The sequence below is a fragment of the Peromyscus maniculatus genome, chromosome 2 (assembly GCF_049852395.1).
Source record: "Peromyscus maniculatus bairdii isolate BWxNUB_F1_BW_parent chromosome 2, HU_Pman_BW_mat_3.1, whole genome shotgun sequence".
Lineage (NCBI taxonomy): Eukaryota > Metazoa > Chordata > Mammalia > Rodentia > Cricetidae > Peromyscus > Peromyscus maniculatus.
Genome location: NC_134853.1, coordinates 151863143 through 152006143, shown reverse-complemented (window position 1 = coordinate 152006143; position 143001 = coordinate 151863143). Strand labels below are relative to the sequence as shown.

At 51.0% G+C, this 143001-nt stretch overlaps 2 protein-coding genes and 1 long non-coding RNA gene across 3 annotated transcripts in view; 1 reads left to right on the top strand and 2 right to left on the bottom strand.

The window, feature by feature from the left end:
- Positions 1 to 5985, bottom strand: part of Tent5b (terminal nucleotidyltransferase 5B) — a 7753-nt gene extending 1768 nt beyond the window's left edge. Inside the window, exons 1-2 of the mRNA XM_006975621.4 lie at positions 5348 to 5985; positions 1 to 83 (exon numbers count right to left, since the gene is read on the bottom strand). The exon at positions 1 to 83 is cut by the window's left edge and continues 1768 nt beyond it. Coding sequence (XP_006975683.1) covers positions 1 to 83; positions 5348 to 5608 — 344 coding nt within the window. The 5' untranslated portion in view covers positions 5609 to 5985. The remainder of the gene's footprint in view (positions 84 to 5347) is intronic.
- A 48970-nt stretch (positions 5986 to 54955) lies between these two features.
- Positions 54956 to 57478, top strand: LOC121827399 (uncharacterized). Its single transcript, XR_006069680.2, has 2 exons — positions 54956 to 55564; positions 56505 to 57478. It is a non-coding gene; the product is annotated as an uncharacterized LOC121827399 (long non-coding RNA).
- Positions 57479 to 72211: 14733 nt separating this feature from the next.
- Positions 72212 to 129441, bottom strand: Slc9a1 (solute carrier family 9 member A1). The gene is made up of 12 exons (XM_006975620.4): positions 128273 to 129441; positions 84040 to 84500; positions 80720 to 80970; positions 79386 to 79603; positions 78097 to 78299; positions 76627 to 76716; positions 76148 to 76218; positions 75862 to 76035; positions 75616 to 75730; positions 75374 to 75475; positions 74658 to 74730; positions 72212 to 73901 (listed from the first exon to the last, which is right to left on the bottom strand). Exons 1-12 carry the CDS (start codon positions 128634 to 128636, stop codon positions 73558 to 73560), a joined length of 2466 nt encoding a protein of 821 aa, XP_006975682.1. The 5' UTR covers positions 128637 to 129441; the 3' UTR covers positions 72212 to 73557.
- Positions 129442 to 143001: the final 13560 nt, after the last annotated feature.

The following is a 143001-nucleotide window of genomic DNA, read 5'->3' as shown; positions in this document are numbered from 1 at the left end:
TGCAGCACGTGGCTGGCGGCGGAGCCGTGCAGTCGGACACTGTGCACATGCAATCCCTGTTCTTCCAGACTGCTGCGGACCACCTGCAGGGGACGGTGGGGGGGGGGGAGGAAGAAGATCAGGTGCCTGGGTCTCTCAGGTGCCTGGGCCTCTCCGGTCTGCACCAAGGCCTTCCAAGATTAATCATCCTACCACCCATCACTGTGGACCTCTTACCAGCTTCTGTGTCTTTGTGAAGTCTTTTAACTTACAAAGCCTTGATTTGCCAATCTGGAGAAGGGCCCAGTTGAAAGGAATGACTCAGAAGAGCAATAAAAATAACAAATGCAAGCTGAGAACTTACTAAGCACTTTACATTAAAATACAACCTCACTTAATCTTCATAATAACCTGATGAGGCAAGGTATATTCCTGCTTCACAAGTTGGGAAATAGAAGCCCAGAGCAGCCTGAGAACTGTCCAAAGTCACACAGCTGGGAAAGATAGAGCTGAGCTTTCAGTTGAGAGCCTAGGTCTTCCCACTGTACTACCTGACCTTCCTAACACAGCCAGGCAAACACTTGGCATGATGCCAGGCACTTCGTGATGGGGTGCTCAGCACCCCTCCCTCCCTCATGCCTTCGCTCATTACTCCCATGACAGTCAGTTTTGAGGACTACTATCCCAGTCAACAGATGAAGGGGTATTTAAAAAACAACAACAACAACAACACATCCAATGCTGTAGAGTAGGCAGGCTAAGACCAGAACCCACATTGGTTAGATTCACAAGTCCATCTATGTTCTCTTGAATTTTTGAAATTTTGATTTAATTTTATTTATCTTTTAATTTTTATTTATTTATTTATTTTTCTTTTCTTTTGAGACAGGGTCTCACTATGTAGCTCTGGCTGTCCTGGAACTCATTCTATAGACCAGGCTGGCCTTGAACTCAGAGATCTGCCTGCCTCTGTTTCCTGAGTCCTGGGAATAAAGAGGTGCTCCACCATGCCTGGCTAGTTTTAAAAGATTTTACTTGTATTTTATGTATATGTGTGTTTTGCCTGCATATACACATGTGCTCCATCCATGGAGGCCAGAAGTGGGCTTTAGACTCTTGGAACTGGGGGTTACAGGTGGTTGTGGGGCTGTCCTGTGGGTGCTGGGATAGAAGCCAGGTCCTCTGCAAGAGCAGCCAGTGCTCTTAACTGCTGGGCCTTCTCTCCAGCCCCATTCTTTCTTTTGACTGTGACACATACTTTTTTTTTTTTAAAACAAAGAACCAGGGAAGCAAATCCTACACGAGCAGAGGCCATTCAGAAATGACTGGGCTGGGCTGGGGGTGGCAGAGCAGGCCTGTAATCTCAGCCACTTTGAAGGCTGAGGCAGGAGAATACAGAGGACTCCACCTGGAGCCCCAGGGCTGATGGCATGGGAACCTGACAGGGACACCTGTAAGTCTTCGGGAACTCGGTTCTTGGCTAGAGCCCTGGGCAGTGGCATTCGTGGGGGAGAAGTGAAGCTGGGGGTGAATACAGACATCTGGTTTCTCGGCAACCCCAAACCCTCACACAGTGTCCTGAAAGTGACCAGGCAGCATTCCTGCCCATGGTGACTCGGCAACCCCACCTCCTTGCCAAGCCAAGTCAGCGCGGGCTCTGGGGCAGGTTGTTCTCCAGCCTCCCAGGGAATTACTGGGAAGAATGCATGTAAATGCTGAGGAGGCAAGCCGCAGTGGGGCAATCTGAGGCGGGCGGCTCCCTCCAGGAAGACTTCCGGGAGGAGTTGTCATGGTAATGGGGGTGGGAAGGAAAGGACATTCAGCACAGGGTGGGAAAGGGAGGAGTACCACGGTCAGGTATTTAGTAAGCATCAGATGCAGGACCTCAGCAGAATCCGTGGTGGGGGAGGGGACTTGGGTGTAGCTCAGCTGCAGAGGGCGTGCCTAAGATGTGTAGAGCTCTGGGCTCCATCCTCAGCACCAAAATCTAACCAAAGTAACCAATCAACCAAACAAGAATCTCCGGGGATAGATCTTCATGATCTCTATGTTATAGATGGAGAAACTTGGGTTCACAGGAATGAAGTCACATCCTTAAACCCAAGAACGGCCAATTCCAAGCCTATCTTTTTGTTTTGCTGCCGAGTGAGGACTGAACCTGGAGGTCATGTATGCTAAACTCACTCTGCAGCTGGTCCCCAGCCCCTAGCAGAGGCTGCTCTCTCTACCACATTCAGGCCCAGGCTTCAGGAGCAGCAGACTTTAAGTGTTCTAATCTTGCCTTTTCAAAACTTCAGCTGGGCAAGGTGGAGAATGCCTGTAATCCTAGCACTTGGGAGGCAGGAGGATTACTGAGAGTTGGAGACCAACCTGGGATATATAGCAAGACCAGGTGTCAAAATTAAACCAATTTCCCTACATCCATCTATCTATCTATCTATCTATCTATCTATCTATCTCATATATATATGCATATACATAATACATATGTGTGTGTGTGTGTGTATATATATATATATATATATATATATATATATATATATAATTTTTTTTTTTGAGATAGAGTTTTTGGTAGCCCAAGTTGACCTCAAACTGGTTGAGTCTGCCTTTGAACTTTTAATCCTCCTACCTCCGTTTCCTAAGTGATGGAAATGCAGGTACACCACCACTTTTTTTTCTTTTTCCTCTCAAAGTGAGAATGAACCTTGAATCACAGTGGCCCAGAACAGTTGGTGGTGGGAAGGTAGGGGCTGGGAATGTATTTAAGCCGAGCAGGGCCAGTTGCTTGCAGTCAGCATGTGATTCTTTCATTCCACACCTTGGCAACTGTCCCCAGTCAGCCATCAGGTGAGCTAACTGGGGCCTTAATGTTAACTCCTGCTCCCCAGCTGATGCCCACCCCGGGGCATGGCATCTGGCCAGGTGAGTGAGTAGGCAGCAATCCCCTCATTACAGCCCCTGCGTCAGGGCCATGGGGCCAGCTGCGCCAGCCAACCACTGGCTGTTGTTTCTTTCCCAGGTATGACTACTGCCAGTCTGACAGGCGGTCCCGGATACTGCCCCACACAGGGACTGCAGGACAGCTTGCAGCCTTCCAAATCAGACTTTCCAGCCTTGGAGGGGGCAGTGGCTGTAGCCTCCCTCCTTTCTCCTGTGCTGAGGCACCCCGCTCCCCAAACTGCTCTGTCCAGTCCTCTGCTGAGACCGACCTTAGGAAGACTGAAGACTTGCAAGGCTTGCAAGAGCCAGGCCTCTGGCTGCAACTGGAGAGATCAGATTGTTTAGTTCAATTCTCTGGGCCCAGAGAAAGCAATTGACTTGTTCAAGGTCACAAAGACAGTGGGTGGCTGAGTTGAACGAGAACCTGGTCTCCAGAGCTGGAGAAGGGGCTCCTATAAGGAGGAGGGTCCCTCTAGCCAGACACAAGCAAGGGTGTATTTTTCTAGCTGCTCAGACTGTTGCTATAGAGAAGATTTTGTTGGGCACAGAGGTAGAAGAAGGCCTCCCGTTCTTGAACCATGAGACAACTTGGCTCTGGGGAGCAGCCCTGAAAGTTCCTCGCTTCCCCCCCACCCCCAACATCCCAACAGCTTTTAAAGCTGCTCACTGTGGATCCCCACCAGGAGACAGACTGGCTGCATAGGCAGGTGAAGGCGCGTGTTCTCTTGGGAGTCTGGAACCAGCAAGGATATTGCTGAGGAGTTGAATTCATTTCCACTGCACAGATGAGGCTGCTAAGCCCAGCAGAGAGAATAAACACTGAACCCCGACACCCGACTCTCGGTCTAGCCCTGAGGCCTCTGCCACCTCTCTGCTCCACAGCCAACAGTTCCCTGTTCTGGGATGTCCCTAGTTTAGGACATAGTTTAGAGCCATGAAAATTGGCTCCCACTGACTCTGTCTCCCTCACATGGCTAGGAGACAGCAGTTGGTGCCCAGTCACATTTATGCCCTTAGTGTCAGGTTGGATACTTGTTTCTGCAGAGGTGTGATCACGCTGGGCACCACCTTTCCATCCCTTCATGCCTGGGATTATGGTATTTCCTCAAGAGAAAAACCGGCACAGTGGTGGCATACACCTGTCATCCCAGCTACTCAGGAAGCTGGGGCAGGAGGAGCATTTGTGCCTACAAGTTTGAGTGGAGCCCAGGCAAAACATAGAAGATCCTATCTCAAGACAAGCCAAAGCGGGTTTACTAATAATCCAGACAACAGCGGGCAAGTGAGGAATGCTTCAGCCAGCTCCACTGCCACAGCCAGTGAGTCAGCCCAGGAGAATCTGTCTCCACCCCCTCCATCTCATTCCTGGTTCCTAGGAAGGGAGGGTAAGACCATCCCCCAGCAGCCACCCTCCCTCTCTGTTGGAGGCCATAGTAGCAGGGGGATGTCCAGTTTTACCTGGTTTGTGTGTAAAGCCCATGATTGGCAGTAACACACAGGAAGCATCGCTGGACTTTGCTGGTTCCCATTATCCGGAGACGCCCCTAAAGATCTAGGCGTTGAGCTTGGGAGCCAGGGGAGAGGTGGGAAACTCTGGAACCTCCACCAGCTGCTCCCGGGGAGCTCCAGGATTCCCTAAGCTTGATCTCCACCTCACTGGGTAGCCTTAGGTGGCTCACCGTCCCACCTGAGGCCTCAGCTAGAGTGGGGGACGAGAATGGGCATCCTCTGGTATTTTAGAATACCGTCGGAGGTCATACAGGGTTAATAGAAGAAAAGCTGGAGTTTGATGGAGGGAGCAGCTGCCAGAACCTTCCCCCTCCTGATCCTCAGGAGGGGGCTGGTGCTTTGGGGTCTGAACCTTGGACTGGCCTTCATTTCCAGTCTTAAGGGAGGAAGAACACCTAAAATGGAAATGTGATGCTATCTTCAAGGGTGGGGTCTCCGGCCTGGCCGAAGCACGTGGGAGGCAGAGAGTCTTCCCAAGGATTTCTGAGCTGTTTCACCTAGCCAAGGTTTCTTGAGCCAAGGGCTGTGGGAACACAAGGACAGAGTGCCCTTAGAATCCTGGGGGTGCAGGAGGTGCAAGAATGTGGAGTAGAGGAAGAAAACTATTTTGGAATCAAGCACACATACTCCTCATTGGCGGCTGCCCGTGTATCTTTTGCCTTTGCTTGCAAGATGGGACGATGCCCCAACTAGTGCTTTCCTCATCTCCCAGCCAGGGTCTTGGGTGAGTGGTTCCCAGGGAATAAGGACTCCCCAAGACTGTGGACAGGAAAGCTCAATAGGGTGCAGGAAGAGCAGAGCTGGTAGCTCCGGTTCCCGTTCCTTAGATTCCCTGGTTGCGGAGCCAATCGCAGGCTCCAGGTGTCTTGCGGCAGAGCATCGCCCGCCCCCTCCCCCGACCCTGCCAGCGCCCCCTCACCTGCACGATCTGCCGGGGCTGCACGCTGAGCGTGGGGAAGTTGCCGCGCCCGTGAATGGGGATCGGCTCGCTCAGCAGCGCGTCCAGCCGCTTCACCTGTGGCCAGCTCAGTCGGCTCTGGTGCCGTCCCGGAGAGGCCGAGGGGGCCTCCGGGTCCGGGCCGCCGCCGGCCGCCCCAGCCGTGGCCACGGCCGAGGCCGCATCCATCCCCACCTGCGCAGCTGGCCGCTCCAGGCTCTCAACTCCACTCTCCGACGGCATCACTCGCCCGGCCCCGGCGCCCCGACGGCAGAAACCCGGGAATGGTTAAGGCGAGGAGAGCAGTGAGAGTGGCGGCGCACCGGCCGAGGCTGGGGGCGGGGTGCGGGGTGCGGGGACCCGGCGGCGGCGAGGCAAAGCCAGGGGACACCTCCGACGGCGGCTGGGACTAACAGACCTTAGAGCCAGGTGGCTGGGGCCCAGCTGACTCTTATAGGCAACGGGCCGCACTCCCATTGGTCGGCACAGCTGTCACGCAGCGGGAGCCGCCCCGCCTCTCATCCCACCCCCTACCATTGGCCAACAGAGTTTCGCACAGGAGTGCCGGCTCCCAGGGATTCTGATTGGTGGAGAGGCACGCCCCTTCCCCGCCCCCTCTCTCCGGCTGAATTCCCTCCTTTGGTCTTTAAAGAACTTCTGCAGCACGCGATTGGCTCGAGCCTGCCGGGACTTAGAGAGACAGCGCCCTCCAGCGGCAGGAGGAGGGAGGTCTCTGTAGAGGAATGTTGCGGCGTTTAATGAGACGGCTGCTTCCCAATTTATTGCCTTGATTGGCCCTTCGAACCGCAGCATGCCTGCCGTCCATGTTGCATTCTAGGTGAGGTGAAATCTGCTCAGAGAGGGCGTTATTTGCAATCATCGCATAGCGTGTGAGTGCCCGTTATGGTCCTCCTGATGGAGGTGTAAAAAGTCTATGCAGCATCCTCTCTCCGCCTTTCTGGGATCGATATTTCTGGTTTTCCTCTCTCTCTCTCTCTCTTTGCAGATCATAGAGGCTGAGACTTATTGCTACTTTTGAATTTGCTCACTTTGTTTTTCAGATTTTAAATATATGTGTCGTGGGGAGGAGGAAGGACCGTAATCGAGTCACCCTGATTCGTAACTTCAGTGTTTTTTCTTCTCATTCTCCTAATAATATAACAAATTCCATATCCTCCCATCCTCCTATAAGGCAGGCTGAGGAGTAACGTGACAGTGAAGGAGGAATCAGGACTTAGAAGCAGCTACTACATCCCAGGGTCTGACAGAACACAGCTTGGCCCGCCTCAGACCAGAACACACATTTCTTCTTCCCGGAAGCCAGCTCCACCGCCATGCTGCCCTTGGTTTCCTTTCCGGGAAACCCCAAGAGAAGGCACCATGTGCTGGGCTGGAAGAGTCTGAGTTCTTGTATTCTTCCCAGTGAAGTTGGTTGCTATTTTAACATTTTTTTTACATTTATTTATTGTTTTATTTATTTATTTTTGTTATTTTATATTTTGGAGACAGGGTCTCATTAGCAGACCTGTATCTCACTATGTAGATCAGGCTGCCCTTGAACTCGGATCTGCTGGTCTCAAACTCAGAAATCTGCCTGCCTCTGCCTTCCAAGTGCTGGAATTAAAGACTTGCACCACCACCATTCCTTACATTTCTTTACTGTGTGTAAATGGGGGGGAGGGCGGTATCCAGGGATCAAATTTAAGTTCTCAGCCTTGGTGACAAGGCCCTTTACTCCCTGAGACATCTTGTTGGTTTGCTTGGTTGGTTTTTTGAGACAGTTTCTCTGTGTAGTCCTGACTGTCCTGGAACTCACTCTATAGACGAGGCTGGCCTGGAACTCTCAGAGATCCACCTGCCTCTGCCTCACAAGTGCTGGGATTAAAGGCATGAGCCTTCACCACCTGGATCCCTAAGTCATCTTGACAGCCCATTATTTTGTTATATATGCTTTTGATGGACACAAACAGATAAAGGGATGGGTGTGACTGGATTGGTAGAAGTCATGCCTAGCATGTATGAAGTCCTGAGTTTGATCCCTGAACTGTATAAACCAGGCAGGTAATCCCAGCCTCCCAGAGAGGGTTAGAAGTTCAAGGTTACTCATATTGAGTTCTGGGTCAGCCAGGGCTACATAGTGAGACCCTGTCTTCTGCTCCTTCCTTCCTTCCTTCCTCCCTCCCTCCCTCCCCCCTCCCTCCCTCCTTCCTCCCTCCCTCCCTTCCTTCCTCCTCTTCCTCGGTTCTTCTTCCTTTTTTTCTCTCTCTTTTTTTTTTTGCATTTTTGAGACAATTGCTGGCCTGGAACTCACTCTGTAGACCAGGCTGGCCTGGAACTCACTGAGATCCACCTGCCCCTGCCTCCCGAGTGCTGGGATTAAAGGTGTGCGCCACCACCACCACCACCACCCCGTGACCCTGTCTTCAAAAAATAATAATAAAGGAGAGCTGGAGATGTAGCTCAGTGACCGATTGCCTGCCTGGCGTGCTGGAAGCCCGGGCTTCAACCTCTAGTGCCACAGAAGGGGGAAGTAAAGGCGAGCTCCTTTGGCTGAGTTATCTCTGAACCCTGGGCTCACCAAGCCCCCTGAGACCACTGATGAAAGCGTTTGAGGTCCGGCCATAACGCTCTCCTGCCTAGGGATTTGGCCCAGTGGCTCAGAATACTTGCCTAGTGTGTGCAAGGGCTGGGATCTAATCCCCAAGCACCAAACCCGAAGCCAAACACCCCAAAGCCCACAGCATGGCACTGTCACCCGCTTTCGCTTACACCCCAGTAGAAGGGGGGAGAATTAACATTTCTAAACATCTCCTATGCACCAAATCATAATACATATGTGACCATTCATTCCCGAAAATATGCCTCAGCAGGTGAGCTCATTCCTCCAGATATGCAGATGAAGAAACTATGGTCCCAGAGGTCATGTGATGTGCCCAAAGTCATACAACCACTAATTGGCAGTATAGGGCTTGAATTCAGGCCTCCTGACTGTGTTTCCAGCCCCTCCTCTTAGAAGTTGGCACAGGTCACAGGGTCATGCGTGCCACAGCCCTGGCACCACCCACAACACCCGTCCATCCATTTATTCATTCTTTTTTTTATATACAGTTTTTGGGTTTTTTGTTTTGTTTTGTTTTGTTTTTCGAGATAGGGTTTCTCTGTGTAGCTTTGGTGGCTGTCCTGGATCTCGCTCTGTAGCCCAGGCTGGCCTCGAACTCACAGAGATCCGCCTGGTTCTGCCTCCCGAGTGTGGGATTAAAGGCATGCGCCACCGCTGCTCAACTCATTCATTCATTCTTTAGTCAACATATGTTCACAGGGAACCTACTAGGTACCAGGTGCTAGGCTGGATCCAGAGATGGGGCAGGCAAAGTCCTTGTCCTTCTAGAACTTTTGACTGTAGAAAGACAACAGAGAAATAAACAAGACATGTCAGATGGCGGGCTAAGATAAAATAAATAGGGCCCCAGGAGAGAACAAACGAGAGGGGTGGGCACCTGAGATGCCTGACCAGGGGCAGCCCCTTGGCATGGTGTATCTCTGCTGGGCCCCCTTCTGCCTGATCTCTCCGTGTTTGTCCCTGAATAGCCAGGGCAGCCAGAGAGATACCAGGCCACGTAGTCCTAGCAGCCTGAAGGTCGAGCTAAGCAGGCTGTTGGCATTCACTGTCTTTGTCTTTTCAACTTTATACATGGAGAAAGTGGGGTATAGAGAGCAGGCGGGATTTGCCCCAGGTGGAGCAGCTAGGCTGAAAATCATTGAGGGACAAGCCCGAGTCGCGCCCCTCTTACACACTTGATCAAGTTTTCCAAGGAAATTCAAAGCTGTTTTTGTCTGTCTCCTTCCTTCTAGGGAAGAGCAATTAGCTAACACTTGTGCTATGAGTCACCCTTCTGTCCACACTTCCATCTGCAAAGCTGATGCCTTCCATGTTTGCCCAGTGGGGCTAGGGGTGACCTGGGGAATGTGGGAAGCCAAGAGAGAGAACACAGGTGTGCCCAGTCAGAGCTTTTGTTTCTACTAAGACCAGCTTTGAAGTCTCCCGGTGAAGGGAGAGAACGCACTCTGGGTGCATCTCGAGTCCAGTCGGCTTCGGGATGGGGTAGGTGAGCCAAAGGGAGAGAACGCACTCTGGGTGCATCTTCAGTCCAGTCGGCTTCGGGATGGGGTAGGTGAGCCTCCACCAGGCCCTTGTACACATTTCCCTTCTTAAGTGTGACTCCAGCTGATTTTAAAAGGGAACTGTTCCCTGTGATAAGAGAGCCGTAGTGATAAAAAGCAATCTCTTTGCCTGTCTGGACCCCAGCTTCCTATTCTGTGGGATGGGGTGAAGTCGGGGCAGGCTCTCCCGTTCATACCATCTCATTTGAGGACTGGAAGGGAGAGGCTGGATTGCTACAGTGGCACCCCAGAAGAAAGCATTCTGGGAACCGATGTGTGGCTACTTGGTTTACTTGTGTGTAAACCCACACCACTGAGCATGCTCCCTGCCTTACATTTCAGGATGTAATCTCACGACACAAGAGCAAGCGCCCACTTGGCAGGAAAGGAAACCGAGGCCAGAGAAAGGAAGTCATTTGTGCGGGGCCTCAGAGCTGGAAAGAGAGACTTCAAACCCAGGTCTGTCTGAACCCCAGGCTTAAGTCCTAATGAGGACCTCACCTGGGAGGGTGACTTTGGGAAGCCAAATTACACACAGGTGATCCCACAGCGGCGGCTCACCCATCCCCTCTTCCTGTGGCTCTTGGCCTCCAGCCTACTTCATGTCCTCATGGCCAAGGTAATGGACATTGTCATTACCGGTAATTGTGCCCCTACGCTGCACACTGTTGATATCAACCTCACCTCTCGTCCCTTCTGTTTACACATACAACCCCAACGCCATCAGCTTCTTCACGCACCAGGTCCTTCAATCCACTGATCCTCCTTTCTCTCGCTGTTCCTGGACTCCATCACATCCTCGATTCCCCGCCTTCACCAGCTCAGAGTCCGTGACCAGCACTGTGATTACTTCCCTGCGTACACCCTCAGCCCCCTTGTTCCCTGATCATTAAATCGCCTGCACCTGGCAAAACCACACCCTGACTAATCCTCCACAGCTGACGGGGGCTCAGGAGGGACACAGCCCTGCTGACCTCACTCTAACACTGGACCCACCACCTACCACGTGACTCGGCCATCATTCTCTCCCCAGTCCTAGAGAACAGGGTTGGGCCTTGTTTCTCCTCAACTCCAACTTCTCCTCCTGTGTCCTCTTCTCAGGGGATGACCCTGTCCTCGCTTCCCTAGGAAAGCAGACCAATCCCGTGGATATTTCCTCCCACGCTCAACACCTGCTCCACCCGTCCCAGCCTCTGTGCGTGGGTTCGGCCTCCCTTCCTGCTGCACGGATGGACGCACTGTGTGCTCCTCCCCTGAGCACCCCAGGCCCCTTCTCACCTGTGGCAGGACTTTCCTCCCTTGACTTCCCCTCTCTCATTGACTGGATCGTTCTAACCTGCATTAAGACATAATTCCCAAAAAGCTGGGGTGTGGTGGTAACTGTCGGGGTTAAGGTCACATTGCTAAATCTAATCCTCAATTTTGTTTTCTATCTCCCCGCCTCCTTTTTTTTTTTTTTCTTTTTGGTTTTTTGAAACAGGGTTTCTCTTGCTGTCCTGGATCTCCCTCTGTAGACCAGGCTGGCTTTGAACTCACAGAGATCTGCCTGCCTCTGTCTCCCAAGTGCTGAGATTAAAGGCAGCCTCGGGCCTGGGCAAACGTCAGGATGCAGTGGGGGAAGAGGAAAGGATGCTGAAGAATGAATCCAGAACCCACAAGCACAGATTGGAGGACGTCAACGGACACCTGGACCCCTCATGGAGCGATGCCACGTCCCAGGTCACGGGGACCTGATTATCAGCTTCCCGACTCCTCTTAGCTTCAGCTGTGGGGCAGCATCAGGGAAAGCAGGGGCAAAGTCTGAGTCTCCTTTGGCCACTTTGGCATTTTCTAGAAACATTTCTCCACACATGCTCATGTGTCTTCTGCTGAGAGTGTGCTTTTTAAAATTGCACCAGGCATCATGGTGCACACCTTTGATCCCAGCACTCAAGAGGTAGAGGCAGGCAGATCTCCATGAGTTCGAGGCCAGTCTAGTCTATGTAGTGAATTCTAGGCTAGATAGGGCTATAGAGAGACCCTGTTTAAAAACAAAAGAAAACAAAGCCTGAAACCAACAATAGGAAACACCACAAAATTAGATTGTCCTTTTACTCAGCTGTGGCTTCTGGATAGTACTAGAATATAAACCCTTTTAGTATGGACTGCAAAGTTCTGGATTCATCTCAGGGACATTTCTGTGTGAGTGGTGTCTTGAGTTGCATCTCCCATGTCAAGGCCAGCCAAGCAGTTTTCATCTAGATAATATGGCAGACTCCAGACGATGACATAGATGCTCACGCCACCAGGGCCTGCAGGGCACACCCCTGCCAGAGTGTCCTTGGGATGACAACTCATTAAAGGAATGATCTCCTTTAGCTTGAGACTTGGGGGTGCTGTTCCATCTAGTCCCTGCAGAAGTGACTGTCAACTTCATAGATTTCAGACTGCTTTTCGGCCACCTGGCAGTGAGACCATACAGCCTGGGCAGTAGCACAGCCACCTAAGGCAAGGATAGAGCATAGGTCCTGTCCCTTCCCTAGCCTGTGATAGCCTTTCCCATCACTATGCTCCAAGTCTGCCAAGGCGGGCATTACCAGTTGACCACAGTTCCTCCCTCCCTCCCTCCCTCCCTTCCTCCTTCCCTTCCCCCCTCCTTCTTTCCTCCCTTCCATTTGGTTTTTTTGAGACAAGGTTTCTCTGTGTAGCCTTGGTTGTCCTGAAACTTACTCTGTAGCCCAGGCTGGCCTCGAACTCAGAGATCTACCTGCCTCTGCCTCCTGAGCGCTGGGATAAAATGTGTGCACCGCCACTGCCTGGCTGATCACAGTTCTTACATATGGGAGCCAGGCATGAGTCAGCTTCACAAACCCTCAGTCCACGGCCTCAAAACTGTGTGTTCAGGGTTGGAACATCAGGCGATGCCTGTTGGCATTCCTGGCCGAGGAACACCTTGTGAGTGACAAGGGGAGGGTGCAGGAATTGGAATGGCGGTGGTGTGGGGGCCTAGGGTACCACTGCAGCGTTGACCTGTCTTTGTTGCTGGTAGGAGCCGTCTCTAGCATAGACATTAGAAGAAAAAGTCATAGGACAAAAGCCACATGTTGGATTCTTATGTAAACTGCAGAATAAAGCAAAAACACGTTATTTCAAAAAAAAAAAAAATCCCCCTGTAGTGTAGCATGTAACAGGACCTTGTTTATAATAAAACAAGGGGAGGGGAGGGCCCCCTCCCCCACCTCCCCTCCCCACACCGAGCTACACCCCAGTTCTGTTTTCCTCTACTGCCAAGTATATTCTACTGATACATGATAGTCCGTGTTTTATTTACCCGTTCAGCAGTTGATGGACATTTGGGTTGGTTCCACTTCCTGGCTATTATGAATCCTGTGAATGCATCAATGTGGTTTTTTAATTCTTTCTTTTTTTTATTCTTTCTTTTAAAATGATTTTATTTATTTGTATTTTACATGTGTCAGTGTTCTGCCTGCATGTATGTCTGTGTGAGCGTGTCAGATCCCTTAGAACTGGAGATACGGACAGTCATGAGCTGCCATGTGGGTGCTGAGAATTGAACCCCTGTCCTCTGGCAGAGCAGCCAGTGCTCCTAAGCGCTGAGCCATCTCTTTGTGTGTTTTTGTGTTACATGTTTTCATTTCTTTTGGGTGTGTTCTCAGAGGTAGAGCTGCTAAGGCAATTTTTGTTAAGCCTTTTGAGAAACTGCCAGACTGTCTTCCAAAAGCAATCCCGCCATTTACCTTCCCATTAGCAACGGACGATGGCTCTAATTTCTCCACCTCCTCCATAGCACTTGTTACTATAGGTCCTTTTTTATTATAGCCATCTTAGTCATTCGAGATGGTATCTCATTGTTTTTTGTTGTTGTTTGTTTTTTTCTGAGACAGGTTTTCTCTGTGGAGCTTTGGAGCCTGTCCTGGATCTTGCTCTGTAGACCAGGCTGGCCTCGAACTCACAGAGTTCCACCTGGCTCTGCCTCCCGAGTGCTGGAATTAAAGGTGTGCGCCATCGCCACCCCGCCTGGTATCTCATTGTTTTAATGTTTTTGATTGCATTTGTTTATTGAGGGGAGGAAGGCTTTGCATGTGGAGGGCATAGGACAACTTGTATGACTTGGTTCTCTCTTCCATTGTGTGGACACCAGGCAGCAAACGTAGGTGGTCATACTTGATGCCTTCACCCTGTGAGCCATCTCACCGGCCTTCATGATGGTTTTGATTTCCATTTTTCTAAAGCTGGTAAAGTTTTTTCAAGTGCCCATCGGTCATCTGTGGTTTTTAAAGGAATGTCTTCAGACCCTTTGCGTTTCTGTGTTTCTGGCAATCAACAAGTTCCTCCCATCTCTGCCTCCCACACTGCTAGGGTTACAGGTCCAGCTTTTTGCATGGGTTCTGGGGATTTGAACTCAGGTACTCAGGCACTAAGCCATTTCCCCTCCCTCCTTTTTTCTTTCATTTCTTAAGATGCGTATCTAGGCTGGCCTTGAACTCACTAAGTAACCAACACTGGCCCTCAGCTCTTGACCTCCTGCTTCCACTTCCAGAGTGCTGGAATTGCAGGTGTGTCCCACCAGGCCTGCTTTCTTTTTAATATTTCTGTCAGCACATTATTGTACATATTTATGGGGTACAGGTTGTACTTTAATATATGTATATATAATACAATGATAAAATCAGGGTTATTAGCATATATTTCACATGCAACATTCCTCATTTCTTTTTGCTGAAATCATTTGAAATCCTCCTCTTAGCTATTTGGAAATGTCTATTACACGATGTAACAGGTTGGTGGTGGCGCACACCTTTAATGCTGGCACTTGGGAGGCAGAGGCAGGTGGATCTCTGAGTTCGAGGCTAGCCTGGTCTACAGATCAAATTCTAGGACAGCCAGAGCTACACAGAGAAACCCAGTATCAAACCAAACCAAACAACAACAACGTCAAAACAAAAACATAATCATAATACATGATAATCTATTACATGATCTGTTAACTGTGGTCCATAGCTGTGTGAGTAGAATGCCGGAGCTTAATCCTCCTGTGCCTGTTAGCTAGCCTTTGTACCCACTGTCTAATCTCTCCTCTTCTTCCTTCACTGTTCCTGATCTTTAGTAACTACTGTTCTATTTCCTACTTCTATGAGAACAGCTCTCTTTTTAAAAAAAGATTTATTTAATTTTTATTTATTTTTGTTTTTTCAAGACAGGGTTTCTCTGCGTAGTCCTGGAACTTACTCCGTAGACCATGCTGGCCTGGAACTTACAGAGATCCCCTGCCTCTGCATCATGAGTGCTGGGATTAAAGATTTATTTAATTTTTAAAATTGGTGTGTATGTGTGTGCTCACGTTTGTGCTTGTGTGCATGTGCATGTGGTACCCAAGGAGGCCAGAAGAGGGTCCAGGATGCCATAGTGCTGGAGTTACAGGAAGTTGTGAGCTGTGCAATGTGAATTCAGGTTTTCCGGAATCTCAGGCTGGGCTCTGAACTGCTGCGTCATCTCGCTCACCCAAGGACAGCTCTTCAGGTTCTGTATTATAAAGTAACCAGATCTTGCAGGGAATGGTGACATGTGGCCTTAACCAGATATCCTGAAATTCAGAAAGCTCACTCCTGTTTTCCAGTCAGGGAATGTAGTGGGTAGCCATTCCAGCTTGGATCTGGAAGTTCCAACCCCCATTGAGACTCTGGCAACTGTCACACCTACGAGGCGGGGCGAGGGGAGGCGCCTGGAGACCCGAGAGCTGGATGGGCCAGCGCTCTCTCTGTGCGCTCTCTCTGCACAGGGCTAGCTCAGTCGGTAGAGCATGAGACTCTTAATCTCAGGGTCATGGGTTCATGCCCCACGTTGGGCGCCAGATATTGGAGAAATTATTTTGGCCACTCCACGTAGTTAAAGGGATATTTATTTAATGGCGTAACTCACAAATTAAGTGAAAGGTAGGTCGCAGGGTCTGGGGAAGGTGTATCGCAGTCCAGCGGTGTTCTCCGGAGCTCTGCACAATTCAGCGTCCTGGCACAGAGAGAGCTCACAGAGAGAGCGCTGACCCATCCAGCTCTCAGGTCTCCAACAGTTGCCAGAGTCTCAATGGGAGTTGGAACTTCCAGATCCAAGCTGGAATGGCTACCCACTACAAGGGAGCCTGGTAGAGTGGGAGCCCAGTGTTCCAGTCCCTAATCTCACTTTGACCTCCTGAGGGCTCTGTGGCCTGGGTGCAGATCACTCCCACCCCTACGCCTTGGTTTTTTTCATATGCATTGGACTGCTAGATACTTCCAGGACTGGTGTGAAACATCAGTATATGAGCATTCAGAGGGCTGGTGTGGAACATCCGTGTATCAGTGTTCAAGGGGCTGGTGTGGAACATCCGTGTATCAGTGTTCAAGGGGCTGGTGTGGAACATCTGTGTATCAGCGTTCAGGGGGCTGGTATGGAACATCTGTGTATCAGCATTCAGGGAGCTGGTGTGGAACATCCATGTATCAGTGTTCAGAGGGCTGGTGTGGAACATCCATGTATCAGCGTTCAAGGGGCTGGTGTGGAACATCTGTGTATCAGCGTTCAAGGGGCTGGTGTGGAACATCCGTGTATCAGTGTTCAGGGGGCTGGTGTGAAACATCTGTGTATCAGCGTTCAGGGGACTGGTGTGGAACATCCGTGTATCAGCATTCAAGGGGCTGGCGTGGAACATCCGTGTATCAGTGTTCAGGGGGCTGGTGTGGAACATCCGTGTATCAGCACTCAACACTGCCCACACTCTCCAGACAGGACCGACTTGCTGATGTGGGGCAAGTTTCAGACAGTTGTGGTGTGTCTGTTAATTTTGGTGGAGAAGAGGAGAAGGCAGGGAGAAGGAGATGAGAGGGAAAGATGGGGTCCTGAGGAAGCACAGGAGAGGCAAAGGACCTGAAGGCGGAGTGGCTGGCAAGGACAGGAAGGAGTCTAACCTCACTTCCCTCAGCTGGGCAGCTAGGAAAAGCCCTCCTTCCCAGGAGCGCCTCTCAGGCCATCCAATCAGAGAGGAGGCAGGTAGAGAGGCTAGGTGTGTAAGGTGAAGAAACAGGCTCCCCAAGGCTGCAATTCTCACCTCCTCATAACCTCTCCACCCCTCACCCCCACTGCCAGTAGCTTGGATGCTCGCTCCTCAGGCTCAAGGGCTGAGGCACTGTCTTCTGTTCCCTCGGGGCCTGGGCGGCTGGACTGAAAACAGGAGCCAGTGGGCAGGAATGGGTTCCCTGCTCTTGGTGATTCCCCCGCCCCCCCTCCTCTACTCCGCCCCCACCCCTTCCCCCACCCCACCCCACCCCACCCCACGCTCCTCTACTCCGCCCCCACCCCCACCCCCGCCCCTGACAGGGTTCCTCTGTGTAACAGCCCTTGCTGTCTTGGACCTTGTTTTGTGGATCAGGCTGCCTCTGCCTCCCCAGTGCTGGGATTAAAGGTGTGCACCAACCTGGCTCTGTGCCCCTCTGACAAATACACTGCAACCTGGCCTTTCATGAGGAGAACGCAATCCATACATGACAGCCTATGGATACACTCCCAATTTGGGGTGTGGCGTTGGAGGTTGTAGGGTCTCAGGTGGTCCCACAACTCTGATCCTTCTGAGTCCACTTCCCAACTACTAGGATCTCAAGCTTATGTCACCACACCGGCTCAATAAGGAGTGTGTGTGTGTGTGTGTGTGTGTGTGTGTGTGTGTGTGGTGGTGGTGGTGGTGGTGGTGGTGGTGGTGGTGGTGGGGTTGAACGGAGAAGAGGGAGAAGAGGAGAGGGTGGAGGAGAAGAAATTAAAGTCTTAACTGAGATGTAAAGAAATACTGGAAAGTAATGACAGTGTCCCCCTGTCTCAGACTTGTACGCACTCGGGTTGACTTTTGTCACATGCATGCCTAAAAGTCACATGGGGACCGATTGATGCCGATTCTGAAGTTATCCGCCAGCGGAGGGAGCTGACAGTACATTTCCACTCGCAGCTGCCCAGCAGCTGCTCCGCTAGCGGGAGGCAGAGCCACTTCCCACAGTGAGGGGCAGTGTCGTCCTGGGCCCGCCCTGCCGCTCCAGCCTCATTCCCCGCACCTACAGGGCTGGGCACCAGCTGCAGACACAGCGGTTCCCACGGGATTCCTGGGTCCTAGGAACGCACCGCAGGCAAGGGAGGGGGCCCGGGCATTGACGTCAGAGGGGCGGGGCCTCGGCGCCCCACCCAACCGCTCTCCACTCAGCCTGGTCCCAGCTTGGGTGGGTGAATCCCGGTGCTGGCGTGGATTCCCTTGGCTCCTTTCTCCCGTCTCCCTTTCCTCGCTCATCCTCTGCACTGTCTAGTCTTGGTCCCTGCAGCGGGGAGCCCGAGGAGACCCAGCTGTCACCCTCCTGAGCTCCCTGCAGGAAGGCGGCCTCAGAGAGTTGGTGCTGGTCCTGGGGAGGGACAGGTGCGTCCTGGGGAGGCTCTGAGCCTCCCCAGAGTGAGGCGGGAGAAAAATGATCCCTGCCCTGAGCTCTCTGATGGAGGATGAAGCTTTCGCCCATACAACATCGCCAACTGTTGCCGTTCCCTGCCAGGAGAATTGCACTCTACAGTTTACAAAGTGCTTGTTTGTTTGTTTGTTTGTTTGTTTTCGAGATAGTGTTTCTCTGTGTAGCTTTGGCAAAGTGCTTGTTTTAATTATAAAAATGTTTGAGGGGGCTGAAGTGATGACTCAGTAGTTAAGAGTTCTTTCTGAGGACCTGAGTCCAGTTCTCAGCATCCCCAATAAGGGGCTCACAATCACCTGTAACTCCAGATCCAAGGCATCCAAGTCCTTCACAGGTATCTGCACACACATGCAAACACCCACACTCCCAACACAAATACATATAATCTGAAAAATAAAATACATCTTTGAAATGTTTTATTTAATATACTTTGTTTTTTAAATTATATGTCTAAGCCAAGGGGTGGTGGCCACATCTTTAATCTCAGCTTCGGAGAGGGAGGCAGGTAGATCTCTGAGTTAGAGACCAACTTGGTCTGCAGAGTGAGTTTCAGGACAGCCAGGGCTACACAAAGAATCCCTGTCTTGAAAAACTAAACTAAGGGCTGGAGAGATGGCTTAGAGGTTAAGAGCACTGGCTATTCTTTCAGAGGTCCTGAGTTCAATTCCCAGCAACCACATGATAGCTCACAATCATCTATAATGAGATCTGGTGCCCCCTTCTGGTGTACATACATGCAGGCAGAACACTATACATAATAAATAAAAAATGATTCATTAAGAAAAACAATAATAAAAGTTAATAATAGTAATAAATCTTTTTTAAAGAAAATCATGTGTATGCATGATGGGTACGCACTCTCCATGGCTAGCGTGTGCAGGTCAGAGGATGGCTGTGCAGCCCGGCTCCATCTCTACTTTTCCAGTGGAGCTTGTGTCCTCCGGACTGTGTAACATAGCACTTAGCCCATTTTGCTGGCCCCTCGGGCTTTCTCGCCCTCATCACATTCTGTCTTCACAGATTTGCTGTTACTGTTATTTGACAGACAACCAAGCTGAGGCAGAGACATCGAGTCACAGACACAAAGTATCCAAGCCAGGAAGTGGCCGCAGGATCGGAACCTCACATGCTGGGCTCTACCAAGATGTTTCCTGGGCGTCCTGTTGGGCTTGCAGTTGGGGTTGGACGTCAGAGCTGGAGCACTGAGGGGAAGACGTTGCTCTCGGGCCAGGTGAGGCACCACACCCTCTCAGACAGACTCTAGGTCACCGGTCTGTCTCCTACCAGCTCCCAGGGGGCAGTTTGGGTACAGGAGGTCAGGAGGTTAGGGTAAGAGTTCTTCGGATCAAAAGAGGAGCCTGACAGGGAGGGAGGGAGATTTAATGCTTCAGAAAATGTACTTGGCCTTTAGGCTTTATTTCCTAAGATAAAGATGTGTCACAAAGTAAGAAGGAGACGTAAGGGGTTAATCAGTCCTTATTTGTTTGTTTATTCTGTGATGCTGAGGATCAAACCCAGGGCCTTAAAACATGCTAGGCAGGCAAGCACTTGGCCGCTAAACCACACCCCCAGCCCTTGTTCTTTTCAGACTTAGGTTACTCTGTAGCTCAGGCTAGTTTCTAACTACCCATCCTCCTGCCTCCATCTCCAAAGTGCTGGCAGTACAGGTGTATGCCACCATGCATGGTTTTAATTGGCTTTAATTTTCCGTGTTTGGTTTTCCAAACAGGAGACAGGCCTGAACTGCAGGGGTGAGAGATGCTGAGCCAGCCACCCTTGGAGCTTGTTTGGGCTCCTGGGCCAGGTCTTGTCATGATTGTAGAGTTGAGCTGGGGCGTGCTTTAGGTTCAGATAGGTAGGAACATTTTCTCTAGACCCATCAGGTCGCAACTTGGAACAGAAGGGTCTGTGTCTGGGCTTCGAATGATCCCGGCTAACATGCTCAGGCTCAGAGACCAAGGTCAGGGTTCATCCTAGGATAAGGGAACAGGGAGACTCAACCTTGCTTGATCCCTCCCAGTCCAGATCCAGCCCAGGATTCCTGCTCAAGACTGAGTCAGGCAGTGGCTTGGAGCCCAGGGCCTCAGGCTCCTGGGCTGGAGTGCCAGCTCTTGGTGAATGGGCTGGAGGGCAGTGGGGGAGGGGTGGCTCAGCATCGGGGGAGGGTCAGGGCCCTCCTCCTCTCCATAAGCACCCACTCCAGAACATACCTGCCAGGACTCAGGCGGGTGGTTGCCATCTCCATTTGCTTTCCCACTCAAGGTGCTATTGCTTACAGAGACCGGTGACATCGCTCTGGCTCGGCCTAGGGACAGCTGGCTGAGTGTGGGTCAGCTCTGCCAGGGTCTGCGGGACTCTCTTCAGAGGCATGCATGCTGAGAAACCACTGGTTGAGGGCACTAACTGAAAGTCCCTGCAGTAGCTGATTTCTGTCATCACATCCCAGCATGCCTCCTGTTGTGTCCCAAGGACAGCTCTGGGAGGGGCTGGGTCCCTTGGTGACCTGTCTGGTCAGGGTGCTCTTGCCCTGTGCATATTCGTGGGAAGATGGTTGTAACCACGTTACCAGGGCTTTAGTTGTTCTTATGGTTGTGGTACCTGGGGCTCTCCTTTCTGCTCTCAGTGACAGAAAGTGTCTCTGTTACTCACCTGACGATGTCCAGGAGCATAAGGGCCAGTTGAGAGCCAGGTCACTTAGGCCCATATTGGGTATCCAGATAAGACACTTGGCCTGATACAATCCTAGTGATATTATCCATCTCCGCTCCTGCTCTGTGCAGTGATGTCCTGGCCTCACGCCGCACTGAGGAGACAGGAGCCCACCTCAGTCTGCTCCCCTTGAATCCGTGTTCTCCATTCCCATCTTGTTCTTACCCAGTCATTCCCGAGGACGTGGGAATTTAGGACACCTTTACTGACTTCCAGTGGACAAGAGCAGAATGCTAGGTCTTTCCCTGGCTGTCTTTTGTCTTCCTCTTCCCCCTGCTCCTGGCTTTTTATGCTCTGGATCTGCTGCCATGTTTCTGATCTGCAGATCCAGCAAGCTTGCTCCTGCTCTAGGGATTTGAGACACAGCTGCCCCAAGATTCCCCACGTGTCTGGTTCCTCATTCTCCCAACCTCCTTAGTTTAGAAAGGCCTTCCGAACCCTGCCCTCTCCTTAGGGCTCCCCGGCCCCTCCCACTTCAGTTACTGCTGGCTCAGTATCACTTCCGGTCACACAGTCTGGTCCACTGTTTTTTTATTGCCTCTTTGGAGACAAGATCTACCTCTTTAGCCCAGGCTGACCTCCAACCTCAGATTCTCCAGCTTCTGATCCTCCTGCCTCAGCTTTCTGAAGAGCTGCGATTCCAGGCCCAGCTGGTAGACAGGTATTTTAATACAGAGAAGTAGGAATTCACACACAGCCGGAGAGGCTGAAGGAACCGGTCCTCCGGCAGTGAACTATATCTAGATCACACAGTGCTGACCCACCAAGAGAGCCACGAGTAACACCAGAGCTCCGAGCTGACCCGGACACTTCTCTCCAGGACCCCGAAAGCTGGCACTCTGAGACACCCCCCCCCCCACTGCTTCCCCTCTATACCTGGAGTTGGGCAGGCAGGAAGCTGGAAGCCTAAAATGCCACTAGTGTGGCTCTGCAGAAAAGCTTGCACTTGCTGGCTGATAAAACAGCTGGAGGGAGGCAGGGAATGACAGAAGATAAAATCCCAATGGCTGCAGCAGACAACCGTGATGGGCCCTCAGGGAGCTGAGGCCGTTTGTGGCCAGCCTCCTTTTCTATTCATTGATTTTGGAGGCTGGCCTCAAACACTCTGTGGAGCTGAAGATGACCTTGAACTCCTGCTCGTTCGGCTCCACCTCCGGAGTGGTAGGACTGTCACATGGGTTTCCTGCTGTGCTGGGGATGGACTCCAAGGCTTCACGGATGTCCAGGCAAGCCGTCTAGACCGCTACTACTCAGCTATCCCTATTTTATGACGAAGAAAGCACCTGAAGGCGAGTGCCCCGCTTCCGCCCTCTGCCTCTCGCGTGAGCCACTGCAAGGGAGGAGATGGAGTTGTCAGCTGTCCATCGGGGAGGGTTTCATAGGAGTGTCAAACACTGAGCCACACTGCCTGCCCCACGTCACCGGTCCATCAAGGCTAGGATGTGCCACCACCATGTACCATCGCCAGAACCTCCACCTACTCATTACCAGCTTGGCCGCTTCTCCTGACACCAAGATCTAACAGCCGTCACCTTTTCCACCACCAGACCGCGTCACTGCTGACGCCACCACTGCTGCTACCCGGATTGTTCCCATTATGTCCCCTCACAGCAGCGGTGGTATCCAGCTGGCAGTGAGGTCACTTCCTGGCTGTGGCACTCACATGTAATTGCTTAATGAGATGGTTGTGCCCCAGCACGCTACTTACCTGTGCTCTGTGGGAATCTTCATAGGCTCTGGGCTCAGCGGCTGTGACTATGACTTCAAGGATCCCAAGAGCCCCCAGGAGGTCATTCTGTCTATCCTCCTGCCTCACTACCACTTTGTTTTTGTAGTGGAGAAAAACAACATCCTGGGACAGTTCAAGCGTGCTCGCAGAAGCCAGTCCTGGTGGCTCATGTCTGTAATCCTAGCACTTGTGAGGCGGAGGCAGGAGGATTACTGTGAGTTCCAGGCTACCTTAGCCTCTATGACCCTGTCTCAAAAACTAAAACCAAAGCCAAAACAACAAACAAAGAGTAATGGTTGAGTTGTTCTAGTCCAGCAAGTGACCCTCACCTTGAAACCAGAAACCCAGCCTCAGTTAGCTCATTAAGATGGGGACTCAAAGAGCTGTCATACAGGATAATAGGGGTCCTTTGGGGACGCAAGTGAAGAACCTGGCTGTGTCTGGTGCCAAGAAGCCCTCAGGTAGAGTCTGCCTCTGTAACTTCTGTAACTTTTTTTTTTCAATCAAACATTCAGATTTTGATTTGGTTTGTTTTTGAGACAAAGTCTCACAAGGTAGCCCTTCTGTCCTGGAACTCACTCTGTAGACCAGGCTGGCCTAGAACTCACAGAGATCCACCTGCCTCTGCCTCCCACTCTGAGACTAAGGGAGTGTGCAACCATGCAGACAGACTAAACTTTATTTTGATTAATTAATTAATTAATTTTAAATTTTGATTTAATTCAAGTCTAGTTCTGAACTCGGACTCTTAACGTTTACCAGCAGGTACCTCCTCCTCTCTGGCCTGTGACCCTGTCCTTCCTGTCCTGCCCAGGTGGAGACTCAGAAGAAAGGACTGCCGATCCTTGCCAAGACAAGGCAGAAAAGCCCTTTAGAAAATCCTGCTTCACAGATGAGTCTGTCAGATATGCTAGGCCTGTAGGCTGAAGATGGGTACCCCAACGTTGCAGAGGAACTTTGGGTGACTGTCCAGGCAGCCAGATGTCTCTGTCATTCTAGATTTTTGGAAGTTGCTTATAATGCTCTTCCTGTTTACTCGAGTAATATTATATCCTTCTGGGGTCTTTGATGTAGTTGAAGACTAGATAGAATATTTTCTTTTAATTTTGCCAAATATAAATAGACTAGATATTATTACTGTAATTCCTGCTTGATTACTGTTCTATTATATGTAATTTTATTATGTTAAAGTTAAAACCTTCCTTTTTGATTAGACAGAAAAGGGAAAGTGCTGTGGGATGTCTTTCTGTACACTGTGAATATGTGTTGCTCTGACTGGTTGATAAATAAAGCTGTATTGACCCATGGCAAGGCGGCTTAGGGGCAGGTGGAAATACAAGCAGATAGACAGGAAGAAGAGAGGAGGGGAGGGAGAGATGCCAGCCTGCTGCCCAAGGAACAACTTGCCAGCAGACTGGTAAAGCCACAGAACACATGGCAAAACATAGATTAATAGAAATGGGTTAATTTAAGATATAAGAACTAGCAAGCAAGAAGCTTGAGCCATAGGCCATCCAGTTCATAATTAATATACGCCTCTGTGTGTTTACTGGGGTCTGAGCGGCTGCGGGTCGGAGCAGGACGCAGGAAAACTTACGGCTACAAGCATATGCACAGAAGAGAGCCTCCGGAAGTCACTGAGACAATCTGTTCCTTTTCTTGGAACAGTTTACCTTGTCCAGGCCTCCCAGCTCTCCCAGTCAGGAAGTCCTTCCTGTTGTCTGATTTGAATGTGGGCTGAAGCAGCAGTTTCCAGGGAGGAAGCTCCTCAGGGGGACGTCTTGTGAAAGGGGCCTCAGGAGACTGGGATGTGGGATGTCAGGGCTTATAGGGGTGAACCCGGGCACTCAAAGAGTAGAGAGGCATTCCAGACATCAGCACAAGGGCAGGAAGGACACTGGGGGATGCCACATGGTTGGCTGTCCCACAGAGGTCCTGGTTTCCAAGCGCTCCTTGACTACCCAGCGGAGTCTCAAACCTCATGGTGCCTCCTCTCTGTAGCACGAATCTTCAAGGGTCTTATTAATAAAAAACAAACAAACAAACAAACGGGGTGAACGCTGAAAGATCAGAGAAACAGAACACGCCACAGCTAACCTCACCTCACCAACTTCTCAGCTGATCCTGTTTCCTCAGACTGGAAGCCTCTGAGTCCTCAACAGGAAGAGATCTCAGCTAAAGTGCTGCTCAAAAGACTAAAAGCTTAACCAGCTCTAGTTCCTGATCCTCACACTTATATTCCTTTCTGCTTCCTGCCATCACTTCCTGGGATTAAAGGTGTGAGTCACCATGCCTGGCTGTTTCCAGTGTGGCTTTGAACTCACAGAGATCCAGACGGATGACAGGATCCCTCAAAGAGATCCCTCTGGAATGCTAGGATTAAAGATGTGTGTGCCACAATTAATAAATGGGACCTCTCAAAATTGAGAAGCTTTTGCAGGGCAAAAGACACAGTCAATAAGACAAAAAGACAGCTAACAATGGGAAAAGATCTTCACCATCTCCACATCTGACAGAGGATTGATCTCCACAGTATATAAAGAACTCAAGAAACTAGACATCAAAATACTGAACAGTCCAATTAAAAAATGGGCTAAAGAGCTAAACAGAGAATTCACAAAACAAGAACTACAAATGGCTGAAAGATATTTAAAGAAATGCTCAACATCCTTAATCATCAGAGAAATGCAAATCAAAACGACTCTGAGATACAACCTTACACCTGTCAGAATGACTACGATCAAAAACACCAATGACAACCAATGTTGGAGAGGATGTGGAGCAAAGGGAACACTCCTCCACTGTTGGTGGGAATGTAAACTTGTACAACCACTGTGGAAATCAGTGTGGCAGTTTCTCAGAAAATTAGGAATCGAACTACCTCAAGACCCAGCCATCCCACTCTTGGGCATATACCCAAGGAATGCTGATTCATACCATAAAGATACATGCTCAGCTATGTTCATAGCAGCACTATTTGTAATAGCCAGAACCTGGAAACAACCTAGATGCCTGTCAACGGAAGAATGGATGGAAAAAATGTGGTACATATACACAATGGAGTACTACTCAGCAGAGAAAAACAATGAAAGCATGAAATTTGCAGGCAAATGGATGAAACTAGAAAAAATCATCCTGAGTGAGGTAACCCAAACCCAGAAAGACAGTCATGGTATGTACTCACTCATAAGTGGATTCTAGATATAAAATAAAGAACAATCAGACTACAATCCTCCCCCAAAAAAGTAAAAACGGGGCAGGGGGGGGGGAGGGAGAGAAAGTCATCTCAATTGTGAAATCTAAGCTACTCAAGGTATTGTAATTTCAGCATACTATCAACATGAATTACTGATGAAAAAAATAAATAAATTGTAAAAAAAAAAAGATGTGTGTGCCACCATTATCTGGCCTCTATATCTATCTATGGCTGTTCTGTTCCCTGACCCCAGATAAGTTTATTAGGGTGCACAATATATTGGGGGACACAATATCACCACACCTCTCCCTTGAGCAAGCCTTGCCCAGGCAGCACTGGACTTCCGTCCTCTCTGTGTTCTTGGTCCTCGTCTACCTGTCCCCACAGGTGGTTCCTGAGGTCCCAAAGCCCCCTCTCTGACCCCCCATGCTCTTTGCTCTCTCCCCTCTCTCCCCTGGTCCTGGAGACTCTTTGGGAGCTGATACCAGACCCATGGCCTGGGCATGTCCCAAGCTGACCTCATCTTCTCTCTCTAACTTGGTCTCCATCTTGGCCAGGGGCCCCAACCACAAAGGGAGCAGAGAGTCTCCTGAGAGCAGGTCCCTTTCCCATCTACCCCTGCCCCAGGCTTCTGACATTCAGTGGGTGCCCACTGGGTACCAGGCTGAGTAGCATGCACAGATGAGGCTGACCAGGGCGGTTCCTCGATGTGCATGATTTCCATGAACATGAACATGGGGCCCCCAGAGAGCTTCCCAATAAGTCTACAAAGTGTGTCCTACATGTGGCCCTGGGGCCACCTATGTCCCAGGATAGCTATGAACATGTCCTAACCCATTTGTAGATGACAATAGAATGTCATAATTTCAAAAGACTGTTCCTTCCCCCTCCGCCCCCTGGTAGTCTTTCTTCAGGTTTTCAGGCCTGGCTTGTATCTCTCCACTGGGGTCCCTACTGAGGGCCACTTTATCCTCACATTCCTGCTGTGGGGGCTTCTCTCCTCAAGGCCCCAACTTCCTGGTTTCTGGCCCTTCCCTTTCAGCTCCTCAGGCAGCTCCTCAGGCACAGGCTTCATCCTGCAGCAAACCTCCCAAGCTTCGCTGTGGTCTCTCCCTTCTCCCCTCAGCACAGCTCTTCTCCCACTTGAAAATAAAAGTGTGTGCATATAGGTCAGATGTGGTGATGCATGCCTTTTATCTCAGCACTTGGGAGGCAGAGGTAAGTGGATCTCAGTGAGTTCAAGGACAGCCTGGTCTACATAGTAAGTCCCAGGCCAGTCAGGACTACACAGTGAGACCCTGTCTCAAAATGAAATAAAATAAAATAAAATGTATGTGTAAGTTGCATGCGTACATATTCATGAGTGTTCATATTTCTACATGTATGTCATGGTGTACACGTGGAGGTCAGATCTGACCACCTCAGGTGTTGGCCCCCGACTTCCACTTTATTTGAGGCGGGGTCTCTGGTTCACCACTGCTTACACGAGTGTAGCTGGGCCTTGGGCTCCCAGGAATTCTCCTGTCCCTGTCCCCCATCTCGCCACGGGAGCACTGAGATTCCAGATGTGTGCCACAACATCTGGCCCTCTGCGGATTCTGGGAACCCGAACTCCAGGCATAAGTACCTTATCTCTCGGCTGTCTCCACAACCCTTCTTTCCTGGGAACACCAAGCTGATGGGCCGCCTCCCAACGGAAGCCCCTCAAGGCACTGAATAGATCTGAGGATCGACTAAGCTCCCAACTCCTGGTGCCCGGCCCTTGTTAGCTGGTTTCTGGCACCTCTGGCATTTCCAACCCTCCCCCTCCACAGGTGCCCTCTACCTGCCCTCTTTCTCAGCCTTTACATTTCAGCTCAGTGTCCCTTTCTCAGGACTAGGGCATGCCCTCTTCCCTGAAGCCGGTATGGCTGATAAGTGGGGAGGCTCAGAGGCCTCGTGCCTTGCCTTAGTTTGGGTCAACTCTAGACAGGGCCCCCTAGCTCTTCAGAGAATCTGTGTAAGAACCTCACACTCAGTGATGGAGGCCTCTTTCCTGGTCCCGGGGACTTCCTACCCTGTTCCCCGGGGTTTCCTGTCCTGTCCTCCACAGCGCTCACCTTCGCATGGCCCTCATTTGGTCTCTGGGTCACTTTACAGGACCCTCCCGTGTCCAGATGTGCTCAGGCTCTGGCCCATTAGCACACCGGAGACCACAGGACCCTGCTCTGGGTGAGGCTGTGGCCGCCAGCAACTGTAGAATCTGAATCCCAGAGGGAGCCGAACTTAGAGCAGCGATGGGCAACAGTAGGCATGGGTGCCCAGCCTGGTGCCCTCGGAGGGTACAGGACACCCTGCCCCACCCCCGGGAGCCGCAAAGGAGGGGACATGGAACTCCAAGTGTTTCACGATGGAGCGCGCTCTCCTGCCTGGCCCAACTTGGCCAGTGGGCCGGGTCCCCTCATCTCACCTCACCAGGGACTCCAGGCAGGAGCCTGGCTGGTGTGAGATTCGGGGTCTCTAAGCTGCAATGGGGTGAGGGCTCTCCAGCTGGGCAGGCTAGCTGAGGTTAAACTTGGACCCTTCAGAGCGTCTCTCTGGGACTGTCTCTGGTTTTCTTCACCCGCCCTTTGCCTAACTTCTTTCTTCTCTCTCTCTCTCTCTCTCTCTCTCTCTCTCTCTCTCTCTCTCTCTCTCTCTCTCTCTCTCTCTCTTTGGGGAGGGGGGGGCGGGAAGGAGTTGAGACAGGGTTTCTCTGTAGAGCCCTGGCTGTCCTGAAATTCACGCTGTAGACCAGGCTGGCCTCGAACCCAGAGAGCCACCTGCCTCTGCCTCCAGAGTTCTGGGATCAAATGGTGTGCTGCCACCGCCCTGCTCTTTGCTTAATTTCTGTGTTATGTGTGCCTGTCAGCCCTCTGGTGTGGGGACAGGGCCTGCCATGCTCTCAAGGGGAGGGTGGGACCCCGGCCCCATGCTGGCTTCCCTCCGGAAGCCTGAGGACAGGAGTGGAGGATGAGTGAGGGCCAGCACAGCGGGGTGGCCGCGGCTGTGCCTCGGTTCCTAGAGCGCTTGCCTCGTGTGCACAAAGCCCCGGTTCGATGCCCAGCACACCCTAAACCAAGCATGGAGGCTGACACCTGTAACCCCAGCCTCTGGGGGGGGGGGTGGTGGTGAAGGCGACAGGGTCAGGAATTCAAGTCCATCGTTTACGAAGCAAAGTTTCCGGCCAGCCTGAGACCCTGGTTCTAAGAGGCAGAGAACCAAACCACATAGACAAAAATACCTGCAGGAGTGGCTGCCTAATAACCACCGTCCCCACAGCCGGGTGTGGCCAGGCTGGGTCTGACCCGAGGGGCCACCTCCCATCCTGTCTGCCGCTCTCCAGGATCACGAGACTCGGTAAGACCGAATAGCAATAGCAATAGCAATAATAATAATAATAATAATAATAATAATAATAATAATAATAATAATAACAAGGGCAGCGGTTTCACTGCGACCTCTCGGCACTATGGAATCACAAGGTAGGAGCCAGCGTCACTCCCACTGTGGACGCTGTGCCCGGGTTTCATCCATGAGCCAAGATAAATAAATGTGGGGTAGGGACTTCAACCCAGACTGGCCTGAGGTCTCAGTGCCCCAGAGAGTTGGTGTCAGCTTTTCTCTGCCCTTCTCTGCTTCATTTTATTGTCTCGTTGAGGACAACTCTGGGCCCCACAAGCCTTACACCACCGAGTCACCTCCTCACCCCCTTTCTATTCTCCTTTACCTCATAGAGGCTTCCTAACCCCTACCTATCCTGTCTCCTCCAGACAGCATGCTCAGCAACTTTGAGCAGATACCTCCCAGAACCTCAGTTTACCTGTCTGTGAAATGCACACTAATCTCTGCCCATTTTGTAGTTAAGGATCATGGATGCCAAATGAGTTGCGTTAAAGTGTCAAGGGTTGGGAGAGAGAGAGAGTGGGAAGTGATGTTGTGACTTGCCCAAGGTCACCTTGAGCTGGCCGGGAGCTAGGTCTCAGCCCTCAGCTCTGTCTGGGCTCTGTGGGTGAGTGAGGGTTTGTGTGAGGGTGGGAGACTGTGTGTTTGTGTGGGTGTGAGTGCCTTCCCCCCCCCCAGGGCCTCTTGGAGGTCAAGAAAAGCTCCCCGTGGCTTCTCATTTTAGGTTTCCATCGTATTAAACAGAAAAGTGAGGAGACGGCAGAGAGCACAGCGCATTTTAAATGTTTACACCTAACAAATGAATGCTTTGAATGGGCACAGAATGCAATGCAGCATAATTGCGCTATTCGCAGGATAATTACAGGATTTATAGAAAATATCAATTCCTCTGCGCTGCGGGAGGTGTGGTCGAGCAACGGGACACAAACTCCCTCCAAGCTGGCGACGGGTGCTCCGAGCCGCCTCTTTCCCTGGGGTCTTTGTCATCCACGCCACAGCGTCCTCCGGGCACCGCTGGCCGTCCACGCTCGGCACCTTCCTTGCTTTGCTGACCCACCTCCACCCACTCAGAAGCCAGCCACCGGCACCACCAGGCTGCCCCAGGGTCTTTGTGCCTGCTTAGGCCTCTCTGAGACACCCCTCCCCCAGAGTCCTCACGCCCTACCGCATCCTCCATTTCCCGTTCAAAGGCCCTCTCCCTTTCTCTCTTTGGGAGAAAGCCCCGGATCTCTCTCTGTAGCCCAGGCTGGCCTAGAACTCACAGAGACCCGTCTGCCTCTGCCTCCCAAGTGCTGGGATTTAAGGTGCTCGCCACACGCATGGACAAAGGTCATTTTGCAATGTCTTCCATGCTGCCCTATTTGAAGTTACAACCTGTTCCCCTTTTCTTCTTTCTTCTCTTTCTTTCTTTGAGACAGTCTTACTATTCCTCCCCATACCACACACACACACACACACACACATACCACACACACACACACACACACATACCACACACACACACACACACCACACACACACACACACACACACACACATACCACACACACACACACACACACACACACCACACACACACACACACACACATACCACACACACACACACACACATACCACACACACACACACACCACACACACACACACACACACCACACATACACACACACACACCACACACACACACACACACATACCACACACACCACACACACACCACACACACACACACACACACCACACACACACACACACACACCACACACACACACACACACACATACACACCACACACACACACACACACACATACCACACACACACACACACACACACCACACATACACACACACCACACACACACACACACACATACCACACACACACACACACACCACACACACACACCACACATACACACACACCACACACACACACACACACACCACACACACACACCACACATACACACACACCACACACACACACACACACACACACACACACACACCACACACACACACACACACACATAACACACACACACACACACACACACACACACACACACACACACACACACACTCCTGATATGAAGCCCCGGCCTCAAACTCAGAATTTTCCTGCTTCACGCATTTACATGTCTGGCTGGTCCTCCCCCATCTTTAAGAATTTGTCAGAAATACAGACAAGTGGGCTGGCTCACTGGGTTAAGGCGCTTGCCTCCAAGCCTCACAATCTGAGTTCGAGTCCCACAACTTGCACAGTGGAAGGAGAGAACCAAATCCAGAGAGTTGTCCCATGACCTCCACACCAGGGACTGGTGCACATGCACAAAGTAAGCAAATAAAGTGCACTTAAAATAAATAAAACATCAGGTTGCATTTTTCAAAAAACGAACGTGTCTGGAATCCATACGTTACACACACACAGTGAGTGTGTGTGCTCACCTGTGCACACGGTTGGACTGTCATCTGCTGTTTCTCCTGTGCTGTGGGACTGTGGGAACACAGGAGGTGCTCAAGACGCGCTTGCAGGGGGAAGAATGAGCTACACCTTAGCAAAGCTCTCAAAGCCGGTCCCTGGGGCCCTCTACTGGCCCCTGGTGGCCATGCCTTGGAGATGCATCCAGTGTCTGTGCTCGGGTCTCAGGTTTTCTGGGCTATGGTCCACGCAACATTCTTTACCTGGACAGGAGGAGTCACAGCACCGTCAAGGGAAGAATTTGATTTTTGTGTTTTTAGATCAATCACCTGCTGGTTTTTTCTTCCTTGACTCTGGAATCACAACGGACATCTCCCCTCCAGGCTCATACCTTTCACTGGAGTTCTCCTACTTTCTTTTAAATTTTATTTCATCTATTATTCATGTGTGTGTGTTTGTCGGGGGAGATGTATGTTGGAGAAATGGCTCAGCAGTTAAGAGTGTGCACCGCAAAGCCAGGTGTGGTGGTACACGCCTTTAATCCCAGTGCTCGGGAGGCAGAGGCAGGTGGATCTCTGTGAGTTTGAGGCCAGCCTGGTCTACAGAGTTCCAGGACAGCCAGAGCTACACAGAGAAACCCTGTCTTGAAAAACAAACCAAGAACGTTTACTGTTCATCCAGAAGCTCCCAGGTCACTTCCCAGCACCCATGTGGGTGCCTCACGACTGCCTGCCAGTCTAGCTCCAGGGAATCTGGCACCCTCTTCTGGCCTCCGCACACACCTGCATGTGCCCACACACACACATGACTAAAAAGAAAACCAATGTGGCTGGAGGGATGGCTCAGCAGCTAAGAGCACTGGCTGCTCTGGTGGAGGACTCAGGTTTCGTTCCAGAACCCACATGGTGTTCATAACCATCTGTAACTCCAGTTCCAGGAGATCTGATGCCTGATTCTGGCCTTCGCAGGCATGCACATGGCACCAAGACATACGTGCAGGCAAAACACCCATACACATAAAACAGAAATTTAAAAATCCTAAAACTATAGTGGTTGCTGCCTTTGCTCCCGAGTGAGCATATGTGTGCAGGTGTGCGTGCATGAAAGTCGGGACAGTTTCTTGGAGGTGGTTCTCACCTTTCACCATGTTGTATTTGGTTTAGATTTTTGAGACAGGGTTTCTCTGTGTAGCCCTGGCTGTCCTAGAAGTAGTCATATAGACCAGGCTGGTCTTGAACTCACAGAGATCGGCCTGCCTCTGCCTCCCAAGCACTGGGATTAAAGGCGTGCGCCACCACCGCCCGGCTCGACCTTGTTTTGAGGCAGGGTCACTTGCTGTTTCTGGGGCTGTGCTGTGTGCTGCCCGCTGACTGATTCTCCTGACTCCGAGCCCCATCTTGCCATAGGCATGCTGTGGTTGTAGATGGGCGCCACTGTGTTCCGCATTTCACCTGGGTTCTGGGGATGAAGTTCATGTCCTCAGGTCTGTGTTGCAAGTGTTTTTACCCACTGAGCTCTTTTTTTTTTTTTTTTTTTTTTTTTTTTTTTTTTTTTGGTTTTCCGAGACAGGGTTTCTCTTGTGTAGCTTTGCGCCTTTCCTGGATCTCACTTGGTAGCCCAGGCTGGCCTCGAACTCACAGAGATCCGCCTGGCTCTGCTTCCCGAGTGCTGGGATTAAAGGCGTGTGCCACCAACGCCCGGCTCCACTGAGCTCTTTTTAGCTTCTCCATCTTCCTTTGAGGGTGTGTGTTCTTGAGTGTGCACGTGTGTGCTGGTGCACATACATGTATGCGTTTGTGGTGGTTTTAATGAGATGTGGCCCATACTCTCGGGTTTTTGAATATTTGATTCCCAGTTAGTGGCGCTGTTTAATTACTCACACTGTTCCCAGTTTGGTGGCTCTGCTTCCTGCTTACAGTCTAACTGGGAGCTTTCATGTTCTTGCATCCGTGCCCATCACCTGTTGCCACAGTTCCCACCGTGACGGACTCCTCCCCCTCTGGAACCCTAAGCCTAAATGAAAACTTCCTTGTAGGAGTTGCCTTGGCCAATGTTTTATCACAGCCATAGGAACATAACTCATACAGTGTACATGTGTGTGCAGGCCAGCGGATGGCATCGGGCGCCTTTCTCAATGGGCTCCACCGTATTTCTTGAGGCAGGGTCTCTTACTGAACATTTAGCTGGGATTGAATCCTCCTGTCTCTGCCTCCCCAGCACTTGGCTTCACCGGAGCACGCGGCTGCCTTTGCTTTTTTCCGTGGGTGCCGGGACCTGAACTCAGGCCCTCAAGCTTGTGTGGCAAGCATGTTACCACCGGAGCCAGCTCCCCAGTCCTCTGCCTTGCCTTATGGGTCTCTGTTCCACTCTGATGCCCTCCAGCGAGCCTGCCCCAAAGCCCCTGCATCCCATCATGCCTCGTCTGGTTTCCCAAAACGTCTGTGCCTCCCTTTTGCAAAGCACTCTGGGTTGTGTGGGTGTTTGGTGTCTTTTCTAGACTGTGAAGGCCTCTTGGGTAAGGACAAGTCATCCTGTCATAATTTATCTTACTTGTTTATTCACAGTGTTTATTGAGAACATACCATGAAATCCATTTTGGGTTTTGGGGACACAGCATTGAAGGAAACAGATAAACCTCGGGCTCTCAGGAAGCCTAGAGTCTTGAGTTGGCGACAGACACATAAGGGGATTGCCAGGGTCTGAGGCCAGACGATAGGACATCCCAGTGTCCAGCTTAGGGTCTTATACAGCACCCCAAACACTTGGATTTGAGCCCAACTGTCCCAAGCTCAGACACGCAGGACCACGGCCCCTCTCTGGTACAGAAAATGCTTTTGCATGTGTTTGGGAAAACCTGTCTTTCTGTGTCTCATTTTCTGCATCTGTAAAGTGGGCACATCAGTGGCCTTTAAAGGCTGTTCTAAAGTAAACATACGCACACAGAACCTAGCATATGGTCAGTGCTCATTAAATGGAAAAGAAGGCTGGGTGGCAGTGTAGCTCAGTGGCAGAGTACTTGTCTGGCAAGCGAAGAGGCCCGGTCTTCATACCCAGGGCCACAAGTGAAAAAGAAACGGAGAACAGGAGATGAGAAAAAAGAAAACGGGCACCAGGAAGGTGCAGGACCTGACAATTGTTCTGGTTCTCTTGCCCTGGGATCTCTTGCTGCCGCAATCTGGACGCGCAGTTCCAGAAATAGCCACAAGGTGGCGCCAAGATCCCGGGTGGTGTGGGATTCAGTGTGTAATTGTTAGCAGAGGAAGTTTTTAGTTCTTAAATTGAGACAGAACAAGCAGGTAGCCTGCTCCAGCTAGGGGTATGTCCTCTGGGGCCAGGAGGACGTCCAGCCATTCCAACCTCTCTCCTCCAGGCCCCTGGACTTCCTTCTCAGTCCTCCAGTGTTGGGGATCATTTTCTGCTGAGCAGACCTTATTCCTTGCCCATCTTCCCTCGAGACACTTCCCTCTCCTGTCACTCATGGGGCAGGCATGAGGATTTAACGCTTCCTGTGTGACTTGGGGAAGAGAGAAAATGACCTGTTTCCTGCTCTTGGTGTCCTGAGGATGGGGTGAGAGATGAGAAACAGAAAGAAAGAGACAAATGGAAAGCCTAAGGCTTCCTTCTGAACTACGTGTATGTGCGTGTCTGAGGCAGGAGGATCACAAGGTGGAGGTCAGCTTCAGCTGCATGTGAAGATCTTTTCTTAACAAAACAAAATAAGACTTCTTTCGGTGTCTATGTCCAGCACACGGCATTTCACAGAAACGGAGGCTTGAGGCTCCGAAGTGTTACATACACCGTGTACATCAATGGCTCTTCATGTCTAGCTGGCTGTGTAGTGAGACTTGATCCAGCCATCTATGGAGTTCTGTAGGTGCCTCGCCCTTCCCTCAGGAGCTGGCTGCCTGCAGGGTTGGGCTGGGTTAGAGCACAGATGCGACCATTGTTGTCCCATCTGGACAGACTGGGGGTCAGGAAGGTGTGGGTCACTCCGCAGATCTCTTCAGGACCGAGGGTCTCAGCATGTAACATAAGCACAGGCTAACTCCTGCTCTTTTCATCTTTTTTAAGATTATTTTATGTGTCTGTTTCGCCGGCACGTATGTCTGGGCACCACGTTCATGCCTGGTGCCCGTGGAGCAGCCAGTGTTCCTAACTGCTGAGCCATCTCTCCGTCCCCTCTTTCTTTCTCTTCATTTTGTGAGACAGAGTCTTATGTATCCCAGGCTAGCCTCAAATTTGCTATGTAGTTGAGGATGACCTTGAACTCCTGATCCTTTTGCCTTCAGCTTCCAAGTGCTGGGATTATGGGTGTGTGTCACCACACCTGTCTCAAAACAAATGTAATTTGAAAAAGGTCAAATCACAATCTTTATACAAATAAAACAGTGAACTCATGCCAAAGATTTTTGTGAACTTGCTAATTAATAAGGAGCCAGCAAGACAGTAAAACAATTTTAAAGGAGAATCTGACCTTTCTGACATGTGATCTCCCCTGGGAAGGAGTCATTTGCATTGTCTTTTTGTTTTGTTTTTAAAGACAAGTTTTCTCTTTGTAGACCTGGCTGTCCTGGAACTCTCTATGTAGACCAGGCTGGCCTCAAACTCAAAGATCCATGTGCCATGATCTCTCCTGGGTGCTGTGATTAAAGGTGTGCATCACCACACCCAGTGCATTATGATTCTCTTTAAGATTTATTTATTTATTAAGTATACAGTGTTCTGTCTGCATGCCAGAAGAGGGCACTAGATCTCATTACAGATGGTTGTGAGCCACCATGTGGTTGCTGGGAATTGAACTCAGGACCTCTGGAAGAGCAGCCAGAGCTCTTAACTTCTGAGCCATCTCTCCAGCCAATGCATTATGATTTTTTTTAAAAGATTTTTTTATGTGTGTGTGTGTGTGTGTGTGTGTGTGTGTGTGTGTGTTGCATATATGCAGTGCCAGTGGAAGCCAAAAGGGGGCAGCCAGTGCTCTTAACAGCTGCGCCATCTCTCCTCTCCATCCCATGATTTGTTTTCTATAAGTTGGTTCTAACTCTACACAGTTGTGGACTCAGTCAGCCCAAAGCTCATCTCTCTCCTACAGAATCAAAGTACTAAAGGTCAGTCGGGTGGTGGTGACGCACACCTTTAATCCCATCACTTGGGAGGCAGAGGCAGGTAGATCTCAGTGAGTTTGATGCCAGCCTGGGCTACAGAGTGAGTTCCAGGACAGCCAGGACAGGACAGTCCCACAGAGAAATCCTGTCTTTAAAAAACAAAAACACGCCGGGCGGTGGTGGCGCACGCCTTTAATCCCAGCACTCGGGAGGCAGAGGCAGGCGGATCTCTGAGAGTTCGAGGCCAGCCTGGGCTACCAAGTGAGCTCCAGGAAAGGCGCAAAGCTACGCAGAGAAACCCTGTCTCGAAAAACCAAAAAAAAAAAAAAAAAAAAAAAAAACACAACAGCAAAACCCCCAAAACAACAACAACAACAAAATCCCTGAAAGTTACCTGGATGACATCCAGCCCTAATCCAGGAGGAAACACAGATACCTCTTTGCCTGCTCCAAGGCGTATATTTGTTTTATTTTTGCATTATGAACAGCCTCACTATGTAGTCCAGACTGGCCTTTGAACTCATTATCCTTCCCAATTCAACCTCCCAAGAGCTGGGATTACAGGCCAGCACCAGTTCTTTTGTTGTTTCGGCCGGCCTGATCAGGATGAAATCAGGCCCTAGCTGTTTCTCTGGGGTGGGGTGGGGTGCAGGTCATCTCAAGGGAGTCCCCTTCTCCCAGCATCCCCTTCTCCATTCAGGCAACAATTTCCAATTCCGGCCACAGTCAGTGCCAGCCAGCAGGTGGCGCTGCGGCAAACGCTCAGCTGAACGGAAGGGAATTCATGGACTGGTACCTAGCAGGCCTGCCCCGTTTTTGACCCTTGTTGACCTCAGGGAGTCTGCTCGCACGACTGCAGGGCTACCCAGGCCTACAAACCTGGCTGGTCACGGATTCGGTCCTTCTTTTCAGCACCAGGAACATGCGGGTGCACACATCACACTCCTGAGTTCTCCCAAAGATGTCTGCCTGCAGCCCCGGGGGGGCCCCTCCCTCCCTCCTCTCCTCCCCACCTCCTCATGCCTGTCTATGCGGTCCCGAGACAGCAGGTCCCCGCTCACTGAATTCTGCCATCTCCTGGTGTCACCCACTCAACCTCTGCCTGCCTCCTTGGGTTTCTCTTTCTGGAAAATTCTCCTCACTGGAGGTTGACTAAAGACTTTACTTCTGTGCGCCTCCCCCTCCCCCCCCAAGTTCTTGTCACCCTGAAGTCACAGGTGTCAAGCGCGCTCCTCTGCTCTCCCGCAGGCTGTCCAGACTGCTGTGGGAGATGCCACCACCCGGCTACAAAGACATTGATCTCCAACTCACAGATGGGCTTGAACTCACAGCAATCCTCCTGACTAGTTTTCCGAATGCTGAGATACCTGCATGAACCACCACACCTGAGGTCAGAGGATTGGCTGGAATGTCCCTTGAGTCTCTCTCTCTCTCTCTCTCTCTCTCTCTCTCTCTCTCTCTCTCTCTCTCTCTCTCTCTCTCTCTCTCTCTCACACACACACACACACACACACACACACACACACACACAGACTTAAAGAGGATTGGCAGACAGAAGACAAAGAACCATGAAATTCTCTGTGCCTGCCTTTCCCTGAGGGAAATGGCGCTTGTCCATAAGTGCCCACATGATGAGCATAGCCTGGAGCTCGCTTCCTGCTTTCTTCCCTGAGAGGCATGCCTCCTGACCAGGGCAGGAGGACAGTTCTGGCCAGAGCCCTGGGCTCCTTTGTGGCTTGTTTTTGTTTGCAGAACTTGGGCTTGAACCTAGGACCTCATGCATACTAAGCAAATGTATTGATTCTGAGCTAAAGCACAGCCCCACCTCAGACGCCCAGCAGGAGGGCCCCTGGGTGTTTTTGCAAAGATGACAGTTCATTTCTTCAAAAAGGCTCTAAGAAACTACTGGAAGTTCTGGTCTGGGTTCCGGGCCGGGGTCTGGTTGGGCTCTGGTCTGGGCTCTGGTCTCCTCTGGGTCTTTCTGTGGTCTAGATGAGATTTTTTTTTCTGGTTTCTTTCTTTGCTTGGAAAGCCTACACTGAATGGCCTCTTTGGAGGCCAGGCAGACTCCTCCTCATCAGAGTAGGTGCTGTCGGAAATCCTGGTAACTTGAATATTAAAGGAGGGGTTGATTTCTTGTGGATCTTGCAAGGATGAAGCAGGGCACAGCGGGAGCGGAGGAGGCAGCTGGTGTTTGTTCTCCGTGGTTTGGACCTCTTCCCTTGCCTGCAGAGGGACTTCCCTTCTGCTTCTCCTCAGTGCAGAAGGTGTGGATTCTGTGTGGCTAGCCTTGGTCCCTGAAGTCCCACTGAGGCAAGGCTGAGCCACACCTGTTATGATAAATCCACGGGAGTCTGTTCAACGGGTAATTGGGATTTATTCAGATATAAATTGGGGGATTACACTCATGCAGAACCAAGTGAACAGCTCAGATTGTCCTCGGTTCCGTCTGGGAGGGAATGCATCGACCACCTGGATCACTCTGAGAAGCCAGTGTGACCCCTGCCTCTTTCCTTTAAAGAGGTCACGTATGAAGGCAAAAAGAAGTTTGTAGGCAGGCAAGAAATACTTCTTTGGGGATGGATAGCCCAAGGTCATGGGCAGAGCAAATACCTACTACACTTCCCTTTTTTGTCTAAATAAGAAGGTTCTAAACCTAAACAGGCTACATACAATAAGATCTGTAGACAAATTTCTAAATGATCTTATTAAATAAGAAACACAGAGCCAAGTAAAGGGGTGAAAGCCTTAGAGATCAGGGAAACAGTGAGATCCACCAGCTAGCCTTAACTCACCATGCCACCATAGCTTCCGAAGAGAACTACTTCCTGTCTACCCAGGCTTTTATTGCCTTGCTGTTCTGCCCTCTCATTGGCTCTCAGCCCAGCTACCTCACTTCCTTGTCACTGCCTGTCTGTACAGACCTCCAGGTCTCTATTGTTGGCACTGGGATTAAAGGCATGTGTCACCAAGTTTGGCTGATCCCTAGTGTGTCCTTGAACACACAGAGACCCTGCCTGCAACGTGATGGGATTAAGGGCGTGTGCTACCACTGCCTGACTTCTGTGTTTACTTAACAATGACTGGCCTTTTTCCCCTTGATCTCCAGGCATGCCTTATTTATTAACATACAAATAAAATATCACCACAAAGAACGATGATCAAGTATTGTCCAGGAGAAGGGAAAGGTAATAACATAAACAAAAGTGGAACCAACAGGAACAACATCAAGCAAGAAACACATGCTAAATGTCCAGACCATAGGTGAATTCAAATTAGCTGTCCTATCCTGAAGAATCTAACTCTAGTACCTGATATGTTCTTAGCTAAGATATGAGAGGATTGTAACTGTAACTGTCTAGTCTTCAACTCCATCAAAGACCTGAGAAGGAAAACAATATTACCTGAGTAAACAGGAAGTGTGAGCAAGCAACTTCCAAAAATGGCAAGAAATGACAGAGACTGCTGACAGCCTGGACAGTCACCCAAAGTTTCTCTGTAACACTGGGGCATCCATTTTTTGTCTATTGACCTAGAATATCTGACAGACTATCTTCCAAAGCAGGGTATTTTGAAAGGCCATCTTACCCTGTCTTGGCAAGGTTCAGCAGTTGCTTATCCTTTGTCCTGCTCGTCTGGATTGGACAGCGTGCTTAGTGTCAGCACTCAAGGCAAGGGCAGTTCTTTGCCTAACAGGCCATTTTTAGCCAAGAAGGAGACAAACTCTGTATGGAGTGTCTTCGATACCCAACATCCTCTTGGGAGTGGATTGGTGCTGCCAGGAGCAATCATGTCTCATATCAACAGAATTTTAAATTATTAGAACATTTAAATGCCATATTCTCTATGGTCTATAAAGTGTTTGAAGATTGCCTATCCATCCAACATATATTTCTATATATCTAGAAAACCTAACTAACATGACTATAAATATGACAAGCATGGGTGACTATTAACTGTAATTCTTATATCCTAAGTAATTAATAGAATTTCCTCTTTGTATTTTTTCAATAGTAATTTGTAATTACTATTGAATGATGAGGCAAAACTTATCTATGCTTTGCCACGTGGCTTGATACCTTCTCTCAATACAACATGCCCATCTTGCCTCTCTCTGCTTCTGCTTGCGGCTCCTGACTCCGCCCTTCTTACTCCCAACATTCTCTTTGTCTCAGGCTGTCTCGCCCAATCTCTTCCTGACCAGCTATCAGCAGTCAGCTTTTTATTAACAGTGAGAGCAATACATATTTACAGTGTATACAAAGATTGTTTCACAGCACCCATCCATATATATGTACCTGCACATGCATGAACACACTGCCACTCACATACACACTACACATGCACATTCAAGACACTCAACTACTGCTCCAATTTACTGGTAGAAAGAATCTGATTGGTCCAGCTGAGCCAGGTGTCTACCTCTAATCCACAATGGCCAGGGAAGAGGTGGAGCCAGAGGGGTGTGGTTTATGGGTGGGCAGGTCCTGAACAGGTTTCTTCTCCACAGTCATGAATGATCTGAGCCATCAGTATCTTCGTAGTTAGGGTTTTCTATTGCTGTGAGGAGACACCATGACCACACAACTCTTACAAAGAAAACATTTAATTTTGAGGTGGCAGCTTACAATTTCAGAGGTTCAGTCCATTATCATCATGACGGGGGAGTATGGCAGCGTGCAGGCAGACATGGTGCTGGCTACATTTTGACCAGAAGGCAGCAGGAAGTAGACTGTCACACTGAGGGAAGCTTGAGAAAAGAGACCTCAAGGCCCGCCCCCACAGTGACACACTTCCTCCAACAAGGCTATACCTCCTAATAGTCACTCCCTTTGGGAGCCATTTTCTTTCATCCACCACAAGCATGCTCCCAGAGCATATTCAGCATCCACTCTTTCTTGACTCTTCCTGACTCTGAGAATCATTCTTTCCCTGTGAATAACCTTCTCAAGTTCTAGCATTCATCTAGACACTTCAAAGTTTCTTAAAATGTGGTTCAAAGAATACCTCCTTCAGAGTCACCTTGACCTGGGGCTGTTAAGATTGCTGGCCACTCTTCCAGAAGTCCTGTGTTTGGTTCCCAGCACCCACAGGGCAGCTCACAACAGCTTGTAACTCTAGTTCCAGATGATTGATGCCTTCTGGCCTCCGAGGGCACCAGGCATATGTGTGGGGCATAGACATATATGCAGACAAAGCAGCCATACACATTGTCTTGATTAATTTTTGTCAACGTGATACGAGCTACAGTCATTTGGAAAGAGGGAACCTCAACTGAGAAAATCCACTAACCAGATGGATCTGTGGGTAACAGAGTAGGTAAGCCTGTGGGGCATTTTCCCTTTCTTTTCTTTCTTCCTTCCTTCCTTCCTTCCTTCTTTCTTCCTTTCTTTCTCTTTTTCTTCCTTCCTTCCTCCCTTCTTTCTTTCCTCCCTCCCTTCCTTTCTTCCATTCCTTTTTTTTTTTTTTTTTTTTTTTTGAGACAGGGTTTCTCTGTGTAGCCCTGGCTGTCCTGGAACTCACTCTGTAGACCAGAAACTCAAAGATCACCTGCCTCTGCCTCCTGAGTGCTGAGATTAAAGACATGTACCACCATACCCTGTGGCATTTTTTTGGATTAACGATTGATGTGGATGGGCCCATCTCATGTGGGGTGATGGCTGTGCCACCCCTGGATAGAGAGACGGTCCTGGCTTCTATAAGAAAGCAGGCTGAGCAAGTGTTCCTCCCTGGCTTCTGCTTCAGTGCCTGCTTCCAGGTTCCTTCCCAGACTTCCCTCAGTGATGGAGTGTGACCTGAGTTAAGGTAAAGCAAACCTTTTCCTCCCCACATGAGGTCAGTCACTACCACAGTGGTAGGAACTTAACTAGGACACACATACAATTAATAAATAAATTTTTACAAAAAAATACATACATGAGTCTGTAGGAATCTTCCTTGACCATCTCTTAGACCTCATCCTGTACTCCCAATCCACCTCCATGTCCCTCTCCTGGCAAGAGCGTCCTCCCAATACCCAGCCCTTTTGTTCTGTCCCTCCTGTCATCCATCTTTCCTTCTCCTGCTCCCATCTTAATTTTCCTTCTATTTTGATTCTATACAACACTATTTTAAAATTATTTTTATTTGACGTTCTAGGATTTACACAAACATCTGGAAAATGGTGTTTTGGAGATGGGTAGTAATAACCAAAGAAGGGTGTGATGGCTGTTCTTGGTTGTCAACTCAACTCTCGACCACACCTGGAATTAACTAAAACCCAAGCGGCTGGGTACACCTGGGAGGGATCTCTTTCTTTCTTTCTTTTTTATTTCATTCTGGTTTGGGTTTTTCAAGACAGGGTTTCTCTGTGTAGCCCTGGCTGTCTTGGAACTAGCTCTGTAGACCAGGCTGGCCTTAAACTCAGAGACTGTCTGCCTCTGCCTCCCAAGTGCTGGCATTAAAGGTGTGCACCACCACCTCACATTTGACAGATTTTTGTTGTTGTTGTTGTTTTGTTTTTTTGTTTTTTGAGACAGGGTTTCTCTGTGTAGCTTTGTGCCATTCCTGGAACTCGCTTTGGAGACCAGGCTGGCCTGGAACTCACAGAGATCTGCCTGGCTCTGCCTCCTGAGTACTGGGACTAAAGGCGTGTGCCACCACCGCCCGGCTTAATCTGGATCTTTTGAGGTGGGAAGATCTACCTTTAATCTGGGCCACTCCTTCACTGGCATTATTAGAGCTGATTTCTTTTTCTTTTTCCTTTCTTTCTTTTTTTTTTTTTTTTTTTTTTTTTTGATTTGGTTTTTCGAGACAGGGTTTCTCTCTGTAGCTTTGGAGCCTGTCCTGGAACTCACTCTGTAGCCCAGGCTGGCCTCGAACTCACAGAGATCCGCCTGCCTCTGCCTCCCGAGTGCTGGGATCAAAGGCATGCACCACCACCACCACCACCAGGCTAGAGCCGATTTCTTTGGATTCCAGCATATACTGAAGACTTCCAAGACTGGATTCTTGGACCTCCTGTTGGTAGACAGCCATTGTTGGATTAGCTGGACTACAGCCTGTAAGTCTTTATAATAAATCCCATATGTATGTGTGTGTGTGTGTGTGTGTGTGTGTGTGTGTGTTTCTGTAAGTTCTGTTCCTCTAGAGAATCCTGATTAGTACAAAGGGAATGGATGTCAATAGTCTCTAATTCTGGAGAGTAACTTACTGCCACCTGTATGGCTTGTAATTGGCCTGATTTGGATCATTAGGGAATGAAGAAAACATGGGATCAGGTGGAGCATGTGCTCTGATGGAGATTCACCAGTTAGGGGAGGGACACATGGAACATAGATGACTCAACCAGTTCATTATGTGCAGCATTATGGAGGAGGCAGGCCAGCTAATCTCAGTAGGGACCTGTCTTAGTCAGGGATTCTATTGCTGAAAAGAGACACCATGACGGCATCTTTTATAAAAGAAAACATTTAATTGGGGTGGCTCACTTACAGTTTCAGAGGTTTAGTCTATTATCATGGGACATGGTGGCCTGCAGGCAGACATGGTGCTGGAGAAGGAGCTGAGAGTTCTACATCTTGATCCACAGGTAGCAGGGAGTGAGCTGTGTACCACACTGAACTCAGCTTGAGCAGAGGAGACTTCAAAGCCCAACCCCACAGTAAGACACTTCCTCCAACAAGGCCACAAATCTTAGGAGTGACACTCCTTTTAGGAGCCGTTTTCTTTCAAACCACCATAGGAGCAATCTCCACTGTTGCCCTCCTGGAGGAGGAAGTAGCAGTTGATACTTTCTGCATACATTGTACATCCAGTACCATCCTCTGAGCCTGACCCAGGAATGCCTTGCCATCCTCATAGGTCTGAGGCACTGGGATCTGTGTGGACCAGACTAATTCGGGGTATGAGTGTCTCTCTCGATCTTGCTCTGTGTGTGTGTGTGGGGGGGGAGTTTCATGTATCCTTGACCTCTTAATGTAGTTGAGGATGCACTTAAATTTCTTTTTTTTTTTTTTTTTCCCGAGACAGGGTTTCTCTGTGTAGCTTTGCACCTTTCCTGGAACTCGATTTGGAGACCAGGCTGGCCTTGAACTCACAGAGATCCGCCTGCCTTCCAATAATTTTCCTGCCTCTGCCTCCCGAGTGCTGGGATTAAAGGCGTGCGCCACCACCGCCCGGCTTAGGATGCACTTAAATTTCTGATCCTCCAGTTTCCGCCTCTTGAATGGTGGTCCCATCAAGAGGTTCCCATGGCCTGGTCATGTCATCCCTATTATAATCTTGTAGCACAAGACATGACCTACATGTCTGGAACATAAACAAGCATGTGCTGTGTTGTATATAAGCACAGCACATACCGTCAGTATTGTCCATTACACTTGCTAATGGTACCAGTGGCCACGTTACTGGTGACTATATTCACTTCTGTACCCTTTTTATTGTTACTTTATTTATTTTTACTTCAAATTTTATTTGTTTATTTAGATTTCTTGAGACAGGGCTTCAATACTAGTACTCCTAAGGTGTGATGGGAGGCAAAGACAGGAAAATTATTGGAAGCTCCCAGGCCAGCTAACCTGACATACGTCACTAAAGAACATATAATCAGGCCCTGTCTCATGCAAGGAAGACCGACACCTGAGGTCCAGGGACCTACACATACACACACACACACACACACACACACACACACACACACACATACACACACTATGGCAATTCACGCTTGCACTCTCGTGAACACACACAGAGAATTAGAAAGAGAGAGACAGAGAAATAGCCGGGGACCTGACTTTTTGAGACTAACTAGCAGCCAATGCCATGGTCACCTCTGGGGTAAGGATTATATTAATAAATAGGAGCATCCCATGGAGTGCTGGCTAGTTTTTACTATGTCAGCTTGACCCAGGCTAGAGTCATTTGGGAAGAGGGAACACTAATTGAGAAATGTCCCCACCAGACTGACCTATGGGCAAGCCTGTGATGTGTTTTTTTGATTGATGTGGGAAGGCCCCATTCACTGTTGGTAGTGCCACCCCTGGGCTGATGGTCCTGAGCGCAATAAGAAAGCAGGCTGAGCCAACCATGAGAAATAAGCCGGTCAGCTATGTTCCTCTTTGGCCTCTGCATCAGCTCCTGCCTCCAGGTTCCTGCCTTGAGTTCTTGCCCAGGCTCCCCCAGTGATGGACTTCTAAATGGTAAGATGAAATAAACCCTTTCCTCCCCAACTTGCTTTTGAACATGGCGCTTCAGCAAGAGAAACACTAAGACAGACTCAGTCGGTATTATTTCTTACTGTAAAGCAATGGCTACCAAACACACGCGAATCAGCCAGGACCCTTTAGGCTGCAAGAGACACACTATTCAACTGCAAGTTACTTAGTGAGGGGAATTCACTCTCTTCAGAGGTCCTGAACGAAAGTGCTGTACCTCAGAGCTACACCCCCAGCCCCTACCCTTCCACCCTTCCCGACAGAGATCACCATGACATCTCCTGGCATCACATCCCTAAACGACCGAACCTAGAAGAGCAACACTGAGCAAAACCACGCTGCTGCATGGAGCAGCCATTTCATCCGAGTCCGCCCACTGGATCTGCAGAGCAACCAAATGAGGAAGATGAGGTAGGAAAGGTCAGTAACCCTGCGGAAGACGACATTGCCGGAAGAAGCATCTTTTAACCCAGTCTGGCTGGGGAGCCTCCAGTTTGAACTGCTCCGCTGGGTTCTGAGGCAGTCTCTCCTCCCGCCCTAAAATGTCTCTTTTCATTAGGACGGAGAATCCTCCCCAGAAGCCCCCACTGACTCTTGCTTCTGTCTCATTGGCTGGACAGTCACCTGGGTCCAAGTGCAACGACTTTGATTGGTCATCTGACCCGGGTAGGTTGACATGTAGTCCTCTCACTTGAAGAAAAGAGCCTTGCTGTAGGAAGGGATCGGGGACATTGCCTGCCCTCACAGCACGTGGCGGAAACCCCGTCCACTGAGGTTGCCGCAAGCTGGTCTCATCCCTCGCTCTTGACTTCTGCACTCGGCCAGGCTTTGCCTGCAGGGCTCTGGCTTCTGCTGAATTCCAGCAGCTGTTCCCATGGCTCCAGCCTTGGAATCGACTCACACATACAATGCAGCAGTTTCTTCTCCCGAGAAGCCTCCGTGAGCAGAATTTCCCTGGAAACTCCTGGTTCCCAGGAAGAGCAACAGCTGTTCATCACACAGCTGCACGGGACTTCCTTGGGCCCCAGGGTCACCCCATCCCGTTCCCAGGGAGCCTACAGTACCACCAGGCCTGCTGCATCTGCACAGCCCTGCCTGCCCCTTCCGTAGCCTCCCAGCTCTCACAGGAGACAGCAGCCCTGAGCCTTTCCGGGAGTTCCTCTCTCTCCTCGGACACTTCCCAGCCAGGCTGCCAAGACCAACAAGGCCTCCAGAACAAAGGGGCCTTTGAGATCTGTGCTCAGAAGGAAGCTGTGGTCCTAGCAAACAAAGGTCCCCTCTGCATGTCTGCAAGCCCTGGGAATTCAAACTTCAGAATGAGCACAGCCAAGATGGCCATCCCCCTGCACCTGGCCCCTCAGCGTCCTTGGCAGAATCACGGGGAAACAGTTACCTTCCCAGAACCCGAGGAGGTAAAAGCTAACGGCATTAGGAACGACAGTGCAGTTCCCGGAGCGTCCACCATAGCTCATAGCCAAGCCGACCACAACGTCACAAGGCAGCCTCCCACAGCAGCCAGAGACGTTCCCATCTCTCTGTCTCACTGTCTCTGTCTGTCTTTCTTTCTCTCTGTGATTTTTTTGTTTTTTGTTTTGTTTTGTTTGTTTTTTTTGAGACAGGGTTTCTTTTTGTAGCCCTGGCTGTCCTGGAACTCTCTGTAGACCAGGCTGGCCTTGAACTCCCAGAGATCCATCTGCCTCTTCCTCCCAAGTGCTGGGTTTAAAGGTGTGTGCCACCATTGCCCGGCTGTTCCCTTCTCCTCCAAGAGCCACCAAGTGAGGTAAAGCTGGTGTTGCCAAAGAAAAGACTTCCAGGCCAAGCCAGTATGAAGCAGATTGCGGTTTATTGAAAGATCTGTTGGTTTTTTTTGAGACAGAGTCTCACTTTGTAGGGACAGCTGTCTTGGAACTCACTATACAGACCAGGCTGGCTTCAAGCTCACGGAGATCAGCCTGCCTCTGCCTCCAGTGTGTGCCACCATGTCCCACACTGAAAGATATTAAACACAAGGACTAATTAAAAGAAAATAAGACATACCCGAGTGTGGACATGGTCTCTCAAAGGAAAAAGAAATGCTTCAGGACCCTGGTAGTGATGAACCGGACAGAAAGACAGAGAAAATAGAGAAGAGAGAAGATATGAGGGGAGAGAGAGAGAGAGAGAGAGAGAGAGAGAGAGAGAGAGAGAGAGAGAGCCCCTTCCCCTGGAATCCAGTTGAAGTTTCTTACAAACAGACAGCAAGAATTCCAGCTGCCCAAGGCCCTTCTCTCCTCCTGACTAGGGACCTGCAGTTTCCCAGGACTCTCTCTAGGAAAGTTCTCAACTCCTCGTGGACCTTGGGCCTTGGTTTCCCGTCTCAGATTACAGTTCTGTGTAAGGCCTCTCCAGAGCCACCTCACTGATCTCACTTGAAAGAGAAGAAAGAAAAGTTCCTCAGCAACCCTTGGAGATGAAACCTGAGAGTCATCACATGGTGGGAAGGCTGGTACTAAGAAAATCAGTCACAGCTCTCCCTGAAGCTCTCCCTGTCCCCACCTCAGTTCCCCCTCTTCTCCTTTGAGAAGCACACACCCTACCTGGGCGTCTCTTTCCCCCTGTGCTGGAGCCTGACTAAAAATATCTATAATGAAGCCTCTGACTCTGTTCAGAAACTCTTCAGCCTCAAATTCCTTTCAGCGTCAAAGCCGCCAGCCCTGCCCTGACCTGAGCTGAGGTTCTAGAAGTCTGGCGGAATTCCTCAGGCTGCTGAGGGTGACTGGGGGGCTGGGCCTCTGTCCCCTCAAGATTGACAGTGACTAGCTTTAGAAAAGTTTGGAATTTCATTGTTGAATGGGTTTCTAGGCCCCCTCCCCCATCTCTGTTCAGGTGCCGACTGGAGTTACAGTCTGGAAAGAAAGGGCCAGAGACGCTCGGGCTGTGCGAAGGGGTGGGGCTCCCGGTACTGCAAATGGGGTTTCTAGAAAACTGTAGGTCGAGGGTTAGTAAGGGAGAACAGCCTGGAGGAAGTGTCAATTCTGTTGACATTCTTGATTCTCAGCTGGCCAGGGGTGTCAACCAGACTCTGGGGTAAGGGCCCCACTCCCTCCCAAGACCACTTAGTTTCCCCTACTAGTCTATCCTGCCTCAGCCACCATGTCACAGCCTCTGCCATAGCTGCTACATCTGTCACCTCAGCTCCCACCTCAGCTCCCACCTCAGTTCCCATCTCAGCTCCCACCGCAGCTCCCACCGCAGCTCCCACCTCAGCTCCCACCTCGGCTCCCACCTCAGTTCCCACCTCGGCTCCCACCTCAGCTCCCACCAGTTCCCACCTCAGCTCCCACCTCAGTTCCCACCTCAGCTCCCACCTCGGTTCTCACCTCAGTTCCCACCTCAACTCCCACCTCGGTTCCCACCTCAGCTCCCACCTCGGTTCTCACCTCAGTTCCCACCTCAGCTCCCACCTCAGTTCCCACCTCAGCTCCCACCTCAGTTCCCACCTCAGCTCCCACCTCAGTTCCCACCTCAAATCCCACCTCGGTTCCCACCTCAGCTCCCACCTCGGTTCTCACCTCAGTTCCCACCTCAGCTCCCACCAGTTCCCACCTCAGCTCCCACCAATTCCCACCTCAGCTCCCACCAGTTCCCACCTCAGCTCCCACCTCAGCTCCCACCTCAGATCCCACCTCAGCTCTCACCTCAGCTCCCACCAGTTCCTATCTCCGCTCCCACCAGTTCCCACCTCAGCTCCCACCTCAGTTCCCACCTCAGCTCCCACCTCAGTTCCCACCTCAGCTCCCACCAGTTCCCACCTCAGCTCCCACCAGTTCCCACCTCAGCTCCCACCTCAGCTCGCTCAGGTTCTACTGCATCTCAGGCTATCGTCCAGTGCCTTCTGTTGCTCTTTAGTCAGGGAAAAACATTCTCCTCCCCTCCTCTCCCTCACTTCTGTCAATTCCAGAACAGAAATGAAGGCAGAGGCTGTGGGACATCAAGGGCGTCAGGAGCAGGGCCCTGTGAACGTGAGCCCCGAGAGTGGGGGCCGTGGCTGGATGGCTGGACTTGCGAACATCTTGTCCCACACTCGGGGTACAGCCTGCAGTCTGTGTCACAGCATTAACCCCTTCCTCGCCAGACTCTGCAGCTGTGGTCCCTGGACCAGCAGCGGTAGTGGAACGTGGACACTTGGGAGAAATGCAAATTTTTTTTTTTTTTTTGGTTTTTCGAGACAGGGTTTCTCTGTGTAGCTTTGTGCCTTTCCTGGGACTCACTTGGTAGTCCAGGCTGGCCTCGAACTCACAGAGATCCACCTGGCTCTGCCTCCCGAGTGCTGGGATTAAAGGCGTGCGCCACCACTGCCCGGCGCAAATTTATTTTTTTAAGACAGCAATCTCGCTACGTAGACCAGGCTAGTCTGGAACTCAGAGACCCACCTATTTCTGGCTCCTGGGTGCTGAGATTAAAAGCAGGTTACCACACCAGGCATGAAATGGAAATTCTTGCCCACACTGAGACCTGTTCTGTCAGGGTTGGGGACAGGGCCCCCCAGCTTCGGTTTTAACCTCTTAGGCGATTCTGATGCATGTGCAGTTGGGGACCTGCTAGTCAATGCCGAGGAAGCCTGATTTTGTTTGGATATTGTGTAACAACGACATCGCCAATGTCTCTGTCAGGTATGCATTTGGGGCAGATAAAGCCCATTTTAACTGATGAGCCAGAGGGGGATTCCAGAAAGAGCCTCCACGCACAGCCCTTCATAAAATGAAAACGCCATCTGAAGGGAGGCTTTGTTCTGTTGGTTTTTAGATACTGACAGGAACTGTGTGGTGTAGGGTGGGTGTGAAGTGGGGGTTCGAAGTGGAGGCCCAGGATGTGTGGGTGTGAAGTGGAGGCTGCTGGGTGTGTCCTAAGGAGAGAGCCAGGGGAAGAGCAGGACGAAACAATAGAGACAGCCACTAGTCTTCACCACAGCCTGTCCGTGTGCAACCTTCGCTCTTAGCACCCCACTGAACACCCTCGTGCCCCCTAAAGCCCCATCCTGCAAGGAGGGAACTGAGCCACGGGGTTGAATAATTGTCCAGGAAAACAGCCGCTATGCAGAGGCCGGGCTGCAGACCCAGGATGCCCGAGAGACCTCGGATTTTTCCTAAGCACCATGGGAAGGTGTCGAAAGGCGTAGACAAGGGCTGGCAGCTCTGACATTACCTTTCAGATAGTTCTGACACGTTGGTGTGTGAAATTCCCCAGTGGCCGGGGATGAGCTGGATGCACTTGGGGGACCCTTTTCCCACCTCTGTCCTGTGTGCTCAGCAATCACTGTCTTCGCATGCTTGGTGACAGGGACCATGGTGGGTCAGGGCAGATGCTGATGGGGGACAGCCACAAACCCCAGGCCCTTCTGAGGAAAGAGAGGACCGCACAGGTCACTACGAGGATCCTCGGAATACTGTTGTTTTATTGGTGCCAGCGCTGCTGCGGACGGTGCCCTGGACTGCACAGCGGGCTCCTGCTCTGAGCTGCACCCCTGCCCTGTGGGGCACTTTTTTTTTTTTTAACTGTGAATTTTTCATTTTCTATGGTCACCATGTTTCATTTGCTGTTTAAAAATGGCTTTTGTCAGCCGGGCGGTGGTGGCGCACGCCTTTAATCCCAGCACTCGGGAGGCAGAGGCAGGCGGATCTCTGTGAGTTCGAGGCCAGCCTGGGCTACCAAGTGAGTTCCAGGAAAAGGCGCAAAGCTACACAGAGAAACCCTGTCTCGAAAAACCAAAAAAAAAAAAAAAAAAAAAAAAAAATGGCTTTTGTCATTGATTAAAGGCACCAGGAACAGAGTTCAGTCTTCCCTGGGGCACTGGCGTCCGCTGGGCACTGTGTTAGCTGTAACAGTGGGAGCTGTGTTCTCACAGCTGGCATGAGTGTGGGCATGCTTCCATGACCTTGGGCATGCTTCCATGACCTTCATGGCTCCTTCAGTCCCCATCACTGGACCAGGGACACATGGTGGAGAGGAGGCAAGCTGGGTGCCCACTTCTCAACTGCACACATTGATGCTTTCCTTTCTTTCTGTTTTTTTTTTTTTTTTTCTTTTGGTTTTCTCAAGACTGGGTTTCTCTGTGTAGCCCGACTGTCCTGGAATTAGCTCTGTAGACCAGGTGGTCTCGAACTCACAGAGATCTGCCTGTCTCTGCCTCCCGAGTGCTAGGATTAAAGGTGTGCACCACCACCCTGCTTGATGTTTTTCTTTTTAATTTTAAAATAATACTTATTAATTTTATGTATGAGTTTTTCTGCATGTATGTGTGTGCACCATGTGTGTGCCTAGAAGGTCAGAAGAGGCTACTGAATCCCCTGGAACTGGAGTTGCAGACAGTGTGAACTGCCATGTGGGTGCTGGGAACTGAACCTGGATCCTCCGCACTCCCCTCTCCCTCCATCGCGTCCCCCTTCCTCCTGGGTATAAGGGCCACTGAGGAGAGGGGTACATTGGAGGTCTAGGGGCAAGAGGTCACTGGACAATCGTGCTTAGCACATGACTGAATTCTTAGAATCCACACAGTTCCTGTGGCATCAGGCCATGAGCCATCAGCTTGGTCCGGTTCTCACTTGTCAGGCCCACAGACTCCTGGGTCTTCACACACCACCTGGGTAGAACAGGCAGATCCACCGGGCAACAGTGGTGCTTGCCTTTAATCCCAGCACTGGGGAGGCAGAGCCAGGCGGATCTCTGTGAGTTCAAGGCCAGCCTGGTCTACAGAGTGAGATCCAAGAAGAAAGGCACAAAGCTACACAGAGAAACCCTGTCTCCAAAAACCAAAAAAAAACCAACAAAAAAAAAAACCAAAAAAACAGGTGGATGGATCCTGGAGGGTGTTGGGAATCTCAGCTTTGCACTTACAATGGACAGCTTTGCAGTTCGGCTCCGATGCTACCAGCTCTGACACATGTAGCAAGGTCTGAACCTTCTGTGCGTCTTTGTCTTTGTGCATGGGTGTGTTTTGTGTGTGCATGCATGTGTGATTCAGTGTGCATGTGCTTGCACACACATATGAAGCCCAGAGGGCAATGTTGGTGCCTTTCTTAATCACTCTTCGCCTGGTTTTCTGAGACAGCGTCTGTCACTGAGCCTGGAGCTCACCAGTTTGGTTAGGCTAACTGCCCAGCAAACTCCAGGAATCGTCCTGTCTGTCTGCTGGCCCTGGGATTAATGCTCTGCTTTTTATGTGGGTTCTGGGGATTTAAAAAAAATAATAACTTATTTATTTTATATACATTGGTGTTTTTGTACCCCTAGGGCTGGAGTTACAGACAATTGTGAGCTGCCACACGGGTGCTGGGAATTGAACCTGGGTCCTCTGGAAGAACAGTGCTCTTAACTGCTGAGCCATCTTTCCAGCCCGGTCTTGGGGATCTTGCCCAGGTCTTTGAGTTGAACAAGTGAGCCCTGTATTGACTAAGCATCTCCCCAGCTCCTTTTGTTTGTTCTTTGGAGCCAGGCGCCCACCATGCAGCCAAGGCTGGCCTTGAACTTGCTGCTGTCCTGTCTCAGCCCCTGGAGTGCTGGGCTTACACACACACACACACACACACACACACACACACACACACACACACCTCCTCACACCCACTTCAAAGACAGTCTTTCAATCTGCTGGGTTCAGCAAACAAAGACTAGCCGGGCCTGCCTGGCAGGGACCTTGGAAGAGCTGACCTGGTGGCCTCGGGAGCGCTGAGAACAACAACTTCTCTCTGTGTCTGAGGAGAAAGACATTTTCTTTGGTTCCTGCCTTTTCCCGTTCACAGGCTCAGCTACTTTGAGTTCCTTCTATGCTGAAATCGCTTACAAACTGTAAAACACACACACTACACATACACACACCATACACACACACACCACACACACACATATCACATACACACACAATACATATACCATACACACACACACCACACACACATATCACATACACACACAATACACATACCATACACACTACACATACACACATACTACACACATACTCCACACACACACATGCCACACAATACACATACCACACACATACCCCACACATACCCCACATATATACATACACCACATACACATACACCACACATACACATACACCACATACCACACACACACAATAAAATATCACACACACACCACACACATCACACATGCATATACACCACATACTACACACACAACACACATACATACACCACATATCACACACACATACCACACATAACCCACACACCATACATACACATATACCATACCACATACTACACACACATAACACACATACCACTCACATACCCCACACTACACAGGCATACACAGACCATACATACTCCACACACACCCATACACCCACATACCACACACACACACACACACACACACACACACAGAGTACACACATACCACACCACATACACACACGCAGACACACCACATCATCCCCTTGCAATAAACCTGCAGTAGATCTGGCTGAAACGACCAAGCTCTGCAGATGGAGTGTAAGGCAAAGTGTAATTCAGGAATTCTCTTAATCCGACTTCTTTTCTCCATCCTTTTCCTCTTTCCCACTGGATGAAATGTAGCCACCATGCTGGAGCTGAAGCTGGAGCCGCCAGCTTGGACCATGTGACAGAGGCAGATATGGACCACTTGGGAACAAGACAGAGGAGCTCCCTAATGATTGCCATATCATGTCTTCCTGGGCTGAATTTGGGGTTTTGTTTTTGAGATTGGGGCTCACTATGCGGACCCGGCTAGCCTCAGTCTCACCGAGCTCTGCCTGCCTTTGCTTCGGGAACGCTGGCGTTAAAGGCTTGCGCCACCACACCCGGCCTGCATTCCTGAACATTTGAGTGGAGATGGGCATTTTTATCTCGTTTAGGTCTCTGGCATTTCAGGTTTCCATCATTCATAGCTGAACCTGGAGCTGGACCCAGGTTTACTTGTTGGTCTTAACTCACAGCTGAGGCTAGCTTTGACCACCCCCCGCCCCATTCTGAAGTTAAAGGTGTGTGCCACCACACCCCTCAGCCTCTGTTGGTGGGTGTGGCCTCAGGAGAGACCGGAAGCCGGGTGGGGCAGCAGGGACCCTGTAGGAGCCGAGTGCTGTTTGACCTTGGCACAAAGTCGGGTGTGTCTGGCAGCCTCTGCGTCAAAAAGGTACAGAGAGGAGGAAGCAAGCTCTGGGGAGCCGCTGAGCAGGTGGCTGGGTCCCTGGGGTCCCTGCGGCGGCCCCTCGCCCACCTGCACGTTAGCCTGATCTCCAGGCCTAATTGATTACGACTGGAGAGAGACCTGGAGCGGGCGGGCGCACACCGCCCAGCTCAGCAGGAACCAGCTGCCTCTCCCCGTGCCTTCTGGAACTCCTAGGCAAAAGCGCTAACCGGCCTGGGATCTCTGTGTGAGGCTGGGTCTTCACAGAGCAGTGTCCCTGTGTGTGTGTCAGGAGAAGGACCCGGAGAGCCGGAGGACGGGCGGGCGCTGTATGGTGCGATGCCAAGCAACCGAAGTGTCAGCTGTACAGGTGGCCTTGGGCCCTTCATCCCACCTTGGCCCTTACCCGCTCCTCCCAGGGAAATCTGAGTTCGGGAGCTGCCCCCCTCCCTCGAGGGACAGGAAACCACTAGTCCCTGCTTGCTAGTTGCCAAGCAACCCAAGGATGAGCCTTGGAGGTCATTTCTCAGACAGCTCTGCGCCTCCCCACAGCCTGTGAACAGATGGCCCCCGCTAGCAGCCAGCTCCAGCCCTAAGCAAATTGCTCCGCTCCTGCAGCCTGTCTCCCTGATTGTAAGCAAGGAGGAGGAGGCCTCCGGGGACACAGCCAGGGCAGCGTGGGGACTGTTTCCTGTGGCAAGGGGGAGGGGCCAGGCCAGGCTCCAGGGAGCCCCTGCAGCCAGTCTGCTCTTGCCAGGGGCGGAAGGGGAAGGGGAGGCGAGGCTGGTCCCGGCACTCATTCTCCAGGTGGGCAGGATTGTGTATGAAGGAAGGTCGCCGCACTTGACTGCTTACCAAAGTACAGCCTTTGTCAAGAGGCACGAAATGAGCTAGGAACGGAGTAGGGATATAGCTCAGTCGGTAGAGCGCCTGCCTAGCATGTGTGAAGCCCTGGGTTTGATCCCAGTCTTTTGTAACCCTGGGTGTGCTGATGAATTCCTATAATCCTAGTGCTTGGGAGATGGAGACAGGCAGGTCAGAAGCCCAGGGTCACCCTTGCCTTCACAGGGAGTGAAAAGCAGGCTTACTTTACATAAAAACGTATCTCAGCCGGGGGTGGTGGTGGTGGTGGTGGTGGTGGTGGTGGTGGTGGTGGTGGTGGTGGTGGTAGCGCACGCCTTTAATCCCAGCACTCGAGAGGCAGAGGCAGGTGGATCTTTGTGAGTTCGGGGCCAGCCTGGGCTACAGAGCGAGTTCCAGGACAGCCAGGGCTACACAGAAAAAAACCTGTCTCAAACAAACAAACAAACAAACATTTAAAAAAAAACAAAAAACTATCTCAAAAATAAATAAATAAAATACAACTGGGTGTGGTGGCCTACACCTTTAGTCTCAAGACTCGGAAGGCAGAGGCAGAAGGATCTCTGTGAGTTCAAGTCCAGCCTGGTCTGTATGTCAAGTACTAGGCCAGCCAAGGCTATGTAGTAAGACCTTGTTTCTAATAAAAAAGTAAAAAAATAAGAAATAAAATTCAGGAGACATCTGTGACGTCACCATCTCTCTTTATCTTTAGGATGAAGTCTCGGCCTCAGGGAGACAATCCCCTTCTGATGGCAGGAAGGTACAAACTCTGGGAGAGATGCCGGCAGCTCCAGGACCCTCTCTGTCCCGTGGTCCTCTGTTTTACTTTTTATTTTTATTTTATTTTGGTTTTGTATTTTTGAAAAAGCATCTCACTACGTACCCCCTGGTTGGCCTTGCACTCACTGTGTGTGAGGGTCCTGGCAAGCATCACGGCCTGCAGCGAAACGATCTGAGAAGAGGCAAGAATGAAATTCAGCTCAGCTCAACTCTAGTTATCCGGTACTGGTTCAAACCTCCGGAGTCAACGCGGGTTCAGTTCAGCCATATTCAAGCACAGCACAATTTTGGAAAAAGGTTTCCTGACAACAGTGAACTCAGTCCTGTTCACTAGGACATGTTCACATTGAAACTCTTTACAAAGTGCATATAGCTTCTTTCATAAGGATGGTTCTGTTGACTTAGAAACTTAGTGCTCAAGAGAAGCGTCTAGGGAGAATGTCTGAGGTAAACACATGCCCGTGGGAGTCAGATAACATGGAAGTCACTTAGGTTGCTGTAAGACATAAGTGACATCTCTCACAGGATGGTTTATGGACTGAGAACCAATGCTCAAGATCTAGGGGGTAAAGTCTGTGTTAAACAAACAATATTCTGGGGGATTTGGGTGAACCTGGCTCTACACATGGCCAAGATCACCAGGTTGTAAACTACATCCTTTCCCAGCATTCCAAGCAGAAGACCGTTAAGCATCTCCTTCCTTTGAAGAGACAAACACTCTCGGTTAACTTTTCCTGGTTTCACTAGTGCTTATCTGTGTGTACAAGGACCTCTTACCTGCTACAACTCTGTAGACCAGGCTAGCACCAGACTCCCAGAGATCCAGCTGCCTCCGCTTCCTGTGTGCTGGCATTTCAGGTGTGTGCCACCATGCCCTGATTAAAGCAGCTCATTTTTATTCTTTAATGTGTATGAGTGTTCGGTTGCACGTGTATGTGCACCCTGTGTGCATCTAGTACTCTCATAGGCCAGAAGAGGGTGTCAGACTCCTGGAACTGGAGTTATAGATGGTTGTGAGCCACACGTGGGTTATGGGAGACTTACCCAGGCCCTCTGCAAGAGCTTCAAGTGTGGTTAACTTAGGCCATCTCTCCAGCCCCTGTTGTCCTGTGTTAATGCAAAGCAAGAAAGACCTGCTATTTCCAGAGCAGCCTCTTGCTGTGTGTCCTTTTAGTCAATCCAGTTCTGATATCTGCATGGAAGTGGTATAACGTCCCATAGGTTCAGGGCCTGATCCCATGATTCCCTCATAGCAGATCTCAATAGGTAGATTGTCATATCCACTTCTGACCAACCAGCTGCAAACTATGTATGGCTCCTACCAACCCCTGTCTCTGGGTTAAATTGTGTTACTGGCAGTTCACAATACTAAGGAAAACAGTGAATGTTACCAGTTATCTATTAGCACTATTGCTATTATTTTTTTTTTAAGATTCATTTATTTATTATGTACAAAGCATGTATGACTGCAGGTCAGAAGAGGGCACCAGATCTCATTACAGATGGTTGTGAGCCACCATGTGGTTGCTGGGAACTGAACTCAGGACCTCTGGAAGAGCAGCCAGTGCTCTTAACCTCTGAGCCATCTCTCCAGACCCAATTATTGCTATTATTAAGACAGATCTTGCTATGTATCCTAGAATAGCCTTGAACTTGAAATCCTCCTGCCTCTGCCTCTGAGTGCTGAGATCACAAGCCTGGCACCAGTTTATTATATTAGTAAAGATATTATTTCTGCTTGATAGTGTATGCCCGTAATTCCAGCACTCAGGAGGCTAAAGTTGGAAGATTGTCATGAGATGGCGGCCAGCCTGAGCTACATAGGAAGTTCCAGGCCAGCCTGGGCTGCAATGTGAAACTATTTTTTTTTTTTATAAAAATTGATTCTTTGTGGATTTCACATCATGCATCCAGATACCATTCATCTCCCTGTCCCTTCAAATCTGCCTCTGCCCTTGCAACCCCTCCCCCAATAAAATACAATTTAAAAGAAAAACACAAAACCAAACTAACATACGAAAAGAAGAATGAAAGAAAGAAGCTGTAGTATGACACAGTTCACCCTTCAGGCTACACATCTTTACCTGTAAATGTTCGTTGCAATGAATCGTTGGTCTGGTTCGAGGCCTCTGGCTTCTGCTGCTCCCGAAATCCTGGGCCCTCACTGGGACTCCTCTTGGACATCCTGCTGTTGCCCTGTGTCATGGAGGTCCTGCAGCTTTGGGTCTGCAGGTCTGGCCCCTTCACATGCTCCAGCACTTCATACATGAGATGGATGTTGGGGTGGGCTACCTCATAGTCCTGGTTCTGGGGCTGGGTGGTAGCTGGGTTTGTCAGCCTGCCAACTTTCCCTCGTCGACACCACCAGGGCAAGCTCCCCAGCACTGTCCAGGTTAGCTCACGCACAGGCAGCATGGAGTGGGGCCAGTTCTGCTCTCACATCCTCAGGGCCAGCCCCCCTGCACTCACACCACCCAGGGCCAGCTCTACTGTGCTGCCCAGGTGAGGTGCAGGGGCCGCTCTTCTGTGAAACTATCTTTTTTTTTTTTTAAAGTATAAGCCAGGCAGTGGTGGTACACACCTTTAATGCCAGGACTTGGGAGGCAGAGGCAGGTGAATCTCTGAGTTCGAAGCCAGCCTAGTCTACATAGTGAATTCCAGGGCAGCCAGAGCTACACAGAGAAACCCTGTCTTGAAAAACCAAACCAAACCAACCAAAAAGTTTAGATGAGTACAGCATTCCTGAGTGTTGGGGAGGGGATCTGCAACATTCGTTAATGGTCTGGACCTGTCGTCTGTCTCTTTAAGCAGGAAGAGTCTGTGACTGGAATGAGAAATTGTCCCCCATAGGTGCCAATGTCGGAACACTTGTTCTCAGTCGGTGGCACTCTTGGGAAGGCTGTGGGACCTTTAGGAGTTGGGACCTTACTGGAGGTGGTAGATCACTGCGGGGAGCTTTCGGGGCCTGTAATCTCCCTCTACTTCCTGTTCACTGTAGGGCTTGTGTTGAAGCAGCCTCCTGCTCCTGAGGCCATGTCTGCCACATGCAGCCAGGCCTCCCCGCCAAGGGGGACTCGTACCCCTCCAGAGCTATAGCCCAAATAAACTCTGTCTCCCATAAGTTGCTTTAGGTCATGGTGTTTTATCACAGCAACAGAAAAGTGACTAATAAAGATAGAGTGAACGCTAGTTGAGTGCCGTGTGCCAGTGCACACCTGTAACCCCAGCACTCAAGAGGTTGAGGCAGGAGTGTGAGACCTGGGCTACAGAACAAGCACTTGTCTCCAAAAAGATGCTTAAAAACTTGACCGTGAAATATAACTCATGCACAGAAAGATGCACTAGACGTAAACATATGGTATAATGTGTAATTATGAGACAGACACCTGTCCTCTCTTCCCCACCCAGACCAAGACACAGCAGACTGCCAGCACCATGGGTGTCCCTGTGTCTCAGTTATGCATCTCAGTTCCTCCTCAGGGGGATCAATCTTGCTTTTTTTTAAAAAAAGATATTTATGTATTTATTTATTATTTATACAATGTTCTGCCTGCATGTATGCCTGCAGGCCAGAAGAGGGCACCAGATCTCATTACAGATGGTTGTGAGCCACCATGTGGATGCTGGGAATTGAACTCAGGACCTCTGGAAGGGCAGCCAGTGCTCTTAACCTCTGAGCCATCTCTCCAGCCCAATCTTGCATTTTTTTAATGATAGTCTAAAGCTACCATTATAGTTTCATGATTCTTCCTAGCTCATTCATGCTCTACAGTACAATTTGGATTTGTCTGATTTTAAAATTTATGTAAATAGGTCATGTCAGATATGCTTTGGGTTTTGCATTTTAGTTCTGTGTTAGCTTTGCACCGTTCTGTGTTGTCAGGAAGTACAGTTCACCTGTTTTCATTGCTGCCTAGGAGTCCATGGTACAATTATAAAGCCAGGTCAGAGCTGAAGACCTAAATTTGATGTCCAGAATAAAAAAAAAAAAAAGGAAGAAAGAAAAACAGACAGAAAGAAAGAAAGAAAGAAAGAAAGAAAGAAAGAAAGAAAGAAAGAAAGAAAGAAAGAAAGAAAGAAAGAAAGAAAGAAAAAAGAAGGAAAGCAGTAATCCCAGGACTGCTAGGGTGAGACCAGGGAATTTTCTAGAAGCCACCAGGCCAGCTAGCCTGGAGTAAACTGTGCGGCAGAAACAAGAGATCCTGTCTCAGCAAGGTGGAAGGTGAGAACAAACTTCCAAAAGTTGTCCTCTGACCTCCACATACACACTCACATTCACCAACAGAAAATAAATTTGTTTAAAAAAAAAAGCTCTTCCCTGGGGCTGGAGGTGGCTCTGGGGTTAAGAGCGGCTCTGCTCTTGCTGAGGGCTGGAGTTCAGTTCCCGGCACTGTGTTTGACAGATACAACCTCCTGTCACTCCAGCTCTTACAGCCTCTTTTGGACTCTGTGGGTACCTGCACTCGTGGGCGCGCGCGCGCGCGCGCGCGCGCGCACACACACACACACACACACACACACACACACTTACAAATACAAGTAAAATTTTTTTAAAGAAATGGGTCTATGCATTTTACTGGTAATAGGCTTTCAAATTTTTGTTTTTACATTTTAATTCGTGTGTGTGTGTGTGTGTGTGTGTGTGTGTGTGTGTGTGTGTGAGAGAGAGAGAGAGAGACAGAGAGACAGAGAGACAGAGAGACAGAGACAGAGACAGAGAGAGCTTGAGGAAGTCAGTTCTCTTTCTACTGTGTGAGTTTCAGGGATCCAATTCAGGTGCTCAGGCTCAGCACCAAGTGCAGTTTCCCACTGAGCACCTCGCCTGCTCCTTGACAGGCTTCTGAATTGTTTCTAGTGTATGTCTATTCTTAAGTCATCATTATTATTATTATTGTGTGACAAGATCTCATTATGCTGTCCTGGAACTCACTATGTAGACAAGACTGGCCTTGAACTCACAGAGATCCACCTGCCTCTGTACCTGAGTGCTGGCATTCAAGGTGTGCACCAGCAAGGTCCATTACCTGGTGCACTCTGCATTCCCAAGGACATTTTTCTGGTCTGCAGTCCTGAGTCACAGTATATGAATGGCATATCACTTTACTAGAAAATGCCAGCCCTTGCCCCAAGGCAGTTGTGTGAAGACACACCAGGGTGTGTGTAAATTTTGGCAGGGCTGTTACAAAAAGCAAGAGCCCTGTGTGTATAAACCCAGCAGTTAGGAGGCAGAGGAAGGAGGGTCAGCAGTTCAGGGCCAGCCTCCCATACATACCAAGTTTGAGGCCCTGTCTCCAAAGGGGTGGGATGGGGTGGGGTGGGCAGCTAGCGGGCTAAGCATGTCATCTGTCACTTGCTGTGCAGCTGGATGACCTGAGTTTGATCCCCATGTAAAGGTGAACAGGAGAACCAACCTCGCCAAGTTGACTTCTGACCTACACACACACACACACACACACACACACACACACACACACACACACACACCACATACACATCACACACATACAATCCATACATACCACATGCACATACACACTACACACCTATATCACACACACATACACATTACACACACACTACACACATACACCACACACACATACACACTACACACACACATACTACACAAATATACCACACACCATACCACACATACATACCACACCACACACACACATACACACATCACACACATGCACACATACCACAATCACACATACACACCACACCAAATAAAAGAGAAAAATCTAACAGGAGAAAAAACTCTCTCCCCCAGACGAATTCAGTTCCCCACACTGTGAACTGGGTACTCATCTTTTCTTTATGCTTGCAATCCCAGCGCTTGGGAAATGAGAAGTGGAAAGAAAGGCGTTCAGGGCCGGCCTTGACCGGCTAGGAAGTGAGAAACCAACCCAGGCTACTTAAGACTGAAAAACTAAAATCCAAACAAGCAATTTCAGTTTATTGGAACTCTTGACGTTTAGGACATTAATCACCCCTGAGAACATTTGAATTTCCATCCAGGAGGCACAGGACCTTAAGGTTACAGCAGGCAAAAGCTTGCAAGTCCAGACAAAAACAGGTTATTAAATTCTAAGATCACGTCTGAGAGTGACCGTGTGCGCTTATTAAAACACACTTCCTGGCAAAGACTGTCAGAAGCACAGTGTATCCCCTCTGGTGCGGTCAATAGTTAACCAGCTGCGCTTTGAGAGACGGTATTTTCTGGCCTGGCTTTTTGCGTGGTGCTGGGGGTCCCCGTGCAGGTCTTCATGCCTGTGAGGCATCCCTTTACCTAACAAGCATCCCCCAGCCCATGATGGATAATCTTGACTGCCAATCTGGCAGGGTAGGGAAGCATCAAGGAGATTTTGTTTTTAATTGTTTTGTTTTTCGTTTTTTGAGACAGGGTTTCTCTGTGTGGCCCTGGCTGTCCTGGAACTCATTCTGTAGACCAGGCTGGCCTCGAACTCACAGAGATCCGCCTGCCTCTGCCTCCCGAGTGCTGGGATTAAAGGCGTGTGCCACCACCGCCCGGCTTCTAGGAGATTTGTCCTGTACACTTCGGGGTGTGTCCAGGGAGAGTGAGCTGGGGGAAGAGCCGTCCTGAATCCCATCCTATTAATGTTGGAATAAGAAAAAAAGGAGAAACCTGGTAAGGGCTTTTCTCTCCTCCTCCTGTCATGAGATGGGCTAGCCTGCTCCATTACTCCTCAGCCCATCCCCACCCCACCTCCGACACCATGGACAGAAGCTTGTGAAGCCACGGGCTGGCAGCCATCTTCCCCTGGTTTATTCCATCCATTCTATCACAGCCATGAGGACAACCCGACCTCTGAAAAGGAAGTCTCAGCTGAAGATGGCTTTGCTGGCTCCCGAGTAATCCTCCCATCTGGCTGTGAGGTGAGCAGGAACGCAGAGTGGCCTGTTGTGGTCACGGAGGCGTCTGCCTCAGCTGCCTGCTGGGTCTTTTAGGAGAGGATGCCTTACCTCCGACACCAACACGTGTGCACATGCACACACAGACACGTGGGTGCTACATGTACATACAGCAGGTGCTCTGGGACTGTTTGCCAAAAGACACGGGGCAGAAGTCTTACTTTGCTCATCTGTAAAATGGGCTCATGTGCTGCACTGACTCCCAGAAACTGATCTTTCCCAAACCTACAGCTCTTCTAGATTCTAGTACTTCCTTTGTCCCTTTAAGTCTACCCCTCCACTCTGGAGGGCTCCTTCCTCAAACCCTTTTTGTCTTCTTGAGATGTGGCCTGATGCTAGGCACGGCGGAACTCCTTTCTAATCTCCGCACTTAAGAGGCAGAGGCAGGCAGATCTCTAAGTTCGAGGCCAGCCTGGTCTACAGAGTGAGTTCCAGGACAGCCAGGGCTACACAGAGAAACCCTGTCTCAAACAAAACAAGAGAGAGAGAGAGAGACAGACAGACAGACAGACAGACAGAGACGAGTGAGTGAGAGAGAGAGAGAGAGAGAGAGACCCCACCCAGGGCCTGACTGGCTACCAGAAGAGCCATGGAAGCTCCCGTGGCAAGGCCCGGGGTCAGGCTGCCCACACATCTTGACTAATGCTCTAATAACCTCCTTGACAGGGGCTGACGGACAATGGCAGGCTATGACGTGCTGTGGCATGACAGTTAGTCACTGTGTGACCAGAAGTAGCCTGAGATGACTAGTAAGATGATGGCCGATCAAGTGGCAGGCAGCGTTAGTAACTATGGAGACAGCGTTGACGAAAACAGTGACAGAGACTGGGCGTGGCTGATCTAGAGAGCCTTCCCTCTGTCAGCCACAGGGCCGCTGTGGCGGAGGACTGGTTTCTGTCCAATGGCGAGAATCAGAGCCACATAGATGCACAGCTCCATTAAACCTCTCACACCGGGAAAGAGACGTGTGTTAAGAAGGAGTGATGGTGTGGAAGAAGGCTGGAGAGATGGCTCAGTGGTTAGTGCTCGCTGCTCTTCCTGAGGACCCAGATGGGTTCCCCACACCCACCTCAGGTGGTCCACAACCACCAGCAACTCCTGCTTCCAAGATCTGACATCTTCTGTCCTCTGCAGGCAAACACACACATAGCAGACAGACAGACAGACAGACAGACAGACACACACACACACACACACACACACACACACACACACACACTTTTGGGGGCACATACAAAGATGGTTCAGTAGTTAAGAGTACTTGTTGCTCTTGCAGGAGACCAGAGTTCAAGTCTGCGGGACTTGGCAGGCTCACAAGTGCCTGTTTAACTCCAGCTCAAGGGGATTCTATGCCCTCTTCTGGTTTCTGGGGGCACATGCACACATGTGCAAATGTACACACACACACACACACACACACACACACACACACACACACACACACACAGAAACCCAAACCCTGAGATGGGGCCGTGTGGCTAGAACTTTGTAGACACTGCGGCTTCTTGTTGATGGCGGGCAGGCCCAACCCCAGTTCTTGAAAACTAAGTCTTTCCTTGCTTAAAAATCATCCAGTGACAGCCGGGCAGTGGTGGCGCACGCCTTTAGCACTGAGGAGGCAGAGGCAGGAGGATCTCTCAGTTCCAGGTCAGCCTGGTCTACACAGAGAAGCACAGTCTCAAACAAAACAAAACAAAACAAAACAAAACAAAACAAAACAAATACATGCAGTGACTGCTTGGGGCAGTGGCATCTGGAGGGGCACTGAGTTCCCCCAGCATGCAGTTCCGGCCCTTGCCCCTTGGGACACCCTCCTATAATGAGAGTGACGCCCTAGCATAGTCCAGGAACAGTACAAGGCGCATTCTACCAGGAACATGTACACATGCAGGGAGTGAGTGGGCAAAGCCTGTGAAGCTTTACCAGAAACCTGGGGTGGATTCTGGGGGTGTTAGACTAAAGAAGACAGACTTGGGGCTTAAACAGAGCCGAATTAGTTGATGTAGGCCTCTTCACTCAGGCCTGGGCTTGTGTGGATTTGACACTTGGTGTGGTTTGACCTGGATGAGTTGGCTATTTGGAGCCTGAAATAAGGGGGGAAAGTGAATCACCCAGTGGCTTGGCTCAGGGTCAGTCCGGGGAGGAAGGCCTTCATGACACAGTCCCTGAAGCTCCTCCTGGAGGACCCACAGTGTCCTTGAAATAGAAAAAAGTCCTGGCTCCAAACTGATAACAGTCGTGGGTGATTTAAAACGCCACCATCGTCCCCAGGTAGGACGGAGGTCGGTGATTTTTCCAGTTGCTGCTGTGGCCTAGACTTTGTACTGCAACAAGTCGGCATGACCCCTGGGCGGCGGGTGTGATGAAGTGTGTCATCATCTTAGGCTTCAGAATCTCCAGGAAGGGGGCCTCTGGACACGCCGGTGAGGGATTGCTGCAGCAGGCTGAACCACGGGAAGAGCCTCCACTCCTGTGGACGAGGGTCCTGGACCGAATAGAAAGGAGGTAGCAAGGGGCTGGGGAGATGGCTCAGTGGTTATAGTTGCTTGCTACAAAAACAAGAGGACCAGAGTTTGGATCCCCAGCACCCACATAAATGACAGGTGGGTGTGGTGGCTCAGCTGTAATTTCAGTCTTTGAATGAGGATGGATCACTGAGACTAGCAATACTGGTGACCTCTGGGTTTGATTGAGAGACGCTGTTTCAAGATGAATGAAGTGGAAGATTCTTTTTTTTTTTTTCCCCCGAGACAGGGTTTCTCTGTGTAGTTTTGGTGCCTGTCCTGGAGCTCGCTCTGTAGACCAGGCTGGCTTTGAACTCACAGAGATCTGCCTGGCTCTGCCTCCTGAGTGCTGGGATTAAAGGCGTGCGCCACCACCGCCCAGCATTGACGTGGAAGATTCTTGATGTCAGTCTTGGGTCTTCAAACGCATGCACGCACACATGCACGCACATCCACATATACACAAGAAAAGAGGTCAAGCATAAGCACTCATTACTCTCTGCTTCTTGTGGACACATTATGCGCATCTGCCTTGATGTCCCAGCCATGATGTCTGCACCCTCAAACCAAAGCTCAAATATCCTTTCCTCCCCTGAGCTGCTCTTGCCAGGGTGTTTTATCATAGCAACAAGAAAGGGACATCTGAGGTGGCAGATGCCTTTGATCCCTGTGGTGGCCCCCACAGGCTCATATATTTGGGTGTTTGGGTCCCAGTTGGTGGTTTCGGAAGGATTGGAAGGTGTGGCTTTGTTGGAGGAGGTGTGTCACTGGGTTGCAGAGGTGGGGGGTGGGGGTGGAGGTGGGGAGCTTTCAGAAGCCTACACCAGACCAGGTCCTGCTCTTTCTGCCATGTCCTTGTGGATGAGACATAATCTCTCAGCTACAGCCCCCTGCCTGCCTGCTGCCATGCTTCCCGCCATGATGATCATGGACCCACCCTCTGAGACTGTAAGCAAGCCTCCAATTAAATGCTTTCTTTTATAAGTTGCTTTGGTCATTGTTATGATATGGCACACAGAAGGCCTTGGCGGGTTGGGTGAGGGAGACATGCCATGCAGACGCTGCAGCGTGGAGCCGTGGAGAGTCACTTACACTATGCAGATACATGTCCACATGGAAAGTTTATTTTGGGGGGAGGGGAGAGGGATTGGATGGAAGAAAGAGGAGAGAGAGGGAGAGAGGAGGTGCACACCTCGTGGGAATAGAGAGAGAGGAGGGGGCGAGGAAGAGTTTCCCCTTAAAATGGGCTTTATGTAAGATGACTTCGGGACTCTGGGCGGGTCCTAAGAGTCATGGTGTCTCTTCACAGCAATAGAACAATGACCAAGACAGTCCCCAAATGTTTACCTCACTGTCGCCTCTTGGCTCTGCCTATACTTTTTTTCTATCGTGTCATAACTCAAGGGTCATCAAGCATCATGATAAAGTTCTAAACACGAGGCCAGCCCATTCCTTTGCCAATGGGGTGAGAACAGGGCCCAGTGAGTAGGAAGCTATAAATGATGGACATTCTTGGAATGTTTGCTAAGGAAGGTGGGCCATGAGTGGCTGACAATCTGAGTTTGATCCTCAAGACCTACATGGTGGAAAGAGGACACCCTCTCTCACAAGTTGTCCTCTGGCTTCCACAAGCACACACACCTGTGCATGCAAAGTAAATAAAAACGCAATACAACTTTTAAAGAAGCCAATAAAGGAAGGAGAAAAAGTCTCACGAAAAATTAGGGACTGCCATGGCAAAGAGGCTTCACGGGCTCCAGTGGTTCGGGGCTGGTCAAGATCTTTCCTCTAAGATGGGAGACAAGGGGCCAAACTTCACACTGCCCTCTTCAACGACAGAGGCAAAGGGTGGATGGGCTTCTGTGGGACTTTGAATTGGGGGAGGGGCAGACAATGGATACCACATCCAGCTGTGCTGCCAAAGTCATTTTCTATGAACTCCACGAGACTGTGACTTTGGGGAGGAGGGGCGCTGAAGTAGGTACCGGCTGCAGAGGACGCCGCCCAGTCACGTGAGCATCACAAGTGAGAAGAGATCATGGCAGAAAGATGGTGGGCGGGCAAGTGTCAGTGGGGACTCCAGCATTACAGACCCTCGGGGGTTTCTATTAAACCATGCCAGCAACCTGTGCCAATAACTATTCTCCGTTTGAAAAGTAGCTCCTGGCTCACACTGGGCATGGTAGGGGCAGAATGCCCAACTGTGGGACACCAAGCAACCCCTGTAACCAGAACTGGAGATTATCCAACCTGTCTCATAGGACTGGACACACATGCTGGCATTCTGTTATTAAACAGCAGCTACGAGTTCAAGTCTGGACAAGCCCAGAAAGCATAGGAATGGATGGGCAGGTGGTTCAAATCCCCTGGCACCACACTTGCCGCTATGGTAATTCTCCCTACCTCACACTGGAGCTGCTGTTCCATTAATTTGAAGGAAAAGGCAGATAGGCCTGCAGTCTTTATGTATAGATATAGACACATAGTATGTATATACATATAACGTGATGTTTATTTTTTATCACCTTAAATGTTTTACATAATTTATTTTTATTTTATGTTCATTGGTGTTTTGCCTGCATGTATGTCTGTGTGAGGGAGTCACAAGCCATGGTACTGGAGTTATAGACAGGTGTGAGCTGCAATGTAGGTGCTGGGAATTGAACCTGGGTCCTCTGGAAGAACAGCCAGTGCACCCCTCTGAGCCAGCTCTTCATGTGGATGCTGGGAATCCGAACACAACAGAGGGCAACTTGCTAGAAAGTGCACTCTCTTCTCCCACCATATGAGCCCTAAGGATCAGACTCTGGTCATCAGGCTTGGTGACAAAGGCCCCCACCCACTGAGGCATCTCACCCGCCCTCCACTTTATCTTAAACAGGGTCTCACTATGGCTGTTCTGGAACTCACTCTGTAGACCAGGCTGGCCTAAAATCCACAGAGAGCCACCTGTCTCTGTCTCCCATGTGTTGGGATTAAAGGAGTGTGCCACCAGGAATTTTGGGGGCAGGGACTTTCAAGGAACAGAGCTTGCTGATTCAGCTAGAATGGCTGGCTGGCCAGCCGCTGGGCTTCTGTCTCCACCTCCCCAGCGCTGAGATTACAGCAGCACACCTCTAGGCCAGTTCTTTATGCAAGGCTGGGCATGGGAACACCAGTTCACACAACCAGAAGACTTTAAAAATAGGGAGATTAGGGCCGGGGGAGAGAACCATCGCCCTAGGGGTAGCAGCTCCTTGCTGTTGGGAGGTTGACACCCCTTTCTTTGTGAAGGAGCAGTTACCGCCTCAGGGTCTAAGTGCATACTAATGACGTCACTTGCATTCCCACCTGGTTGCTTCTGCCAGGACCACATTTCTGGATTCTACAGAATGTCTCTCATTGTCTACCTATTGCCATTTGATGTACATCATCTGCAGTATCCTACAGACTGCCATGTTCTCCCAATGAATTCTGCCGTCAGCAGTACTGACTGGACAGAACACTGCAAGCTGGGAGACTTCACCCTAAGTTTGGGCTTCTGATGGGTAATGATGCGGCACATGCTTCAAAAGAGCCAGTATACCGTACCTCTGTTCTCGAAGCCCAGATTCACAAGCATGGGGAATAAGGAATTACATGCAGGAGGGTCTCTATTACTCCAAGTTACCTCCTGGAGGGATTTCTGCCTTTATTCCCTTGATTTGTGGTCATGCTGAACTCTGTATGTGGCTTAGGCAACGGCAGGAGGAGGGTCAAGTGCATCGGCTATGGGATAATTAGTCTGGGTTATCAGGACACTAAATTTTACTATACAATGGGGGTGGGCAGAAAGACTGGCTGGAATCACGGGGTTCACCAGAGGCCTCCCAGTACTCCTGGGACCCTTGGCTGTGGGGGATCAGGGAACCCAACAAACTTCATGGCAGTACCAAGGGCAAACACTCAGGGAAAGGGAGACAACAATCACAGGTCCCCCCTCCCAACCTTCCAGCTCTAGAATTGGATGTTATTGCTATTCTTGAGACAGGGGAGGCTAGGGAGCCCCAGGTAGGACTCAAAGAATCCCCCTACTTCAGCTCACCAGGTAAAAACCCCAGTCAGCCATGGCATTGCCCATGGTAAGAACAGAAACTCCAGACATGGTGGCACATGCTTTAATCCCAACACTCAGGAGGCTGAGGCAGAGGAACACACACCGAGACTCTCCCTATACCTGAAGTAACAAGGAAAGTGCCATCGAAGGTCTCCTGTGACCAGCCATAAAACAAAGGCTGCTCAAGTTTTCTGTTTTTGTGTTCTATTGTCCCAAGGAGCCCCAATGAGATTTTTTAGGTTTTTGTGTGTGACATCAGGTGTTTTCCTCAATGCCTCTCCACTTTAATTTTGAGACAGGGTCTCTCTCTAAACCTGAAGCACCCGGGGTGGCTGGCCATCAGGCTCCAGGGATAATCCCCCCACCCACCCACTGTCGAACTGACTTTTTACATGTATTCTGGGGGTCTAAACTTGGTCCCTATGCTGTCTGGCAAGCTCTTTAACCACTGAGCCATATTCCCAGCCAATTATTTTAGTGTCTCCCCCTGTAGTTTAGGCTGCCTCAAACTTGTGGCAGGTCCTCCTGCCTCAGCCTCTTGAGTATTGGGATTATTGGGATTACAGGTGAGAGTCACTATACTCAGTTTCTGAGGATTAATGCTTCAAGTTAATCCCTCAGTAGGACTTGAAGGATGACGAGGATGCAGTATTGCCAAGATTGTGTTTCCTGTGTTGAGGATAAAGCTGTTTCCCCCACCCTTAATTAAAGAAAAATTGACATAAAAATCTCTTATTGTTGTTGGTTTTTTTTGAGACAGGGTTTCTCTGTGTAGCTCTGTCTGTCCCTGAACTCTCTCTGTAGACCAGGTTGGCCTTGAACTCATAGATATCCACCTGCCTCTGCCTCCTGAGTGCTGGGACTAAAGGTGTGTGCCACCACTGCCTGTGAGATTTATTTTTTTATTTATGTATATGTGTACGCCGGGGTGAGTTTATGTGCACCATGTGTGTGCAGTGGCCAGAGGGGGTTGGATCCTCTGGAGCATCCACGAGTAGCTGTGCTGTTATTTGTGGCCATAGCACAGCCCTGGCTGGACAGCAGCTTCCAGAATCACAGCTCTTTTCTTACCTTCGGCTCTAGAACCTTTTACTGTTATTATCCTTGAGACACGGGGTGGCCATGGAGCCCCAGGTTGGCCTCAAGGAATCCTCCTATTTCTGCCCCCTGCTGGGGTCAGGCAGAGTTGGGGGAGGGCAGGAGGTCATGTTTTCCTAAAGTGAGATCTATTGGGCCTCATCCCTGATGGGTATCCATAACGCTGCCAGCACCTTCTGAGTGTTACAGCTGTTCCCTGGTAGGACATCAATACAGGAATGCAGTGTGGTCCTTTCCTATAATCCTTTCGGCATGGCCCACTTCAGACATCCTAAGTCAAGTCAGCTCGCTGTTCCCTGGTAGGACATCAATACAGGAATGCAGTGTGGTCCTTTCCTATAATCCTTTCGGCATGGCCCACTTCAGACATCCTAAGTCAAGTCAGCTCTGAATCTAGGTCTCAGGCTGGGCAGAGCTTCTTGGCCAGCACAGGTTCCTCTGTGCTGAGACCTCACTGCCCTCTGGTGGTCAGCTACTGGAAATGCAGCTCAGTTCCCAGCTCTGCATTACACACACGCCTTATTCCAACAGGGTGCAGCCTCTATTTCCCAGGTGAGAACCCAGAGCTTCCAAGACTCTGTTCTGCCCTCAGATCCCAACCATAAACTACAAGGCCCCGTCCGTACCCCCAGCCAGACACGCTGGTTTCATCAAGCCGAGCAAACAGCCTTACTAAGGAAGAGTGAGAACACTCACAAGAGCGGGAGGAATTCCAGCGGATCAACGCCCCCCACGGCCTTCCTCAGGCCGGCATGTCCCCCAGGTGTCAGTTCCGGGGGACGGTCAGGAGTCTCCCTGACAATGCCCTGCCGCCCTGCTGACACACCAGAGGTTTCCAGCTGTGTGAGCACCCTGGAAGCTGAGGCCCTGAGTGCAGACATGCTACCCCACCTCACCGTACCTCCAGCACCTGGCACACAGTGCCAACCCCACCGGCAGCTGATGGTGGCAGTGTTTCTGTGCCAGTCTTTGAGCCTGGTTCCTCTGGTGCCCTCCCTCTCCCTCCCAGGAAGCAGCCCTGACTCTTATAAAAAACTCACATTGATTTATTAGAATATGAAAAAGGTTCAGTTTCTTCTGTACAGGCGGCAGAGCGGCGGCGGATGCGGTGGCTTTGTACATGGTTGTCGCTGTCACCTTGCATGGAGAGGAGACAGCTGGGCCAAGCACCCATGGCCCCATCCCCTGGGAGGGACCCCTCTGACGACTGCACAATCCTGGGGAGGGGGTGCTTGGGGCTGGACAGACGCCCATTGGCTTGGGCCAGCCATGGGGGCCGAAGGGAGAGTATGTGCTTCTGAGCAAAGGCCTCTGGGGTCCAGTAGTGTCTACTCCAGCAGCCCTGGCCAGGGCAGGAGACCCTGGGGGAAGCCTAGGCCCCAGGGCTGGGCTTCACCGCAGGCTGGGTGTGCAGGGGGTCTGGATGAGGGGCGGTGGTGGACAGGCAGACCCTCGGGCAAGGTGCGTGCTAGGAGGCCCTTGCTCATGTTGGGCCACGTCTCAACCAGTGCTGTGGGCAAAAGAGCCCAGCAGGCAGGGGTTCGATTTAGGGAAGGAGGGGTGTTAGACAGCATGAAGGGAGGAGGAGGGGGAGGGGGGGAGTTCTGACTGGTGTGGGGGTCTCAGACAGGAGTGCCTCTGTGCAGACAGAACCGTACTTACGTGGAGGTGCGAATAAACCAAATGTAAAAAGGCGGCATTTTCTGGAGCCTCGGACAGTCCCTCCCATGTCGCAGCCCCAGAAAGGCCCAGTGGTCCTCATCACCCAAGTCCCGCCACTGTTCCATCACCCAGTTCCCAGCAGGGAGCTCAGAGGTGCCCTCAGCCTGCAGCTCTGAGTGAGGGCAGCTCAGGTGGCTGGCCAGGGTGCCATGGCTGGCAGGAGTAGGTGGGTCTGCCATGGGTCACCCATCTGTCTCCCAGCCACATGCCTGCTGTCCTCAGATACGGGAGGGCCCGGTCAAGGCCAAGGAAGGTTCGGCTCCCTCCTTTCCTGGTGGGACCACAGTGGAGCCAGCGGCTCTTTGGTTATAAGTGATGATCAAAGATGGAAAATTGGTCTGGATGAGGAGGGGTCTGCGGGAAGGGAGGGCCATGTGGAGCCCTGGTTCCTGTATGGGGGGAGCCTGGATCTCGAGATGGGGCGGGGCCTGCCTCAGCAGCCCAGCTCTTCTGCCAAGTGGATTGGGCAGGCAGTTCTGGTGGGAGAGGACACTGCCCAGGAGGCAGGGGCAAGCTGTGCTGCAGCGGGGGCTGTGGACCCAGCTGCCATGCGTGGGAAGGGGGCGGGGCCAATCCAGGTCTGGAGGCGCGGGAGCCCCCAGCCCCCACTCTGTGGGAGAGTCTATGGGACACCCACGGGCCTGGCTCTAATGGCCTTTGGGGATGAAAGGCTCTCCCTCCCCAGGCTCAGGGTGGGGGCCTGGGTCACTGAGGCAGCGCTGTATTCTCTGGGAGCTGGGGCTGTCACTTGGTCCAGGGGTGAAGACATCGTCGGTGCCTGGGGAGGAGGGCTCCTTGCTCCGCATCATGATGACGCCATCCTCATCCTCGTCTTCCTCCTCCCGAGTCACCCTTGTTGGATCCCGGTTTAGCCCCAGGACCTTGCCCTTCAAATCCTCATTAACCAGGTCCACAGACTCAGGCGACTGCGGGGAGGCTGGGTCGATGGTGATAACGGGCAAATCTGCCTTGGGCTCATAGGCCAGTGGATCTGTGGATTGAAAGGGAAGGACAGACGGTTCTGGCCCTGAGCCCTGCTCAGGATGTGCCACACCTCAGGGACCCCTTCAGCCTCTACTAGCGGCTCTCAGACCTTCCCGTGAATGCAACCATGTCTATGGGCTTCTCAACTTTGTCCACAGGGGCCGAGTGAGCCCTGCTACCAGCTGCTCCTCTATCAGATGGTTGCTTTCCTTGGACCAGGGGTTCCCACTGGTGTCCCACAGGTTAAGAAATAGAGCTTTGGGCTGGAGAGATGGTTCCGAGCTTAAGAGCACTGGCTGCTCTTCCAGAGGACCAGGGTTCAATTCCCAGCACCCACATGGCGGCTCACAACTGTCTGTAACTCCAGTTCCAGGGGATCTGACGCCCTCACACCAATGCACATAAAATAAAGTTAAATAAATTTTAAAAAAACAAAGGAAGAAATGGGACCTTTCCCTGAGTCATGACCTGTGGGCCCAGGCCCGTCCCTGTTCCTCTGCATGGACTAGTGACTGTCAGGTGCTCTGTTGTGGCTCCCTGGCAGCCCTCATCCTGAGTGCCACGGGCAACGCCTCTGTGCCTGGGTTTGACAGCAGAGCGATGCTGCCCTCTCTGTGAACACCCAGCCCCTCGTGACGTGGACATAACTCAGGGTTTGAGAAGAGGATGTGATGTGATGGGGGAGGCCCGTCTTGCCCTGTGACGCTGAGGCCTGTCCCTGACACAAAACACCCCGCCTGAGGGCCCCTCCTTAGCCCTTTACCTGAGCCTATGCGGGCCCGCGACATGGTGGGTGAGTCCAGCTTGTGGGCCGGTACCGTCAGGTAGTTGGTGATCTGACAGAGAGAGTGGACAGGGTGAGGAAGACACTGGGGCAGGGGTTCCTCAGTGGGCTCCCATTGCCTGGGCCAGCACCCACACTGACGTGGGCAGACTCAAACAGATCTACTTTGAGCTAGCCTTGTCTCCAGCCCACATCTGACCCCAAGATTCTAGATTAAAAAAAAACAATAGAATAGCAATAAAAAACTTGGAGTGGCCTGCCTGCCTAAATCCTGTACGGCGCCCAGGCATTCAAACCCAATACATCACAACTGAGCTCAGCTCCTTACCTTTCAACAAGCCTTGTTCCTTTCTTGGGTACTCTGTGACCTCTACCACCCCCCTCAGATTCCTGTTCCACCCCAGTGGCCCCACCTGAGTAACCCAGTCACTCAGTCTTGCCAGCTCCACTTCCCAGTGTCCCCTGCGTTCACGTCTTTCTCTCTCTGACACCCCCACCCATTCCCCACATCACTCCTCAGGGGATGAGGCCCAAAGCCTCACACCATCAATAAGCCTCACGATCTGCTGTCTGGGTCTAAAGTAGGTGCAGGCCCTCAGCGGAGCTCGGCAGAGCCTGAGGTGCCCTGTGGTGAGAGGCAGGAAGAGGAACCAGCCTCCAGCATGTGAGGAAGGCAGGCCCGGCCTGACACGCACCTTCTGCTCCAGCTGCCGGGCCTTCTGTCTCCGGAGCAGCATCTGGTTCCAGGCTTCCTCGTAGGGGTCGGCCACCAGCGTGTGTCTGTTGTAGGACCGCAGCTGAGGGAGGAACCGCCATCAGGGAGGGAAGGACTCAGAAGCTGGGCTGGAAGGCCAGGGCCAGGGAGGCTCTGGGTGTGTGGGAGGTAGGAGCAGGGCAGGGGACACAGAGCAGGTGCCAGGCTGGGGCAGGACCTCACCCGCTGCCGGGTCTTCTGCAGGTTGCTCCTCAAGATTTTGCGGATCTCCTCCTCCTTGTCCTTGGACAGCGCCGGCAAGATGCGATCCGAAGTCACGGACTTGGGGTGGATGTTCCTGGGACAACAGAACACAGGTTAGGTCTCCATTCTGGCAGCAGGAGCACACAGCCCTGGTGGCCACCCCAGGCTAGGGCTGGGGAGCTAACATGGGTGCAGATGCTGCCCAGGCTGGCCAGTGGCACTCACTGCATGGAGACGGTCGAGACAGCGGAAGGGATCTTGCCCATGCCTCCACTTTCCACCAGTTCAATGGCCTGCTTCATCTCCATCTTGTGGTAGAAGGCAATGAGCTGGGGCTCTTTGGAGCGCTCGCCAGCTATGAGACACTTCTTCACATACTTCTTATTAAAGCGGTTGAGCCTGTGGGAGGAGGGGGCAGATGGGGCTAGTTCCTAGGCAGGAGAAGATGTCCAGGCCCCCAAGGACCCTCAACTGCCCTTCCCATCCTCCTGCCCACCAGACCTTCACCTACTTGTCCTTCCAGTGATGGTGGCCATAGTGACCACAGATGTCCTCGATGCCTGTCAGAAGGTGGTCCAGGAACTGAAATGGGCCCAGGGCCAGGTCAAGCCTTACTACTGGGTTCCTTCCCTACCCGACCCTCCTTCACCCCAACTATGGGTCTGCATAGCTGGCCCTGTAGTTCCAGGAGTAGCCAGGAGGTGGCGCCTTCCCCTTACTCATCCTGAAGCCCAAAGCCACACACTGGTGAGCATGGCCTCTCTGAACCCACTTGCTGGCTTCAAGCAGAGGCAGGGATGGTATAACAGCCTCTAGGGCTCCCAACTGCTCACACCACACTTTCCCTTCAGCTAGAGCTTGGCAGGGGGCCCCAGGGGCCTGAGAGACCACCTAGCACTGGGATGAGGGAAGGCGGGCTTAAGGCCCAGCTAGCTGGGCCCCGGCTCCAGCCTTCTCCCGCAACCCAAGGCCCAGCCCAGCCTCCAGTACCTGTGTGTGGATCTCCTCGTTGATAGAACGCTTCGTTTCTTGCTTTTTCTTCACAGCCAACAGGTCTACCAGGGGCCGAATGGTCATGCCCTGGAGGGCAGGCGAGTATCAGACATCCTGGCTCTGCCACCCGGCAAGAAGGCTGAGGAACCTCCCTTCTTCCTGAGGGCCTCCGAGGCGAGGAGGACCTCCCCTTTGAGGTCCTCCATCCCCCAGGACTGGGGGCTGATAACTCTCTACCTCAGTGTGTAAACAAAGGCAGGTCTCTAAAGCCCACCTCTTCCTGGAGTCAGCAGTCAGAGGTCGGACAGCTCAGCCGCGGAACAAGCCTCACTGCCCATGTAGCTGGGGCCTGGGTTCAGTGCGGGCTCCCCCCAGATCTGCTCTGCAGCCCACGGAGTCCTGCCCTGCAGACAGAGAACTACCTCTGCCCTGCCTCCCTCACAGGCTCTACGTGCTCACTGGTACTTGTGCTACAATACCTGCAAGATCCCTGAAAGACGGCTCCTTAAAATGTTCCCATTTCACAGATGAGGGAATGGACAGTAGAGAGGCTGAGTGGCTTCCTAAGGCCAGAAGCAGCAGGCCCAGAGTCAGGCTGGCTCAAGGGGGTCAGCACCATGCCACCTTCAGTGAAAGCGGGCTTGGAAACCCACCAGACAGACTCAACAGCAAGGTCAAGATAAAGCGGGGTTTCTGAGGACGGAACAGAGCAGGAGGCCAAAGAGGGGCTCGTTCCTATAAAAGGACAGAAACTGCACCCCACTCCAAGAGGGCTCTCCATATCTTTTTCTCATGAAAAGCCAAAGGTGTGCCCATCTGGCACTATGTGAGGACTAGTGCCCAGGGAAGACAGAGGATGGAAGAGAAATGGATGCCCAACACAGTCCCTCACCTGTTCCAGGTCAGTCAGCTATGGGAGAGCAGTGTGCACCATCCCACACGGGCCTCCCTTGGGGAGGGCGGCTAGGGACAGGGGCGGGGCTCTGCTAAGCCTGGGTCATTTAAATGCTCAGAAGTCACTGGCCGCAGGCTTGAAAGGCTCTTGGGGATCACGTAGCCCAGTCTCCTCACTTCACCAATGGGAACTGAGACACAGACAGGTGCGCCTCCCGAGAAACACAGCTAGTGAAGCATTAGCCTGAGCCCGGGCCTCAGGCTTCCTGGCTCAAAAGATGGTCCAGCTGCCTGTGCCGTGCTGCTGGAGACGACAAACCCTGAAACACTGCGGCAGTCTGGTCTCAGGCCTGCCAGCTGCCCACGTCACGTCAGTGGCTCTTAATGACGTGGGGCAGCACTCTGGTCACCTCACACGCTAATCGCTGACTTCACAACGTCATTACCACAACAGAGGACTGAGGCCACCCAGAGGAGGCCTTGCCCAAAGCCATGCGGCAAGTCAACGACAGGGTGCCCACCAGAAGAGTCAGGGTCCCCAAGGCAGGGGCCTGCCCACCCCAGGCCCAGCACCTGCACAAAGACTGTGAAGAAGATGACAGTGATGATGGCAGTGAGGAACAGGTCACACATGGGGAAGTGCTTCTTGTCCAGGAGGTAGCCCAGGGAGAAGGCGATGGCCCCTCGCAGGCCCCCGTAGGCGATGATGAACTGGTCCTTGGGGGTCAGCTTGACAATGCGGAACTTGTTGATGAACCAGGTCAGGCCCAGCACACCTGCCAGCGGCCAGGCGGAGGGGAGGTCAGGTTGTCTGCGTGCCCCTCCACTAAGGCCCACCTCGCTCACTCACTTCCTGGGTCCCTCAGCCCAGGACCTCAGTGGGCCTTTAAAGAGTTCCTCAACCTGCACCTGTTCTGAAGATATCCAGAGGCCTTCAGAGGCCCCAAGTCAAGGGATGGGAGGAGACAACAGAATGGTAATGTGCTGTTACTTATTAAAACAGCTGGGCAGGAAGGAGATAATGGTCTTATTCTCTCTCCTTTTCTATATACCGGAACTGTCCATAATAAACCGTGACTGAACGATGAGGGCTGGGGGGAGGGGTGCAGGAGAGCGCTTTGTCTGCGTGCACGAGGCCCTCGGTTTGATCCCCAGCATCACAAGACACACACACAAAGCCTGCCTGCCAACAATAAAAATCCCACCCGTAATCCCAGCACTCATGACGCTGAGGCAGAAGGATTACCAGGAGTTAGTCAAGGCCAGCCTGGTCTACATAGTAAGATCTTGTCTCAAACAAACAAATATAAAAAACTCCAAACAAAAAACTAAAAAATGAGGGGGCTGGAGAGATGGTTCAGAGGTTAAAAGCACTGGTTGCTCTTTCAGAGGTCCTGAGTTCAATTCCCAGCAACCACATGGTGGCTCACAACCATCTGTAATGAGATCTGGTGCCCTCTTCTGGCCTGCAGGCAGAACATTGTATACGTAATAAATAAATAAATAAATAAATAAATAAATAAATATTAAAAAAAAAAAAAAAAAAACTAAAAATTGTAGAGGGGGACAGGGGAAGCCACCCACAGCCCATTCCCTTACATACCGTACCATACAACACGACCCAGCTAGCTGTGTGTCACACACATTAGACACGTGAGAGCCCAGATCTTACACACCTCAGCACACATATACAACATACAGCACCACACACACATACCACAGTCCAGCTCATAGAGACACCCACCCACACCCACACCCCACAACCTAGCCTCACACTGTATGGACATCGCCCCTCCTCGGCCTGGCTCCTTCCCACGGGGCACATACACACACCCCTCCCTTGGCCTGGGTCTGGCCCTTACCCAGTACCCGGGCGATGAGGCAGAAGAGCAGGGTGCTGATGACGAACGTCCAGTTCCACTGGTGGGAGCCGGCCACGGTGGAGACTCCGAGGAAGATGAAGATGAGGGTCTCGCTGACGCTGCTCCACATCTTCAGAAAGTATTTGATGGTGGTGTGGGACTTGTGGGAGATGTTGGCCTCCACGTAGGGCCGCATCACTACTCCCGAGGCGATGAGTCTTGGGGTGAAGAAGAAAAGGGTTCAGGGGTGAGCTGCACCCACTCTTAACAGGCTGACCAGCCACCTGCTTACTAGGCGACTCGTAAGGACCAAATACCCACTGTGTCGCCTCGACACACAGGGCCAGGGAATTCTTGTATTTTGCAGACAAGAGATGGGACTTTTAGAAAAATAAGGTCACCTCCATTGTCCAGCTGAGGTGAGTCAGTGCAAGAGACTAAAGTCTGTGCAATTCCAAGGTCTTGGCCTTTTCCCCAAGGCCACACTGCACCTGCCCAATGACAGCTAGGGACAGACAGACTCTCTGGTCTCTCGGGTTTCCCTCCGCATAGGAAGCTGCCAACGCACAGGGTCCCACTAGCTCAGTGGTTCTCAGCCTCCCTAACACTGCGACCCTTTAATACAGTTCCTCATGCTGTGGTGACCCCAACCATAACATTATTTTCACGGCACTTCATAACTGTCATTTTGTTACTGTTATGAACTGTAATGTAAAAATCTGTGTTTTCTGATGGTCTTAGGTGACCTCTGTGAAAGGGTCACCACCCACAGGTTGGGAAGCACTGCTCTAGGGACCTTTGCAGGCTTCTTCCCTACTACCCAGAATCCCCCAGTTTAGACTGGCCTCTTTACTTCTGGTCTCCTTTTCCTCACTGACTTGTGTCCCATGGCCCACTTCACACTCTAACAGGGAGCTCAGGGCTTTTCTACTCAGGCGGGGTGATATGCTCGTAAGCTCTTTCTAGGGAGCCTGTGCCAGCTTCCATCTAGTCATTCACTTTGGGGAAAAGGGAGGAAGTGGCAGGACTGAGACCCTCAAGCTCAGGGCTTCTTCCTAGGGAGCACGGAGATCCTGCCTCTCGTGCCCGAGACTAACCCCAACACAGGTTGCCTTTTGGCCCATCTGCTTTCAGGGCCACCTTCAGATCCTGAATCCCAGAGTCTACTGGAGTGTTCCTATGGGCAGCCTCTGATGACCTGGACCGCTCCAGTGGACACCGGTGGAGTCTGGAGTCCAGAGTCCGGGTGCTGGGGAGCTCCTTGGTGACCACACAGATGTCACGCCAAGGAGCTTCCCCTACCGAGCCTGTCACCCTGCCACGCCCAGACTCACGCCATGATTCCTGACAGGTGGAAGAGCTCGGCTGACAGGTAAGCCATGTAGCTGTAGAGGAAGACGAAGAGCGGCTCGATGACGCGGATGTGGGAGGTGAATCGCGAGGTGAAGGCCGCGATGACGCCGTAGACCACGCCCACAAACACCCCGCCGAGGCTCACTACGAAGAAGCTCAGGAAGCCGAGGAAGATGTCCGAGATGCCCACATATTCATAGTTGGCAAACTCCTCAAAGAGGTGATAGAGGACCTGGAGAGGGCAGGCAGGCTGGTGGGCAGGAGGGCAGGGCCCTGGTCCCACGTCCCACGGCTCCCTGGTTATCCCACCCATGCTCATCTCATCCCTCCACGATCCACAGCCACGGATACAGCCTGCCTATCTGGCGGCAGGAAACCCTAGTGCTGAGCATGTGTAGAGCCTGGGCTGGGGCTGGGGCCCTTCCTTTGGAGGCCCGCAGCACACCCTGCTGGTAATGAACATAGACTCCAAAGCCGGGCAGCCAAGCTACCATCCTTTGTACACATGGCCAGAGACCCAGCCTTCTGTGCTTCAGTTTCCCACCGCTGGGAGCAAGGGGAGCGAGTGCCCATGTCACAGGGCTGTCAGGAAAGTGCTCGGCAGGATACTCCCCGTGGTGCCGCCCTACTGGTGGTGGGGTACCACTGAGTCTACTTGTCCATGTTTGAGCATGTATAAACCGAGGCCTTTCTGGATTCTCTCTCCGTTAGTTAGTACGAAGCAGGACGTGAATAGCAAACCCATTAACCTCTGAAAACGCATGGGGCCAGGTCATCTGGGACCCACCAAGCGGGACCGACAAGTCTCCATTTAAACAAGTGGCCCAGGGCGCTGCATCAAACAGCCAAGCTCAGGCGCAGTGGAGCCTGAGGCCCGACAGCGTCCCAGCCCTGAACAGGACAGTCTACACATGGGCGTCACATACGGACCATCTTTATTGTATGCAGGCCAAGGATCCCTATCTCCTTGCTAGAGGGAGGCTCAGATATACCGATTAACATGCCAGGGGGACCTGCCAAGGGGCAGGACTGGGCCCAGAACTTGCTCCCTCAGTCTCCGGGTTTTGTTCTGAGGGACTGACATGGCGGTTCCCCAGTCTAGTCAAGTCCAGCCCTAGACAGCTCTGCCAGGAACCAGACGGGGAACTTCCAGGCCTGGTGGAAGGGAAGGTGGACAGGAGAAGGTGATGGGACAGAGACCAGATGCCAGGCAGCTCGGGTACAGCATCACTGTCTTGGAAATATGGTGTTCACACCTGTACCAAGCTCTAGAAAAGGCCCAACTTGGGCCTGGCAGGAAGGCTAGATGGCGGGCACTGGCTGGGCTCCAGGGCTGCCTGGGGGACCACGCCTGTCTGGGAGGCAGGATGGTCCTCAGCAGCAGGTGTGCTCCGCCCTAGGCTAACCTCACTCCTGGTCTGGGGTGCTCATGAGTGCTCAAGTCTACTGGAACAGTAGAGGCCAGCCAGGTCCTCCTTTCTAGCCTGGAGCTATGACCAGAGAGAGGTATGACAAGCAGAGAAGAGAATATGGTGTGGGCCTGTGTGGGTGTGTGTGGAGTGTCATGTGACTCCAGCAGCAGCACTCATCAGCTAGACGCCTCCATTTCTTCATGGGGTAACACTCGGATAAGAATGCCAGTGTCCTGGTTGTCTTTTGCTATCTTTACACAAGCTAGAGCTACCTGGGAAGAAGACCTTCAGTTGAGAAAAGGCCTCCATCACAGACTGCCTGGAGCCAATGCTGTGGGTTTTTTTTTTTTTTAATTCAAAGGCTGATGAGGGAGGACCCAGCTCACTGTGGATGGCACCACCTCTGGGCAGGTGGTCCTGGGCTGAACAGAAAGCAAGCTGAGCAAGTCAACAAGCAGCACTGTCCCCCAGTTTCTGCTGCTTCAGTTCCCACCTCCGGGTTCCTGCCTTGAGTTCCTGTCCTGACTGTAAGCGGAAACAAAGCCTTTCCTCCTCAGACTGCTTTTGCTCGTGGTGCTTGATCTCAGCAATAGAAACCCTGACGAAGACAGCCAGAGGCACTCTGCAAACCAGATAAGGCGAGACGCATTCAGACTGGAACACCTAATGGTGGCCACACGGTCACCACTGTCACCGCTGTCAGGACATGCGCAGACCCTACACACCCAGGTCTGAGTTGTCAACCTGATGCAAGCATGCCTTTGTTTCCAGTGGTGCCAACATGGATTCGTAGCCAGACTCAGCTAGGTACCGATTGGCTTCAGACACACATTACTAAGCAGAAGTCCTATAGGAATCCCAGGAAAATGACAGGCTAGCTTCTATGTGTAACCCTTGGCAGGGGCTGCTGCTACACGAGACCAAGATGGAGAACTGAATGATCAGGTTAGACTCGCTGCTTGAGAAGCGGCGAGGGACACAGGAGCAGAAGGAGGAGGAGGAGGCTGAGGCTGAGGTTGGTAAGCAATAGTCTGTTTCTATGGAGGTGTCGCCTCCAAAGGGGCTGGAGATGGCAAAGCGCGGTACCAGCAGGACTGGGCATGGACCTCTGTGTCTTTTGTGTTTTTCTGTGTGTGCAGACCCTTTCTTAGGGGTCCAGTTTTGGAGGGGACAGAATGCGTGTGCACACATCGGCTTCCTGAGGAAACTGGCTGATAGCCATGTACAGACACACACAGTTCTGCCAGGTGCAGGTCCTTGCCTGGCCCTAGGCAGAGAGCACTACTACTCTGTCAATGGAGAGGCCTGGACGAGGCAGAATCTCTTGCTGAGAGTCACATAAGACAAAAGTAGTCAACCTAGACCTCCTAAATTCACTTATCACGTTCTACAGGTTTGGGGGAGCAGATTCCTTTTCGTTTCCTTTGCCCTAAACCCTGCACATACCAAATTCTCAAATGGCCAACACAAGAGCTAAAAGGCTCCTTGGAGATGAAATGGGCTGTGAGAAAAAGAAGGCACAGAGAGGTTCAGTGATCGGGCAAGACAGCCACAAAATGCAAGCTGACCAGGGAATCAGGGGCCTGCTGGGCCAAGAGCTCCGGTCCTGGAGGGCAAGACCAGGCCAAGCACACTGCCTCAAATCTCAGCCTCGCCACATTCTAGCAGCTTGTCTAACTTCCGTGGGCTGTTCCTAGTTCTGAAAGGTGAGACCAGCACATCTCTCCTCAGGTTGTCCTGAAGAGAAAGAGAGGGAATCCACGTTCCAGTGCTCAGAGCAGTGCCTGGCGCACAAGCACGGGGGACACTGGCCATCTATCCCATCCTCGGTGGGAGGATAAGGCATTGCTTGTGCCCCATGTGCTTGGGGTGTGGCCCCGCCCCCTCACCACAGTGACGGCATCATTGAGCAGGGACTCCCCGAAGACCAGGATGTGGAGCAGTTCGTTGATGTGGATCTCCTCGAAGACAGCCAGCACGGCCACTGGGTCCACGGCGGAGATGATGCTGCCGAAGAGCAGCGTGTCCAGCAGGCCGATGTTGTTGATCTGCTCACCGCCCACCAGGCACACGGCGTACAGGAGGCCCCCCAGGAAGAAAGCGTTCCACAGTGTGCCCACCACAGCGAAGATGAGGATGGTGCCCAGGTTCTCCGTGAACTGCCGCAGCGGCAGGAAGTAGCCGGCGTCCAGGATGATGGGCGGCAGCAGGAAGAGGAAGAAGACGTCCGACTGCAGGAAGGGGGGCGTCTCGCCAACGCCCTTGATCAGGCCCCCCACCAGCAGCCCCACCACGATCAGCAGGCAGCTCTCCGGGACGATGCTCGAGATGGTGGGGATCACATGGAAACCTGTGAGGGGCGAGAGAACGGGAGGCCGTGGGCTTTTCAGGGGAGCCAGAAGAACAGGAGGTTGGGGACAGGACTGGGGACCGGGAGAGCATCTGGCGAGAGGTGCACAGGCTTGGTCTCAGAAGGCCGCTCTGTTAACTCTCTGAGCCTCGGCTTCCTTGCCTGTAAAAGGGAAGGGATAGTACCAGCTTCACAGGGCTGTGGCATAAAATAAATGACTTTTAAAATTTACATTTATTTTATATGTGTGCGTGTGCACGCATATACATGTGAGCATGCACCATGGCATGTGGTTGGATGTCAGAGGACAACCTGGGGGAGTTGGTTCTTTCCTTCTATCATACGGGTCGTGGGGGATTGAACTCAGGTCCTCAGGCTTGGCAGCAGGCACCTTTACCTTCTGAGCCACTTTGGGCTGATGTTTTCACAGAACATCCCCCAACTGTCTCTGTCACTGTCATAAACTGTTGGGAAGTAGCAGCTCTAGACACCTCTAGTACACAGAAATTAAACCGATGACCAAAGAATCCAAGGCATCACGCTATTCCGGAGCCCATGGCAGCTCTTCAGGCACAAGTTCGGGGAGGCTGACTTACGTCCCATGCAGGGAAGAAGAATGGAATGATTCTGTCTCGGGGAAGGCGGCGAGCTCCATACCATGGAGGTGTGTAAGTCACAGGCTGACAATGAATGGTGTTAAAGTGGAGACGGCAGAGAGACAGGAGAATCTAAGAGCGTCAGTGCCAGGAGCAATGTGAGGACAACAGGCCTGGATCTGCAAACCTGCAGAGCACATGCAGAGATCTCCAACCCCAGACCCGCAGGCAGCAGACGGCTGGACATAACCGAGGCATGCTTTTCCGGACCCCAGGTGGCTGCTCCAGACAAGATCCCAAGAGTTCAAAAGCATCAGTCAGTTTTGGCAAGTGAAGTTAAATCTCTTTGCCACCCTACCCTGCCTTTAGCCCAATCCCATCCACTCTAAAGACAGGGCAACAGAGGCTGGAAACGTAAAGGGACTTGCCCAAAGTCAGAGCAAGTCATGGCAGAACCACAAGGGAACCCATATCTGATGATGCCAGCTCCCAGCCAACTCCATAGTTGTGAAATTTAAGTTCCCCTAGCCTCCCTCCCCATGAAGCCATCCTGACACCCACCAACCATTTCCCTAGTGGTGTTGGCCACCAGCAGCACGCCGTTCTCTGTCACGGACCATGCTGAGGCTCCAGATCCAGGCTCTGGGGAGCCCAGGTTTGGTTACAGAGCCCATGCATGGTCTTCCCTATGAGCTCTTTGGTTTGGTTTTGCAGTAGGAAGGTGGGTGAAGACCTGGGCACCCAGATGCAATGTTGGGTACCCGGACCCCAAAGCCAGCTCAGCCAAGAGACAGTGACCCCCTTTGCTCAAGAATGATGCTCCCTCCTCTTCTCTGCCTAGCAAGCTCTGAGCTGGCAAATTCCATAGTAGGTGTTGACTTGAAAACACCCATGATCCTTAAGGACCTGCCTGGCCAGATCTTTGCCTTCATTATCCCCCATTGGGAAGGAAGGACAATTCTCCCGAAAGCAAAGCCCTGCTACGTTCAGGTGCTGACCCAGGCAACGCCAGTACCACCACAGTCCCATACAATGCCAAGTTCCCCGGAGACACTGAAAACATACTAGGGAAAAACACGTCTCCATCTTAGGGTAGGAAGGAACCTCAAAGCCACCTTGTACATGTTCCTGACTTCCAAAGCCACCTTGTACACTGAAAAACTGTCTAGGTTGGAGTCCACCAGTAACACCCAGTGCTCAGCTGCCGGTCCATCTCTTGTCCCACTCTCCTCCCCGGTCCCTAATATTCAAATTCTTTGCCGTTTCCCCAAACGAGCCGTTCTCTTTTTCCGGGAGACAGGCCCCACGGTGGCTGGATAAGTGCATCTCCCCCCCCCCCCCAAGGTCCGTCCTGAGCGTCCTGTCTGCCCAGGGCACAACAGGACTCTCGCTGGGCCTCCTCCTCACACAGCCCTCCAGCCAGTCACCGCCCTTTGTTCCTGGCACCCACAGGGCCCAGGCAACCAGCTCAAGAGTGGAGCCGGGGCCACAGCTCCTTACTCAGAGACCTGCACTGTCCTGAAAGGGGACTGTGGGACCTGCCACACCATGAATCTTCAATGGTTCTCAGTCCTCCACCGTTTTGTTTTGGGTTTTTTTGTTTTTGTTTTTGTTTTTTGGTTTTTCGAGACAGGGTTTCTCTGTGTAGCTTTGCACCTTTCCTGGATCTCGCTTTGGAGACCAGGCTGGCCTCGAACTCACAGAGATCCGCCTGGCTCTGCCTCCCGAGTGCTGGGATTAAAGGCGTGCGCCATCACTGCCACTGGGCCTGGGAATAGAATTCTTATAATGGGCCAGAAAGCAGTTTCCCAAGATCAAGAATGCAGCTCTAGGGACTGGTAAATGGCTCAGCGGATAAAGGTGCTTGCTGCCAAGCCTGATGACCTGAGTTTGACCCCTGGGTGCAACACAGTGGAGAGAACTAATTCTTTTTTTTTTAAAGATTTATGTATTTATTATGTATACAATGTTCTGCCTGCAGGCCAGAAGAGGGCACCAGATCTCATTTCAGACGGTTGGGAGCCATCATGCGGTTGCTGGGAATTGAACTCAGGACCTTAGGAAGAGCAGCCAGTGCTCTTAAGCGCTGAGCCATCTCTGCTGTCCTCTGATCCTCACAGGCAGGCTATAGCATGCATGTGAGCGCGCACACACACACACACACACACACACACACACTCACACACACACATACACACACACAAATAAACGCTTTAAAAAGTGCCCCCTGCCCCGAAAAAAAGAGTCCAGCTCCCCCAGCTGGCCTTCCTTGAGTGTCCTGGGTCCTGCTCTACAGCGTTAGCAACAACAGCTGCCTTAGGGGAAGACAGAATTGAAAGAGACAACCCAGAGGAAACAGAAGACAGCATCCACCTCCACCCAGCAGAAAGGCTGGGAAAACGCCTCTTGTCGAGTGTTCTCCTGCCTGGGGCGAGTGTGTGAGTGAAGCAGGCCAGGAGCAGTAACAAGGAGGATGTTTGCTGTCCCTGAAGGGCTCCCACAAGGCAGCACCGTGCTGGGAGCACATGCCCTCTCCCGAGCTGGGTGGTGCTGGGTGGTGCTGGGTGGTGCTAGGTGGTGCTGGGCGGTGCTGGGCGGTGCTGGGTAGTACTGGGTAGTGCTGGGTAGTGCTGGTTGGTGCTGGGTGGTGCTGGGCGGTGCTGGGTGGTGATGCTATGCTGCACAGGACAAACCTGGGCTCTTCAAGGAAGGGTTCTGCTCCAGCACAGGTGTCTCGAACCTGGGGCAAAGAGCTCTCAGCCATTTGCTAGAGTGTCAGTATTCTCCCTGCCGGGCCCTGGGGACCTTTGTGAGAAGCTCATGGGGACGGCCATGCTATCCATTCTGGGATGAGTCCCCTATGGCAGGGGAACAGCTGGGGTTCCTACAGATGAGAAGCTGGTGCTCTGAGAGGCAGGATGGCCCTCGCAGGCCACTCCTGGGTCTGGGGTCTCTTGAGCAGGGAGCAATCTGCTCGCTTCTACTGAAGACAGCTCCCAGGACAGCCGGGCTTCAGTCATGTCCCTGGCATCCTTCCCCTCCCACCTCCCCGCAGCCTTCTCTTTGGTCCTGCTTCCCAGTATTCTGCAGTGGGGCTCCAGACCTGAGGGGCCTCTAGGCTGAGCCCAGGCTGCAGGAAAGGACTGAATCTCTTCACTCTTGGCTTCTTGCCTGCAGTGGGGAGCACGTTACTGGAAGGTGCTTGGGGGAGGGGCAGTGTCTGTCAGGAGGAGGAGACTCCTTGCTTGTCCCTCTCCCAAGGCCTTGATTCCAACTGTCTCTACCCTGTTTCTCCCAAGAGTCCCCACACATGGGACTCTGGCTGACACCTGCAGTGAAATGGACAATAAACAGACGGGGTCTCTGCTGTGGGGACAAAGGGCACGCACTGAGCACTGAGGCAGGAGTCCAAGAAAAAGGCTCCTCCAGACTCAAACCGTGGCAGCGGTGACTGAGCTCCAATGGAATTCGGGTAGGGCAGACACAGTGAGAAGCAGATCTAGAGACAAGGGAGCCAGAATGGACCTCAGACAGCATTTAATTCTCCATTATACGGTCACTCAGAGAGACCAGGTGACCCGCGTCCATAGCCACAGAACCAGTTCCACAAGAGCTGTGTGCGGCAAAACCCGTGAGGTCCCCTCCGCCCCACAGCGTCCCCTCTGCCCCACAGCGTCCCTCCAGGCATCCTGTCCACCCGGAGCTGTGAGGCAAAAAGGTGTGGAATTCCACATCCTCGGCCTTACACAAACTCTTGAATGCAGCCCCGGGCTGGCCTCCCTGTCAGAAGTGGCTGTGGGAGAGGAGGTGTTCATTCCTTCCCGCTGAAGCGGCAGTCTGAACATGTGTGCACACAAACGCATACTGACAGAAATGTCACTAGATTTTGGACTGACTGGGGATTCTCTGGGCTCTCTGCAGCTGCTCTGCCCTACACCATGGAAACATTTTATTCACATTTCTCAGGCTGTCCCCAACTGCTTGGGTGGACACACTGGAAGCAGGCAGGGCTGTCCCATGCTACCCGAGGTTGCTAGGGTGACCACATGTTCCTGGTTCCGCTTGTCTCAGGCCTCCTTGGCCTGGGAAGTTAGGGAGGAAGGCTGGGAAGAGGAGTCTCTGAGGCCCACCAGTGTCCGGTCACCAGGGACCAGGCGGCAGACTGGGTGGGGGCTCTGTCACCCTACTGCCAGGCCTGAAGGCCACTCTGGGGCTGCCGTTCAGCCAGTCCCCAAGGGATTTCTCTTCTCTGCACAGTGACTCCATTTCTTCAAGTCCCTCTTCTATACCCCCCAGCAGCTCTTCTCAGCTCAGCGATGAGAGACGATGCCTCCCATGAAGGCTACGGTGACCACCGTTTAGAGCAGTGTGTGCAACCATCTTGATCTCATTCGCTCCTCCAATCTTAGGATGAGGAAGCTGGACATAGAGATTATTAAGTAACTTGGCTTAAATTCACGAAGCCAATAACTGGGTACACAACCCAGGCCCCGAGCCTGTTCTGAGTCATTCATATCACGACCTCTAGCTTCATTCCTAGCTGCTTTCCCAGAGGACCCACCCAGGACTAAAGAGGCCCAGTCCCCTGAAGACCAGAGGCAGCCATTTTTTTCCCATGAGCCCTTCTTCCCCAGGGAAGTCCATGTACAGCTCCTCTCTCATGGCCCTCTTGAAAACCATCTGCCTTTGAAGGGACCCTCCCAGTAACTATGCAGTGAGTCAGCCAGAAGGGTCTTTGCTGCCAGCTCTTAGGGTAACAGGTGGCAGTTAATCAGACACGGTTTCTCACGATGACCTCATCGGTGGGACACAAGAAGCAAAAGCAGCTCAGATTCAGGCACCGCCCCAGCAGGTCCCCAGACAGTGCAGGGGACAGGACTGTGTGCCACCACCCCAGCAGGTCCCCAGAGTACAGGGGACAGGACTATGTGCCACCACCCCAGCAGGTCCCCAGAGTACAGGGGACAGGACTGTGTGCCACCACCCCAGCAGGTCCCCAGACAGAGTACAGGGGGCAGGACTGTGTGCCACCACCCCAGCAGGTCCCCAGACAGTGCATGGACAGGACTATGTGCCACCACCCCAGCAGGTCCCCAGACAGTGCAGGGACAGGACTGTGTGCCACCACCCCAGCAGGTCCCCAGACAGTGCAGGGACAGGACTGTGTGCCACCGCCCCAGCAGGTCCCCAGACAGTGCAGGGACAGGACTGTGTGCCACCGCCCCAGCAGGTCCCCAGACAGTGCAGGGACAGGATTGTGTGCCACCACCCCAGCAGGTCCCCAGACAGTGCAGGGACAGGACTGTGTGCCACCACCCCAGCAGGTCCCCAGACAGTGCAGGGACAGGACTGTGTGCCACCACCCCAGCAGGTCCCCAGACAGTGCAGGGACAGGATTGTGTGCCACCACCCCAGCAGGTCCCCAGACAGTGCAGGGACAGGATTGTGTGCCACCACCCCAGCAGGTCCCCAGATAGTGCAGGGGCAGGACTGTGTGCCACCGCCTACCCATGTTGTGTTCCCACAGCTAGAAAAACCTGTAGCATGCAGTGGGTAGAAGTAGATGTAGTAGGAGATGATAAAGGTAAAGAATGCCAAGCAATGAGCCAGGTATGGAGTGCATTCCTATAATCCTACCCACTGAAGAACAGAGGCAGGGGAGTCAGGTATAGAGCGCATTCCTATAATCCTACCCACTGAAGAACAGAGGCAGGGGGACCACAAGTCTGAGGCCTGCCTGAGCAACTCGATAGGAACTAATCTGCAAAAGGATGAGAAAGCACCACAGAATACTGACGCCCAACGTAAAAGGTGGCAGCTACTCTATTAATGCCTTCTTTCACCAAGGGGCCGACGAGGTGGTTCAGCGGGAAAGTCCGGTGGTACAAACCAGGTGGCCTGAGTTGATTCCTGGAACCCAAGAAAAAGTGGAAGGAGAGCCGGGCAGTGGTGGCGCACGCCTTTAATCCCAGCACTTGGGAGGCAGAGGCAGGCGGATCTCTGTGAGTTCAAGGCCAGCCAGGACTTGTTACACAGAGAAACCCTGTCTTGAAAACCAAACAACAAAGTGGAAGGAGAGACCCGACTGCACGAAGTTGTCTTCTGACCCCCCCACAGGCATGTGTGTCCTTTCGTGTGCCCCCACATCATGTACACACATACAATTGTGACAAATAAATTTAAAGCAAAACTTCCTTCAGCTGAGTATAATATAAATACATTATTGTGACTCACTGCTGGGCTGAAAACTCTAAGGGTGGGGACTTCTTAGGGCCATCTGAGTCCCTGGCTTGTAGCACAGAGCCAACATGAACTAGTTGTGATTGACACGTTGACTTGTCAGATGTGAAGCGCAGGAAAAAGGAAGGCAGAAGGGACACTCGGAGTTCTTATGTCAAAGCAGGATTTGGGGAAAGAGTAGGCGGTGTGTTCCCAGAGCAGGGCTACTGGGCTGGGCTGTGAAGGCTCAGTCAACAAACGCCTAAGAACAGGGTCTGTTTCCTCTAAAGAACCTCATAAACTGGGCCTGGGGCGGGTGCGGGGGGGGGGGGGGGGGGGGAAGGCCTGTAACTGCAGCTCTTCTAGAGTCTGGGCCCAAGGATCCCAAGTTCAAGGGCTGTCTGTGCTACCACAGCAAGTTCCAGGCCCTCCTCAGCACCTTAATAAGAGTCTGCCTGAGAACAAAAAATAAAATAGACAGGCTTGAAGTGCGGCTCAGGGGGAAAGTATTTGCCTAGCACGAGGGAGCTAACGGAGTCAGTCCCAAACACTGCAGCTGCAGCTGCAGCAGCAGCAGCAACAGAGAACGAGGAAGTAAACAGGGCTAGAGACGACCCAAAGGTTAAGGGTGTACACTGACTGCTCTTGCAGAAGACCCGAGTTCTGTTCTCAGCACCTGTGTTGGGTGACGCCCAACCTCTTCTAACTCCACCTCCAAAGGATCTGATGCCCTCTTCTGGCCTCTATGGGCAAGTGCATGTGTGCACACACTTAAAAAGAACAGAGTGGAGCATGGTGGCACATCCCTTTAATCCCAGCAGAGGCAGAGGCAGGCAGAGTTGGAGACCAGCCTGGTCCACAGAGTCAGTTCCAGGACAGTCAGGGCTACACAGAGAAACCCTATCTTGAAAAAAAAAATGTGAACTAAAGGCTGGAGGGAGCAGCTCAGGGTTCGTGTTTGTCTGGGATAAACGAAGCCCTGGGGCTGATCTCCAGCACCTTGAGGGGAAAGGAAGGAAGAGAGGGAGGGAGGGAGGGAAGGGGAGGGGGAAGGGAGGGAGAGAAGAAGCCGATGATAATGTTCTTCACTCAGTCGGGCGTCACTCGCTCATGAGCCACTGGACAATACTCTGTCCAGCACAGAGAAAGGAGCGTTTAGTGACATTGGGATGTGAGGGGCAGGGCTCGCGTCTTCAGGTGTCTCTTCTCATTTCCTATTACACCCTGATCCTTACCTGATAGATAATGAAAAGGATCAGAGAGGTAGAGTGACCAAGGCTACAGAACTGGGAAGGGCTGCCATAATTAGAATTCAGGTCTCCTAATTGCTGGTTCTTTGAGCTCCACGAAATCTAAGCCTGTCAGGATCAACAGAACAAGAATTCAAGTCTGCCATATGCCTCCCCCACATAAACAGTCAGAAATAAATCTGCTCCCAGTACCTGGGCAGGAACCATCCCCATGCCCAGAAAAGCCGGCCTCTCTGTGCCTCTCCCCAGCATTTCCATACAGCAGCTGTCTCCTGTTCTAATCCTACCTCAGATCAGGGCGTCTTTCTAGGTTGGGGGGGGGAGGGAAGGGAGGACACATAGGGTCCCACCCCTAGGAATAACAAGTCCACATAATAAACAGCTAAAAATCTACCTGAAATCACAACAGCCATGCTGAGCTGTCTGGGCCAGGAAAAGAAGGCTGAGCCAGGGAGCCAAGAGGCAGCCTGGACAACGTGCCCTACGAACCCGGAGCCCGCGTCCTCCAGCCTTCCCACTCACGGAGCTCACCACAGAGGGGCCTTTTTCTGTGTGTCCTGTCAGAGTCAGGGGCTGGCCACAGAAGTACCTGCACACTGTGATGTGCCCGAGGCAGCTGGGAAAGGACAGACAGGACAGACAGAACAGACAGATGGGCTACAGCAAGCGTGAGAGCCATCAGCCTGGGAGGAACCCACGGGATGAAGCCGGCATCATCTTGGGGAGGCCTGCTGGGAGAGGCTGGTCCTGATGTAGATATCTGTGACCAGCCCTAAATGAGGGTGCAGTTCCCACCCTCATTGAGACCCAGACCGGCTGGCTGCCCAACTACCTAAGCTCCATTCCTGGCACCTACAAAGTGGGAGGGAGAACCGACTCCCGAAAGCTGACCTTTGACCTACACGCATCTCCTCTCGGTTTACGGGAGCTTTTTCTTTCTTTTTTAAAAATTCATTTTTTTAATTTTTTATTTTTTGGTTTTTCGAGTCATTTGTTTTAAAGACAGGGTTAGCTATGTAACCCAGGCTGGCCTCAAACTCACAGCAATCCCCCTGCTTCCTGATTCGGCCTCAGGTTAAAGAAGCGAGCCTTTGTTTTTCTGGTGTCTCCACTCAGGTTCTACCTCACCACCCGCTCTTTCCGGTTGACAGAAGTTTCCCAGTCCTGCTCCTGTGTATACAGTGAGGAACTTTCAACTTCTACCCACTTCCCAGCCAGGCATCACCTCCTCTAGGAAGCCCTCCCTGCACACTCCAGACTGAGCCCGCTGTTTCTCCAAAGTGAACATGCTCTGGACCCTCTACATTAGAGCGTATCTGCTGGGCAGCCCAGCACAGCCCGGTCCCCGAAAGGGTGACACCGGGGAAGCTAGGGTGCAGGGGACAGTGGGAGCTTCCTGAAAGTCATCAGATCCCTCTCAAAGAAGGGGCGGAGAGTCTGGACAAACAAGCAGAGAGCAGTGACCTCTGATGCCTTCTGAGGCTCCGAGGCCGGACAGTGCAAAGGATGTTGGCCCACAGGCCTGAGACACGCGGGCTGAAGCATGCGGACACTGAAGGCCTCTGAGGGTCCCCCATCAGACCGCACCCCCATCTATATGGACTGCAGCCAAGTCCTACTGTCACCAGCCTTCACCCTGTGGCTAAAGAACACTCCAGTGACCGAAACCATGGAAGCCCCCTCCCCGCTCAGCAGCAGCACGTCTGCTGTGGCTCCACGAAGCCGGTCAGTGAATTCCCCTCGCAGTGAGTGCATGATGACTCACACAGGGCAAAGGGAAGGACAGGGACCAGGACAGCAGTAAACAGTGTGTGTTGACAAGAGACAGAACTGGCAGCCACAGCACCGGCAGGAGAGGCCTCCAGCAGCCAGTACCGTCGTTACCTGGAAGGGAGACCGGGGCTGTGTGGGGCAGGTCAGTGGGATCTCAGGATCACGAGTCTCAGCGGTAGTAGGGACCATGTGACACACATTGATTTCTTTCCATTTTCTTAAAATGGACAGGGACCCCTCTGGTGATTAATTTTGGTTTTATGAGACAGTCTCTCTGTGTAGCCCTGGCTGTCCTGGAACTCACTCTGTAGGCCAGGCTGGCCTCTGCCTCCCTGCTTGCTTTGGTGATTTTAAGCAGGCCCATGCTAATTTAAAAACATTTGCTAGTCCTACGTCCTTTTGCCAGGTCTAAGTGCTTTTAGAAGGCATCGTCTCCGAGTCTCCTTTTCTCTATAGCACCAGCCCAGCCCCATTGCTAAGTTTACTTTGGGGACTCTTTTCTGCTTCTCTAGTTTTGTTTTGTTTTATTTTCAGGCGCTGAGAACAGATTCCAAGGCCTCTATCATGCTATGCAAGGACTCTACCAGAGTCGTATTTTTCAGACATTAGTTAAAACAATAAATTTAAGTTTTAAAATTATGTTTAAGGGGCTGGAGAGATGGCTCAGCAGTTAAGAGCACTGGCTGCTCTTGCAGAGGACCTGGGTTCAGTTCCCAGCACCCATGTCAGGTAACTCATAACCAACCACCTCTAATTCCAGCTCCAAAGGATCCAATGCCAGAGGATTCTTCTGGCAGCTGAAAGCACCCACGTGCACATTGTGAACACACACATACATCCAGGCACACTCATATACACATAAAATAAATATTTATTAGAAACAAAACAAAACAGCCAGGTACAGAGGTGCACGCCTTTAATGCCAGCTCGGGAAGCAGAGGCAAGTGAATCTCTGAGTCTGTGGTCGGCCTGGTCTACAGAGCGAGTTCCAGGACAGCCAGGGCTACATAGTGAGAACCTTAATCCCAACTCCAGGGGAATCCCACACCTTCTTCTGGCCTCCTCAGGTACTGCATTCATGTACACATACTCACACACAAAAAAAACTAAGACTAAAATATTTTAAAATGAAAAAAATAATAAAACTATGTGCAAGTGGTTGACTATTCTTGGGGACTTTGACACAAAGCCTCACCTTCTTGTCTCAGTCCTAAAGAGCTGTGCGGTTCCCACCCTCATTGAGAGACCCAGACCGCCTGGCTGCCCAGCTACCTAAGCTCCATTCCTGGCACCTACAAAGTGGGAGGGAGAACCGACTCCCAAAAGCTGACCTTTGACCGCTACACATGCACCAAGGCACACGCGCCTCCCCCACAGAAAAGATCTTAAATGTAATTTTTTAAAAAATGATCATAAAGAGATTGGGTGTGAGTCAGGTGGTGATAACGCACACTTTTACTTCCCAGCAGAGACTGGGAGGCAGAAGCAGGTGGATCTCTGTGAGTTCGAGGCCAGCCTGGACTACACAGAGAAACCTTTCTCAAAAAAACCACATAGGCATAAAAGAGAAAGGCTGGGTGTGAGGGAGCATGCCTTAATCCATCCCTTGGAGGCATGAGCTTAAGGCCAGTCTGGGCTCCATAGTAAGTCCTAAGTAGGTCTGGGACACAAAGCAAGATTCTGTAACAAACCAACAAACGGCACACGAGGAAAAGGCTAGACACACAGCCAAGCCTACAGTGTTTGGGGGCGTTTTACGCAGAGGGACCCTGGTCCTTCCTCCTTTCAGACCCTGACTTATGGAGCGCTTTACTGTAAATAGATAGCCATGCCTAAGCCATGACAACAGAGCAGTTCCTCACACTGGCAGGCACTAGAGTGAAAGGTGGTTTCTGTGCTCTGGAAACCTCTCCCTCGAGCCTCAAACAGACCCTGCCTGTGTCGCTGGCAGTACCGCCGGGCAGCCTTGGTGTCTGGTTTCAATGTACCTTCACCCCACGGCACCAGTGGCCCTGGGAAAATCTAAATGACATTCCTGGCAGGGCGAGCTCTCTTGGCTCCCCAGCTCTCAACCTGGGGGTGAGAAGGGGGTGACAACAGAATGCTGGAAAGGACCCAGTGTCCGCTCACTGTGTCTTCCTTCCATTCCTGCTGGCCCGGTGTGTGGCTGCCCGGCTGGGTTCTTGCGCCCACACCCACCCCACTGCTGGCCTAGCCTGGCCTGGGCATGGCCTAGCCTGGCCTGAGCAGTGGTAGTGGTAGCTTCACCGGCTCCCGTGCCTCGTATCTGAGGTATGCCCGGGCCTACGGAGAAACAATGCTCTCATGTTTCAGAAACTTCCAATGCTTCTGTTGCTAGAAACTGTAGAGCTGTGAGAATGCTCGATTTTCCTTTCTTTTCGGTGGGGCAAGATACAGTCTGCAAAACGCAGACACAAGACAGAACTGAAGTGGAGCACATCAAATACCTGTGGTTCCTAGGCGACCCTCTCAGCCTGAGGCCCGTCTAATTCCGCAGCATCAGGAAGAGTTCAATGCATTGTGTGTGGCCCGCTCCATGGGACCTGCACTTGGGCACAGATGTGGCGAGGTGGCATGAAGGAGCGGCAAGAGGAAGGCAGCACAAAGAGAAACTGACAATTCTCAGGAAAACTCCCCTGCAGAAAGTGAGTCACGGTGTCCCATTTTCAGCTGCCACAGAGGGGGGCACAGGCTTACAAGCGACCAGGCTCAGGGGCCGCCGGCTTGGCAGGGAGAGAGGACAGCAGCCCCTGGGAGGCAACAGGCCCCCTGTCCCTCAAAGCTCATTTGCATATAGGATTTGTTCTGGGCTGTGTGTCTTCTGTGACAGAGACCGGGTGGTACCCACCTGCTGGGAAATAGCTATCTCACCACCCGGGCACTTTGGTAACCTCTCGGAGGGCCATAAAGATATCGGCGGCGAGAGCTGGTGCAGGCTTGACCTTGAGAAGCTGAGGCAAGCTGGGCCTGTCTGGGCTACAAAGTAAATCCAAGGCTTCCCTTCCTTATGCAGGACCCTGGGTTTAATCTTTAGTACTCTAAAAAGGGGAGATGGGGAGAGGAAGAGAAGGAAGAGGAAGAAGAGGAAGAGGAAGAAGACAGGAGGCGGCGGCAGCGGCAGCAGCGGTATCAGTGATGGAGGATGACTGAGAAGGCACAGAGCTGAGGCAGGGCTCTGGAGGAACGGGTCAGATGCACAGGTGGACCTGTCGAGTGGCAAGGAGGCAGGAGCTGGGAGCTCCCGACAGTCAACTCCCTCCCCGTTTCTCCTTTGGTTGCTCGTGCCCGTCTGTGGAATCATGCTGACTCGTCTGTGATTTCCACAACCCACACCTCAACACAGCCAGAGGCTGCTGGCTCTTCCTTTCAGAGCCGTGACTTCTTAGACCCCTTCACTACCTCCTCTGCTAACTGGTCCACGCCACCATGACTGCTGGGACCACTGCAGCATCTGGGGCTCTTCCTATGCCAGCCAAGGGGGAACCACCTTTGAAAGGTGAGGAGGGCATGGCGGCGCACACCTTTAATTCCAGCACTGGAGAGGCAGAGACAGGCGGATCTCTGAGTTTGAGACCAGCCTGTCTACATAGTCATTTCCAGGCCAGCCAGGACTACATAGTAAGACCCTGTCTCAAACAACCAAACCAAACAAACAACAACCAAAGAATGCCACACTTTTGAAAGGAAAATACTAATGCCGGGTGGTGGTGGTGCACCCTTTTAATCCCAGCACTCAGGAGGCAGAGGCAAGTGAATTTCTAGGTTCAAGGCCAGCCTGATCTATGGAGGGAGTTCCAGGACAGCCAAGGGTACACAGAGAAACTGTTAAAAAAAAGGGGGGGGGGGACAAAACCCTCCAGACACTTTGCCCCACGTAAAATCCCCACCCCCAGCTCTCCTGACCATCTTGCTTCATCCTGAACCCCACCTTAGAGCCTTTGCACTTATTCCCTCTGTCCATGCATGGATGATGGACAGCGTTTTCTCTCCTTTCCTGCACGCCCCTCCACCTCCTCCGGAAGGTCCTTCTCCAATCTCATGCTTTCACTATGTCTGTGGTGCCCACCACTTCCTGACAGCACATGTGCTTACCAGTGTGTCCTCTGCCCAGAATGGGAGCCGCACAGTAGGTTCTCGTCTGCTCTCACTGTCATGCTCCTGGCACCTGGACTAGTGCCTGGCACACAGTCAGTCTACAACTGATGACTGACCTACGAATGAATCTCTCTCACTTTATCACTGTTCCGGGTGACTCTTAAGATTACATGAAACCATAGAAAGGAATGCACTGCCCCGTGGGTCACCTTGTCCCTGGGAAGCCCCACACAGACAGACACACAGCCCTCTATTGAGAGTCTGATCACACTGAATGGAAGACTGAGTTGTTTCCCCTTGGGACCACAAGCAAGTTCCTTACTCCAAACAAGGACTGATCATGTCCTTTTACTTTCGACTCTCAATCACCAAGCCCAGAGCCTGACACATGATGCTAAGGATCAAACCTGGCTGCTGAGCCTACATGATCACTTAAGGACCAGATTGCCGTGTCCTGTCCAGCAACTGGCCCTGTGAACTGAACTGGAGCGGAACTGGCTTTCCTGGTGAGATCTGGGGAGGCACCCACTGAGGCAGAATGGAGAGGAGCAGAGTGCTCCTCAGGGAGGGTACCCCTATGGGGAAGAAATGACTAGAAAGATGAGTACCGAGCACTCCTTTCTCTGGTTCTCCTAAGAAGCCGAGACAGTGGAGAGCTGATGAAGAAGACAACTCCAGAGAGGTCCACAGACTCACCCCAAATAACCCAGGTGCCACCATAGACAAAAGTCCTACCTATCAGGAGTGCTGACTCCCAGTCTAGTGCTCACCCAGGGCTAGATGGTATAATATCATACGTTTCTTTTGCAACAGGATCTTAATTAATCCACTGAGTCAAGACAAGCTTCAGGGCTCCAACTAACCAGGTTCGCACCTTGGAACACAGGAAAGCTGCCTGGGCACAGATGAGAAGTCTAGGCTCCAGGGAGAATAGTAATGGCCCCTGCGTGATACCAGGAGAGTGGGGAGACCCATTCTCCCACAGGCCTTGAGAGACTAGAAAGCTACATTCAGAGGAGAAAGGGCCAGAGCCAGGCCCCCAGCAGGCCCCCAGTACCTACACCCTGGGCGCCTTGAGCAAGCCCTTGTCTCTCGCCCTTGCCTCTCTGAGCCTGTTTCTTCCTCTCAGGCTTAAGCAAAGTCTGTGGCTCAGGGCAGCTGGAAGAAAGAAGAACATGAACTGCACATCGACAGATGTTCTGCTTTCGGGCAGATGATGGGTAGGAAACGGAATCCACTGCGGAGCAGGGACGCCAAGGTGCGTGAGTGTTCTGAGGGAAAGGGACGTCTGCCCTGCCCAGTTCGGCCTCCTCCCAGCCTGCGGTGACTGTCACGGGCCCTGGCATGGGTGTGGAAGCAGAGGGGCTGGGCCTTCTGCTGGCGAGAGGTCACGTATTGCCTGGCACCTCTGAAACTGAGGCCAGCTCCATGCCAAGCCCTGGAGAGGCAAGGACTCAAGGGCCAATAAAACAGCTTACTCTAGAGCTGGGTGGCCAGCATTCTGGGGCCAGGGACAGGACCCATGTGCCTGGTGCCAGGTGCTAGTGAAGACGGCTGAGAAGGGGACATCAGGGAGGACAGGTAGTCAGCCAGCTCAGACTTTCAACCCCAATTCAGTGGCAGATCAATCAGGGAGGCTCCATCGTTAAGAGGACAATCCCCTGCCACTGAAGCCACGTCATTATGCCAGGTACTTAACCTCTAACTCAGTTCTTCATCTGGGTACACAGATGAAGTAGAACTCAAGCATTTCCATCTGGAAGGGCCACTCCAAGCAGCCGCGGAGCTGAAAATAGTCAGCTAAGGGCACCATCCCATCTCTGCACACCCCACCTCTAGCCCTAAAATAGCCCTCCAAGCATCAGGCTATGGCTACCAGAGAAGCCAGAGGCTAGGGGAACTGGGCCCCACTCACAGGCAGCACAGCACAGCATACTCAGTCCTTGTCAGTTTTTTCAGGCTAAGCCTGGCTGCAAGAGTCACAGAGGGCACCGTAGGGAGGCTACAGGAAACAAACACCTGGAGCCCGCAAGGAACCACCAGCTCCCCGTAACCTATAGAATCACAAAGCTTTCTTACAGGGACCAAGCCTGGAGGTCACAAGAGCTGTAGATGAGCTGGGCTCTGCACAGACTACTCTCCTGGACAGATGAAGGATCCCTGAATTCTGGGCAGCAGGGTCCCTGTAGGCGGGTGTGGCTAGAGCACGGGTCCACAGGCCATGTTCTAAAAACCTTCCACACACAAGCTCCCGAATGGTGGTAGACATGGGTCGGGGGGGGGGGGGGGCATGCTTGGAGGGCCTTTCCCTCCCCCTTCTTCCCCAATATTGGGGGCAGTTTGTCACTCAGGCCTCTAGGAGGAGTAAATGGACTGAGTGGACAGGAAAGCTGAGCATGCCCAGAGAAGGCTGCCCTATGGAGGACACTGCAGAGAAATGAAGAAACAGCAGACCAGAGGCCCTGGTCCCCAAACTAGGAGGGGCCAGGACCTGAGATTGGGGGGGGGGGGCATCAAGACACTTGAGGAAATTAGAGGAGGCCATCAACCCAACTAACTCTGCTCCAGGGATGCAAATTAAGTCCCATAAGGACAGGGACTGGGCCAAGGTCATGGAGGAGGTGATAGCAAGGCTGGGATACACACTCGGGTCGGTCTGCCTGCGTGGGAACGTCCTCATGCAGAACATGGTGCCAACCCCCTACATCACGTCCACTCTGTTCTAACCGTCTTTTCCTGAGCACCTTGTCTGCTTTAACTGCGAGCTTCTTTGGTGGCCCTGACATATCACCCTCCTCAGCAGCGGCGGAGGAAATTCAAAGGCAAAAAAGGTGCCAAGTGTTTGGTTTGGTTTTGTTGTTGTTCTTTTAAGACAACGGCTCTCTATATCGTACTGGCTGCCCTGGAACTCACTCTGTAGATCAGGCTGGCCTCAAAGTCAGAGACTGTGAGATCTGCTGGGATGAAAAGTGTGTGCCACCACAGGCCAGCAGAGTGGGGGTTAACCTGGTCATCTGCCTGGTCTTTTGACTCAGTCTCTAGCCATGCTGCCTGAGAAGCTGGGCTCTGGTTTTCGATCCTGCTTGGAAACAAACAGGAAGTGTGGGAAGCAAGAGCGGGGATTGACTGCCAGCTTCTCTATCTCCTGTGGGATCTCAGGCAGACCACTCGCCCACTCTAAACCGCCGGTCCCTCTAAGCCCCACAAAATGCAGACAAACCCTGGGAAGGAGAGAGGAAAGAGCATCCAGACAATGAGGAATGGAGCCCTGCGGGTCCAGCCTGAAGGCCTCGGCTTAATGACTGCAGGCACTGACTTTTGGGGGAGGGGGACACGACAGTGCACCCTCTAGCCACAGACTGACACCAAAGGCAGAACTACCAGGAAGCCTGCGGCTTTCTCATTTAGCCTCAGCAGGGCCATGAGGCAGGCCTACTGTTCCCCCTCCCCAGCGGACGGACGGACGGACGGACCCAGAGCTTAGGAATTAGCTCAAGTGATACAGGCGGGAAGCAACCAAACCAGGACCGGATCTCAGGACTGCTTGACTGCAGAGGCCAAGCTGTGCCATCGTGCCAGGCCTGGTAACTGTTTCCTGCTGATGCCCTCTGGTCTTCGGGAAGGAGTACCAGGCTGGAGGCTGGTACCCCTTCAGCTGAGCCAAGCATGGAAGCCCAAGGGTCCCAGGCAGGATGAAAGCTGCCTGCCTGCCTACTTGCTTGCCAGCCAGCCAACCCCGTAAAAATAAGCACATGTGCACAGGAAGGAGATAAGGAGGCCTTTGTCGGCCCTGGCTTCCGCCTGGTGCTGCACTAACAGTGTGGACTGCGGAGACCCACTCTGCAGAGGAAGGGTACATATGCCTCCCCCGGGGCACGGCAAGAAGATGCTTGTGGCAACCAGAACTGGAGAAGCAGCCACCACAGGGGAGGACAGAGTGCCTGAAACTTGGGGGGAGGGGTGTTGGTTCTAATCAGCTCATGCACCCAGTTTTAAGAGATGGAGACACTCATGAAGGCTTGAGTCTCTCAACTACCTACTGATGCAGGCTTCATCACATTTCCAGCACAGATAAAGGAAACTGAGGCTCACAGAGGCTCGAGACCGCCTAGCTGGTAGGGCCAGGCTGGATTTAAGGCCAAGCAGTGACCCCAGTGCAGGCTGACGCACACCCACTGGCCTGTTTCTCAACAGTTCCTCATTTGCACCAACAAGAAAATGACCTGGGTGACAATTTTCTCAGTGATCCAAAGGACAGTCATAACCTGGGCTGCTTCTGTGTGCCCACAGGAACAAGTGAGGCTTCAGCATGAAAGGACAGGAGAGGGAACCCCAGCTCCTGAGCCCCAGTTGCCATACTGCCTGCCCTGTTTCAGAAGGTGACGCTGGCCCTGTCTCTGCCCAGGCATATAATGGAGGGAGGGACCAGACAACTTTGGACGTCTTTCTCCCTGACTTCCCAGGATTCAAGTTCATCCAGTTTTACCACTTTCCAAAGTAAGTTATCTACCTGCTGAATTTTGGGGTCCCTCCTTACAAATTACCATGGGGTGAGGGGGAACAGCTGAGATGAGCAGGCAGAAGCTAAGAGGGAGCCAGGTGAGCTGAGGCTGGACCGTGAGCTGCTGGTGCCCACTGCCCACGGTGCAGGACTTTGTGCGGGACTATCTCTCATCACCATTCGCTGCCCCAGGACAAGCGTCACTTCAAGACCCCACCCTGAAAGCAGATAGCAGGGCTCTCCCCAGCCCCCGCCCTGGGCCAACAGGGCACTCCCAGGCAGGCCCAGCCTGGCTCCTTGATTATCGTCAGCAAAGCCTTTTATAATGAGTTGTGGTCACCGGAGAGGACAGGAGCCAGGGTACAAAAAGCCATTTCTGAGCTCTGTGCCTGGTACTGAATGCGGTGGCTAAACACCAGAGTCAGGCTCACCTGGGCTGGTACCGTGTAAACCTTAGCACGCCAAAGGCTTCCTGGGAAAGGCCCCATCGATACCAGTCAGATCTGTCCCCAGGTGATCTCAGCCATGGCTATAGTCTCACACAGATCTGGAGGTGCCCGCTTCTCCATCCTCTCAGAGCTATGAGGTAAAATCAGAGTTTGAGAGAATCCTCAAATCCAGGCCGATGGAAGTCTGCCTACGAGGAGGGGCCAGAAGTTCCAGCCTGACGTCTTTAGTTTGGAGGACGAGGGGAGGCCCAGGCTGTTCCAGTTGGGACAGCAAGGATGCTGTGGCTGACTAGGATAACATCTCCTCTCATCCAAATCCCTGCATCTCTGTTCTGCCCTCTTAGATCCCAGGCTGATGAGTGAGTGATAAGTGTGTCAAATCGAGCCGAATGAACGAGACCAGGTTTAATCTGGGCAAAGCACTCCTGGGCGATCTCGGGGAAAAGGAGAACTCACGAGGCAGGTCTATGGTGCAGCGGTTAAATGCCCTGTAGGTGCTGTCTCTCGGTGGGCTTTCTGAGAGGGGGCGGGGATGGGGATGGGGAGAGTGAGGCTGGAGCGGAGCTTCCAACTTCAACATCAAGCACGCATCATTGCCTACAAGTTCCGGTACCACAGTACCTCAGCCAGGACCCAGGGGGACATTGAAGCTGGACACCCCCACAGTGTCGTTCCTCTCTAGCGAGGAGCCCTACACATAGGAAAGGAGACCGGAAAAAAGCTCAGGCTCGGGGGGGAGGGGGGGGGGACGGGGGACGGGACACGGGACACACGACTTTAAGGAGTTCTCTTTGCCCAGAAAGTAGGCACATAGGCTCCCAGGCATCAGAAATCCCTGGCTGGTTCTGGCCCTGTCATTTGCTGGTTTTGTGGATTTGTGGGGGCTTTGGTTTCCTCCAGTGTAACATGATGGGGCTGATTAACTTCTTGAGCAGCTCCTGTAGCTGTTTCTATATAATAAATAGCACGTACACATCACTTTCCATTTTGTTCTGTGTTTAACTCATGTACATCAGCACATTTAAACCTCATGGCATTTCTCTAAGGTGGGTACAGGTTCTACTATAACAATGAGAAAAGCAAAGCTCAGGGTATTCAAGCCTGAAGCCAGACAGGGTTCCACGGAGAGGGAAGAAACCAGCCCTCAGATGAGGCACAAAGTCCATGAGCTAAGGGCTCACCTGAGACTCTCCAAGAACTGGAAAGGGGGACATGAGAAGGGAGATGCTGAGGAGGGAAAGAGAGTGTGTGTCACACGAAAACAGAAAGGGAGACCGGTGAGCAGGAAGGGAATGGGGGGGTGTGTGAGCGAGGGGACAAATTAGAAAAAGTGTAGCACATACATGAAAACGACACAGTGGAACCTGTGTCTTTGCTAATTTAAATTAAAAATCACTTAATTAAAAAATTATAAAACAAGCCGGGCGGTGGTGGTGTACACCTTTAATCCCAGCACTCGGGAGGCAGAACCAGGCAGATCTCTGTGAGTTTGAGGCCAGCCTGGTCTACAGAGTGAGTTCCAGGACAGGCTCCAAAGCTGCACAGAGAAACCCTGTCTCAAAAAACAAAGCAAACAAACAAAAAACTATAAAACAAGGGGCTGAAGAGGTGGCTCAGTAGTTAAGAGCACTTGTTCTTGCAGAGGACCTGGGTTCAGTTCCCAGCACTCACAACTGTCTATAACTCCAGTTCCAGTGGCTTTAATGTCCCCTTCAGGCTCCTGTGAGCACCAAGCACACTCGTGATGCACAGACATACATACAGCCAAAACATCCCTACACATAAAATATATTTTAAATTTTAAAAATTTCAATTATAAAATATGGATATGCGCCAGGTGGTATTGGTCCGTGCCTTTAATCCCAGCACTCAGGAGGCAGGGGCAGACAGATCTCTAAGAGTTCAAGTCCAGCCTGATTTACAGAGTGAGTTCCAGGACAGTCAAGGCTACACAGATCAACCTTGCATTGAACAACTAAAATAAATAAATAAATAAAATAATAATAATAATAATAAATAAATAAATATGGATATTAAACTAAAAGGTTGACTTCATAAAATCAAGAGCAGTCAGGTGATGACCAGAGCCTAGGAGAGGTAAGAGGAGGGGAAGACAGAGGCCGACTGCACACGAGGGTAAGGGACAGCAGGAAGGACTCCCGATGCTCTAGGGCACAACAACTATGGTCTGTAACAGTTTTTCTGAAGCGCTAGGGACTGTGGGCCTGGCCTATGAGACACAGGCCACATTCCCAAGGTTGCTGACAACCAATCAAATTTTTCAAAAGAGAGGATCTGAGTGTTCCCGGTACAAAGAAATTATTGCCATCTGAGGTAATATGCCAACTACCCTACTCTGGTTAGTATAGACTGCATACATGTATTATGATGATATCACACTGTTCTCATTCATTGGTCACATGGCCCACACCTTTAATTACAGCACTTCAGAGGTAGTGGAAGCTGGACCCCTGTGAGTTCAAGGCCAGCCTGGTCTACAGAGTGAGTTCCAGGACAGCCAGGACTAAACAGAGAGACCCTGTCTTGAACAAACAAACAAACAAGAATATAAACAGCAACAGTAAGCCTGTTTTTAAGGCTGACTTTTTTTATTAAATAGTTCTTACCACTATAGAAATAGGGCCAAGTAGGATACACTGGTGTTTAAATTCTTTTGGAAAAAACAAAAAAACAAAACCCACAACCCCCCTGGGGGACAATTTTTCTGAGTCATAATTCAATATTTAACACTTTACTGTAATAGATTATCTCATTTAATTCCCGCAAAAAGCCCATGGAGTACAAGAATTCTCAAAGCAGCTTTCTTCATAATTGTCAAAAACTGGAAGCAACTGCTCATCAACAGGAGACTAAACCAACCGCAGTGACACCATATATACCTCAGCAACTGAGAGAATAAGCCTCTGCTAGGTACGACAACAAAGAGGAACCCACAAACGTGCTCAGCAGAAGACGGCACACACAAGACATTTTTGTTTGGTTCGTTTTTCCAGACAGGGTTTCTCTGTATAGGCCTGGCTGTCTTAGAACTTTCTCTGTAGACCAGGCTGGCCTCAAACTCAGAGATCCACCTGCTTCTGCCTCCTAAGTGCTGGGATTAAAGGCGTGCGCCGCCGCCGCCACCGCCGCCGCCGCCGCCGCCGCCGCCGCCGCCGCCGCCACCACCACCTGAATATACCATCTTTTTATCTGAAAAAAGGTGAAACATTGGGGTATGGTGGTGGATGCCTGTAATCACAGCATGCGGGAGAAGCAGCAGGAGATCAGGAGTTCAAGGTCATTCTCAGCTACGCAGCTAGTTGGAGGCCAGCCTGGACTACATGAGACCATCTCAAAAACAACCAATAAAAACCATGTAAAACTAACAACAATAATAGATGTGTCAGAATAGTGGCCATTCCAGGGGAGGAGAGCGGTATTAACCAGAGCACAAGGGAATGCAGAGTGTACAACGATGTCCAGTATCTTTATCTAGGTAGTTTATGTGGATGCACACATTGTAAATAGCACATTTAAAGATTACGTATGTAGAGTTCGAGGCCAGCCTGGGCTACAGAGTGGGTTCCAGGAAAGGCGTAAAGCTACACAGAAAAACTCTGTCTCGAAAAACCAAAAAAAAAAAAAAAAAAAAGAAAAGAAAAAAAAAAGAAAAGAAGATTATGTATGTAACACACTACATAAGGATTATGCATATCTGTTACAGTACACAGCATGTAATTCCACAATTAAATGCATGGGAAGGGTGTTACAAAGACATTCATGCAGCCAGGTCATCTTCCTAGTCACAGAGGGGGCACAGTGGAGCTGGTACTCAAGTCAGGTCTACTGACTCATGACCTTAGGCTGTCAGGATACACTGACCCGAGGCTGTCTGGAAGGATGCCTTGAATCCCCACCTACAGAACCATCCCAGCCGCTCCACGGCCGCTTGTTCCTCAGTTCTAACGTGGGGACCACTTGCTCCCTACTGCCAGACACTAGCAGCGTGGTTTGGCCACTGAGTGGATCCAGACTCCCCAGAAGCCTCAGCACCCTGACAGCTGCTGTTTGGCCAGAGAGGCCAAATAGGGGCAAAAGTCAGGTCCACACTAAAGCTTTGGATCTGCTGGGAGCTGGGGCAGGGTGAGAGACAGCTGATGCCAGGACAGGGTGCCAGTTACACCCAGCATTCAAAACAGACCCTGGTCCACAATAATGCCAAGGGCCAGGCCACACAAGGCATCAGCAGCACAGCTGGCCCATCAATCTCGCCTCTGGCCTACATTGCCCCCCCCCCAACTCCCATTAGGACCTCAGCCCCTGTTAACCTGGAAAGGCCGGATCCTGCCAGCCAGCCTTGCCCCTCTCCTGGGACCACAAGAGCTGTGGAGGCCTCGGCCATCCAGAACAGCTTCCATCCCATTTCACATTCTCAGCCCAGCCCAGGTTTCCCTCACTCTCCCCTCCCCACCTCAGAAGGGAGTCACCTCCTGCTGCTTGGAGGCAGCTATTTCCTCTCCCATCTTCCCACAACTCCTACACAATCCCTGTCCCAAACCATTTCCTGCAGCTTCCCATCTGACCAATTTCTTAGGAAGCTAATTATCCACAGAGGGAGGAGGCAGAAATCTCTCAGAGCCAAGAACACGGGGAGAAAACTTCGTCTCCACTCTCCACCTTCCAGGAGAAGTCCTTAGCACTGAGTCCCCATGCTCAGCCTTAGACACCGGCAGTTTCCGTCCACAGCAGATCTCAGTCTTCTACACTAATTCTGAGCCCACTTGGAATTAGTTCAAAGCCAAGTTCAAACCTTCTTGTCACCAACACATTCTAAGGGGCAGCATCACAGAGACCCATCTGCCACCAGGACCCATTGTGCTGTGCCCTGTATCACTACAACCACTTTGTATGTTAGCTGCCATTGCTGGATCTCCCGCCACTGTGTCAACACCTACGGTGGGTGCCACTTCCCACACATCTCTGCCCAAGCACAAGAGGTCAGCGGCAAGCTGAAAAGGTGGAATGCCAGAGGAAGCCCTAGCTCCCTGTAAAGAAGAAACAGGAAGCCGGGCAGTGGTGGCGCACACCTTTAAGCCCAGCACTTGGGAGGCAGAGGCAGGCAGATCTCTGTGAGTTCAAGGCCAGCCTGTTCTACAGAGCGAGATCCAGGACAGCCAGGGCTACACAGAGAAACCCTGTCTCGAAAACCAAAAAATAAATAAATAAATAAATAAATAAATAAATAAATAAATAAATAAATAAATAAATAAATAAAGAAGGAGGAGCAGGAATGGAGGGAAGAAGGCCATTCCGTTACCACAGCTGAGCCCAACCCCAGTGTTGCCACCACCCGCTGCTGCCCTTGGGCAAGTCACTTCCGCTGGGCCTTCTGTTTCCTCCTCTGTGAGATGAGAGGCTAGGCCAGGCTCTGTCCACAGCTTCCATGAGCCCCTGTTGCTAGATGCTCTTACCATGCTCCTTCCACGACCCCAGCTCTGCACACCAGGTCCACATGGCTGCCAGGCCCCCAAACTTCTCTTCTATGGCACTCGCAGGACTCTGGACTTAGTCGAGGGTTTCTCAAAGTTCTGAAATCTGATGTGGATTCTAACCATCCTTCCATGGTCTGCCAACTGCTCCAGGCTATGACTCTAGCGCTGAAATGGGTCCTGAAGCTCTGCGCTGCCATGCCCTCTTACTGGCCATGTTTGCTGACGGCCCTGAAGCTGACACTGGCCTCACAGCTCCTGGCACCCGCTCAGCTCCCTCCCTCCCCCTCTTGAGTCCGTTATGACTGACTGCTCTGGCTCACTGGCCCCTCCCTCTTAGTGGCTCTCCTAGGCTGGCACTCCAACACCACCAGCCACCTGGCAAGGGGTGGGTGCTTTGTTGGGAAACTTGGTTCTCCTGTCTCGGTCCCAGGCTGAGGAATGGATGAGCAGAGCTTTACACAGCTCACTCTGTAACTAGTCCAAGTCTCAAAGGGCTCCCTAACATTGACTCCCTATACACCCCAGGCCAGGCTAGCCCATGCTGCTCTGGATGGGACCATACCATACTTAGCATTGATTCTTTTCTTTCTTTCTTTTCTTTTTTTTTGTTTTTGTTTTTGTTTTTGTTTTTGTTTTTGGAGACAAGGTTTCTCTGTGTAGTTTTGGTGCCTGTCCTGGATCTCGCTCTGTAGACCAGGCTGGCCTCGAACTCACAGAGATCCGCCTGGCTCTGCCTCCCAGAGTGCTGGGATTAAAGGCTTGAGCCACCGCCCGGCCTTAGCATTGATTCTTAAATAGCCAACCTAAGGCCCATACAAAGTCTGGCCCCTGCCTCCTCCTTGCCTGACTACAACCTCCTCAGACTCATCCTCTTCAGGACCCTGGTCTTTGCAAAGCGGTTTGCCTCTCTCCCGTCATTCAGCCACCTCCTCAGAGGGCCTTCCTGACCTATGTTCATTTCCTCAGGTACACATTTCTGTCTGATGTTGTTGGATCTACTTTTAATGCTCCACACCCGCATTAGTGAGCCCTTGACCCCAAGCACTCTTCCGTCTCAATCCTGGCTGCGTCCCAGCATCTGGAATAAACTGGTACAGGGAAGATGGAGCTGGCACCTACTGACATTAGCCTGGGTGGTCAGGAAGGCCACTCTGAAGGGACATGTGACTTGAGGCCTGAATGACAGTCCTAGTTTGGGTCAGTCTACAGACAGTGTTCCAGGTTGGGGGACGAGCAAACGCTAGTCTCACGGAGAAGATGGACTGGAGTGGGGGGGGCGGGGGAGCCCAGGGCATGACAGAGAAAGGTATAGGCTGCATCTCTTCTGGATTTTGTCTCGAGTTCAAGAGGAAGCATCAGAATTATCTTCAGAGGGAACACCACGTTCTGGTTTACATTTCTCTGTGATCACCTCATGACAGACAGGCCTGGGGGCCAGAGTCACCCTAAGATGTAATAGGTGTGGAAACAGGGGAGGAGGAACCATTGACCTAGGCTACAGCCCCCTGACTAGAATTCCAGATGCTCAGAAGCCCAGTCCACTCCATCCTACCTAACGTCACTTGCCAGCATGCCAACGCAGATGCTTCAAGCTAGACGGGCGTCCCCTCGGGTGGCTACGCACACCAGCTGCTCAGTCTTGGACAGTGTCCCAGGCCTCTCCTGATTGCTACCTCTTTGCTTAGGACTTGCTGAAGCTGCTTTACACTGAGGCTCGCTGGGTTTTCCAGTCACATCTCTTCCCTCTCTAGGGGCTTCCATGCTTTGAACAGTAGCACAGCAATCCCCAAGTGCTAAATTATCCTGGGTCGTTTTTCTGGTAGTTATAAGCTGGATAAAGGCAAACACCCTGACTTGATCTGCTCAAGGACGCCATGAAAATGGACAGCTATGCACTAAGAGGAGACCTCAGCACAAGAGCGGGCACTGGCAAGGCTGGTCAAGCGGCTCCCTCTTCCCGGTCTAAGGACAACACATCATAGCCTCTCCCCAAGCTCATCTATGACTGGGTACTCCTGCTTTCTCTGCCTGGCTAGGCAGGGGGGGGAGGCTGTTTGGGGGAGGGTTCGACCTGTCCCAGTGGGTTTCAAAAGCAAGCCATGTGGATGTGCTGGGTCACTCTCGTAAATACAGCATCCAGTAGAGTAGGGCAGGGGGACTGCCATGGGTTCAAGGACAGACAGGGAGACCCTGTTTAAGCATCAGCACTTTTTGAAGCAAATGGCAGTCACCATCACCTCTGGCTCTGCATCATCTCACTGCCTGCCGCTTCCCTCCCATCCTCCCTCCAGGTAAGCTGAGCACTAAACACTTCACCTTCCGGACCCAGCTCAACGCTCTGGAAGATGAGACACACACACACACACACACACACACACACACACACACACACACACACACACACACACACACTCACACAATGTACCAGGCCTCTGCGGCCCCGCTGTGGTATTTCACAGCACATCCCAAATGCCTGTTTACTCGCCAGCTTCTCCCGAGTGACTATTCTTGCTCAACTTTCCATCCCCAGCAAGCGGTTCTCAGCAGACATCGATGCTTGCTGTCTCTCCACGCCTAACTCACAACAAAACCACCCAATCCAGCCTACACTCTCACTTGTACCTCTACCCTGAGTAACGATGACACTCAGGTCACACACCTAACAGCATCCTCTTCTAATGTGGCAGGACCAGGAGCAGCTCCCAATTCTCACAGTATGTTCAGAGCTTTACAGACACCCCCTGTTGGACCAAAGAAACTGAGGCGTAGGAACGGTGATTAAACTGAAAAGGGGCGAAGCTTTCCGCCTTAACATTGGCACAGATCATCTTGCACTCGGATCTGGGGCTGTTAAAAACTATTATTTCACCGGGCGGCGGCGGCGGTGCACGGAGATAGAAGCAGGCGGATCTCTGTGAGTTCAAAGCCAGCCTGGTCTACAGAGTGAGTTCCAGGACAGGCACCAAAACTACACAGAGAAACCCTGTCTCAAACAAACAAACAAAAAACTATTATCTCATGGGCTAAGGATGTAACTCAGTTGACAGAGTGCTTGCCTGACAAGTATAAGGCCCTGGGTCTGATCTCTGGCACCATAAAAGATCAGGTACAGTGGGGCATTCCTCAGCACTGAGGAGATGGAGGCAGGAGGGGAAGGAATCTTCATTTCCTTTGCTTACACAGTGTTTGAGGCTGTCTTGCAATTCACTATGTAGCCCAGTCTGGCCTTGAACTTACAGGAAAAAGAAAAGAGGGAGGGAAGAAGAGAGAGAGAGAGGGTGGAAGAGAGAGGGAGGGAGGGAGAGAGGGAGGGAGGGAGGGAGGGAAAAAAGAATCTGGGAAGTGGTGATTAAAGGCACACCTTTAATCCCAGTACTTGGGAGGGAGAGCCAGGCAGATTTCTGGGTTCAAGGACAGCCAGGGCTGTACAGGGAAACCTTGTCACAAAAAAAAAAAAAAAAAAAAAAAAAGCAAGAAGAGGGGGAAGTGCACTGAAAAGATGTTCAGTCAGCAAAGTGTTTGCTGGGTGGTCCTAAACCCTGACTTTGAACCCCCAGTGCCCATGTAAAAAGCCAGGCATGGTGGCACATGTCTGTAATACCAGCACTGGAAGGACCCTGTCTCAAAAAATAAGGTGCAGAGAAACTGGCCCCGCTCTTCTCTCTCTCTCACACACACACACACACACACACACACACACACACACACACACACACACACACAACCACTATCTGAGCTGAGTATGGTGGTTCACACCTATAATCCCAGCACTCGGGAGGATAAAACAAGTTCAGGCCAGCCCGGAGAAGCACAGTGAGCTCCAGACTAGCAAGAAATGCAGAGCAAAATCCTGTCTGAGAAAAACAAAACACACAAACAAAAATAACCGCTCTGTGAAATTGAGTGCTTTTATAGCTACATACTCATCTGCCAGCTAAAACCATGCCTTCCTCATTAGATGTTTCGGGGAATGAGTCTTGTTACTTCAGCTGGGTAGCTAAGGCAAGAGCATCTTCCTCAAAAGGCTTCCTGGGTATGAAGTGTAGCTCAGTGATAGAGCTCATGCTTAGGCCGATGGGGATCTGGTCTGGATCCCCAACACACACACACACACACACACACACACACACACACACACACACACACACACACACGCTCACACACAAGGTTCCCTGCCCTGTAGGGAATGTATGCTTAGGGGTATGCACATTCATTGAAAGGCTTGTGTCCTCTACCCACTGCCACATCAGCCTGTGCTAAGCACACCACTGGACACACCCACTCAGCAGGACACCAACACCCTTCTGAGTGGGAAGTCAGCCAACACTCCTTTTCTCCTGATCCTAGGAGTCACCATTTACTCTGTACAAGCCATCTATGCCGGTCCTCTCCCAGTGTCCTCCTGCTAGCCCTGGAAGTTAACTGTCACACTGTGTCACAAATGACTACTGAGACTCAGTGACGATGACTTACTCATTCAGGGTCGTGGCATGACAGACCAGTAGAGCTGAGATCTGAGGTTGGGTGGCAGAGCCTGTGACCCGAATCACCACAACTATTTCCACAGAGAACTGCTCGGGGCAGTTTTCAGCAACCTAATGGTTCCGCCTCCAGGAAGAACTTGAAGTGATGCCCAGGGAGACTGAGATTGACAAGTGTTTCATACAGTTGCATACACACCGGAACTACCCTCCAGGGCCTAGCTCACAAGGCGTCTTGACCCTTCCAGTGGGCAGGTCTGTCTTCTCTTCCCCGCTCCCAACGCCACTGAATTCCATGTGCACCTCAAGTCTCACCCACTCGCCCCATCTCCCCCCTTCACTCCTCAAGACCCCTGAGCTTGACAAGAGAAGCAGTTTTAAAGGTCTCTGTGCAGCTGGACAGGACAGGCTCAGGGAGGGTGGGGTGGGAGAGTGCCTGTCCTTTTCTCTCCTTCCATCTAGCTGTGAGCTCGGTCTTGGACTTGCTTGGTTATGTAACTGGCTCTGCCCCATGCTGGCACCCTGCCTACCTAGTACAACATCTGGATTCTCACGGGCCTGACCCAGAACCCAGGAGACAGGCTCTTATTTGATGGTAAAAATGCTATAAAAAACAGAGCACTTAGCCAGGCGTGGTGGCGCACGCCTTTAATCCCAGCAGAGGCAAGCACATCTCTGTGAGTTTGAGGCCAGCCTGGTCTACAGAGGGAATTCCAGGACAGCCAGGGCCACACAGAGAAACCCCGTCTTGAAAAACAAAAAACACAGAGCACTTCAGCTCCGCACTGACTTGTAATTACTACACGATCTAAAAGATTCAATGGGTAAGGACCAGTGTGGCCAATACCTAACAGTTTCCTGGTCCCTGAAGAGGTACCGCCCTTCCTTAGGCTTAACAATCCCCCTGGAAAAATAAATGCTTGTTATATCCAGGCATAGATCACAGCCCCTCCTCCAGTCCCACGGCCTAGAGAGACCTGTGTTAAAGACCAGGAAAGAACCCTGTTTCTGCCATTAATGCTCATGTGGCCCAAGGCCAATCGTCCCTGGTCTCAACTGAACAGCAAGGGGACTACATCAACATGTCTCTTTTCCCTTTGGGGCTGGGAGCCACAGACTATGAAAAGGTTCTTTGTACCTCCCAGAAGCAAGATGAGAACAGAGAACAGGAGTCCTGGTCTAGGAAACAACAGAGGCCTAGCATGTAACCTCAAAGACTACCCACCTTCTGGGTGGGTCTATCTCCCTGGTGGCTGCTTCCTCTTACAGGGTCTGAGAGGTGTGTTTGGGCCCCAAGCATTTTAGGGAAAAGAGGGAGAGGACTGAGTCACACCTAAGGTGTGAGCTGGGCTCACCATGGCAACCTGGCCTTCCCAAGGGCCCCGTGCAGGAGAGGCCAGTGGTATCACTTTGTTTCCCAGTGCAGAAATGCCTTCTCTACTTAGCAGTCATGGGCCTCTCTTCCTCCAGGAAACCCCCCACTCCTGACATGGCTCGCTCTTTTTGCATTAATTTTTGAAATTCCACTCCTCTCAGGATCAGGTACCACAGTGTCCGGGGAACCCTACCAGAAGGCAGTCCTTCACCCTTTCTAATTTCCCACAGCGCAAGACTCGAGCACTTGGCCTTCAGAATCTGTGGCCACTACTGGCCTTGTCCCCTGTGATAGCCCAAACAGAAAACGGCAAGGTGTGGTGGCACACACCTTTAGTCCCAGCACTCGGGAGCCAGAGGCAGGCGGATCTCTGTGAGTTCAAGGCCAGCCTGGTCTCCACAGAGAGTCCCAGGACAGCAGTTATTCTGTCCATTCTTCCACCTAGGCTAGACGCCCTTCGCCAGGAATGTTCCTTTCTCCCCGAGAGCAAGGCTTCTTAAACTTTTCCCATTGGGACCGCCCTAGGCCCTCTACATACGTGTGACACTTGTGTAGCATGGTCTTTTTGTGGGACTCCTAGCAGTGGGCTCAGGGAACCTGGTCCCCATACTGGGTTGCCTCACCCAGCCTCAATACACAGGAGGACCTTAGTCCTACCTCAACCCGATGTGCCATGCTTTGCTGACTCCCGTGGGAGGCCCGCCCCTTTCTGAACAGAAACAGAGGAGTGGATGGGGGAGGGGCAGAGGGGAGCCGAGAGGGGGGTGGGGGACAACAGAAGGATGTAAAATAAATGACAAAATGTACTTAATAAAAAGAAAAAAAAAACTTTTCCCATTGTAACTCCTTTGCTGAAGAAGTTTTTATGTGAGCCTAGGTATATAAATATATAAAAGTTACACAAAACAAAACATTTACTGACAAGAAATCACACAGAAATTTATTTTAAGAGGGCTGGAGAGATGGCTCAGCAGTTAAGAGCATTGGCTGTTCTTCCCAGCACCACCCAGTGTCTCACAACTGCCTGCAAGTCCAGTGCCAGAAGACCAACGCCGCTGTCTGGGCCCCGTGGGCACCAGACACACGTGGTGCATGAACAGCGGGCTGAACACACACGCACAGAACAAAGACAAGTTCACTTTCACACACTTGTTCAGTACATACATGTAATTTTACTATTTGTTAAAGATAACAGATTTACAAGCTAATGAGATGGCTGGTCAAGTTAAATTCTGACTGAATATTTGATACTGCAGAACATAGAGCATCTTCATTGTTTTTCTGAGTTGATCAATACTTCAACTTTGTAATCATCAATTCTAAGAATGCTGCTGTGCATAAATATACAGTACCACCAGCTGTGGTGGCACACGCCAACAGGAAGGATATGCTGAAGAGGCAGAGGTAAGAAGTTCATGAGTTCAAATCCAGCTCGGGCTATACCCTGGGGTGAGCAGGATTGCTCAGTGGGTAGAAGCACCTGCCTCCAAGCCTGATAGCCTGACCTCAATCCCTGGGACCCACGTGATGGAGAAAGAAGGTCCTTTGTTCTCTATGTGTGCAACCATACACATGCACCCACATACGTAAATGGACAAATGTGGTTTTTAAATTGTTCTTTTAAATAAACAAGTTTATGTGTGGTATAAAATGACAGAATAACCAAATGTTTAGGGCCATTTCAGAAATTGTTGGAAATTCTGTCCTAATTCCTGTCCAAAATTCACTAGATTGTCGTCTTCTTCTTTTTTTTTTTTTTTTTTTTTTTTTTTAAGATTTATTTATTTATTATGTATACAGTGTTCTGTCTGCATGTATGCCTGCAGGTCAGAAGAGGGCACCAGATCTCATTACAGATGGTTGTGAGCCACCATGTGGTTGCTGGGAATTGAACTCAGGACCTCTGGAAGGGCAGTCAGTGCTCTTAAGCACTGAGCTCTCTCTCCAGACCCCTCCTCCTCCTCTTCTTTTTTTAATGAAATTCAAATTAACTCAAACAGCAATTTCAAAATCAAATAGTTTACCACAATCACAATACAATCCAAAGATGTACCAATTTACTGCTTTACATGCTGAGGAATGATGGTAGGAATTATTAAGTATTTGTTTCCCATAATTAAACCACTATATTTATATGAGAACAGAAAATTTTTATGCATAGTAAAAACAACAACAACTGCAATGAGCTGAGTATGGTCGCTTCTGTAATCTCAACAGCAGGGAGGCTGAGGCAGGAGGACTGCTATCAGTTCAAAGTCAGCCTGGACTGCATGGTAAGTGTCAGGTCAGCCAGGGATGGACCATCAGACTCAGATGAACAAATGAGTGAATGAATAAACAAACAGTGGGAGATGGAGCTGGAGAGCTGGGCCAGCGGTTTAAAGCACTGCTGTTCTTTCAGAGGACCGAGTCCAGCTCTCGGCACCCACATTAGATACTCACAACTGCCTGTAACTCCAGGTCCCAGGGATCTGACCCCTTTCCTGGCCTCTGCAGACACCCACATATCACACACACACACACACACACACACACACACACACACAAATAACAAGATAAAAATAAAATGTTCTACTGGGTAGTGGTGTACACACCTTTAATCCCAGCACTTGGTAGACAAAGTCAGGCAGATCTCTGTGAGTTCGAGGCCAGTCTAGTCTACAAAGTGAGTTCCAGAACATCCAGAGCTACACAGTGAAACACTGTCTCGAAAAACCAAAAAATTAATCAAATAAATAATAAAATTTTCCTTAAAAAAAAAAAAACTGAGGGGGACGGGAGGCAGCTCGGCTGGTGGGGCGCTTGCCTGGTCTGAGCGAGGAATGTCCCCACAAGCTCACAGACTGGAACACTTGGTCCCCAGCTGGTGCTGTTTGGGAAGGTTCTGGAATCGTTAGGATACAGAGCCTTGCTGGAAGACTATGTCATTTGGGGCAGACTGGCAGTGGCTCACGCCTTTAATCCCAGCACTGGGAGGCAGAGGCAGGCGGATCTCTGAGTTCCTGCTCTAGCCGTCTGCCTGCTGCCCTGCTTCCGCTGCCGTTATGGAGGCTTCCCTCTGGAGCCAGAAGCCAAAAAAAAACCCTCTTTCTGGTATAAGTCATTTTTTAAAGATTTATTTATTTGTGGGGTTTTTTTTGCTTGTTTATTGTTTGTTTTTGTTTTTTGAGACAGGGCTTCTCTGTAGTTTTGGAGCCTGTCCTGAAACTCTGTAGACCAGGCTGGCCTCGAACTCACAGATCCACCTGCCTCTGCCTCCTGAGTGCTGGGATTACAGACCACGTGGTGCTGGGAATGGAACCCCAGCCTCCTCTATGAGTCTTTTTTGATCATGCTGCTTTATCACAGGTATAGAAAAGTAAACGGTACATCTGGCATGAAGAGAAGCCCTGGATTTCATCTCCGGCACCCCATAAGCCAGTTGCAGAAGTTCAAGGCCATCCTTGGAGAAACTTTGCGAACAGCCTGGGATACATTAGGACCCTGTCTCAAACAAGAAAAGCCACCCCCACTACAATTAATGACACAATAGTCTAGAGCTGGAGCCAGGATGCTCCCAGCAGTGTGTGACGGCTTTCGTGGCCATCACAACTGCGCGTGCACACACACACACACACACACACCGCAGAATGGAGCATGTTGTACACTCGGAACCAAAGCAGGGCTTCTGGTGAGGATGCACAACACAGCCCAGGGGAAGAGGGGAAGGAGCACTGGATAGATCCCTGGGCTGATGACGACACATTCGATTTTGAACTAAATTTTGGTGTTATGTTTGGAAACCCACTGTTATGAAATTTATCAAGCTTCATGACCACATTCAGCTGCAAAACCCCATAGTTTGAGAGGCTGTGCCCTGGTCACCTCTCCAGACCATCTCCTTCCAGAAGCTTCTCTCTCTCATCTCCTCTCATATTCCAGCATCACCCTGCACCACACAATTCCCTGCCTGAGCCTCCTCCTGACACACTGTTCTTCTCCTCTGGACCCATGTCTTTAATCTTAGAATCAGAGATGACCGTGAACCTATACATGAGAATTCTGTGCTTTGAGGTCTGAGATCTATCTATGGGAACCCTGACTGACCCACAAAGGATGAACTTTGTAAACTTTCCCTACCAAGTGTTTCAGTCAGCAGGGGCTCCCTTCCGATTCCAAGGCCCCCACAGAGCCTCTTCACAGTGAAATGGAGAGTAAAGTCAAAGTCCAAGAAAGCCAAAGGACTTACGCTGAAAAGAGGCAGCGTCAGTACTAGGGGTCAAGTCCCAGGTCACAGCCTGGAGCTGTGGCTTCAGGAAAACCAAATCTGCCCTAGATGCACATAAGCTCACACATGCGTGGAGGAATCTGCAAAAGACGCACAACAGAGCTGAGCGGCAACATCTGGGAGGTGAAGGAGAGTGGTCAGGGAGCTAAGCAGGGGGACTTTCACGTTTTACTTAATCCCCTCCTGGACTGGTGTTGGATTTTACTATGCTGCTCTTATTTTATTTGTATAAAAATAAATCTGCTGCAAAAGGAAGATTCTGGCCCCAGTCCACACCCAATCCACATACAAACAAAGAGAAGCCATAACTAACCTGTCCAGGTATGACTATAAATTAACAAGATACCTTCTTATGTGGTTTATGGCCGCTGGTCTCATTAATTCAGGCATAGAGCAGTTTATGGCTTGAGGAATCTTCTCAGGAAAAACCTAATTCAATCAGCGCTCTCAGCAGCTCCCTGTGGAGGTTCTGGTAGCTCACTTTTACTCACACACACACACAGAGGGCAGACCACACAGACCAGATCCTCCCAGAGACACCCCACCCGGCCCAGAGCAGAGGCCCTTGCAAAGGCCCTTGCAACCGGCATCACGGCCATGCAGAGGAGGCAGCGACCACGGCATCACTCAGATGCCAACCAACACCTGAGTCACTTTCAGTTAAATATCTGGCCTGCCATTCAGCGGCCACCAAAGAGCCTCTGGACTCCCTTTCTCCTCCTCTCTGAGCAACCTGGTCTCTAGTGTACCCCGATCTCTGTATGGACCCTGTCTCCACAGGGAAGGCGGTCATGTGCCCCTCCCTCCCTCCCTCCCTCCCCCCCCAGTATTTACAGAGCCCTTTCTGTGTGCCAGAGACAAATAAGTAAGTGAATGCTCACAGGGTTACCGCTCACTTCCAATCTGTCAAGCAGCTTTTCTGGCTTTTGCTGACACCATAACAAAGGAAGAAAGAAAGAAAAAGAAGAGAGAAAAGAAAGAAAAAGGAGAGAGAGAGAGAGAGAGAGAGAGAGAGAGAGAGAGAGAGAGAGAGAGAGAGAGAGATCTCCAAGAGGGCAGAGGGAAAGTTAGCACAGGTCCTGTCTTCAAGGGGCTTCCATACTCGCCCTCATGGGGGTCAGCTTCTAAGTACAGCATGTTGCTCTACTTCTGTCCCCTCCAGGACTCTGCTCAGGTTCCACCTCATCTTTTTGGAAAGGCTCCTCTACTACCACAGCCCTCAGGGACTGCCTACTCCCTCTCAACTCGCCCTCTGCCAGGAGTCTCCCCAGCCCTCAGACACATCCACTCCTTGTCAAGTCTTGTCTCGTCTCGTCCGGTCCTGAACAGACTGGAAGCGCCTACTGAGCAGGGCCCCGCTTTACTTCTTCTAATGCCTGAAGGACCACGAGCTGAAAGCCTGCAAGCAGACTACCACTGGTGTGCCTCTTCTTGCCTCTCTTTCTTCAGGCTGACCAGCGCAAAAGACAGCCTTCTCAAGCTTTACCCGGCATGCCGCACGGGCTATGCGAGTGGTATCAGCTATTCATTGTTTCGGTGAACTTCGGGCTGTCTCACATAAACCTGTGATGTCATCCCCCCTCCTTCAGTGAGCTGGTCTCACACAGAATCCTCTCATTATAGATGAGCCACTCTGGTTTAGGAGGTAAGTGGACCCCCAGGCCTGGGAAGGAACCCTAGCCCTCCAGCACCAGAGGACATGTATTTCTGGGAAGTACTGGGATAATCCATAATCCGGGGACTCCTGATTTCTGGCAAGCAGTATTAGAATTCAGGGCTTAGTCTGGCCCAATAAACACCAAAACCAGTCCTACGTGTTGGATGAGCTTTAGGTGGAAGGAAATGAAATCAGCATGATTCCAGAGAACAGGGGCAGCCCACTGATCCAGGCCAACCCAAAACTTAGTTCAGTTAAAATTAGATTAGCCCATAAGATTAAAAATACCCACATATAATCACGGGCTGCCTAAAGTATCAGTTGATGTTTATTGGCATCTAAAGAGACGGTTTGGCCCAGTGCGGTGTGTGCAGACAACCTTGGGGAGACTCATCTGACTCAGACATTTGCAGAGGGAGCAAGAGCTGCAGGAGCCCACAGGGGCGGGCGGGCGGGCGGTGGATGACTCAGGAGTAACCCAGGCCCTGCCTGTGCTGAGCCAGGCTCCTCTGCCTGCAGAAGGAACGCAGGTGGGGGGCTGAGGGGGGGGAGGAGCCCAGCTGCAGGTTGTGTACTGGCTGCTGTTCCCAGAGGACATCTGGGGCCCCTTAGCTCCAGGTCCCCATCATCCCTGGGTGTGTATGAATGTCACCACCTCTGAGATGGACTAGTTCTTCATTGTGGACCTTGGAGTGGGTCAGTTTTCCCTAAACCCTTTTTAAAAACTGAGCCAGAGAGAATTGACAAGGCGTTCAGCCCTCCAGTTCAGAATGATTATGGGGAAAATGAAATTTCTACACTGAAAAGGCCTTTGAACTTAAGATATGACGCTAAAAAACACAGGTTCCAAAGTTGGCCAGAGCTAAGCTTCAATGTTTTTAACTGTGCAAGTACCCAGCAGTCTTTAAACGAGGAGTTTAATAAGAAACAGCTAAAAAGTAAAAATAAAATTAACAACCATTTAACAAAAATATCACGAATTGGGAAATGGGCTCAGATACTGTACTTTGCCTAAAATCAGAGGATTGGCATAGACCAGAGCTGGGGGATGGGGGTGTGAATCAGTGGTAGAGACACCCCCCCACCCCCAACCCCCTACCCCATTCAACATGGGCAAGGCCCCAGGTTCAATCCCCACACCAGAAGAAAAAGAACACCTGACCTGAGGTCAGACCTCTTGCACTCACACCCACTTCCAGCCAGTTTCCCATGAACTTCACTTCTTTCCTCCTCCTCCTCTCCCTTCGGGTGGGGGTGGGAGAGCCTCCCACGCCGCCGAGAACAAGAGCACCCTCTCTCATCTCAAAGGTTTGCTGCTCTGCAGGCTAGGGAGGTGAGGAGGCAAGCCTCGGTCTGACTTCAGTGGCGCACTTTACAGAGCACAGGGACATCGGAGGCCAGGGAAAGCCTCGTTGCCCTGGGCACCCACACCTGCAGCCCTCCCTTCCCAAGGGAGGGAGCGCTAGCCTTCTTAACAGCCACCGCGTCACCTGCATGGATGCACCTGGTCATTTCGCTCCTACAGCCACTTTGGATCTCATCTTTTTTTTTTTTTTTTAATTTTGGAGACAAGGTGGCTGTCCTGGAACTCACCATGTAGACCAATCTGGCCTTGAACTCACAGAGTTCTGCCTGTTTCTGCCTCCTTCCCGAGTACTGGACTTAAAAGGCCTATGCCACCACTGCTGGCTGGAACTTTACTAACATCCAGTGTGGCCAGGTGTGGTGGCACACACCTTTAACACCAGCACTCGGGAAGCAGAGGCAGGCAGAGCGCTCCGAGGCCAGCCAGGACTACAGAGTGAAACCCTGTTTGTTTAAAAAAAAAAAAAAAGAAAGAAATCCCAGCTTGCTGGCCAGGCAGGAAAAAAGACAGGACCTTGGGCTAGCAGTCCAGGAACAACTCCTTTCCCCTACCTCAGGCAGGTCACAACCCAAGACTCAGTTTCCTTAGCCACAAAAGATAAAATTAAGTATTGTATATGCAAGTGCTTTGGAAACAAATCACAGTACTAATATGAACTACTACTACTGCTTCTAGAGCTCAAGAAAATTGTGCCACCTGCTCCCATCACAGAGGGTGCCTCTCAGAGGATGCCACTGGGCCCTGAGGACAACCAAGAGCAGCCTGGTACATTCTTCCTCAAGGTCAGGAGGTCAGAGTCACAAGACTAGCCACCCCTCTGGCTAAAGGAAATCCCCTTTCAATTGTCACCCTCTGGACCAGCAGGAGAGAAGCAAGCTCCGTCAGACAGCTAAGAGCCGCTGCAGCGAGGAGGAGCCAGGTGGGACACACAAACACACACACACACACACCCGTGAACAAGGAACAGATTCAGGCCAGCACAGGGTCTGTGTGCACCCACACAGGCTCAGCAGCCTTAGAGGACAGGCCTAAAGCCGGACACAAAACACCTCCAGCTCTCTCGGGTAGGAAGAGGGCTCCCACGGTGGGCATGCCACCCCCTCAGATGGAGGCCTGTCGAATGCAGGTGCAGGGGAGCTGACCACCACTCCACACAGCGCCTAATGCACCAGCTGAGGGCAGTGAGAGAGGCAGTCAACGCAGCTGCACCCCGCCAGGAGGCCAAGACACCAACAGAAAATGAAGAGCAATTCAGCGTCGCCGAGAACCCCTGAGCTGTTTCCTCATCTGAAGAACAGAAGAGCCTTTCTCTATTAAGACTTCAGTGGGAATTAAGTAAGATTACTTTTACGGAGTCCCTGACACTGCTCTGCAGATCCTCGATAAACGGTAATTATTTTAGAACACACTCCCCAACAACAGAAGATGGCACAGGGCAGGCCAGGCCTAATGCTGAACCTGGGAGAAGCAGTATGAGGAGAAGGGGCGGGAGGGGAGCAGCTGCCGCAGGCTGGCATGGGCTAGGAAGACAACCTGGACCTGGAACAGTCCCCAGAGGCCCAGAGTGGTATTACTGGAAGTTGTGGGAATGAAAGAAAAGAGGCCTAGCAGGCCTTTCGGTCCAATGGCATGTCCTTGAGGGGATGATGGCATCTCATCTTTCTCCTTGGCTCGGGTTTCCCAGACCCAGTCCTGCCATCAAGTGTCACCCCTTCCGTAGGCAAACAATGGGCCAGCTAATCTGTGAGACCCCAAAACTGTGAACCAAAATAAGCTTTCTCTTCCTATACACAGATTATATTCAGTATTTTTGGTACAGTAACAAAGCTGACTTCCATGGCGGGAGTGGGGGGGGAAGGGGGGAATGGGGGGGAGTGGGGTGGGGGGTGTCTAATAAGCTCTAGAAGCCAACATAGTGAGCCAGACACCCCAAGTCAACCTCTACCTCAGACTCACATTCAGAAAGTGAGATGGTGTGGTCAGCTCACTAATAAGGCAAGGCAAGTCCAGAGACACGGGTCAAGGGCAGCGGGTCAAGGGCAGAGAGCAAAGCAAGGTTTCACCAGGGCTTTCCTTAGGGCGCAGCTGCAGGTGCTGGACTGGACTGGCTGAGGTGAGAGGAAAGGTGAGTCTCGGGCATCATGTGACCAGCCCAGGCCCTCCAAAGGCCCCGGCACACCTGGAAACACACTACCTGAGGCCTTTTGGCCCAGATGCTGAGCATCTGGCTGACTTCCCTCATACCATCCCAGTCAGACACCTGTTTTTCCCAGGAGAGAAAGGTCATTTTTCTTTTTGGAGTCCCATCGGGGTTGAGACAGCCTCAAGGTGACCTTTAAGCTTCCTTTTGAGAAGTAGAAGAGGTAGGGTCGGGTCTCACTTTTAAAGAACACCAGGCTCACGTCTGCTTGTGTGAATGGACAATAACAATTCCCTAGTCCCTCTATTCACAAACTCGTCCTAAAGAGGAAACAGCAGCATATACCTTGCAAGGACCAAAACCAAAACATCATACGATGTAAAGAGACAAAAGAAGTCTTTTGTTGTCCCTAATCGGGGGACAAGATGAATACCTGCTTTATAGGCATCTGAACCTCTGCCAGAGGTTCCAGGTCAGGAATATGGGCAGACAACAGGGGGTGCTGCCAGTGGTGAGCTGGGTTACAGAGAGCTTCTCCCTGAGAGTCAGGTGAACTGGGACAAAGCAGAATTCATGCAAGAGCCAAACCACAGTACACGAGGGGGGAGGAGAATGGCCCGACCCAAAGGTTTCAGCACAGTTCGCTCAATTCTTCATCTGGTCATACATTTATTATTTACGGATTTGAGGTGGGGCCTTGTGTATCTGGCCTCAAACTCGCTCTGTAACTGAGGATGGCCTTGAACTTCTGATCTTCCTCCTCACCCCCAAGTGCTGAGATGACAGTGTGTTACCATCACACTTGCTTTATGCAGTGCTAGGAATCAAACCCAGGACCTCAGGTATGGTAGGCAAGCACTCTACCAACTAAGCTACATACCCAGTTCTGGTTCTCCTAATAATTTAAGTCCCTCTTAAACCACTAACCCTCCTCCCACCAGGAAAAAGACTAGACTCCTAGAGAGAGAAACACAGGATCCAGAGCAGGGAAGTGACTGGCCCGAGGTCACCTCCGCAGTCCCAGAGGCATCAATGAGAACATTAACTCTGGCCCTGTCTCCCCATGTCTGTCTCCACAAGGCTCCCCTTTGGGCTCTGGGACACAAGCAGGATGGGAAAGAAGACTGCACACTGCACTTTCCATTCGTAAAAGAGGGGCCTCTCGCCCGGCAAGGAGCTCCCACGGCTGACAGGATGGGGACCCCACCAAGACCCCTCCCCACTCCGAGGTGAGGAGAGGACAGGCCAGACCCTGAAATAGTTGTTGGACACTACTCTGCCTCCAGCCTGTTCTCGAGGCACCCTCTCCCCTCTCCCCACAACCAGCCCAAGGAGGCAGTGCAAGAGAAAGAGGAGGCCAGCCTGGGCTACACAGGGTTCAGACAGAGAATCAAGTCAGGTGGACTTATCCAAACCCCTGAGACCTTAAGGAAGGACCAGGTAGCAGTCCGGGGCTAAGGAATGCCGTGGTCCAGTCTCAGAGGATATAGGAGGTAGGGATGCTTCTGCCTTAGGTGGCTAAAATACTAACAGCGGCGGCGGCGGCTGCTCCCCAAGCACTCCCTATATATAGAAAGTCAACTGTATATGCACTCATTTACATCATCAGCATCACACCACTACACTACAGCTAGATACTAACCCCCACCCCACGTACTGGGGGTGGAACCCAGGACTTCGTACATGTTCTCTACCACTGAGCTACACTCCGTCCTGTACTTCCCCCTTTAGGATCAAGAAACTGAGGTTCGGGGCTGGAGAGATGGCTCAGAGGTTAAGAGCACCGACTGCTCTTCCAGGGGTCCTGAGTTCAATTCCCAGCAACCACATGGTGGCTCACAACCATCTGTAATGAGATTTGACACCCTCTTCTGTATACATAATAAATAAATCTTTAAAAAAAAAAAAAAGAAACTGAGGTTCAGAGAATGTAAACCACCGGATGGTAGGCGCTTTCTACACTGCAACCTCAAATCCAACCTTACTGCTACACGGTGAAGGTGAAGAACTGGTTTCTACTGTCCCCATCTGAACAGGACCCTTGAGATCTTTTGTTCACATTCCCTCTCCCCTTTAGCCCCAGGCTGGCCTGGTGCCAAGGCTCCTGTTGTCAGAAACAGAAAATTGCCTTTCCCAGCCAGATACTCAGGCCTTTTGGGACTGCAAAGGGGGATCATATCCAGTCTTCCCATTTTTATGACAGGAAAACTGAGGTCCAAGGTGAGGAGCTTTACCAGGGTTTCCAGAATCAGAGCAACAACAGAAATGTCAGACGTGGCTAAGGAGGCATGATTGGTCAAGGTCACAGGGGGAGGGGAGATGGGAACCCCGTTTCCTGACTGATATTCTTGCCAGCACCCCGACCCTGCTTTCCTGCCCAGGTCTCGGACTCCACACCTGACAAAGCAGGTCAGGCCCAGTCGGGGCCCCTTAGGACAGAGCTATTACATCCGGGCTGCAGGGAAAAAGTTTCCACAGAGGGGTCTTTTTGGTCCTACCAGCAGCAGCCAGAGATCTGCAGTGTATGTACCAGCTCCCGACACTGGGACACGAGTGGGCAGAGGGGAGGTGTTAATTTACAGACAGCACTTAAAGTCTCGCATCTCCTACAGACAAATGACATATCACGGTCACTTCAGGTTCTTACAGCAAATACAGACACAAGGTCCATGACTCAATCGATAGAGATAAACAGCAATTCAGATTCTTATTTCACAAGAAAGAAAGACCTTCAGGAAAGGCCCAGCTGTTCAAGGTCGTGCATTTATGTGAGAATCCGTACACAGGGTTCCCCTTGCTCAGTCCTTGACTTTTTTCCAGGAAGCTGGACGCCATCAGGGTATATAGGTGCTGATGGCCCAACTCCATGGCCAAACTCTGCTGCCACTATTATGCCCCAGCACCAAAGCCCTGCGCTGGGAAGCCAGCTCCTGGATCTATCCAAACAGAGGCATCAGTTAGTTCCCGCAGCTTGCCCCGGGCACACGAGTCTGGCAACGGTGTCCTTGGGAAAGCTGCAAGGCTTCCCACTCAGTCTCTAACTCCTCAAAGCCCAAATCTCAAGTATAGAGGGGAGCAGAGTCCCAGTACCTTGTGCCTTTCCCAGTTAGCTGAAAATGGACCGAAAAACGTAAGGCAGCTTGCAAAGCCCCCTAGACACTACCTCCAGGGACTTCTGGGCTCTGCGGCCTCTGGAGAACTCCACCAATCACCCAGCAGAACAGGGTGCTCAGGCTGGGCACGGTGCCCAACCCTTGGGGAGGGAACAGTTTTTCCATGCCCTTCTTCTAAAAAGAATATTCTGAAATCTCTTTAGACCTAGCTCTTCCCTATCCCTTCTCCTTCACTGAGTGGCCAACATCTCTGGTCAGTCAGGTACAAACCTGAACCAAACCCCAACTTCGTCCACTTTCCTGCCACCCCAAAATGGCCTTTAGAAATGCCTATGAACTGGATAATGGTTGGCATTTCTGGTCTGGAACCTGCCTCGGGCATCTGACCAGCCTTGGTAGGCAAAGCTGACAGGTACTACTCTGGAGATGAAGGAAAACGAGACTCTGGTGATCCCTGATGTTCTACCACACTCCTAAGTCTCCCATACCTGGTCTCTTAGGATACACAAAATCCTTAGACAGGCCAAGTCCTGAAGCACCCTCTCACGAAGAAGGTCATAAATCGCACGGGTTCCTGTTGACAGGGCAGAAAGTGCCACTTGCTAAAAGATCCTCCTGTCTTACACACAGCTCAGCAGCGGCTTCTCTCTAGGTCCGATCCAAGCCATAGGAGACCTGCCAAGCCTTGGAAGCTTTACTGAAACTACCTAGTATGAGAAGCATCCCATCCTCAAATGCTGTGCACTCTCCTGGTCCCTTCCTTCCCCCTACATAATTCCAGCTCTCATCTTGGAAGGTCCCACCAGAGTCGGGGTTTAAGGACCAAACATAAAAAGGAGGATCCCTATATCACAGGAGTGGTTCATTCAGATCCCGAGCAGCCACTTCTGGTAAGAAATGGGGCAAGAAGCTCACCTATCTGGTGGTGGTGGCGGCGGCGGCGGCGGTGGCGGCACCATCACACACCTCTGACTTACCTATCTTCATGAGGCAGGCCAGGAGGATCCAGAGGGAGATCTCGAACGGTGTGCGCACGTGTAAGTAGTCAATGTCCAGGACTGGAAAGGCCTTTCGAAGTGAATTAGCGCCATGTCCAATGTATACATTGGTCAAGTTGTGGTCGTCTGGGCGGTGGAGGGGCTCCGATGGAGCAGTGGTGACGTCCCCAATTGAGCGTTCCCGTGGTGGTTCAGAACCTCTGATGGTGCTGGCAGTAGGGCTGGGCTGGAGGCCATGGCTCCTGAGAACAGGTAACAGTCCCACCAAGGCAACCACCAGCAGCAAGGAGGGGAAGATCCGGGGTGGAGAAAGTCCCCAGACGCTAGACCACCGGAGCATCATGCTGTTCCCTCAGCCTGGGAGGCCTCAGCCCTTAGGGAAGTGAGTGTAAGACCTGGGACATAGGTAGCAAGGAGTCTGCAGATGAAGAGAGAGACTGGAGCAGTCTCTAGGAAAAGTTCATGTTTAGAGAGGTATTTCCGTTTTCCAGAGATTCACGATCTGAATGAAAGTCCAGCTGGAAAAAAAAGGGACAAGTACCTTGGAGGAACTAGGGAGGAAACCCAAAAGATCTAGAACTCCAGGCTGGGAGAAGGCAACCGGGGAAACAGCGTCCTAAAGAAAGAGGAAGGGCCAGAATAGGCTGGACCACCGGCAGGGGAAAGGAGGAAGGAAGGATGGGACCTTTAGCAAAGGAAAATCACCGGGGTGCTGGAACTCGGCTAAACGGAAGGGGTAAGGAGCCTGTGCTAGAGGGGACCGAAAAGGGTGAGACCCACTGCAGAAAAAGGAGAGGAGAGAAGGCTGGAAGGAGTTAAGCCGGAAAAAGGCTGAGGCTTCCCCACCCAGAGGAGAGCCAGGGTCCAGGCGCGCCGGGCTTGAGATTCCGGGGAAATGGAGGGAGGCGGAAGACGGAGGCAGGCGGCCTGGCGGGAAGGCGCCTCGGCGCAGGCTGGAGGCGGCTCGCAGTGAGCCAGCAGCAACACACCCCTCCTTGAGACCCCGGCGCAGTGCAGTGGTGCACCCCGGCCCAGCGGCAGCTCCTTCACGGTCAGCTCCAGCTCCACCTCCAGCCCTAACACGGCCCCCAGTCCCGCGGCAGCGGACTGATGTCTCGCTGAGCACAGCGCAGCCATTTATAGGCACCAACGAGCAGCCGGCGCGGCGGGCTAGAGAGACCTGTCAGCGGCCGCGCGGTGCAGCGGCCCCTGTCGCCGAGGGAAGGAAGTATCACGTAAGAAGAGGAAGCCGAGACCCAGACTGGGAAAAAAAAAAAAAGTACAGTCTAACACGAATGAAATACTATACTGTCTTCAAAGTATTTTCTCATTACCACGTGACCTTGAGCAAGTTACTTAGCTTCTCTGTTTCACAGCTTTCTCAACTGTAACATGGAGATAAGTAGTTATAACAAATGGGTAACGTGATGGCTAGGTGAAGTAATCTATGTGAAATGTTTAGAATGAAAGGGATAGGAGCAGGATCGTGGTTAGGAGGCAGAGTGCCTGCCTACATTTGCAAAGCCTTGATTTCAATGCCCAGCGCCACAAAATAAGTTAAATAGGTAAATAAATAAGTGTGGACTAGAAATCTGCAATGGAGATAGAGGCTCACCAGGGTAGGTTTGTGCTAAGGGCTGTGTGAGCAGAAATCTGTTACTGCATCCCACCGACTGGTGCTTTGCTGGCAGTGTATTGGGTTCCCTTGACTGTGGCAGCCTAACTCCAACCTGCCTGTCTCTGTCTCTAGGTCCAAATGTTCCCTTTTATAAGGACTCCAGTCAAATTGAATTAGGTATCTGCCCTAATGACTTTACCTAAGCTTAATCAACTTCAAAAGTCCAATCTAAGCCAGGAGCAGTGGCTCCCACACCCATAACTGCCAGCACTTGGGAGACTAAGGAAAGAGGAATTTCGACTCGAGTTCAGCTTGTGTAACAAAGTGAGTTCCAGACCAGTCTGGGGTACATAGGGAGAGTCTGTCTCAAAGAGACGAAAAAGGTGCTCATCTAAATAAGGCCATATTCACAGGCATTGAGGGGTGGGCAGGGGTAAGACTTCAACTCCTTTTGAAAGGGCACGTTTCCACCCATAGCAGTAGTGAAATAACAAAAAACTAAGAGTCTGTTTATTTGTTTGATTGGTTTAAAGAGTAAAGAATGATTTTTATTACCTGCAGGCAGAACACAGCTTCCAAAAATGGCACCTTCTTTGTTTTGTGAGACAGGGTCTTGCCATGTAGCCCAGCCTGACTTCTAATTTCTAGCAATCCTCCTGCCTCTGCCTCTCGAGTGGGATTACTGTGTACCACCACACAGCTGAAACTGAAGTTTGAATGAATGGTGATGACTGGAATTTGGAAAGCTCAAGAAATTACATCTGTATGGTGCAATCATTGGAAATCTTTTTATCCTAAGTAGTAGGATTTGAACACAGAACCCGCTTATGCTAAGCAAGCACTCTACCACTGAGCCCAGACTGAGAATTTGGTTTTTCCTTTTTTGGCTTTTCGAGACAGGGTTTCTCTGTGTGGCCCTGGCTGTCCTGGAACTCATTCTGTAGACCAGGCTGGCCTCGAACTCACAGAGATCCACTTGCCTCTGCCTCCCAAGTTCTGGGATGAAAGGTGTAGGCCACCACCACCTGGCAAACTGAGAATTTTTGAAATTATTGAAATGCTGTCCTGTGCTGTAGAAGGGTTAGTTAAAGCCAAGAAAGTCAAGCCAATCTTAGAGGGGTTCATTTTGGTTTGACAAGTCTTCTGAACCTGTTGACAAGGCTGGGCTAGCAACACAGGCATGGGGCATGGAGTGGGCGTGGAGACAGTGACTGGGTGGCGGCTCAAGAGCTCAAAATGAGCTTCTGCGTCCTGACAGTGTCCTGTTCCTTCGTCAGATTGTCTGTACCAAGATTCCCAAAAGCAGTTACATCGTGGGAGCCCACCAAGCACTCTGAGTTTGTGCACTTTTTGGTTTTGTTTATTTGTTGTTTTTCTGAGACAGGGTTTCTGTGAGTAACAGCCCTCCCTGGCTGTCCTGGAGCTCACAGAGATTTGCCTGCCTCTGCCTCTGCTGCAATTAAAGGTGTCACCACCACCTCCCGACTTTATGCATTTTCCTGTGGATATGAAATCCTTCCAGAAAACGATACTTGCAAATAACAAGAGTATGATATGACAACTAAGTGTAAAAACATTACTGACTTTTCTGAACCTCACATTTTTCCAGGGATAGGTTCAGACACTGGGAGGTGACCAAAAAGAATCCAGAGCCAGGCATGGTGGCGCATGCCTTTAATCCCAGCACTCGGGAGGCAGAGCCAGGCGGATCTCTGTGAGTTCGAGGCCAGCCTGGTCTACAGAGCGAGATCCAGGACAGGCTCCAAAGCTACACAGAGAAACCCTGTCTTGAAAAACCAAAAAAAAAAAAAAAAATCCAAAATCAGACTAGAGAGATGGCTTAGTGGGTTCAAATTCCCATTCAAATCCCCAGCTCTCACATTTAAAATAAAATAAAATAGAAAGAAAGAAAGCCAAGTCTCCCCACACACGTTTAACCCTAGCACTGTGGAGGACAAGACAGAAGGATTGCTGGGGCCTGCTGGCCACCAGCTGCCTCCAGGTTCAGTGAGAAACTCCATCTCAGTTACTAAGACAAAATGATAGAGCAGGAAACCTGACGTCCTCTGCGTGTGCAAGGCTTCTGCACCTGCACACACTACACGTGTGTGCATACACTATACACACACACACACACACACACACACACACACACACACACACACACAAGGGGGGGAAGCTTCAGAGAGTGTTATGGGAGCAGATGTCCTAGCATGAGCAAGACCCTGGGTTCATCTCTAGCACTTTAAGAAAACACTGGAACAGATGAAAGGCAAACGTTAGCTGCAATGGAGATAAGCGAAGAGGTCAAGGATCAGAATCAGCCAGGCTTGGTGTCTGGTGCTGGCTCAGGCCTGTAATCACCGCTTCTCAGGAGACTGAGTCAAGAGGATTGCAAGTTCAACCCAATCAGGCCTACAGAGTAAGCTCAAGGCTAGCCTGAGCAACTTAGTGAGAACCTATATCAAAATAAAATTGTGTGTGTGTGTGTGTGTGTGTGTGTGTGTGTGTGTGTGTGTGTGTGTGTGTATGTATATATATGCAGCCAGGTAGCGGTGGTACACTCCTTTAATCCCAGCACTTGGGAGGCAGAGGTAGGTGAGTTTGAGGCCCATCTGGTGTGCAGAGTAAGTTCCAGGACAGCCAAGGCTACACAGAGAAACCCTGTCTCAAAAAATAAAATAAAATTATATAAAAGATGGCTGGGGGCATAGCTCAGTGGTGGAATGCTTGCCTAGCATACAAAATGTCCTGGGTTCCATTCTTCGTACTAAAACCCCAGAAGATCAGAATCAATAATGCCTCACAGTTGTTCAGTCACTGAGAATTGAAAATCAACTGCCTATGTTTGTCAATGATCAAAGTCTTGCTGTAAAGCCGAGAATGAGCACAGCACAGTCATGATTATTCTCATTCTCACTTTATAGATGGAAAACCAGAGTTTAGATTCTTGAAGCTGTTTGCGTAAGATTGCATTGCTATGAGGAAGCAGTGCTAAGATTTACAGCCAGGCTTTAATCTACACCACAGACTCAGTGTAGATTAATAAAAAGAAGAAAAGGCAGAGCCAGAAACTTTCCAGTACTTTCCAGGCCAGACAGGCAGTCACCGGTGCACCCTGATCCTCCTCTCCCTCTCTTCAGCCCTCAGTAAGCCTTTGGCTGCCAGCTCAAGAGAGGGCAGATTTGAGGAGGACCAGGAAATACCACCTGTGAGGCCCCCTAGGATAGAGAGAAGGTTATAAAAACTTGACAGGATCAGGAAATAATCCTGGGACAGCCTGTGGCTAGGGCACAGTCCCAGGAGGCTTTGGGGCTGCCTAACAGATGATGACTGTCCAGACCCTGTCCCAGCACCACCACAGGCTAGTTAGAAGGCCTGGAGTAATCAGTGTCTGCTCCAAGTTTCTTCCACAGTAATGCTGCACAATAGTGCCAAGCTCACGGTAACGTAATTAGGAAATGTACATAAGCTTTAGAGCAGTACCGGCAGGTATCACCTAAATTTGTCCCTTATCCTTTCTCCCATGTACTTTGAAGTCCTGAACTTAGACTTTTATGTCTGTTTGGGTTGTTTTGTTTGTCTCTTTGTTTCCCCCACTTCCCCACCCTCGAGACAGACAGGGTCTCACTATGTAGCCCTGGCTGTCCTGGAACTCCCTATGTAAACCAGGCTGGCGTTGAACTCACAGAGAACCACCGCCTCTGCCTCTCGAGTGCTGTTATTAAAGGTCTGACCACTACTCCCAGCTTATTTAGTTCATTTTGATACAGAATTGCTGTAGCTCAGGCTGACTTCCAAACTCCCTGTGTAGCTGAAGATGACCTTCCCACCATCTCCCCACCAAGTGCTGGGACCACGTGTGTGCACCACCATGTTTGAATGCTTGAATTTTTTGCTCTAGGACTTCTCTAAGGTAACCCAGGTAAACATCAAACTCATGGTCCTCCTACCTCAGCCTTCTGAGTGTTCATATGCAGGAGAAACCTTGATGCAAGAACCCTGTGAATTTAGCTAGGTGATGGCGGCGGCGGCGGCGGTGGTGGCGCACGCCTTTAATCCAAGCACTTGGGAGGCAGAGGCAGGCAGATCTCTGTGAGTTCGAGGCCAGCCTGATCTATAGAGTGAGTTCCAGGAAAGGCTCCAAAGCTACACAGAGAAATCCTGTCTCAAGAAACAAAAACAAAACAAAACAAAGAACCCTGTGAATTTGTACACACGATTGCAGAGACAATGGACAGGCTAGGAGGAAGACCCTCGCATTGATGAGATTGGTCCTGCCATTGTGTCACTTGCTCTGAACCTAATACTTCTGAGTAAGCATTATCTTGTTAAAGATCATTCATTAAAATGTACTGTCCAGTGGGAGTGCTTACCTAGCTTGCTGAGGACTCTTGGTTCAATCCTGGCATCACAATAATACAAAGTGTCTTAGTTACGGTTTCTAGTGCTATGAAGAGACACTGTGCCCACAGCAACTCTGGCTTACAGTTTCAGAGGGTTAGTCCATTATTGTCATGGCAAAAAGCATGACAGTGTGCAGACAGGGTGCTGAAGAGGGAGCTGAGAGTTCTCTATCTTGATCCACATGCAGCAGAAGGAGACTATGTGCCATACTGAGTAGCTGGAGCAGAGGAGACCTCAAAGCCCGCCTCCATGGTGACATACTTCCTCGAACAAGGCCACACCTCCTAATAGTGCCACTCTCTGTGGACCAGACAAACACATGAGTCTGTGGGCGCCATATCTACTCAAACCACCACATAAAGTGCAGTATTTGAAAAAAAAATTTTTTGTGTGTATATGTCCTCACTTGTTATCATATCATTGCTCTTGACCCAGAAGAAATGTCTGCAGACCTTTCCTGTGGGCCCTGTGTGCTAGCTCTCCCCACTTAGGTCACATCCTCTCCCCCAAACACTCAATCAAACACTTGAATCCTTTCATTAAAGGTGCTGGGAATGTTATGAAATGGCTATAGCTGTGGCCACCTCATGATAACGCATATGCCAGCAGAGGGTCCGGTCAACCGCTGTGCATCACAGTGTGCAGATGTAAGTCATGTTTGTTTCTGTCTCCCAATTTGTCCATGGATAGATCAATTGGATAGTGTCATATTAGTGTACGATGATTGCAAAGACTAAAGGAGGCTGAGGCAGGAGGATTTCCATGGGTTTGAAGCCATTCAATTTGACACAGTAAGACACTGTATCAAAAGAAAAAACAACAACAAAAATAAAAAATAAAAAAAAACGTGGGAGCAAGGAGGGCTGGAGAGGCAGCTGGGTAGTTGAGAGTGAGTGCTACTCTTGCAAAGGACCCGAGTTTGAGTCCCAGCACCCACATCAGGTGGCTCACGACTGTTGGTAATTTCAACCTTCTTTTGGACTCCAAGGGCACCTGCACTCACACTTGCACATACCTGATCTCTCTCTCTCTCTCTCTCTCTCTCTCTCTCTCTCTCTCTCACTCACACACACACACAATTTTCATAATTTTTTTTAAGTCAGTGTAGTATGGTGGCTCATGCTTCTAATCACAGCATTTGAGAGTCTGAGGCAGGAAGATGAAGTTACAAGTGGTTATGAGCATCCTCACCTGGATGCTGGGAATCAAACTCAGGTCCTCTGCAAGAGCAGGGCAGGGCTCGCAATGACTCCGGCTCTGGCAGCATAGTATTACTAATGAAGGTTCCCGACTGTATTTGGATTCACTGGTTCCCCTTCTGCTCCAGGATCCCAATCAAGACATCACCTTGTGTTAGGTCCTCACATCTCCTCAGTTCCCTCTGGAATGTTACTATTCTTCAGTTTTTCTTGTTTCTATGATTGACAGTCTTCAAGAATACGAGCTCGGGACTGGCAAGATGACTCGGTGGGCAAACGCTCTTGCCACCAAGCCTGATAACCTGAGCTTGATCCCTAGAACCTACATGGTAGAGAGCCAACTCTAGAAAGTTGTCCTCTGACTTCCACTTGTGGCTATGGCACATGCTCGTACACACACACACACACACACACACACACACACACACACACACACACACACATACACACTGTAAATTTTTGAAAGTACTTGTTAGGTATTTTGTAGAATGCCCTCGAATTTTTTTTTTATACCTGACATTTTCCTCCTAACTTGAGTCATAGTCTGGGAAGAATGCCACAGAAATGCAGGAACTTTCTCATCACACTGTGCCCCAGGCCACACCATACCTGTGCCTTATCCCGGGCAGTATTCCACTGCCACGTGTTAATAAGGAGATACTTCATTTCTCTAATATAAAGATAATAATTTTCCCCTTTCCATACACTAGCCCATGGAAGCAGTATCTGGTGACTCTCATTTTTATTTCCCTGGTCACCAATGATGGTTTTGTGATATTTGCTGCAGGGCGGGCGTGCCTCTCACAGGAACGTTTTCATCTTTTGCCTGTGTTGCAACTCATTTGCTTCCCTTTGGTTTCTACTGAGCTCTAGGTGCAATTTACACATTAGTCGCGATTCTCTTCTCTTAGACAACCATTTTGAATTTCAATGTACTCGAGTCCTGTGCCATGAATTAGATGTTTACGTTTTTGTTTTATTGTTATTACTTGTTTGTTTATTTATTTAGTGTGTGTACGTGTGCCCGTGCATGTATGTGTGTGGGTACATGGATCAGAAGACAGCGATCAGGATTCACCTCTCCCTTCCCACTATACGGGTTCTGGGGAAGGAAAGCACTTCGTCAGGCTTGTGGGCAACTGCATTTACATGGAGCTACACTTCTAGCTCCCTATGTAAGTTTTAAAGTTTAAATTAGTTACACATGGGGGCCGGAGAGATGCCTCAGCAGTTAAGAGCACTGTCTGCCTTTACAGAGGGACCCAGGTTCAATTCCCAGCACCCACATAGCAGCTCACAACTTTCTGTAACAGTTCCAGGGGATCCAACACCCTCACACAGATATACATGCAGACTAAACACCAATGCTCATAAAATAAAAGTGAATAAAATGTAAAGAAATTAGTTACATTTGTACATCATTTCCTTTATTCTTTTCCTCCATTGTATTTGTCTCCTTTGTTTATTGTGTTTTTGAAAAAATCTTTTGAAGCCCAGTGGTGGTGGCACACATTTTTAATCCCAGCACCCAGGAGGCAGAGGCAGGCAGATCTCTATGAGCTGGAGGCCAGCCTGGGCTACAGAGCAAGATCCAGGACAGGCACCAAAACTGCACAGAGAAACTCTGTCTCGAAAAACCAACAACAACAAGAAAAAAAAAAGAAGAAGAAAGTACTTTTTGAACACCCAGCCATGACTTGCTCATGCCCCAAGGACAATCAGTTCTCATGACATTTATCTACATTTCCTGTTTGCCTCAAATCCCAATGTTCCTCTTCCCTTTGTTTCCAGGCAAGTCTTTAGTGCTGTAAAGCAGAGGAAACCTTCCCTGGGAAGCTGTCTCTCCCTATGTTTCCAGGTACACTGGTCACTTCCTCTTTCCATCGTGTTTGCACACTGGTCCCGGTCTCTAGTAAAGCACATTTCAAGTTCTCTGTTCTTCCCCTCCCTCGGCTTCACTGGTTACTCATCTGTCTCACTATGACTTAAGAGGCACCCCAGGTAAAGGCAGGCATGGTGACCCATGCCCGATCCCATTTGCTTGAGAGGCTGATGCAAGAGGATTGCTGGGAGTTGGAGGCCAGCCTGGTCTATTTAGTAACTTCCAGGCCAGCCTGGTCTATTCAGCAACTTCCAGACCAGCCTGGTCTATTCAGTAACTTCCAGGCCAGCCTGGCTACAGAGTGAGGAGACCCAGCCTTAAAGGACAACCACAAGAGAGCACAGAGCAGGACGTAGTTGGCGTTTATTGGGTGAACGCATAGGTGATGGGGGGAAGCCATTGTCTGAAGCCGTGATCTTCACATCTTCTTTTGATTCTGTGATTCTGAACAGCTTTTAAAAACTCTGTGCCCCGCTCTCATGCCTGTGAGATTCCAAGAGAAATCAAATGACTTGGTCCAAGTAAGACAGTTCTCACAGGTGGTACACACAGAGAGACTGCTTTGGTTGTGTGGTCAGGGTGGAGGGAAATCACAGGAGGCCTACAGGAAGCTGGGGATGGCAGCGCCCAAGCTGTTGCCACCCTCTGCCTACGGGTACAATTTGTCTGCCTTAAAGAGGCCTCAAACTCCGGGCTGGAGAGATGGCTCAGGGGTTAAGAGCATTGACTGCTCTTCCAGAGGTCCTGAGTTTAATTCCCAGCAACCACATGGTGGCTCACAACCATCTGTAATGAGATCTGGTGCCCTCTTCTGACCTGCAGTCATATATGCTGTATATATAATAAATAAATCTTAAAAAAAAAAAAAAAAAAAAAAAAAAAAAAAGAGGCCTTGAACTCACAGAGATTCACCTGCCTCTGTCTTTCGTGTGCTGGGATTAATGGCGTGTGCCACCACTGCCCGGCCCTGTTTATTCTTATAAACTCAACTTGCTGGAGGACTTATAGGTAGTGAGAGGGACTAGCAAGTAGTGCACATAGAATCTGAGCCTGCTTCCCCGTTCCCTGAGGAGTTTTGAGATTCCTGCAGGAGGCAATGCTGAACCTGGAGATAACGCTTTCCTACTTGACTGTGTCCTAAAGGAAATCTTTCTCAGTTTTGTTCTTGGTTGGTTGGTTTTCTGTTTGTTTGTTTTTTAGATTTCTTTTATTTTATTTTGATTTTCAAGACAGGGTTTCTCTGTGCAGACCAGGCTGACCTCAAACTCACAGAGATCCACCTGCCTCTGCCTCCCGAGTGCTGGGATTAAAGGTGTGCACCACCGCCGCCACCACCCGGCTAGATTTGTTCATTTTTTAATCAGGTGTATAAGTGTTTGTTTACGTGAGTGTGGGTGCCTGAGGAGGCCAGAGGTCTCCAGGCAGTCGTGAGCTACCTGACGTGGGTGCTGGAAATCGCACTCAGGTCATTTGGGATAGCCATACATACTCATAAGCACTGAGCCTTCTCTTCAGCCCTGTTTTGTTTTTTAAGAAAGCAAACAGGTATATTCTGTACAAAGGGTGAGCCCCACAACTCTGTGATCTTGTCATGTGACTGGTATATCTGGGCTCCGGGAGCGGTCAGTCAAACAAGTGAGCCGGAAAACAAAGAGCACCAATTCACCTAAGGTCCTGAGAGCTCCGGTTCTCGGTTCTCGCTGACAATTGAGGCTGAGCAGCCCTGGAGCCAAGCCACCTCAACATGGTTTCTTTGACTGGAAGACAATGACTCAGGGACTCCGCCCTGCTGGGAAAAGGCTGAGCCACCTGTGAAGACAGTTGTCTTTGCCTGGAGGTTCACTTTGTCCTTCAGGCTTTTAATTTTAAATCCTTTTTTGGCAGTTGCTTCCAAAGCTACCCCATAGCTGTGTAGAATCTTCCGGCTCATCTGAGTCTGGACTCACTCAGGAAAACATAACTCTCCTCCTCCTTCTCCTCTTCATCTTCTTCCTGCCTCCATTTGACACTGGCTGGAGCCCAGGCACGCTGTCCTTCCTCACTGTCCCTGAAGCTCCGCCACGCTATTCTTCAGCCCTGCGGCTACTAAACCTTGCTGGCTTCTTCTTCTCCAACTCCCTTCCCCGGGCAGCTGCTGAGGTTCCCAGTTGGCCTGCTGTTGTGCCCAAGTCCCTACCCTGTTGTTTTTCTTCTAAATGAAACAGTTCTCAAGCTAAAAACAACAACAACAAAAAAACCAAAACACCAAAAAAAAATTTTTTTTTTAATTTGATTACTTTTTTGAGATGGGTTCTTACTACGTAGCCCATGCTGGCCTCAAATTGGTGGGTCTCCCTCTTTTTTTTTTTTTTTTTTTTTTTTTTGGTTTTTCAAGACAGAGTTCTCTGTGTAACTGCCCTGGCTGTCCCTAGAATTCACTTTGTAGACCTGGTTGGCCTTGAACTCACAGAAATTCGCCTGTGTGGTGGTATTCTAATTGTACTGAAATGTGATTTTGATTGTATGTTAATAAGTAAAGTTGCCTGGGGGTCAGAGCTATTAGAGCCATAGACAGAGTGTGGCGGTGGTGGCACACACCTTTAATCCCATAGATCTGTGTGTGTTCAGGGATACAGCCAGCATTGGAGACATATGCCTTTAAGACCTGGGGGACTGTACTTACAGGCAGTGACGAGCAGTCACGTGTTTGGGTTTACAACCAATGAGAAGGCAGAATGACTATGAAAGGACTTACACACAGGGAAATAGCTCTTTCGGGAAGCCAGGACCACCGCAGGAGGAAGGGTGAGATTTTAGCTCTGAGCTCTGACCTCTCGGCTTTCTCTTTTACATTGGTTCTGTGTTTCTTATTTAATAAGATGGTTGGTTATATCTACACACCTGCCTCTTAAGAGCTGGGATTAAAGACATGTGCCACCACCACCCGGCTACTTAAGTGCTGGTAATATCAACTCCTACCAACATGCCTGCTACTAAATTATCTTATGATTCTCTCCCGGGAATACTCATCATTCTTCCCTCCATTTCCTGGGGACAAGAGTTACCTGTCCTTCAAATGCCGTTATTTCATTCACTAGTTTCTTCATTTGTTTGTATGTTCATTTGAGACAGGGTTTCTCTGTGTAGCCCTGGCTATCCTGAAACTGCTCTGTAGACCAGGCTGGTCTCGAACTCAGAGAGATCCACTTGCCTCTGCCTCTTGAGTGCTAGGATTAAAGGCATCAGCCACCACCACCCAGCTAAATAAATAGCTTTTAAGAGATTTTCATTTATTATCCCAAGGTGTTAGTTCATAGAGAGTGAGGTAAGGAAGGGTTAACACTAGACCAAGACAAAGTAGCCTCTGAACCTGCAAAATTCCATGACCATACATGTACACATGAACACACAATGTGCCAGAAGCTGAACGGGTAGGTCACCTACCTCTACAACCCCAGCTTGTTTGTGTTCTGTACTCTCCTCTCCCCTGCCTGTCCCCTGCCTGTCCCCTGGCTGACTTAGATGGAAGATATCAATGGCTCCCATGCCATTTGGATTTGACTTGGGCTTGGCCAGTGGGAAGTCCTGGCAGAGAATGGAGAAAGAGGAGACACTGAGGTCAGGAACTGTCCCTCTGGTTCATGCCCTGTGAAGCCTCTACAGTCTGGCCTTGTCAGCTGACAGGAAGTCAGTGCCCTCTTTCAGGCAGACAAATTGTACCCGTAGGCAGAGGGTGGCAACAGCTTGGGTGCTGCCATCCCCAGCTTCCTGTAGGCCTCCTGTGATTTCCCTCCACCCTGACCACACAACCAAAGCAGTCTCTCTGTGTGTACCACCTGTGAGAACTGTCTTACTTGGACCAAGTCATTTGATTTCTCTTGGAATCTCACAGGCATGAGAGCGGGGTACAGAGTTTTTAAAAGCTGTTCAGAATCACAGAATCAAAAGAAGATGTGAAGACCACGGCTTCAGACAATGGCTTCCCTCCATCACCTATGTGTTCACCCAATAAACGCCAACTACATCCTGCTCCGTGCTCTTCTGTGGTTGTCCTTTAAGGCTGGGTCTCCTCACTCTGTAGCCAGGCTGGCCTGGAAGTTACTGAATAGACCAGGCTGGCCTGGAAGTTACTGAATAGACCAAGCTGGCCTGGAAGTTACTGAATAGACCAGGCTGCCCTCCAACTCCCAGGAATCCTCTTGCATCAGCCTCTCAAGCAAATGGGATCGGGCATGGGTCACCATGCCTGTCTTTACCTGGGGTCCCTCTTAAGTCATAGTGAGACAGATGAGTAACCAGTGAAGCCGAGGGAGGGGAACAACAGAGAACTTGAAATGTGCTTTACCAGAGACCGGGACCAGTGTGCAAACACGATGGAAAGAGGAAGTGACCAGTGTACCTGGAAGCATAGGGAGAGACAGCTTCCCAGGGAAGGTTTCCTCTGCTTTACAGCACTAAAGACTTGTCTGGAAACAAAGGGAAGAGGAACATTGGGATTTGAGGCAAACAGGAAATGTAGATAAATGTCATGAGAACTGATTGTCACTGGGGCATGAGCAAGTCATGGCTGGGTGTTCAAAAGGTACTTTCTTTTTTTTTTTTTTTTCTTTTTGTTGTTGGTTTTTCGAGACAGAGTTTCTCTGTGTAGTTTTGGAGCCTGTACTGGATCTTGCTCTGTAGCCCAGGCTGGCCTCCAACTCATAGAGATCTGCCTGCCTCTGCCTCCTGGGTGCTGGGATTAAAGGCATGCTCCAGGACAGGCTCCAAAGCTACACAGAGAGAAACCCTGTCTCAAAAAAACAAAAAAAAAGCTGGGCGGTGGTGGCGCACACCTTTAATCACAGCACTCAGGAAGCAGAGGCAGGCGGATCTCTGTGAGTTTGAGGCCAGCCTGGTCTCCAAAGCTACACAGAGAAACCCTGTCTCAAAAAAAACAAAAAAACAAAAAAAAAAAAAAAGAATAAACAGAAGCCAGACAGTGGTGGTGCACACCTTTAGTCCCAGCACTCGGGAAGCAGAGGCAGGCTGATCTCTTAGTTCAAGGCTAAACTGATCTATAAGGTTCCAGGACAGCCAGGGCTACAGAGAAACCCTGTCTCAAAACCACAACAATGAAGAATAAATGAGATCCAACCTGCTCTTTCTTCCCTCCATCACCCCATCCCTCACCTCTGCGGTCTGCCTCCCTCCTCCAGCACTTCTGCCCCAATGCTTCTGTGACTGTCTAACATGGTGGTTCTCAACCCTCCCAGTGCTGAGACCCTTTAACACAGTTCCTCATTCTGTGGTGACCCCAACCATAACATTATTTTCATTGCTACTTAATAACTGTAATTTTGCTACTGTTGTGAATCACAATGTAAATACCCAATCTGTGACCCCTGTGGGGGTCACAAACCACCACGGGTTGAGAACCACTGGTCGGTAACTTTTGTTACCTGACCTCCTAAGCCGCATGGTGAGCCTTCCCTTGGACTGTGCATTTAGCTGTGCTGGGAGGAAAGCCAGACGCACTCCATGCAGGGCACAGTTCTCCCCCAAGCCCTTGACAGAGATGGAAAGCAGCAAGGGTTCAACAATGATCCCATGCCCAAGAACACACAGAGAAGTGGCACAGCTGTGA

Coding starts and splice junctions, on each gene's coding strand:
- Slc9a1 (XM_006975620.4), bottom strand. CDS start 128,636: ATGATGCTCCGGTGGTCTAGCGTCTGGGGACTTTCTCCACCCCGGATC. Junction 79,604..80,719: donor CACCTGTCAGGAATCATGGC/GTGAGTCTGGGC, acceptor CTTCACCCCAAG/ACTCATCGCCTCGGGAGTAG. Junction 78,300..79,385: donor CCTCATCGCCCGGGTACTGG/GTAAGGGCCAGA, acceptor GGCCGCTGGCAG/GTGTGCTGGGCCTGACCTGG.